This window comes from Tetrao urogallus, assembly GCF_951394365.1.
Source record: "Tetrao urogallus genome assembly, chromosome: 3".
Classification (NCBI taxonomy): domain Eukaryota; kingdom Metazoa; phylum Chordata; class Aves; order Galliformes; family Phasianidae; genus Tetrao; species Tetrao urogallus.
Genome location: NC_136815.1, coordinates 42,057,650 through 42,173,415, shown reverse-complemented (window position 1 = coordinate 42,173,415; position 115,766 = coordinate 42,057,650). Strand labels below are relative to the sequence as shown.

Below are 115,766 nucleotides of genomic sequence, written 5' to 3'. Positions count from 1 at the left end.
AGAGTTTTCCTAGAAATCAGCAAAAATATTTCGGAAGGAGTTATTACTTCAGTACCCAAAGTTAAAGCAGACAGAAATGAAGAATTGCAGAGTTGCATGATGAAACTATATGCGTTTTTGTGACTCATGACAAAGTGATAAAAAAAAATGGTTTAATAACATGGCTGTGTTCCAAAAATTTAGAAAGTTATCATTTTTTTAAACATCAAAAACAAAACCTAAAGGTATTTTCAAGGTTATTGTGGCTCTATATTCTTGCCAGTGTTTTGAATGAATCATTGGAGGAAAGGAATCAAATGAAAAATAGGTGAAAGAAAGCATTTGTGGGGAAAATAAATAGATAGATAGATAGATAGATAGATAGATAGATAGATAGATAGATAGATAGATAGATAAATGTATGTTCACCAATGTGCTGAAGGTATCTGTCAAGTAATATGCATTCTTCCTTCCCAAAGGACTCAGTGCTGTATTGTGATACTCACAAATCATTCTTGTTAAAAAGAACTTATATTGCCTTCTCCTCAGGGACCAGAGGAGACCTCCCAGCTTGGCTATAATGCCAACAAAGATACTGTGACAAGAGCAAGTGAAAACAAGAGACAATAAATTGTAGTGCAGAATCATCTGTTCCATGATTTGCTCCAGGGACAACAAGTGATAACAAGTGGACTTCTCCAATCCTAGGCAGGTAAAATGGAAAAGGACAAAACCTATGCCGCTTTCTCTCCATTCAGCTGGAGTGGAGGCAAAGCGGATTGCGTGAAGCCTGTTTCTCCCCTCTACAGCATCAAAAACCAAACATTAACCTTAATTTCTTTACTGTTTCAATAATATACTTCCATGTTTGAGTTCCCTGCACGTGTTTGCTGTTAAACATATACTTCAGTGCCAGGAAGATTCCTGAATATTATTGTCCTCCTTCACTCATCACTGTGGCTTTCTTCATGCTACACATTCTTTCTGGCACTTACTTGTGCAAGCCAGAGAAACACCTGTAGTGAAGAAAGAAAAGCTCTTAGCATGAAAATCACTCAGTCTGCTCTCCTCACCAACACCACTCATCTCCTACACGCCTTCCTAGCACCTTGCACCTTCCTAGCACTTTGGCATCTCTGGAGTGGAAGACGTACTCCATCCACTGCTGGGCTGCAGCTGAGACCTTGTGTCTCTGAACACACTCCCAGATCAGTAATAGTGATTGAGACAGCAGAGTGGAGAGGAAAAAAAATATTTTCACAGCTGTCCTTTCAAATAAATGTTGAGTGTTCTCAGATCTCACCTTTTATGTCTGATCACAGGCAGATCATCTGCCCTGCAGCCCTAATGCCAGGGCAGCCAGGCAATCTCTATGGGAAAGCACTTGTACAAAATTTATTAAATGTATATAAAAAAAAAATGGTTCCACCAAACATTCTATTTTTGAGATTTTCCAGGGGAAAAAAATAAATAGTTTTGCATAAAAATTCTTCTGAATTAAGCACACTAGCAGGTAAGTGAGAAAAATAGCGTTGAGTCCCTGTTTTCTTTGCTTCACTGGTACATTTACCTCACTTTGCAGAATGTTCAACTCATATTTGTTTTGTTAGGGGATATCTACAACGTATAAAATTAGGCTCATAAAAATGACTCTAGCCCATTAGTTGCAGATAAGCATTAGTCACCCTGTTGTGGGAACAAGAAACAGAATGCCTATACTTGGAAAAAGTACTGCTGTAACTGGATGGTAAAAAAAAATTCTTTCCAGTGACACCAGAGTTAATTTGGCAAATTATCAAAATTGTCATATTTCTATAAACCACCTATAATTTCACTGCCTCTTAACATGTATATACACGTTTTTTTTTCCATATAAAGTCAGCTTATGCTCAACAAAATAATGGCAGAAATGTTTATGCATACTGTGGCATACATGTATTCCCATCTTTTCTCTTTATTTTTAATGAAGAAATTTGAAATAATCTTTCATCTTTGGAAACAAAATGAATTCTCTTAGATCTCCCACCATGTGGGCATGCACAACCATGTGGAAGAAAGAAAAGTTTCAGTGCACAGTAGATGTTCTGAAATACTTCACTGAATTTGTGCAAATGGGTGCATTTTTACCAATTGCTCCACAAACACCAGGCATGTTTCTCTTTCTGATCAGAACTACCAACAAAATAAAGTCAAAACATCAGCTATCCTGGGTCTTTTGGATGCCACACACTTAGAAAATGCCAGGAATAGACACAGCTTTTGGAGATGGAAGGGATCAGGAGCTGCTATATGCACAGATGGAAAATTCTAGCTTTAAAGTTAGTCACCTTCAATCAACTGTTCTTTTTTTCCTTTAGAATGTTCACACTAACTCTACTTAATCCCTTTATCCAGTATAAAATCTTTGTTACATTGGCACTGCTTCTTTATCAGGCACAAATTCAGAAATTGTGTGTGCATGTGGTTTTTTTTTTAGTCTATTTATAAAAGCTGGAATCTCTGCAATCACTAGTGGCTTTGAAAATAGGCAGTTTTATAGATTTTCCACTCTTTCAGCAAGAGCTTTTTCCCTCCATACATGTTTAAAAGAGATCATTAAAAGAAACAGTGGGTTGTAAACACAAGTACCTCCTGCACTGATCAGATCCCCATCTCTCTGCTGTTAACAGTGCTGATAGATAAACATTGTGTGGAGCTCTGAGAGCAGGCAGCGCCCTTGCCACAGTGGCATCAAAGCTTATTTTTTTCTGAACAGCAGGGCATTTTAAAGCTGTTTATTTAAAACAAACAAACAAACAAACAAAAAACCAACAAACTGTCTAACTCACAGGATATGTTAGTTATGAGCTGTTCTTTCAATTCTGTTTTCACTATGTCTCAAAAGTTTGCCTCTGCCAACACTACTGGTGAGGTGAGACTGAACTCTGCTGTTGGCAGTGTCTTCGGCTCTTAATCTAAATGAAATAAATTGGGCCAGCATCCACATCACCTCATTTATTAACCTTGTACAGTAAGAATGAGCTTCTTCTGCACACCTCTGCTCTGCCAGAAAGGTCCTTAAATGTAGGAGATGGGAAGCACCATGAGAAAACCTCACAACTCTCAGCAGGGATCTCATACGTCTGTAAAATCACAGAAGGCATCATTTGAAGATGCTTGTAAGTAAGCAGAAATTAATTAGGAAGCGTGTCCAGCACAGAGGTCCACCCACAGCCTACAATCAGGGAATCTGTCCATAAATAATGGTTTTCTCTAGAAGCTTCATAATTTTGGAATCTTGTCCACTGAAAGTAGTGAACGGAGAATACTGAGAAATGGGAGAGGGATGGGAATAGTGCTACAAGCAAGTTCCTTCTTCTTGTAAGTAATTCTTTCTACAACTTTGATCTTCACTACACCTTTTCCAGTTCTATAATGTACTTTTGGGACATGGAAACCAGAATCACAGTCAGAATCACCAAGATATGGTGGGATTTGCAATGAAATAATCAAGTTGGTTTTCATACTATGGTAGCTATTCACACTGCTTCAGAGTCAGTTTTATTCTCATCATTCATCATTTCCAAATGAAACAAGAAAGGTTGTTCTGTCTGTCTGCCTGCCTCCCATTCTCCTCCCAGGATTAATCTACCTTTGAAAGGTGTGTCCTCTTTCCCTACCAGAAAAACTACACTCTTGTGAAACCATTTTGTGCTTCATTGGTTGGCTCAGTACCAGCATGCTATCATAATTATCCATCACAGTCTAGGGTCACATCTGCTTCCTCTGTATCAGTCCCACAATCCCTTTTTGCATCCTCTCCTTCAGAGGGAGAGATGTGGTTTACTCCCAAGAAGTGAGGTGCCATCCACACATGGCTGTCACCAGGCTGCCAGCAATACCCAACCTAGCCTTTGTTGTTCTCTACATTAAAATGCATTAGCTCTTTTCAGACAGCTAAAATGCACTAAGGCCACTGTCCATCATATTCTCTCTCTAAATCAAAATTGCAAAGCTCAACCCCAGCAAAGCCCTTCCTTTAAAATCAGCCTTTCCTGTTCTGCTAAGCTTTCTCCAGAGAACATCTGATTTATCCTTGTGATTTTTCCTCATTTCTGTGGAGCTCATGGCTGCTTTTCAAGAAAGGACTTTCTTCAGGCACAACTTTCCATCTGTCCTTAGTGACAAAGAAATATCCTTCCCTGTCTGTAGGTGGGTCAAAGCTGCTCTCACACTATGGCTCCTACAGCCCTTTAAAAACTTCGTTTAACAACAAATACTCAGTTTTTCACTTCAAGGTCTTTACGCATATAAGCAAGGATTTCTGTTATCTCTCATTTACCTCGTCCAGATTCTTGCCAGAAATTATTCTTTCTAACTGCATCCTTTCTATGTCTGCACGGTCTTCAACTGTTTCTTTCAGCTGTCCCTTAATTTACTTTCTTTCCTCCTGACATATTTTGTATTTTTTTTTTCCAATTCACCATTTCATGTGTTAAAGCCAGATATGACGATCACATACATATCTATCCCTTCTCTTCTCTCACATTGTGCTATGGAAACCTTTTGTTGGCTGTAGTATCTTCATATCATAGGACTCATACCAGGTGTTTGGAGAAAAGTGTAAAAAACTCCAGCTCCATGAGCTTCCCAGGGGCAGCTGTAACAAATCTCCCACATCTTCACAGCATCAGGCTCAGGGGCTTTTGCTGCCTGAAGACCCTTTCCTATGTGGACTAAACAGTGTGACTCAAGTGATTCCTGACTCAGTGACATAGGAAAATGCTACAGAGTGCTAAAAGGAACACACCTCAGACCTACATTAAATCCCATAATAAATTTTCAGCAAAATGAATCCCTTCAGGATTATATTTCCTCCCAAGTGTTTCTGTAGCTATTTCTTGAAGAATTGCTTCCTCAGTTTTGGAGAAGAGGAGAATGGGTAGGGCCATTATGGTCCCTTTCAACCCAGGCCATTCTATGATTCTATGATAAAAGAGCAAATTGATCAAAGAACATCCCTGTTGCAGCCTGCACCTGGCTGAGGCCAAGTGCACTTGACACGTGACAGGCAAAGTAATGCATACAGAACTGTTTCCCTCCTTATGGTCTGTTTCAGAGCCCTGAGAAAGTTTGCACGGAGCAGCTGTGCACAACTCCCTCATTTCTCACCATCACACAACAGAGATCTTGCTTCTCTATGCAAAACAAAGTTAGAACATATTAATGTAAAAACTGGTATTATTGTTTTCCTATAAGACAAGTTGCAGAAAAGTGAAGGGAGACACGAATACTAGCACTTGCATTTTGCTGATCTTTTATCAGATAGTTTAAAAATTCATGCACTGCTTTGCCCTACAGATCCTGATTTGTTCCAATGCTAAACACTCTGCGATGACACCAGCCTTGCAAGAAAGGCTGGACCTGTCCCCAGGATCCCCATATTTCTGAAATACATGGTAGTTGAACCAGCATAGAATCACTTAGCAATATCACTGGTTTAGTCTTGGCATAAAACGTGTATCCAAATCCTTGTGGTTGTTAACTGGGCAATGAACAATTGATCCGATACAAAGACAGTGGTTACCTCCACAAGCCACCACTACCCACACAGGCTGCACCACGCAGTGCTGCACAGCACCCTAATTCAGAAATCACATACTTTCTGACTACCAGAGAAAGGTAGACACTGGCCTGCAGACCAGTACCAAAACCAGTGATTTATCTGTGTAAAGAATAAAACAACAGGTCAAAGCATCGCCAAGTTTATGAGGCTGAAGAATCAGAATCATTTGATTTGTCAGGGACCCTTAAAGGCCACCTAACCCAGCTCCCCTGCAATGAACAGGGACATCTACATAAGGAACAAATCCATATTCCATACCTACACTAATCAAATGTCAGCTTCCCTAACAAATGCTCAAAGACTCAGAGAAACAATTTTCAAAGCTGTCACAGGCAGCAACGTATTCAAAATCAAAAGACTCAACATCACTGCAAATAGAATAAATTACAGTGACCCTTCCTCCGAATCTCAGGAGCATTCCATTCATGCACTCCAGCCTTCTGCTACCACTTCATTTTGTATAGACCATGGGATTTTCAGAGAGTACATCGCAGATTTTCATTGTTTTGAACCATAAGAAACAACACCCACAGCCCAGCATTTGGCATAAGCTGGACAGATAGCAGCCTACACAAAGTCAATCTAGGGTTTTCCTGCAATTCCCTGAATCCTGGAACTGGCGTTCCAAATGCAGGAATGCAAACAAATAAATAAATAAACCGAAGGATGAAGCAGATGTGCAACACAAAATATCTGTTTTAAAAGTTCCGTCGCTCCCATACCTGTATCATCGATGCCACGTGTGCCAGCCCTGACTGGCGACAAACGCCCTCCGACCCCTGTGCAGCAGCAGCACCTGTGGAGCCGGCAAGGGTAAGCGTGGAGGAGGTACCGCGGGCTCCGGGCTGGAAGCCGGGCCGCCACCCAGGCACCGCCGCCCCCCGAGGCGCTGACCTCGGGCAGGTAGAGCCGGTCCGCGGCGCTACTGCCGGGAGGAGCGCTGAGGGAGAGTGGGGAGGCAGCGCTCCGCTGCGCTGAGCGGTTTTGGCCGTGTGGCTTGTGCCCGGCTGTGGGGATGTTCCGCTCCTAAAGACACATGACGCGACTCTTGCAAGGCAGATCTGTAGCCGTCCCTATCTCGCTGGGAGAAAAAAAAAAAAAAAAAAGAAAAGAAAAAAAAAAAAAGAAAAGAAAAAGAAAAGAAAAAGTAATAAAAGAAAGAAGAAGAAGAAAAAGAAAAAAGGAGAAGAGGAAAAAAAATGAAAAGAGGGAAAAAACAGAAAGGAAAAAAAAGAAAAAGAAGAAAAAAGAGAAAAAAGCAGAAGAAAAAAAAGAAGGAAAAGAAGGAAAAGAAGAAAAAACAAATCTCGACCCTAAATTTCAGAACACTGGGGTAAAAAAAAAGAAAAAAAGCAAAACCAAACCAACCCCCTTATGTTCACTGTAAGAAGTGGGATGTTCTCCGTGCTTCTTTAAAGGCTATCCCTCAAGATCATCCTCTGCATATGGAGAGGGGAAGAAGCAGCCTATCTGATTGTTATAATCCAAACCCAAGCATGCATGATTCAGACTTTGGCTCTACTCATTGTTAAACAAGGACCCAAACACTCCATTTTGGCTGCAAAGAAATGAGGCTGCACACAGCCTCTTGCAGGGAGCCGTATTCCACCACGCAACCAAGCAGCAGTACCTGTAGTCTGCTGAAGACAACCTCTTTGGGATTCCCCATGTTCCACAACAGGCCAACGGGTCAAATACAGCAAAACCGTGAAATTGACACTCACACATCTAGCAGCAGTAAAAACAGCTAGCAGGGGATAATGGAGGGGGTCGTGCCTACCTCATCAACCCCATAGAATCATTTAATAGCATCACAGAACAACTAAGGTTGGAAAAGGCCACTATTATTATCCAGTCCACCCATCAGCCCAACCCCACCATGACCACTACCCATGTTTCTCATGGTGCATCCACACAGTTCTGGAACACCTCCAGGGACGGTGACTGCACCACTTTCCTGGGCAGACTGTTCCAATAACTGACCACCCTTTCTGAGAAGAAATTATTCTTAACATCCAACCTGAACCTAATCTGGAGCAATTTAAGTCCATCACCTCCCATCCTATCATTGTTATCTGGGAGGAGAGGTAGAACCCTCACAACACCAAAACCTCTTGTAAGGTCACCCCCGAGCCTCCTCTTCTCCAGACTGAGCAATGCCAATTCTCTTAACTGCTGTTCATAAGGCTTTGCTACAGAGCCTTCACAGCTTGATTGCCCTTCTTTGGAGAATCTTTCTGAGTCTCCTCCAAGCAGAATACACAGATACAAATCTTAAATACCTGCTCCTTTTTAGCCATATAGTCCCAAGTAATTTCAAACGACTCCAATTAACTCTACTGCTCTCACACAGATTTCATGGGAAAAAAAATTGCTTATAATATGCATTTATTCCTGTAAAACTCAGATGATGAAACAGATGAGGATGCTAGCTGAAGCCTTTCTCCACTTCTTTATTTTCTCTCCATTTGGATATGAATTTATCTTAATTAATTCTCACTTCTACAAAGGAAGAAGTCAAGTAGGCTGTTGATGCTACAAAAATAACTAAGGGTTAGCATGCAAGTCCCAAATCCAAGCACATCTCCTAGAAGACATCAATCTTTTTTCAAACCAAGTACACACCTGGGAACTGCTCTGATTCTTCCAACTCTGTCAGCTGCCTCCAAAATACAACCACCCTCTGAACCTCACCTTGCAAATACCCAAACATTCTCTTGCAGCTTTTCACAGGACACCAGCACACTCACCAGTTTTCCTCCATGCTTCCACACATGGTTTTTCCAGAGCCTTTCCAGATTCCCCAGTCTGTAAAACCAGTTCTCCTTAGATTAGCAGCATTTGTTCCTTCCAAAGTGAGCTTCTTCCTCAATCTCTGCAACTGCAGTGGCTGATGCTTTGCTTCTCCATATCAGATTTTAGCAGGCAGACAGTAACATCTAGATGCTGAGTCTGGATGTGAACAGCAGTTCTCCATCCCATCATGAAATGATTGAGGCAGGCCAAAGGCAGGAGCGTGTAGGTGGTTTAAGTCATCTGTGCAAGCAGTTGTGAGATACCAGCCAGAAGGGCAGGTGGGCCTCTGATGTGGAGCAGCTGCCTTCACCCTTCACACTCCTTCACAACTTCACAGAGTTCACTTAAAAATCAGTCCTCAGCAGCACGTCCAAATATGTGGGTAGTCCTGCATAGTTCAGTTCTACACTTTCAGTCATGCAGATTTCGTGCTGTTTCACAGAGGATGATTGCACCCATTGAAATAACACCTACCATTGGCTTTGTGAAATGCAGAATTAGGGGGCTGCTGTTTGTATCAGCAGCAATTCAAAGTCAGCGGTAATTCAACTGAATAAAACAGATGTAAGACTCAAATTAAGTGCATAGCATTCAATCCCAGTTTGTTATTTCTTAACCAGCTTTTCACAGTTTTACCTCTTAAAATGTAATTTGAAAGGCCATGTATGTCTTAGATAATTTACTTGAAAGTAAAATATCTGAGGTCACATATTTAAGGTGAGAACAAGTAACAAGTCTTTTTTTTTTTTTTTTTTTTTTTTTTCTGCAATGTTGCTGAACTTCCGGGCTGAAAATCTGAAGAAAAAAAAGTTAAATGCTGCTTTTTAAAGTCCTTTGGGAGAAAAAGAGATCATAATCGTTTACTAAGTTTTAAACAGTTAACAAATCGCTGCTATGGAAACGTGTATAACCCAGTGCATTGCTTTGAGAAGTATAGTGACATATATACTACTTACAGACTTTGTAATAGAATTGTCACTGTATTTCTACTTTTCAGACCATGAATTATTACAGAGCCAGCATGGTTAGCCATGCAGGAGCTGTGTTTCTGGTAGTTTCATTAAACTGAGTGTAAATTTGGCCTCACTCTTACCAATCCAGATATATATATCAATTTGTATTTCCCTTTTTTAATATAGATTGGTTTTAATGGGAGGTTATATATTTAGTGGCTTTTCTCAATCAAGTACGCTGATGCAGACTATTTAAGATAATTTAGTCAAATTACATTCATTTTCAGTCTATTTGAGGTTACGAAATTGGGATGCATTCCACTATTTAAAAAACTGGGAGGTGAAGAAAGGGTAGGTTTCATAGCCTCAAGCACTAATTTGAAGGTGGTGGTCAACTAAAGCAGTGCAGGGATATCTGCTCTGTACCTAGCAAGAACTGTCCCGAGGCCAGAAACTCCTGTGTGCTTCAGACAGCTGAGATTAAGTTCTCCTGTACTTTCCTTCTGGCCTGGGGACCTGTTCTTTCTGTCATAGTAATTGAATTATTTAACTGCTGCTTTCTTTCCTCCTTCTATAACACAGAGGCACTGACACTCACAATGTGTTAAAGATTTCAGAGGGATGCACGTCATTACCCAGCATGAGAGAACTGATTTGCCAGTGGCCTGTGAGTCCTTATAGTCAGGCATAGAAATACATTTCTATTCGGGGCATGCATCAGTAGCACCTGGAACAAATTGTCTAGCATGTTTTTATTACCTTCTAAATCTATCTAATCTTCACTGGAGAGTAACCAGCCTCAGGTGGTGCTCGCTGTTGTCGCAGATCCTCACATTTCTTCTGGATCTTAAATAATTTCAGAAATAATTAGCTGGAAGTTCTGTACCCTTATTCTCAGAAAACGTGTACAGATAGAGAGCTATTTTCTGCACAGGAGAAAACAGAAGACACATTAGATCCCCCAGAGTGGCTCATGTCACAGGACAGTTACTCCACATTCCAGTGGACTGTAGCTGGGTTTATCTGAACAAGATTATGTTTGTTGCCAGTCTTCCAGTCAGCTATGGATAACCTTACTTCCTTGTAAATTAAATGGTATTTTTCCTATGTTTGTAGATAATTACTTATGTAACTGACTTTCCCATTGTCATAACTTGAGGCTCCACTTTCTTGCTGACTTCCACTTCATTCATGCAGTGCTAATAAGATCAAAATCTCCCATCCATGTGTTCTGTAACCTCCAAGAATAAGATGGCATACATCACAAAATGTTTTGTGTTTTAGACTCTGATGTGATTTCTCTCATTTAGTACATTTACATTTTTCAAATGCTAAAAAGAGGTTTGAAAGGTTTTAAACCAAAGAACTATCCACGTTGCTTCTGCTGTTAAGATGATGTACTGCTGATGATGCCATTTTATTCTCATCATTTACCTCTGTTGGATGCATCAGTGTTCAACAGAAACATTAATGGAACAGTCTTTCATTTACTTGAATGATTTTACCAGTTTTTGCCAGCTGAAGATCCGTCTCCTGCCAAATGCAGCAAATGATGAGACATCTGGCATCTGAAGTGGCAATTTTCAGATTTGAATAACTAGACTGTAACAAACAACAACCCGTTTCTCAAGAAAGAGCAAAAATAATACTGCGACTCTATCTTTGGAAGCATTTCAATGATCTTAAAGTCAGAGATCTGAACTATTACTTCTGGACTTTCCTTCTGTGCCCACGACACACGGACAAAATGAAAGAGAGCACCATCAGACAAGGATTGGAAGGTTTCCCTGGGGAATATGTGCTATATATATTGCTAAACATTTTTTATATATTGCTGAAGTTAAATATTTTGAATTATTTGGGTGGCCAGTTAATGCTAGATGACATACAAGTAAACAGAACCTACAGTGTCATAGAGAAATACACTGCCTGTGAAGAATAGGTATAGCGAAACTACTTTTCCAGACTAACTGCCAGAGGCTGTAAAGTTCTGTAATTAAAAACAACATTTTCTGGACAATTGCATTAGTAAATACAAGAAATTTTGTGGATTTTTTGCTTTATCATGTGGAGAAAAATAGAGATTTATTTTGTTCTCTAAATTTAAGTTCAATAGCTTTCTCATTCTCTCTCTGAACATACAGATCCCAGGCCTGAAAATGACAGTTTTCTCTCATATCCTTCTTCAGTTTGAAAGCTTTATGTCACCCAATTTAAGGTACCACCTCTTTTCAGGAGACAGTTCTGTGGTTACAGAAGTCACTACAATTATGTGGTGTGACGAGCTAGGGCACATATTGATTATTTACATATTCATGGGTTTATATTTAAGTTACTAGGCCCTTAATTTCATTCTTTGGCTAAAGACTTTATTGGACTCACACATATGAACACAATGTGAAATGGGCCTGACTGGTTCTTTGCATATCAGAGGTTGTATACATCCACATGCACACGTTCTTCTCAAGAACACAGAACCAAAATGAGTATCATCATTACAGGCAGTCATTCAATGTGTTAATACTTTTGTTCCACTGTGAAGATCAGAGTGATCTATAGATCCTTTCATTTCACTTTGAGCAATGTTGCATCATACTCTATAAAAAATAACATCTCTACATACAAATATTGAGCTCAGTATAGAACTACTCACAGTACTGTTCTTTCTCAAAAAATATCAACAATTAAAAATAAAAAATATGAAATATGGAAAAAGAATTGATTAAAAATAGTTCTGTCTCAGAAATGGCATGTCATTAGCTCTACCTCTATGTTCTTAGCAAAATACAATGCAAGTCATGTCTCTTAAGAAAAGAAAAAGGCAACTAGGGATAAAATCACAGTATAATCTAACAATGTATTTATGTACTTTATAATTTATGCTCAGAACAAGTTCTGTTTTGTGTTTTATTACCATTTGTACTCTGCAACAATTTCCTCAACAATCATATGAGTACTGTAGCTGATCTCTGAGGGAGCCTCTTCTGTCTATGAAGTTGCATCTCTACACAGTGTAAAGAAAAGGAGCATAAGCTAATGAAAGTTTAAAATGCCTGGCTCATTAAGGTGTTCTTAATCTCAGCCTGTTTCTTACACCTTGACTAAAATAACTGTTGTTAGCATCGCTTTAGCATTTAATGCATGGATTGGAATCCATGAAAGAAAAAGAAAAAAAGAAATTCTATAAAAAAATGAAGAATTACATGCAGAAAAAAAAATCAAGATGTTAGGAAAACAGAAAAAAATTGCTGAAGGGAGAGAATTACTGTGGCTGCACATTGCTCCAAGTCTTGAATATTTTAGTCAACTTCATTGAGAGAAATCTCCCTTTGAAAAAAACTGAACCAAAGAAAGGACTTGGAATTTCTTCCCCTTGTTGCTTGAAGAAATACAACAAATTTCAAATTCATTTTATAGAAACAGGGACTCTGTCAGTGGCATCCAGTGTCACACCACAGTAGTGTGTATAAGAGTTGTTTTTCCTTGACAGTTGGACCAGATGATCTTAGAGGTCTTTTCCACCCTTTATGATTCCATGATTCATGCATAAAAACAGGACCTTGAAATGGCAATACTGACATTTATACTCCTCAGCTGAAAGTCAGTGCCCACTGCAGAGCTTTCAGGGTTGGATCTATTTCTCGTTTATGTGTCTTTGGAAATGCTACACTGATGGACGCATCTATCATGCAGCTGCTGTGTAAGTAACAGCATGCTGAAATTGTATCATCATTCCTAAGAAGCCAGACCTGACTAAATCCTCCTAACAAGAATAATTACCTATGTAATTAACTTAACAGTCTACTGCACCCCACAACTTGGATTTTTGCTAAGATAGTTGGTGTAGGACAATCTTAACAAGCAGAGCCATATATATTTTCAGGAGACAGTTTTATTCAGTAAACTGTTCAAACTAATTGAGATTATGGAGAGTACGTTCCCCTTGTATTTACCACCAGACAGAGTAGCAACTAAGGGACAAAGGTTGGTGGGCATGATGATGATTGCATGATGGGTGGACTAGATGATCTCTTCCAACCTTAATGATTCTATAAGCTCTTCAAGCAAGCATAGGTATCTGGACTGCTGTCCCATATGCTCCCAAGCATCCTTAAAGATGGTGTGTTGTTGGATACAGCTGGCTCATTACAATATAGGCTGAATATAAGAGCAAGATCTTGAGCTCTTGTTTTCATGCTCTTGTTAAATGCTGCTTGGCACTGCAGTGCTTCTGTCACTTCTGTCACTCAGTGTTCTTAATCACACTGAGATTCAGTGCACTGACAGCTCAAGCAAAGCATTACCTCAGATAGATTTAAAACTAACAGACTTTCCATGCACTTAAATTTACAGATTTGCGTTGTATATATTATGTTCAAGACAAAAGAAAATAGGCCAAAAAGGCCTCTTTTTCCTCAAATACCCCTCATTTCTATGAATACCTAGCAGTCAAAGTGAGGAGAAAGACAGTGACTTGTGTAGCAGAGGCATATCAGCTTGCAAAGACCTTCAATGAAACATCAGATTCTCTGAATTCTAGCTTGCAGAGAAAAAAGTCCTTATCTGGTAGAAAAAAAACACAATGAAAACCAATTAAGTAAATATTCCCTGTTTCCTTGTGATCTTTTAAGGCCTCATTACTGAAAAATTATACATACTATTTCAAAATATATATATCTAACTAAATGGCATTTCAATACGATCTGCTTTAATTTGCATCTATACAAAAATAAAGCAATTTAATAATGTATATAGCGTAGCTGAGAATAGAGTTCATTCTGAATGCTTAGGGCTCTCTTGACCTATAGATAATCAAAGTGGATTTGAAAAGCAGCCAGAAACAGAACATGAACCTCTGAGGCATCTCCCCCTGTGCTCTGGAGAACAAATCTGATCTTTAAGGACAGATGTAAAGAAGAAAACTTGTATTAGTTGTGATTCCTGAGCCACGTCCCCTGAACTCGACTGATGCATTCAATCCATTCTGTCAAAACAGGAAAACATTCTGAGGTCCTCTCTGTTCCTACTCTTTCTCCCAGGCAGAACCAGAAGTGCTTTGGGCCATCACTGCCCTTTGCCTTCTAAAGCAGCTCCCTTTGGTTGCCTATGGCAGTGCAACAGGGGGAGATGCTGCGGGTTTGTTTGTTTGCTTGTTTGTTTTTAATTTTTCTTGTGGCCACAGAACTTTTAGTACGCTCAAATTGTTTTTTCAAGTGTAAGCATTTATTTTCTTGGTCATAAGTGGCTGTGACTTTCTCTGCAACCTCCTCAACACACACAAATTATGTTCAGAATCCTAGGGCTTCAAAATGCCTAGCGCTTGGGAGACATTTGTTTAAGGACTATCACTACATTATTTCCTTCTGAAAGTAAAATCTGGACACAGAGTAGTGAAAGATGTGGGGCACACTACACCTATTCTAACTTAAAAAGATGACAACCCAAGGGACCTACATTGAAAAGCATCAGCTGAATTGATTTACACACTGCTGCATTCTACAAGCAACATTCTAAAAACATCCATTTTTCACTTTTTCAGCCTCTAACAAAGCAATTAGCAGAACTCATTATCCAAGTGACATTTTACAAATTAGTGATTCATTCATGTAAAGTTTTAGAAATGCATAGTGAATAAATCTTGATTTAAATGGGATCAGGAAATCACTCCATCCTGGAATATGTTTAATCAGCACTTGTGGTTTGAAGAAACAAAGTGCTCAGAGAATGACTATCACAGTAAATGCTGAATTTAAAGATCTTCAGGTTGAACCTCTTGAGTTAAATTGGAAGCCCGGCTTAATATATTTCCTAAATGTATTTGGCAACAATTTTGAAGAGAAATTCTGTCCCAGTTAATCTGAGCATACCTATGGTTTTGCCGCATAGAATTCCATCTCCTCCAAGCAGTTTCTCTGACAGGAGAACTGCTTTCCATCAAGGAGCCATGCTTGCATTTTCCATGAGAAGAATATTGGAAATCTTGATTGTGTGTTTTCACTAGCAGAATAAAAACGTAGATCAGTAAGTAAGCTTTGGCTTATTACTCAGCTTCCTCACAATGCAGAGTTATGATGACCTTAGGTTTAAATAACGAAAGCCAGTCAAAACCAGTATTCCTTCATTTTCATCCTGCTATTTTATGCATTCATTTCTAAATCTATCTGGGAATCTTCTTTCAGGTAAGCTGGACTGCAGGTGAAGTCTTCAAAGCTGCCAAGCTGCTGTCATCTGAACATCAGCAAATGCAAGGGATGCACCCCTTGTCACCTCATGAGACACGAGCCTCGGACTCACAGCAATACAGTTGGAGGCTGTCCTACAAGATGACAGCAATGCTGTGCTCCAACTTCAGCTTGAATCACATCCTTCTTTATGCTAATTTAATTGTACATAAAGAAAATCAACACCCAGAAGCGAAGCTGTACAATGGAGCTATACTCAGACAATGACAGAGAACTAAAGGAGGAAACCATGCTACTGAAGAAAACCTCTTTAAAGGCAACTCCTCTTCTTTTAAGAGCTTTCCTCAGCACATCTTCACCCAAAACCAGCCAGCCATTCCCACTCCAACTGGCAGGCCTAACTGTCACCACTGTCACTTGTGGCAACCCTCAGCCCTACAGCTTCCAGGGACATGGCGTGATGGCCCTGGTGGGCAGTGGGGGCTGGGCTGTGGCTCTGCCTGTGGGACAGATAGGATGCCTTGAATTCCAGCCACTGGCATTAGATGTACTCGGTGCATCTTGGCCTCTAGGGGAAGTTGGCAAGAGGCACCCTCATGAGCAACCACAGTGACAGCCCCATCATCCTGCAGCACCCCTGTGAATTGCTTGGTTCTGGTGGGGAGCCAAAGGTATCTGTACCAGGGGAAGGATGTTTTCATCAGCATAAATGCTTTTGAGAGCAGCCTCTTCCCACTCTCCACCCCAGAAGAATTTGAGGCCAAGGAAGACACTATCAGTGCAGTCGCCTTGTGCACACAGTGGAAGTTGCAATGGTGGTCAATGGTTGGGTCTACCTGTACTTCAAGAACCTCAACAGGTGGTCTGAAAAGCAGGAGTCAATACTGTGTCTGAACAGTCAAATTCCCATTGCTGCTACTTCAGGAAAGACTCACAGTGCCAGGAGTTCAGCTAAGCCTTCTGCTTACAACACCAGACAGGCTCCAACAATCACATCTTCCTTTGAAAGGACAAGGGTTGCACTTTTATGCATGCCAAGAGCAATACGAGAGAAAGGAGTGTTACTCAGGGTCTATAACTTTACTGCCCTTTCTGTGACTGGCCTGCTTATCAGTGGAACTGGAGATGAACAAGGCAGTGAAGGTAGCAACAAGGACCTATTTTAAATACAATGGCACCACGAACAGCCACATGTCCAGCCATTAGCTCTACCTCCTTCCACCTGCTGCCCAAAGGCTCCACTAAATTTTGGAGCATCTCAAATCTTATTTTGACTATTATTCTCTGGACTAAAGATACTTTGTTTGTATCCTCTAAGGGTGGCTTGGTAATGGAAGAATTGACTGTCCTCAAACTCATCTAAAAGCACTGCTTTCCCCGGACAATGATTGCTACTTTGTAACCATTAGCAGCTCCCAGATTGCTAATCCAGGATGGACAGTTGGACAGTTTTTCTGCGGCAGCACTGGTTTGGTCAGTAGTGTAGTACAATTTGCCCTGGAAAACAGCATAGATTTCAAAAACACTGGGATCTTGTTTGAAGAAAAAGAGCGGTTGGCCTTACTCAGGACTGCATTCAGAAGTTTTTCTCAGCTACATGACTTCAATTAACGCAAACTCAGTGTGCAGGTAGCAGTTTGGAAATCTCAGCAATCCTGTGCTGTGGAACTCCTCATAACAGACTTACATAACAAAATCTATTACCTTGACGTGCTATAAAATATATGACTTTGAGCAGTTTATCTCTGCTCAACCTAAATAATAATAATAATGCCTTTAGTGACAGTCACCAATCCCCATGCAATAGTGTTCAATATACATACACAACAGAAACGGGACTTACACATGATGAAAACATCAGATACGTCTTGCATATAATTCTGGAGCAGCAGCATTTCTCTGCATTTATTGAGGCTGGTTTCCATGATGGCATGGGCAGGGGAGAGCAGTCTTCTGTTGCTGTGGACATCCCTGAAAATACTGTTGGCTGTTATGATGTGAAGTTGCCATGACTCCAGTTATTGCAGTTTCCTGCCCACCTACAAAGCAAATTCGAATTTTTATAAATCTAACCACACATGAAAGAAAGAGTTTCAGGAAGAAACACTCAGAAATAATTTCAGTTATACAGTCAGCCATAGCATGTATGGCCCACAGTTTCCTGTTAGAGAAAACATACAACAGGATGAACAGATAAAATATAACTTCACAAATCTGGGACAAATCTCTTCTGGCGTATTATAAAAATCCTTGGGTGCTTATTCTTGAGCTATAGGAAAATGGTAAATATCAGGATTGTGTCACTGCTGACATCATTTGAAATACATGGAATGCATGACTATGATTATCTTCTGACTGCATATGATGCCAAATGCTTGTCTCAACCTCAAAATTGGATTTCTTTGCTAGCAGAACTGGAATTGGCAGACCCACATATTGCATGCACCAGAAGAAACTATCTGAGCTGTAAGAATAGGAGCAGGCCTGAGAAGTAGCCCTCAGTCAAATATCAGATTCTTTGTGATAAGAGAATTTTCCCTCTGTGCAATGCTATGCATATTTTTAAAGCCACTGTAGTTGATGCATCTTACTGTGATTTATCCTTAGCCTTCTCAGTATACACAGTGCTTTTCCCATGAGCTATTAAAGATTTTGGGCAGCACTGGCAGGCAATCTGACTTCATTTGTGATTTTGACAAGACACAACTTACATCATTTATTAGTCTAAAAAAAATGAGAACCAAAAGTCAAAAATAAAAGGGCCAAAAGTCAAAGCATTTTCAGTGTTTGTTTTTTGTTTGCTTGTTTGTTCGTTTTAAGTGCCTGGGACATCTAATTACAAAGTTCCTTTTTGTTTAAGAAAGCTTTGTTGTCATTATACGTACCTGATGGAGAAACTAGCCCAATGTTCCTTTACTAATTAGGAAGATAAAGTTCCATTATTTTGAAGATGTAGGAAGAATTCACTTACTATTTTTAATTTGTTAATCAGTTTTCTCCTTTTTTCCCCCCTCTTGTTCATCATTCTAAACTTGTCCCTGACTCTGTGTAGTCTTACCATTTCACCAGAGACAGTATACAAGACTTTCCAATACAACCACATGACTTCAGAAATATGACATATCAGTAAGAATGAAGGCTTTGTGGCAGATCAATTGTCTCCAAATTTCCAAACTCAAAGTTGTAAACAACTAATATGGAGACTACAGCCTTTTCACTTGTGCTCAGTAGCAGAACCTGCCTAATAAATGTATCGTGAAAGCACTTGGTACAATTTCTAAGTCCATCATACAGATGGACTTAATGTACTTAAGGGAAATTGGTAGAAAACACAAAATGGTATAAAAAAGTCATTTTACCTCTAAATCAGTTAATTATTGCTATGAATTTGTAAAATATGACTTTTTCACATTTATTGCTAGTTAAAGCCTTACTCTATTAAATTGTATGTTTAAAGAAGATTTAAATAACGTACTTGAAAATACAGATATTAAAGATGTGCTTCCATTACAAGTAATTTAGATCGCAATTTAAAGCAGGCTATTTTTCTTATTTTAATGCATAAGAGTTTAATTAAAAAGTTAAAACAAGGCAATAAGTTCTGAAATTCCATAGCTATATAAACATAGTCATCGCTCTTTGGTTATTCTTTCTGGTGGGATTTTTGCATTGCTATTTGTTTTTAAACAAACACAATATACAATTCAAGGAGAATACTCAGTGTTACCTCTACCATTTGACAAGGGATTGATGCTCAACAACAGAAAGGACTCTATACCTTGCTCTAATTTCATAGAATCAAACAATCATCAAGGTTGGAAAAGACCTCTAAGATCATCCAATCCAGTCACCCATATACCACCACTATTTTCCACACTGATCCACATACCTCAGCACAACATCTAAATGCTTCTTGAACACCTCTGGGGACAGCAATCCAACCACTTTCCTAGTCAGCTCATTCTAATGCATCACCACTCTTTCTGAGAAGAAATTGTTGCTAACATCCAATCTGAATCTCCCCTGGTGCAACTTAAGGCCATTCCCTCTCATCCTACTGCTAGTTAACACAGAAGAGGCCAATCCCCCACCTCACCACAACCTCCTTTCAGGTCGTTGTAGAGAGCAATAAGGTTTCCTGAGCCTCCTCTTCTCCAGGCTCAATCACATCTCCCTCAGCTGCTCCCCATAAGATCCTCATAAGACTTGTGCTCCGAACTCCTCACCAGCTTTGTTACCCTTCTCTGGACACTCTCCAGAACCTCATCGACTTTTTTGTAGTGAAGGGGACAAAACTGAACACAGGACTCAAGGTGCAGCCTCACCAGAGAAACGATCACTACAGAGAAACAGTCACTTCCCTGCTCCTTCACAGTCGTGTGCCTTACCAGTAATATCTAGGAAATCCTCCTCCAGGTGAACACTGTAACTGAAGCACAGAAGGGAGCCTTTTTGTGAAGCTTACACAGGACATTCTTGCCATTATTCTACCAGCCAGTTTAGTTGCATTTGAACAGCCTTCACTTGCTCACAGAATAAAGGTTTTATTTTTCAGTAAGCACCAACTATGATGACTTGTGACTGACAGCCTGAACAACAAATTAGATAGGTCTTCAATATTAATACAAACTTTGAATTTATTTTTTTTTAATTGAGAAAAGGTACTGCATATTGCCTCCCTCACCTTGCCCTTGTGCTGCTCAGTTTGTTTCTTTTTATTTGGTTTCACTAAACTTGCCCCCTTCTTTTTCTCTGGCACACTGCACACTTGTTCACTTTCACTTACCTTGCCTGACTGACAGCAATCACCTTCTACCTTCTCTTTTGCAATTACTGCTACAAGATTTTAACTGCTTTACAGGAGAATTAGGAATACAGAACCAGCTGCCTGAATTACTAAGGAAAGTGAGGAAAAGTCTGTAAATGAATTGTTTAGCTGCAATACTGTGAATGCCATTTATTCATATACACAATGGACCCAAATACTAGCGTTCCCTCCAGAGGGAAGTGATGGAAGAAGGAGGAAGTGATGCAAAGCATAAAAACCATTAAATGCATGGACTGATGTTCTCTCCAGTCTCAAACTATGCCTTGAAAAGTTGCATGCTTTCTAAGTCTCATTCAGGGCCTATTGAAGATATTACAAAACCTATGAGGTTGAAACAGCTTGTACTACTGCGCTTTGCCAAACTGAGCAGTCAAGACTACTTAGTACACATAGAAAAAGTTCATGTCTAGATACACAGAGCATCTCCTAAATGCATGTTGAAAACACTGCTAGTTTTATCCGGGCTGCCTGACTTAATACTCTAGCTCATATAACCCACTGCCACATCAGTACAGTAGTTTACCCTAATCCTATAAACACTGAAAAACATGAAGGGTCTGCCTAAGCACTATTTCTTCAAACTAAGCTACATAATCATAGAATGGCCTGGGTTGAAAAGGACCACAATGATCACCTAGTTTCAAACCCTCTGCTATGTGCAGGGTCTCCAACCACCAGACCAGGCTGCCCAGAGCCACATCCAGCCTGCCCTTGAATGCCTCCAGGGATGGGGCATCCCCAACCTCCTTGGGCAATCTGTTCCAGTGCATGGAATAATATAAGATAATATCTTATAACAGGGTTTCTTGCTTGCTTGTTTCTCCAGAACCTAGATATACACCAATAGAAACAGTGAGCAGTATTTCACTCAAAGTTAGGATCACTGACGAGTGATAGACCAGGCAAGCTCAGACTGATAGCTTCTGTAGTGAAGCCTCCAGTAAGCCTTCTGTTTAACAACAGTAGAACTTCCAAATCACAAAGAGATAACATTTTGTTGTGTTTTCTTCAGAGAGTCTGAAAATCAGTTAAATTCTGACTGACATCACAGAACTCTTGTGGAAGCATCCTCTGAATAATGCTACTTCTTCAAAATACTTCAGTGGCGGAAGCGCTGAAAACACATCACCTGTGATCTAAAACACTGCGACCTGTAGCTGCTGAGCACTAATGGGCATGATGATTTCTTTTCTAAAAGGAGTGCCCCAACTCATGACATAGTGCAAGACTGCAATGCCCAGAAACATTTTGAAAGGGTATCCTTCAAATCTGCCCAATAGCAGAACAGCGCTGTCTCAGAAGCAACACCTTTGTTGTTATATAATATCCACCTATTCCGTTGAAGAGTCAGCATAAGCCAGAGTCATTAAGTAAGACTACAGAAGGTCACATACTGTGACCAGATTCAAAGACTTCTCAGGAAGTTTTAAATCCAGGAAACAGTCAAATAGTAGTACTGGATAAGAGTTGAAAAAAGCATCTAAAAAACTTTCATGAAACAGTCAATCTACTTCCAGAAGTCATTGTCGTCCTATGATGGAATCTTCTTCAGCAGCAAGGTATAATAGATAGCCTGAAGTTTAGGTGCCATTAGGTACTTCAGATTTCCTTGTACTCAGGTAATCCATCATAAGCCACACCTCCTAACTCTTCACTGGTTTTGCTGCACTTGACTGCTTCGCACAGCAACTCCCCATCACACAACAACTGACATTCCCCACGCAGAACTGAGGTTTGCTTCCAGAAAGGGCAAATACAGCAACCTCTGTGATTCGCCATGTACACCAATGCTACAATGACAACAGGAAAAGAACTTCACCTGAGCAAACAAGATGAGGATAAAGTAGTACACAATGGAATTCTTATACAAAAAAAAAATAAAATCAGCACCTGTAAATTGCTACAGCTGTATAAAAGGGAAGTAAAAAAATCCAAGGCAACACTCCATACAGTGAATATGATGTATGTTTTATTCTATTTACAGTACATTTGTTATAAATATAATACATTTCTTGAAAATCTTGAGTAGATTTAATTTTTAAAACAGATCAATTGTTATAGTTACATAATAAAGCAGTGACAATTTAAATGACAATCTCATGGTTGTGAAATAGTGCATTCTGTGTTGAGATGAGTGAGAAAAATACTGAAACTAGTTGAAAAAATTAATTTTGAAACACCCTTGATGGGACTTGTGAACCTCCAATGGTCACCAGTTTTCATAGACTTGAAAACTCAAAACAAATTTTTAAACCAAACAATTGAGAAACAGTTTGGAGACACCCTATTAACTCACAGTAAGGTTGGGATTTATGACTAATGGCTTTTGACAGGAAAAAGCCAGTGAGGGTTTCTTCCTGAACCATATCCTAATACAGCCACAAATATTAAACACGCCATGCTGGAAGTTGTAACAGCAGCCAAGCTGCATTTTTGACAGGGCATAGGACATAGAACTATGTTCAGATCTGGAGCTGAAGATTACTTTGTGTTATGAATATCTTAATTACCAGAGAAGAAATACATTATACAAAAGGATAAACGTATTTTCAGTCCAACGTGCGTTGCATTGAGAAACAAATTGACAAGTCTGAGTATTTTGCTATTTTCTTTTCTACACGATCTCTAGTAACAAGTTAGATGTTCGAGGTGCTATTTCAAAAAACTGCAGCAAAATGTCAACCAGCAATATAAGAAAAGAACCCGATTTATTTTGTCTTTTAGTATGATTTTTCAGGAAGTGGTCAAACATTATTGATAATAATTAGTGCAGGCATAGAGTTCTGCTGACTTGTTTCAAACAAGGTAACTTGGTCCACTAGCTTGGCAAATACTCTGGGGGTTCCAAGATTATAGACACCAGTATGAACGAAGCAAGCTTTCAGCTGCAAGCTATAGACCTCCTGGCTTTTCAGTTGAAGCTTATACTGTGTTTGCCCAAGCCACGTAAAGGATCCATGGATTTCTAGCGCCTCTGGGCTGAAAAAGAAGATGAGCATTACTTGTCTGCATTTGAAACATATTAACAGATTATACAAGCCCTTTATTTAACATTTATCCAAAATTTCAGAAGGTACTTTGTGTCCATCATCAGTTCTTTACAGAAATTTGTTTACATTCTCTCAAAATTTCTTCTCAAAAGTCAGGAATTACAAAACTAAGTTACTACTCCCGCCACCTTCAGATGCAAGAGTGCCTTTGGAATCCTGGAAATTACTGAGTCTTTTTGATTGCCTGCCTACAATAATTTACCTTAAAACTTGAAAGACTTCAAAGAACTAAGAAGAAAAAATGTTTTTAATCAACATAAATACATTACCTTGTTGTTTTATGCCGCAAATCAATCATCACATCTACAACAGCCTGGGAACAATTGGAAAGTAGGAGAGTAACAGGGACCAGACAGAGGCTGCAAAGAGAAGTAAGTAGTTGCACATCAAACAGTGCATATGTTTAGTGTTAATTAAAGCCCTTATCCTGAATAGAGCTCATAGGTATGTTTGTCCACAATTAGTATGATTGTTTTTATAAATAATCCTGCAGAAAGAGCAATCCAAGATATTTACAGACAGCGGTACAAACTACTGCAGCTGAAATAGTTATTTATGCAACAAGTGATTTGTTTCACTGGAAGCCCTTGCCATTGCTGAACAGTTAAATATTCTAAACTTGATCAAAAAGAGAAGAGCTACTAGAAAAAAAATGAGATTTGTTTCTGGTCTTGTTTCTGGAATGATACACGCTTCCTAAGTGTCATTAAAATAAGCCACCTTATGAAGTGTTGAAAATGTTAAGATTTTGTAAATAAAAAAAATACCTCTGGTGGCAACTTACACAGCCAGAAACTAAAGTAAATGCTAGTATAAACACAGCAGAGCTCTCAGAAAAACACAACTCAAATCTAAATAGCTATAACTGTAAATACTTTTTGTGTCTAGAAACGAACTTGAGGAGTTCGTGCACATCATTTTATTTTTGGAAGAGCCCAAGATTTTACAGGCTGCAGCTGATTCACACTAGCATTTTAAACAGATTAATTTTGAGATTATTCCAAGAGACAAGACACAAGTGACCTAAACTGTTACCATTTCCATTTCTAAATGAAGTTCCAGCCATAGTTCAAGTTATCAAGTCTGGTACTGTAGACATAACAGTTCTTAACATAAAACTTGAACACTAGCAGGTAATTCTAAGTAGTTATGCTGCTTCTTCCTTTGACACTCCTCAAAAATACACACAAACTCAGAACATTTATTTTGCTGTTTGAGAACAGTTGTAGTTAAAACTAGAACTGCAAACTGTAATACCACAACCTGTTTTTCTACATTGAACTTGCAATTTACCTATACCTTCCTGAAGCAGAACATTTAGGAACTCAGCAAGCTTTCCCTCCTGCATATCAGAGTTGTAGGGGTTAGAAGGTACCCTCTGGGGATCATCCAATATAACTTTACTGTTAACTCAGGCTCCCTATAATAGAATCCCTAGGAAAGCATCCAGGCAAGTACTGAATACCTGAAGGAGATTCCACGAACTCTCTAGGAAACTTCGTCCAGTGCCCTGTCACATTCTAAGTAAAGTAGTTCTTCCTCACACACCTTCAGAAACTTCCTGTGCTCCACTTTTGTGCCCACTGTTCTGTTGCTGCGCACCACAGAAAAGAGTCTGTCCCCATCTACTTGATACCTGTCCTTCAGATATTTACAAGCACTGGTAGGAGTCCCCCCCTCAGTCATCTCCAGCTGAACAGTCCCAGGTCTCTCAGCCTCTCCTCATAAGGGAGGTGGTCCATGCCTCTCATCATCTTTGCAGCCCTCCACTGAACTCTCCCCTGCCTTCCTTGAACTGAGGCACTCATACTGTTTTATCTTACACATTATAATCTATGTTCATCTCCCAGTAGGATTTATATCAAATTAATAATATTCTAAAAGATTACAAAAAACCCATCCTGCTAACCTTTTTTGGTGGAAAGAGTGATTGAAGGACTCTGGGTAATGAAGACTTGTCTTGATAAGATTGGAAAGCTGCTCTGGTGTTGGTCTTGCAGGTACTGGTGCGCTTTCAGGTCGAAAAAACTTCAGGAGTGCTGTTTCTGGTAATTCCTGGAATAAATTCAGAATGACACTTAAAGCATTGAAACAAGGCATTATGAAACAACACAAAAAATCCAGTCTCAGAATTTACAAGTTTTTAATTATGAACTGTAACTCCAGGAATATAAGCCCATGACATCATAGTAACTTTTTTCCAACACATTCTGTATTTAAGCATGCTAAATGAGAAGCGATACAACTTCTGCTACCTTCTCTTTTGAGAGGTTTCACAGGTGCACGTGAACATCTGTGCAAGTTTCACACAAGTATTCTGCTAGAGTTGTGGTGATTTGCTGGGATTTGGTTGTTTTCTTTTTAAGAAACAGGGATAGCATTCAGACAGTTCCCTAGTTCAAAAGCTGTAACTTAAAGAGCCTATCACCTACACTGGGAAGTTAAAAGGAAAGCTAGTAGCCAAGTTTTCCAGAAAGATCCACAAGAAAAAAAAAAAAAACAAACGAAGTTTATGACAACATGCTGACAATGACAGCAGAAGGATTTTAAAAGGCAGACTACCTTACAAATTAGATTTGCAAGAATGTGCTATACAAGTTGCCTTTCCTCATCCCCAGCTGAAAGCCCAAGTAAAGCACGGACACTACTTTGATTCTGCTTGTAAGATTGGGATCCAACCTCTGAAGCAGAAGAAATCAGATGACAGAAAGATGCAACACCAAATGAGTTCATCAGGCTGCATTTGGTCCAGCATTACATCACTATTCTGTTGAACAGCATTCAACATAATCTATTTTTCAAGCAGGAAAAAGGCCTTACGAACCTATTCTGCAAAAAAGAGTCCACCTTTAGAAAAAAAATTGCAGCAAACAATGCCATTATTAAAAGAGAGTGAAGGAAGACTTAGACACACCAGTAAGTCAGTACACTGCACAAAGTAATATTTTTCAATTAACACTGCTGAGTTGTACCTTGTAAGTTGACAGACAACAAAACATGACTCAAACATACACACTGGGCTCAATGAAATCAGCAAACAATCTGTAAACCTTTGCTGAAATACTCGGGAAACTAAACCAATCAGGTTTCCAATCACCCCTGCAATCCTTTAACTACTGAAAAGAAGATTGAAAAGAAGTTTGAAAATGAATGAAATGAGTTTGAAATGTATGAAATACACTTCTCCCCCATCATATAACTTTAATGCTTTAATGAATTGGGTATTTCCTCCCTATCTAATGGGTACCTAATTTGATGGAAATTAACAGAAGAATAAACACTAGCTTCTAGAGTTCACATTACTTTTTTGTTTTGTCTTTTAATCTCAAACTCCCACTTCAACCACATGCCAACATCCTACACACTGTAATGTGCCCTAGAGTGAATTACCTGTTCCAAGTCCTCCCAATCAGAACTCCCGAGTATTTTTTTTAAACCCTACAAGAGACAAATACGAAGGTTTATCTCTACAAATATACAAAGACATCATGAAACACAACAGGAACATTCACTGGTGAAAGTGCAAAATGCTGTTAATATTTCAAAGCCTTTAGTTCCAATACTCCTACTCTGCTGAAAGGCTGGAAGGCAGCAAGATTAACAATTTACCATAACAGGGCTGAATTTTAATTCCAGTCACCCTCTAGATATCAGATTCAACTAACAATGTCTGTTCCTGCAATTTGAGCTGCTCAATGTCTAGTTTTTGTAATTTGTTTATTTATTTTTAATCTGGAACAAAGACTACAACAAGACATTTAGCACGTTTCTCTCACCTAATGCTGTTGGAGAGAATTAAGCACTTCCAAATGTTAACCAAGATCTGCATACAGATCAGATAGCTACTTAGAGACATCTAATAAAATGCCAAGTTTAAAGATGCATTAAATTCCTTCCCTACTTTGGTGCTTCACAAATTGAATCAAGGCTACAAAAAAGATGCCCATATCCACCTGGGACCTATACCTTCCCCTCAAAAATGCATGAAGTAAAAACCTCAAGACATTCAGCTATTTACACTTAGAAGTAAAGTAAAACTAAACTAAAAATTAAACAGGTGGCTTTTTGTTGCTCAGCTCCTGGAACACCAATTCAAATGAAGTTCTGCCTTTAAAAATACAAAAAAAAACCAAAAGTTGAGACCTAAAGCCAGCCTCTTAACCTACTCCAGTTTCTTAGGTTCATGGAGGCTTTGCAAGGAGACAGCAAGCACCACATATTCCATACAAGAAGGCCATAACAGTGTTCAAGGTGTTCCCCTTTAAAAATGGTTTAGATGTAATTGGAAAATCTCATCCATACATAATGGTAGTGGCACAGACAAGATTGACCAGAATGTCAAGGTATACAGCAGCATTCAAGTTTCTGGGTTTCTTAATTGGAAGCATGAAATGGACAGTACCAGCAGAACCACCATGTTCCCAAAGTAGTCTCCCAATGGCTACAAATGGTACAATTTGTGCTAGTAAAGCTGTTTTTAGAAAGCTTTTTGTTGCCCAAAGCCACAATCTACAAAGGCCGTAATTCAAAGATATGCATCTAAAATAAAACAAGATTACTGTTTCAAGTAGAAGGATTTCCCCACCTTCATATATTCAGTAGTTGCAAAAAAAAAAAAAAAAAAAAAAAAAAGACCATAAGGGTTAGAGGTTTTTCGCTACTCTGAAATAAAATTGTGTATTATCATTATTTATACTTCTGAAATCGTGTATTTTTCACATCAGTTTTAGATTTTTCCTGCAACTAGAATACTGAGGTTGGAAGAGTCAAAACCTACACATTAATCAATGCATCTTTTGAATTATATGACAGATTTAATAGGTAACAAAATATATACAGATACACCCATAATATATAGCTCAACCTCAGAGAACACTTCCAACATGAGAATTTCATCCTTTCCAATAAATGCATCAAAATGGTATATTCACATATAATCATTTTGAAGAGTTTAAGGAATATCAGACAGCCTAAAATTTTCGATTTCAAAAACAATCCTCACAATAATTAGGTTAATGTGCTTTTAAACATGATCAGAACAAAAAATTAAATAATGTTTTCAAATATAGAAATTTAAAAAAAAAATAAATCAAACTCATCCACTTAAACAGATAAAAACCCTGCAGTTTTAAAACATATCTGTATCCAATGACAGAAAAATCAGTAAGCTCCAAAGGTATAGTTGTCATTACTATTATCAGAAGGAAAGAGGTTTAACATTTATAATTATATACTGAACATCCAGTTCAATATAATTACATACTGAATTCCTAGCTGACAAGCTAGAGTGAAGGGAAGCTAACCAGAAGGACCTCGACAGGCTTGAGAGGCAAGCCCATGCCAATCTCATCAAGTTCAACAAAGCCAAGTGCAAGGTCAGGGAAATCCCAAGCACAGACACAAGTTGGCTTGAGAGCAGTCCTAAGGTGAAGGATTTAGAGGCGTCAGTTGATGAAAGATTCAACGTGAGCCAGCAGTATGCACTTGCAGTCCAGAAGGCCAACTGTATCCTGGGTTGCATCAAGACAAGTGTGACCAGCAGGAAGGTGGCTGAGGGAAGTGATTCTGCCCTTATACTCTTCTCTCATGAGACCCCATCTGGAGTACTGCATCTAGTTCTAGAGCCCCCAACAAAAGAAGGACATGGAGCTGTTGAAGCAGGTCCAGAAGAGGGCCACAAAGTGATCAAAACGCTGGAACACCTCTCCTATGAGGTCAGGGTGAGCTGGGGCTCATCAGTCTGGAGAAAAGAAAGCCCTGAGGGGACTTTATAGTGACCTTCCAGTAACTGAAGGGGCCTACAGGAAAGCTAGGGAGGGACTTTTTTTTTTTTTTTTTTTTTTTTAAGGGCAGGTAGCAACAGGACAAGGGAAAATGGTTTTAAACTGGAAAAGGGAAGATTTAGACTAGGTAGCAGGAAGACATTCTTCACTGTGGGGGTGTGAGACATTGGAACAGGTTGCCCAGAGAGGCTGTGGATGCCCTCTCCCTGGAAGCACTCAAGGCCAGGCTGGATGGGGCTCTGAGCAACCTGGTCTAGAGGGAGGCATCCCTGCCTATAGCAGGGGTGCTTGAACTAGATGATCTTAAAGGCTCCTTCCAACCTCAATCATTCTATGATTCCTATGGGAACAAAACACATGCATTTGAGCTTCCAGATAAAGCGCTCACAGAATTTCACTTTACTTTTACCGTTTTTAATGCAGGTACATTCAGAAATTTTAGCCAGAAGCATTTTAAACCTTTCCTCAACTCTGCTATTTGTGTTTTATGGAAGACAGACAGGTTTTGGTTTTTTTTTTGTTTTTTAAAATCAAGTACTCTGGCAAGTTGTGCTGTTACGGAAAACAAATAACATCCTGCTTCCTGTTCCACGTCTGTGGTTGTATGCATTAATGTGTTCCACAAAAACCAAACAGAATTTACCTGTCCTTGCATCTCAGTCAGACTTAACATCATAGCTTAGAAACCTTAAGATGATCATGCATTGGCACACCCAATTACCAGTCTGCCAGCAACAGTCTGAAGAACTTGAGAAACTGTCAAAAAAACCCAAACAAATCTAGTGCTTCTCTACTACAGATGCTTAGTAAAGCTTTGTTTTTCTGACAAGTCCTAAAAGTTTGGACAGATCCAAACCAAACCCTTAAGGGCAGGCAAAGAATTAGTCTCAGAGAGACAACAAATGACAAAGCAGAAGTCATTAAGTACATAGAAACTAACCCTCCCCAAAATTAAGAGCAAGTTATTTGAAGAATCCAGTTAAGACTGGAGTAATTGTTTAGAGGGTTAAAATAAGTAAGATCAAGGGAAATGAATAAAGTCTTATGTTTTCTCCAGATCTATTGTGAGACCGTTCTCGGTTGGGAATTGCTGCATTGCCAGAAGCAACAGTTCTGCTGCTGGTTACTAAAGCAGGAAGAAAAAGCTTCCTCAGGTAAAGAATAAAAAAAAAAAAATATCAAAGAGCAACAATAACAAAGGAAAGCAACAAGAAATGCACAGAGCGACAACGCCTGCATCCTAGTTGACTCCACTGTTCAGAGCTTGCAGATAGATTTGTTCCGCAGAACTGAGCAGCCCTTTATCAATCTGTATAAAGTAGTAGTAAAAAGCATGCGCCTCCATCTCCCTCTGGTGTCTAATCCTCAGAAAACAGACTACTTCTGTGTCAGCCCAAGACACCCAGGAACTGTCTAGTTTCCAACCTTGCTGGATGACTAGTACAGAACACAGATTTACAAAGATGCTGTTTGACTGTTGGAAGTCTGAAAACATTAAGTTACAAATACAGTTTGAATTTGGGATTTCCCTCATCCCCTTTCACTGCTTGGATAACCTTAATTCAAGAGCTAAGTATTTCAAAGAGAATATGCAAACGTTAACAGATGAAGTATGTTATTTCCTCCGCATAGCCTAATTTAATCCCATTTCAGGGGTTCTTTAAACTCCTTACTTCATTCCACATATTTAACTGCTGCGAAGTTTCAATCATTTATTATACAAGATAATCAAGTGATCAGAAGCAGCCACCACAGGTCTACAAAAGGCAAGTCCTACCTGACTAACCTAATCTTCTGTGAAATGCTGACCTGCTTACTGGATAAGGAAAAGACTGTGGATGTTATCTGGATATTAGCAACGCTTTCGTAACCACTGTCCCCAGTTTCTCCTCCACGAGAAACTGTCTGCTCACAACTTGGACAAATATGTAATTTCCTAGGCAAAGTGGCTGGTTGGCCAGGCTCAAAGAGTCATAGTGCATAGAGCTCAGTTCAACCACTTGCCAGACACCACTGGCACTCCCCAAAGCTCAGACCTGGGGCTAGTTTAACATGTTTTATCAACAATCTGGATGATGTGATCAAGAGCACCCTCAGTAAGTTTCCAGGTAGTTAGGACTGATGATCTGCTTTAGGGTAGGAGGGCTTTGCAGAGAGGCATCTAAACTGATGAGTTGTCATGTGACTGGACATTTAACATTCCTAAAATGTTGGTATGACTTAAGTGTGGGACCCAGCAATTATATTTTATATCTTTCCAACTATACACTTAGAAAGAGAGGCTAGAAAGTTGGCCAACAGAAAAGAATCTGTAGGTTCTGGTCAACAGTCAATTGAGTATGAGCCAGCAGTGTGCCCAGGTGAATAAGAAGGCCAATGGCATTTTGACCTTCACCAGAAATAGCCTGGCCAGCAGGCCTAGTAAAGCAATTACCCCCTCGTACACAGCACAAGAGAGATCAAAGTCTGCATACTGCATAGAGTTTTGGGCTCCTCACTACAAGGGCGAGGAATTACTCAAATGTGCAGAGAGAAGAGCGAAACTGATGAAAAGACTAGAAAAAAAAAAAAAAAAAAGACTTATGAGGAGTGGCTGTAGGAATTGAGATTGTTTAATCTGGAGAAGCAACATCTGAGGTGACACCTCATCACTATCTACAACTACCTGAAAGGAGGATTTAGCAAGGAGAGTGTCAGCCTTTTTTCTCAAGTGAAAAATGACAGTAAGCGATCTCAAGTTGTACAAGGGAAGCTTTAGATTAGATGTTAGAAATAATTTCTTAATGGAGAGGGTGGCTAAGCACTGAAACAGGCTGACTAGGGAACAGGTGCACTCTCTTTCCCTGGGGGATATTTAAGTAATGCATGAATAGGGCAACAAGGGACATGGTTTAGTGATGGAACTTGGTAGGACAGGTTTATGATTGAGCTGGTAATCCTGGATATCTTTTTCAACCTAGATGACTGTAAGGTTCTACTTCATCTTCCATCTCAGGAGTTTCTTTTCTCTCCTGTGACAAAACATGCCAATCAAAACAAAGTGAGTGTAAAAGACTTCAGTTCTCAACAGTCCTGACATAATGAGCTATTGAAGTCTAAGTTCAGACTGAGCTTTGGTTACCATGAGGATGTACCAATTAAGCATATACTATAAGAATAAAACAAAACAACACTATCCTCTTTATAAACTAGATTTCAACTGCATGACAGTGCAGAAAGATTTCTGCTTCCAAGGCACAGAGTGATTCCAAATAAGTTCTGAAAATTGGCTCCTTACACTTAAAGCAAATACATTAATCAATGCAGCTTCTATTTGCAGTTGTAACAAGAACATTGTTGAGAATGTGGTCTCTATAATCTGTAGAACAGTAGCATTCAACCATCAAAATGAATTGTGGATACGTCCCGATCCTTTTTGTTGCTGGTGGCAGGATTCATTTCACTTACTTTGAAGTAACTAAATTCAATTAAGCTATCTAGATACAGTCAACATAAAAAAAAGCAAGTTCCCATCCCTACATGTCTAATGTTCATGCCATGTTTGTTTTAGGATACAAGTGTGATTCGTTCCTATTGCTTCTCTCCCCAATGACTTGCAAGAACCAGACCTCAATGAGATCAGGAGCAGAAGTTCACAGCATTCTACTTCCTAACTTCAGATATTTAGTGCTATTGATTGTTCTACATACATCTTAAAAGAAGGAAGAAAACACCAGTAAGAGTAGATGTAATGACCAATACAGTAAAATAATGTTCAGCATAGCTTGAGTTCATACATGCAAAGGTTTTGGTTTTTGCTTTTGCGAGAGGAAAAAAAATCCTTTTCAGAAATTCAACCTTGATTTTCCTTTTATCCCCAGTGGGAATTAAGAGCAGGCAATTTAGCTCAAACTACATGTCCCATCCCATCTATTCCATAATACAAAAGGACTAAAAGGAAAATCCTGTAATGCTGGAAGACATAAGGAAACTGGCACCAAAACAACAAAACTCAGCATTATACTGGTTAGCAGAACTAGACATATTGCTCTGCATATTAATCATAATGCAAAAATTGTGTCTAACATACATATTTTTACACCAATTTAACTTCCATAGTTATTACTGTTTCACATAACAAGAAATACCCACAAGTTTCTTACAGATGTTAATTTCTCTACATAAGCAAATAGGCTATGAAATATGGAAACATATGGAACATGAAATAGTAAACTATTAGTTGATATATTCCATTGAAACTTCCAATGCCTTGCTACTTTCCCCCAGTGTTTCTGCTCTTCTGTTTAAGACATTACAATAAAGATCTTCAATTAGAAGCTGTGCATAATAATTTTAATTTTGTAACTCTTAAAATAAATGCATCATTTCACTATCAACTTGACATAATACCACTAATAACCTCCTAGACCCAGCCTGAAATAACAGAGAACAGTTAATGAAACAACCAGTGGCACCTTACTCAAGTCTTATATTTTACAAGAAGTGGTTCCATTTTTTTCCATTTACAAGAAGGCACATCAAGTCCATTTGGGGGGAAAAAAAAGCATCTGCTACGAAAAAAATTCATAGTAGATTACCTGCTTCTGAGGAAATGAAAACGCCTCCTTCCCAACTGTGTTAAGGGCAATATGATGTTGGCCTTCCAAAATAAGCTGTTTGTTATCTTCTACAACATATGCCTACAAAATACAAAGACATTAGCAGACATTTTTTAAATGATAAGCTTCTTAATACAGAATTACTGACTTTCTCCAGAAGTGGAAGATGAGTTGTTCCAATGCTAGTATGACTCACGTATTTATGTTTATGCTTTTAACTTTGTAAGCACACATAACTCAGGTTCAGACTGTTAATTGCCATACATATTATTTGTATTCTGAATAATTGTGTCCTCTTTTAAGCAAACTGAGTCACACTCTTACAATTCTCTGATAGAAGCAAGCATAACAAAATTCACAATTTTCAGTTTAATTTTTTAAAAACAGAACATTAAGAACTGGATACATTTAGGACATTGGAAAAATCATTTAAGTACAGTTGGTAAACTAACAATATTAAGACTACCTCTGCTTACTTTAGTTCATTAGTTTTATTTTATACAAAACTTAAAGATCCAATTTTTCTAGGCACGCTTGAGTGCCAAGGTGCCATATTTATTATTTTCTACATCTACCTACTTTCATAACCTACTTCCGCAAAACTTAAAAAAAAAAAAAAAAAAATACCTTCCATAATACAACAATGTTCAAGTCCACTTCACTGCATCTTTGTATCAATCTGACTGCCTCATCAAATGATTGCTTCACAGCCTTTTGAGATGCATGAGTTTGAGATTGTACATGAGTTCTTCTCAATTCAGAAGATAAGCTTTGAAAAAAGAAGTCTGCACAGGGACTGGCTGAACTTATTATCTGCAAGAAATAAAGAAAAAGGACTCAGAACAGGATGTAAGCTGACATAAGTATATCCTTTAACAGGAATCATAGTATTTGAGCTCCAAGCAGCTCTTTGCAAACCTAGAGGATGCCACACATTTTGGTTTCTACGTCTGAGAATAGCACTATGCAGAAACACCTCCAAGGAAACACAGTGGAATACAGCTAAAGATACTGGCCTAAAACCACAAAGACTGAACTTAAAAATAAGATCTTTAATTATTTCCACCAGACATGCCACTACGTGATCAAGTATGGTGAAGAGAGTTGGCGTGTCCCCTATAGGCTAACTCACATGCAAATCATTATTGCTATAATACTTTCTTCAGGTTAATTAACAAGAAGCATTTGCTAGAGTTAGGGATGCACATTTAGCTCACAATAACAGAGACTGCAGAGTATATTTCCTACTGTAAGAAGCACAGCCAGAAGTACTGGGTCATCACTTGCGCTAAGCATTTCCAAACACCAAAAGCTTACTAAAGAACTGGTGGTTTTAAGATTGACAGCAATATTACTTGGACAAAACATGGTAAGTAAACTTCAGGTTCCTAATCCCTCCATTTAGAGGGATTAGATTAGAATATACTGTTGCAAAGCTGCTAATTTCAGCAGAATATTCAAACTCAATGAGAAAATTATGCCAAAAGTAGTTAACTTGCTAGAAAGGAGGGACCCCTCTACAACACCCCAGTAAAGAGAACCTTTTCTTAGAAGAAAGTTGAAGTCCATTACGGAAGCTTAACCGGATTTTTTAGTCCTAAACTCAATCTGTATGCTTATAAATTAAATTGTAGTAAGCAGTTTGACTTTTAAAAGGCAGATGTACATGTAGAAAACAAGCAGTCTAGTACTGACATCCACCTAATCACATCCACTGTCTCAGTGTAGATTTCTGAACTGATACCAAATGTTCTATTTTCTCAAGTCTTGGAAAAACATTGAGTACCAAGAGTAATCTGAAGTTTTAACTTACCTTAGTAAAAAGATAATTGAGAAAAATGAAATTCAGATTTCTACTAGATAACTACTAGAAAACTGCTCTTAAGAGTTGGAAAAGAAGGAAAAAAGCTAGCATCTCAATGCACTCCTAAAAGACTTCAACTGTTAAGTCCGCAACCAAAAATACCAGACTATCCTATAATCTTCTTTGTACAAGGAGAGCTGTTCATATTTTTACATTTAAAAAGAGGCTTTCAGTAGGATAGCTGCACAAGTATGTAGTTCCACCAGTTCACTTGCCTGTTCATTTCCAAAGACGATGTCTGCAAACGTGTAGCTTTCTAAGGGATAAGAAAAGAAAGCATCCTCTCAGCATCATGACAAATCCCAATTTCAACACAAGATTGACTATTTTTTCATAAATGTTAGCATATTCAGAAAAACTTACCTTCAGAGTTTTTGCATTTCACTGCTTTAAAGCACAACTTTGCTTTCTCTCTGCTAGCAAGTTTAGTGTCTGAAAGAAAAAGTAGCAAGTTTTTTTTTTTTTTTTGCCTCCAACATAATTACATAGAATTCCTTATTAACAAGCCAGCCTTTGAACTTCAGATAAAAAAAACACACTGATCACACTCAAGTAGCATATCTACTCAGGCAAATAATCTTCTGCTAACCTATCCTACCTATATGACTAAAGGAGACTGACAGAAACTGAAAGAACTGAAAGATGACAAAAAGTATGCCTAGTTCACCTTCATTATTAATGCAGTAAGACAACACGTCTAGATTCATTTTTAAGCAGAAAAAGCATCAGCATACATATAAAGATACCATTTGTTAGATGCAATTAACAGTTGACTTTCTGTTGCCTTCATTTTGTCTTTTCAAAAAGAAACAATTATATTAGCTAAGGCAGGATACACAATGCTAGCAACTGTAGCGTATTTCTAATAACTGAATAGAACATTTGTCAAATATTCTACTGATCAGTTAAACACAATGATAATTATAAATAAATTAAAATAAAGGAATGCTGTGAAATATTACTCCTGTGCGGCAACTTATCAGCCAATCTAGACACATACTTCTCTATAACAGCTAAATAATTTACCTGTAAATTAAACTCATTTTTTAAAATTAAGGTTTAGCTTAAGGTCTCTTCAATACGTTCAAAAGGGACATACAATTTTTACAACTGAGTTATTCTCGAAGTTCAGCTCCTTGGAAAACTAGTTTCCTCATCAGGCAGAAGCTGGACTTACTGTCCTTTTGATAATAGGGATACACACCTTTGTCTTCAGAAACGTTAACAGATTTTTGAAGCTTCCAGTGCTTACTATTACTTGAAACCTGTACTACGTGAAATTCTTTAACACCAGTCTCACTCTAAAAAGGAAACAAAAAAGATGTCAGATAAGATCAGTCATAGTTGATCAATCAAGTTCTTCATTGCAAAGTAAGCATTTGTCACAAAATGGCACGGCTAGAAACCCTGTTTAACTCCTCATTTCAAACCACGTGCAATACAATATGCAGGAAAGATAAGGAGGGATTGAGGACCCACTACAATGTGAAACAATCCAAGACATTTAATTCTAGTAAATGAAACTACAGAAAGAAAAAAAAATCTCAAAGAAAAACCTCCTCCAAGGTGGCATTTTAGCAACTATAAAAAACCTCCAACAGAGACCATTATCCACAACAGCATTTAGTTTCTAAAGTTTACTCCAGCATTCTTGCAAGATCCTAAATCCCAGGAATTTAGGATTTTTATTACATATGAGAAAAAACAACATTCAGGGTTGGTTTTCTTTCAGGGAAAGGAGATGACAATGGAAAATTAAGTTTCACATAGCACCATCTGCAAATTTGACAAATGCTTTATAGCACATTCCTTCCTCCTCACCTTAGTAGCTGAAGAAAAACCAAAGCATACACACAACACAAAATGACAGATCAGCTCCGTGATTCTACCACCATTTATGTGTCCAGGAGTTCTAATAAGCAATGCACTCAACTGCTTTGCTTTACGGTTGAAAAAATGGGAACAAATTTTAACCAAAAAAGTTGAGTAAGTTTGAATTAGCATGGTGAGACTGAAGTAATGTCACCTGCTCTAAGAGCTCAAAGAAAAAGGCTCAAGATCACATTTAGGGGTAGAAACATTTACAGCAGATTCCCACAGTTCTGACACACAGCTTTACTGTTGGAAAGAAAGCACTAACATTAACTGGAATGATTAAGTATGAAAGGCTTACTTAATATTTCCAGTCAAAGTTATAGTACAAAAAAGCTGTAAGTATTGGCTCTACTGGGGACATTAACACATGTGCTGAACTGAAGAACAGTATCACTATTAAAAATAAGAACTTACAGTGTTGATATTTTCTACATCCACAAACACCAACATGTTATCCCCTCTGCCTTCTTCATCTTCAAGTGCATTACTTCTGCAGACAGTAGCTCGAATATGCAGAGACCGGCTAGTACAAATAACTGCAGTGTGCCTTAGTACTCTATGACTAGGAAATGGGAAAGAGAGGAGAAAGACATTCTGAAGAACCGGGACTGCTGTCCAGAGCACTTCACCAAGTCCAGCTTTTACATTTCTCATCAACATTAAGGTCATTAGACTATTTATTTCCCTCAATCATCAAGACAATATTTTTCTATTACACACTTTTGACAGAAAACTAAACAATCATACTGCACTGGACAGGAACCTATCAAATACACAGATTCTTACCCAGTTCAAAATTACTAGAGAAATGGTGGTTTCATGATACCATGTTGAAAAACACATTGTTAATATTCCAGGTAAGACACAGGGAAGTGATTAGGCCATTTAACATTACCATAAAATACAGTTTTTCCAGCAAATAAACCATAGAAGGCCCTCTAGTAATTAGTCACATCTCCTGCAGAAACATTCACTAAAGCTCCCAGAATACTATCGCATTCAACAAATACTGACAAAATTAAGAGTTTTCAAAGTTTACTTTGAGAGCCAGCACTATTCTGCTTCCTTCCAGACGCAGTCAACCCTGAGGCCAGCAAGACCTTCATAAAAGTTATCTTCCTGTATTACTGAAGATATGTAAACTTCTTGGATCCCATAAAAACACATAAGCTTTTTCACTACAGTAACATTCATATGGAAACAGAGGTGTGTATACATTTGACATGTACTGTCTGCTGAATACATGAGTGTAATACTTCTGTCTCAAGAGAATAAAATAAAAAATATATATATATATTGCTGGTTTCCTAAACTGCATTTCAATATAGTATCACAATCCACAGGATAAGCTTAAGATTTGCAAACAATCATCAGTGATATACAGGTGTCAGCATAACTTACAAGTGGCACAAATTAAACCACCCTCCAGAAATTTAAGAATCATGGTCAGTCTACAGAACAACTATTAGACAATTTCACATATTTAAGTCTCCCTGGAAACTTCAACACAGTAGAGAATAAATACAGTCTCTAAGTAACCATATCCCATTCTCTCTAACACCTCACTTCCTGAATTCTATGAAATCAAAGGAGAAATAAGCTCCATTCTTTGGAAAAAAAGCCACAACAAACAAGAAAAATCTGTAAGCTGATCTGTAGGAATAAGGAATAAAGCCAAATGAAAATTTGTCTGTATTTTCTGAAATGCCAGTTTTAAGTCTGAAGGAACAACTTGTAATTTAATTCCAGGAAGATGTTGATCTACTCTTGACCATCTTCAGCTTACTTTGCTTTGCTTTACATGATAAAGCAGTGTCACAATGTGAGTTCAGCTTCCTTGTCAGAAATAACCAGGAAAACAAGCTCCAGCCACAAGCTGACATTAAGTACACTGGACTACACCTCACCTAAGGCACCATTATCCTGAAACTGTATAATACAACAGACAGATTCCCAGTCCTGACTCAACAGATGCATTCCTTCTAGTCTGTGTTCCTACTTAATGCAGGATGAGGCACATTTCTCCCAACAAACAAATCTAACAATCTATGCAGCTCCGTAGTAGAATCATCCTCAGAAAATTAAATAATTACATTTATTAAGTCTGCAACCAGTTTTCCTACAAGGCTGAAAACTAAATAAAGCTTGTTAAAACTTAATTTTCAGCTCTAGACTTGAACTGTAACAACTGTAAGGTAGTCTTGTAGAAACAGTACAGAAGGGTTGAAGAAAGGAGTAAGAGAGTCTTCATTTCTTAATGTAACTGTTCGATAAAACTATGCTATGGCTTTCTAAATGCTGATGTCTTCACTTTCCAGAACAAATAACTATTTACTCCTTAATCTTTGAAGAACTAGTTTCTCGGAAAAGTTCTCCTGAGCCTTTATAGCCTGGGACAAGGGCAGAACTTGAGACTAAGTAATAAGTAAACTTTAATTCAATGAAAATACTGTTAGCTTGTGGTATCAAACTCAACTGCCCAATGCCTCAAGAACATTAAAAAAATGAAAAAAGAATATTCCATAAAACAGTGTGTAAATCATACTTCATGTACAACTTCACACAAATCAAGTAACACTATAGAAATATTATTTTACAATTACAGACAAGCCACTTGAACATCTTCATTGCAACTCATTAAGTTTAAAGCTCATGCTTATGTGCTTATTAACATCCCAGTGAGTAGGTCAGCAAAAGAAGTAGATAACTTACCACATTTTTGAGTGTCTTTTAATACTTTCATAGTAAAATAAAAAGTTTATTTCATGAACTCCTTCTTCATCTGGTCCCCGTAACCACATTGGCAACTGCACTGATGCCCCAGGAAGAAGAATTGAGTCAGGAAGTGGGACATGTATTACCTCAGGCTGACCTCCCATGCCAACCCCAAAGTCTACAGAAGAAGCTGAAGATAGCAGTGCTGTACGCACAGAGGTAGGATCTGTCACAACAGTCTTGTAAGCACTACAGTTTTCAGAAGCTGAAGGACTTAGTGGTGTTAGAACAGCAGTATTTGCACCAAAAGTAAAAAATCCTGGATGCTTGGACACAACTTTCAGCGCTGTAAGAGGACACTTGCTCACATTCACAAACTCTACATATGCTTTTCTGATTTCTCCACAGAGAAGTCCTGTAGGAAAGTTTATAAAGAACACCTGTATTGGAAAGAACAGGAGGAAAAGATTCTGAACATCGAATCAAATTACAAATAGACATAAAAAAATAACAACCAAAACACTTAAACTGTAAGTGCTGTCATTAACCAGGTAGACCACTTTAATAACTCCAGGAAGAACAATCACTTTTTTAATTAACTCACTTGAAGTACTCTGGACATATGGCAAACAAACAAAAAAAACCTTTTCTGCCTCTTGCCTACACCCCATAATAATTTGGCTACAAATACTGCAAACTAAACATTCTAAGAGGACTGTGACAATTTCAAAACTTAATTTGAAGGCCATAAGTTTCTCTTGGAAAACAAGATACAGACTTGGCACTAACAGGTCATGAATTAGCAGGAAAAATTTAAACATTAACAAATTTGTGGCTCTACATTCAGCAATTTGCTCCATACTATGAATAGAAAAATAACTGCATACCTCCAACAAAGGCATTTCTTCCGTAATAATGGGATCTAAACGCCGATCAGGTCCATACTTAATAGACGTTTTTTCTTCTTTTGTGTTATTAAGTCGAGGCCCTTGGATTTCTAAGTCTTGTCGTCCTCGTACAGATAACCCATTGGAGACAAATTTCCCTGAAAGAATTTTTAAAAGCTTTTTTTTTTTTTTTTTTAATACCTCAAGTAACTTTTTCTAAAAAGTGATCAGAACTTCCCTTTTTTTTTTTGTTACTGTGGACTGACTAAGCAGCATCACTGACAAAGAACTACTGTGACACAGAACACATTGCTATTGCAAATAAGAGAGTCAGATACACGTTGTAAACTAACTCTGCCCTCTATAAATGCTCACAGACCTGGCAGCAAAGAGAATAGGAACACCAGATTGAATGGGATAATTAATAAGTGAACATGATTAATTAAATTTTCTAATTTCCAAGCTAGAAGAAACATAGCATCAACCATTTCCTTCCAAAAAGGGGTCAGCACTCTTCAAATGATTTTTATTCCAGAGATTCAGCCATAAGGTTTTCACTTCAGAGATAATCAAGCTTCATTATTTCTTTTAGACACTTTTAAGTATGTTAATTCAAGTATTTTAATCCTTACTTTATCCAAGAACTAAGTTTTCTTTAGTGTGTCAGATGAATGTCTTAAAATTAATCAGCATGCAATTAAAGCGTTTATACATTAATATAAAGGAAAGAAAATAAAAACAAAAGAACTATCAGATAAATTTAAGTGTGGTTATTTATACCAAGAACTTTAGTACAACACTGAGACAAAAGTTGAAAAAGGGAAAAAAATAAACAGCAAAGGAGTCAAAACTTGTTACAGATACCCTAAATGGAACGTTTGCATTTTGATTTAAATGTTTCAGAATTTCCATAGATTTAAAAGTAGCACAAGAATGCATCTGGAAGAATTTATTTTCTTTCTCACAGGATTCCTACAGGTGTCAATTCATTAGTTTCCTGTTCCAGTTATTACCCATTTCTGTCTCTTTATCTGAAGACAGACCTCACAACATAATAGTCAAATATTAAACAGGATTTAGTTCTACTCCATGGAATCCACATCTCCCCTTTCCAGAGACACACTTGAGGGAACAATGTACTTACCTGACTGTAATCCAATAGAAGGATCTATCCCATCTAATGTCACAGTACCCTGAATAGTGCCAAGATTATAAACGACTCCCAGAATATGTAGCTCCCCTGTTTGATGGGGAAAGAGCTTTAGTCTCGCCTGTGGAGATACGTTAAATTTTTGTTGTTGTTGCTACTAAAAAAGTATTATTACATTTAAATGTCCAATTATTTAAGCGAATCATGGCTACTTTTGATACTTCATTGTTGCATTAGATGCAACCACAGACAATAACTAAGTCATTTACTGGGAAGTGTCTGTTACATTAAGAAAGAATCCTAAGTTGTCACAAAAATTAACTTGAACAGAGGCAGAAATCAGAATTGCTTTGGTTGGAAGGGACCTCTGGAGGTCACCTAGTCCAACAACTCTGCTTAAGCAGGATCCCCTAGAGCTGCTTGCCCAGTTAGTTTGTGAACACCTCTAAGGGAGGCTCCACAACCTCTCTGGGTAGCTTGTGCCAATGCTCTGTCACCAGCACAGTAAAGGGTATTTTCAAATGTTCAGACAGAACACTCTACATTTCAGCTCATGCCCAACACCTCTCCTCCTATTACATTTTCCTTTTGGATATTTATACACATGGATAAGATTTAAAAGATCCAGTTCTTCACACATCAGTAACATTTCCTAAATTTTACCAGGAGTTCAGGTCGCAAGTCTGAACTCTATCTCAAAGTCTTAAAAACAGTCTTTTCAGTATTGAATAGAGTACACTACTCACCATTTTTGTCTCCTCACTATTAATTAGAAATTCTGCTATTGCTTCTGTTCCTATCATATCATCATCACATGTTCCCTGAAAAGAAAAAGCTTTTCAGATATTACTCCTGAGTAGGAAAAGATCAAATATTATTTCTCGCAGTATTCCTAAAACATTTGAGGAAAAAGAAAGCATATATTTCAGATAGCAGACTAGCTCCCTGAATTGAAGCAGCAGCTGAGAACTCAAACTTTTAAGTAAAAGAGAAATTTAAGACCTCCTGGTGAAAATGGCTCAAATTTATATTTTCACTGATACAGAAGTATCTGTAGTATCATTGCAGTAGTAGTAGTACAGACCAGATAGAAGGGCAGATGTATGGTAATCATTGAGACTTACTCATACGAAACCCGAAGTGTCTAACCTGCAGCATGTACACATCACTACTTTACAAAAAAATTTCGTTTAAGAACCCATATTAACAATTTTACTGTAACACTCCATATATTAGAATGCATTAAGATCTTCAAAATATGGTATTTAGAAGAGTCCTTAAAAGAGTTTTGGCAACATTCGTTTAAGTGCCTATTTAAACAGTAATTAGCAGAGCATCCACAATACTAAAAATATTGATTTTAAATTCTAGTAGAGGTATCTAGATATTCCTGTGTTGCACCAGCACCATCTCTCAGAATACAGAGTCTTCACTATATTCAACATAGAGAGCGTAAGAAAGAGGCTTAGATAAAACATTTCTTAACTCTACCAGTCATTTCTGTTGGTCAGGGTGCCTACTTTGACTTCATAGGTATGCCGCACATAGAACAAGATGTTGAAGTATTTTGCTTTACATTAGGCTTTATAATACTCATTACAGAAAAACTTAAATTGGTTGCTTTGTGCCCTGGGATATGGGAAAATTTAAGTGATTCATAAAAATCCACAGTAATTAACTTCCCTCCTCCCCCTTTTAAATCTACACTTAAATCAAGTGCTCTTACACCATGAGAATTTGAAAACTTAAATTCCATAAGCGTAGTTGTCAGGTTTAGGTTGAAAAAGACAAAACTCTTTTCCTTACCGGATCTTTTGCTGCTTCCTCATGTTTAGTACTGAAGTCTTTCGGCTGAAATTTCCACAGCAGTGAAAGGTCAGTCAACAACAGTGGAACCTTTAGCGGGTTTCGGAAGGAGACTTCTACAGTTATAGGTTCTATTAAAGGAATGCAAGAAAATAATGAGAACAATCTACCTCCATCACAATCTGAAAGTTCAACAAACTCAAAAGGCCAACTGCATAAAAGCTTTCAATCTACAGCAGTATAGGAAACACTGTACAAATATAATCCAGGGATAAATGAATAAATTCCAGCTTTACCTTCTACCACAGCAAGTGGAAATCTGGAGTTATCTGAATAACGGTTTAAACAAAACTGCGTCGGCTGAAAGTTTGAAGGTATTACTCCTTTGTTGATCACAGACACAACCTGCTCCTCAAGCTCCTTCCACTGTTGTGATGATTCTGAGTCATATTCCTGATCCAGACTTACATGTGTTGCTGCTTGCTTTTCACCTAGGAAGAATAAGGCAAGCTGAGGCACTCAATAGTTGCCAAAAGGACTGCACTAAAAATTTGGTAAGTATTGTTAGAAAATATTTATTTTCTCAGTCGCCACCACTTTACACATTATTCAACTAGTCACAGGATTGACAGATATCTTGAAATGCACATATGGAAGACAATACTGCTGACGATTAGAGCATATTTTCATTTTCAAAGTGTGGAATCCCATGGTTTTAGCATGCTATGTGGCATACTCAGCTTATGGTTTATTTTCACCTTCTGCCAGCATTCAGTCCCACAGTCTACATAAGAATTTCCACTCAAGACGCTTTACATTCAGGAATCATAGTGTTCCAAAGATTAAAACTTAAAAGTTAACTTGAAAGCTCATTTCTAGTACTGGCACTAGCACTTAGCATTTGCTCAACATTATAAATCAATTTCATGAAGTTCATTGTAAGCTTGCATTGAAGTCTAAAGGCTTTGAAAAAGAATGGCATTCAGCACATTTGCGTATGTGGATTTCATATCCATACAGGAAGTCTGAAGACATTTAGAGAGCAGTTACTAAGCTGAAGCTTTTCTTTTTGGAATCCTACTTAAGTTACCTTGCTACAATAGTTTTTATGTAACAGATTATTATTATTATTATTATTTTTTAAAGAACTTGCATATGTTTTACTTCTACAGATAAGGGATTTAAAGCTGTTAACAAAATTTTCTAACCTTCTGCTGGTCTTCGATCATGCCCGAAGAAAACACGTGTTGCTGAGCTGTTAATATATGGCAAAGGAAGTTGTGGTAAAGGACCATCAGGTGACAGCTGGGTTACATTCTGGAGTAAAGGAGGAAAACAGTGTCATGTCATCATACGTACCTGATGTATATGCTGCACGTTGGCAGCATTTGAATGATAAGGAGATTGAGTTTTATGCAATTGATGTTTAAGCAAAAAATACTTTTATTTGAATCATTTCATATTAACTGCTTTGAGAGTTCATTTTGTCTTGACACTCTTTAAATAACATTTTCTCTCAATAGTATTTTAAAGCTCAAGAAGTCCATACCAAAAAAAAAACCAACAAAAAAAGATTTGAATCCAGCACTCTAATCAATGTTGTGGATCCATGGCTGTTGCAAGCTTAATGATGTGAAGCTTGTCTAACACGAGACCAGAAAAGCTATGTTCACTATACCACCACGATTATATAGACTCTGAGCACAGCTGACTTGTGGGCTTTAAATGCTAATCTCAAGAAGGGTCTACCACAAATTAGCAAACATGACAAATTCTATTTGTAAGGTTTAAGAAAGTAGCTGCAAGGCTACAAGTTGCATAGAGTTATCATTACTAAATACCCTGTAAGGCAAATGGCATACACTGCAATGGAGAATCACCCATGAACTTCCACATTAACTCAATTACTTACTTAAGTTTAAGATAGATTAATTTTACTACAACAGGGATAGGGAGCACTTTGTAGTACCAGAGGAGGTTGGCTGGATTCAACTCAGGTTTTTTTTTTTGTTTTGTTTTTTAAAAACAGCAATATTCATGCTAATCTCTTGCTGCTGAATTGGTAAGGGGCTGCCATAAGGCATGTTCATGGACAAACAACTGTGTCTGTAACCAAAACCTGTACTTTGGATAGGTGGTTGTTATTATTAGCAGTTGCAACAATTTTGTAGCCTGCCAGGTAAAAATTCAAGGTATCAAAAACAAACAAACAAACAAACAAACAAAAAAAACAAAAAAAACCCAAGTTCACATCAATGCACTAAAAAGGTGGCATCCTCCTGCTGGGACTACACTTCAAGAGGGAAAAGAAAGCAAGACTGCTGCCCATGAATTTGTTTACCTGTAAAAAAAAAAAAAAAAAAAAAAATCTAAGACTTGCTTTTCCTATCTACTGAGAAAGTAGATCAGAAATTATTTGCCTTAAGCAAATAATCAAAATACAGCAGCTTTAAGAACAACCACTTTTCCCAATTTTCAGCACTAATCAGAATTACGCTAAGTAATAAATAATTGAAAGATAGTTCATAATTCAGAAAACCTGCTACTGTTGTGAAGCTTAAAACTACATGTGGGAGGAACAAGGGATAAACAGGCACCACAAGATCTGTCTTGTCAAAACCAAGTATTTTAACAGTGGCATCAGCAAGTAACACATCTATCTAGTCTTTAACAAAGATATACTATCAAAAAACCCTAAATCTTCTATAAAGAGATCAAAATAAAACAGACCCCTTTCCTCTAGGGAAGATCTGTCACAAGTTGCAATTCAGCCATGAACCTCAAAATGAAACATTAACTGAATAAGAACATTATAGGAGTCACACTAGTACTCCAGTGGAAATGAACTTAGTGCACACATCAGTTTGTTTTTTAAAATCTAAAAAAAAAAAAAAAAAAAAAAAAAAAAAAGAACGTATCAACTGGAGAAAAAATATGACCCTGGCACAAAGCAGGTATGACAGAAAATCATTTGATAACATAACATAGAACTGCTGTAAACCATTCCAGGAATTGAAAGAAAAGATATTACCTTATAAACATAGAGATACTCTCTTAAAAAAGCTCCTTGCTGAGCTGGAGGTTGTTTACTATCATTGATCAAAATATGCCTGAAGGCAGACACTGCGTTATCAAGCTGATGAAGTGTAAACGACTGACGACCAATAGTGAAGTTAATATGATCTTCTGCAAGAGACCAGCCTTTTCCTTTGTAAACCTGCATGGCTTGGCAGTAGCAACGTAAGGCATGCTTTTTCTGCAAAAGGAAAAAAAAAAAAAAAGTAAAATTATTAATCAAACATTGTAATTGTAGTGTCAGGAGGACTGAACAGCAAGTCAGAAGTATTTACCTACCACACTATGCTAAGCACAGTGTTTGCAGAACTGTACCTCAGTGTCTGGTCAATGTTAACTTAAGCACAGAAGTACTGTTGCCTCCTACAGTACAGTGCCTACCTTGCACAAAGTTCATGTTTTTAAACAGCAGTAACAGGCAGGAAGTTAAAACAAATAAGAGAAGACTGCTTATTAAAAGCGTTCTGTGTTGCTTTAGAATACACTGCTAGAGTTTGCAGAGCTCTATTGCCAAGCTTCAAGACCTAGCTATATTTAATACATTTCATTCACTAAATGAACTTACATTTCCATTCAACTGCTGTCTTACAAAAAAAAAAAAAACTAAACACATAAGACAAAACACACAGCAAGTTAAGCAACAGCCCTGCAGTACATGCAAAACAAGATTACAGCTTCAGAACTGAACTCTAGTGACTAACCTCAAAAGAAATCAAACACAAGTTGTCTGTAGAGGCCATTACACAACTGAGACAAATATAAAGCATATAAGACATGCTCAAATTCAGTTTATCACAGAGTTAATGCTGCCTACACAGTAATATGAGTGAAAGTAAAACCCATTTGCATTGGTTTAATTGTTAATTGAGTCTAAGCAGTTGTAACTAGATGCCAGTTTGTTGTATACTAACTATTCATACACACTGGAATATGTGTGTATTCCACTGCATATAGGTAAGACACCTGGAAAACAGGCTAAATTTTGTTATTAGAATAAGTGTTCTTATTATAATTAGGGTTAGCAAAACCCTAACTTCTGCAACTCAATCATTTCATGAGTAGAGATTCTACTTCATATAGTATGAGATTTTTATATTTGGGTATAAAGTTGAAACCCAGAAATCAAAAACACATCACTAAGTTTCAAGTCAGTGATTTTCAGCATCATTTTAAATACAGATGTAAAAGATTAATGCAGAAATCATTTTTAGATGATTACTGAGCTCAATACTTCTAACAAAAATACCAGAAGCTAAGCATCTTTTCTCATAATAACATTCTATTCAGATGAAGTACAAAAAAACTGGTATTATCCATCTGGAAAGATAATACTCACCTGTCCTGCTTTACTAAACCTATGGCCAGCCAGTATCATATGAAATGCAAACTTTCTGACCATGGGACTTTTCATGTTTATAAAGCAATGTGCTGCCTGCTCTAACAGAAGTGCACTACGAAGATCTGAATCCTATTTAAGAGAAAAAAAAGAGAATTAACCTCAAAGTCAAATATAAACATAAATATATCTGTAGTCTTGTTCTAATGTTAACAGGAAAAGAAAAGCTGTAACTGCTATAAAATTGAGAAGCATTTTACACTTGAACATTGTATGTATGCTTATAAAAGAAATTAAGACTAAAAGTATTTTTCACTTTGTTACAGGTACAATCATTGTCATAACCAGATGTGCTACTATTTCCCCAAAGGAGATTTATCAACCTGCTTCTTTATGAGTGGCAAGACAAAACTTTCTTCCTCTTCAGTTACTCACGCCACAGTTTCTAACCCAAATCTGAAGCATTCTACCTTTTCCCCTCCCTCTGCAGATACTAGAAACAAACAGTAAGTTTAATAGGATTAAGGAAAAAACGTTAAGTGTAACTTAGTGAATTTAGATGACAAGAACAAGAATTCCTTCCTATAGGGAAACACACTTCTTACCATTATCACCTTCTCCTCTCATGCCAAGACAAAGCTATATTACTCTAACCAATCCAAACAGGATCTACTTATCACTACTGATCTACTTAAGACTACTGTTAACAACTTCCAAATACATGTGCAGACTACAAATACACTAAGAGACAGCTTTACAGAATCCTATAAAGATCTCCCTTGCTTCTGCCAAACAGCAACGCAAGCACACCACATAAAATTTAAAGTAGTAAAATGGCTGCATACAACTTGCAGCATTTAAATTCCTTATGCTCACCTAGAAATTTTGGTACCAAATTTAAGGTGGAAGGGCCAAAATACAGCTACAAAGACACTCAAAAGAATAACCTACAGAATTAAGCAAATTTATTCCAAACTTAACAAATTCTGGGGAAAGTCTCACAAGTACCACGCTTGGTGCAGCTGGCTACAAAGCCAGAATCAACTACCAGTTAAGACTTTCCTCCAAGCTATACAGAAGATGCTTGAAAAAAATGCAAACATAATACCAGTAGTAACATAAGACGACCCTCTGTGGACAATTCAGAGCTATTTCCACACTTACTTTAAACCAATCACTACTACAGAAGCATTCGGGCTAACATTCACCTACACAGTAAAATTCTAAAGATTCACAGTAATTAAGCTGCAGTTTTAGCTTTGTTACTTAAACAATTTATACCTGGTCATTTGCTATCTTGGATAGCAAGTATCCTGGAACAAGAATTAAAATGTCACCAAGAAGCACTTGTGTAGAAGGAAGACAAGAGTGGGAAAAAAAAGTGGAAAAAGCTAGTGTTTTACCTCACTGGTTAAACGAATCAGAAGAGCAGCTGCTTCTGAATACTTGCTCTGACTTTTTAAGATTTCAGCACTAAGTAGTACACAGCGTTCAGCCAGAACCATGTTCCTGAAGCAGAAAACAACAACGTTAATAAATACTTCTCAAAAAGAAACTATGAAAAACTTTGCCCTTGCAAAACACATATTGACACTTGTACCATTAAGTTCGTCATCCTACTAAAAGAAGGGCATTTATTTCTTTTTACAGTTCAAAGCCAGGAAGAGTTTTTGGATGCATTACGTTTACAGAGTAAAGCCAAGTAAAATAACCCAGCCAACTAAACGATCTGACAAAAGAGAAATCAGACAACGAGAAATAAGTTTAATAAGTACTCTGTTAAGAACACCACACATCTCCTTCCAAGATAAGCTAGCATATCTTACTCAAAGAGGTTATCGACCTCTGATTTATTTATTTATTTTTAGGGCTGGAGTACCACCTCTATGAAGACAGGTTTAGGGAGCTGGGCTTGTTCAGCCTGGAGAAGGCTGTGGGATGACCTCATTGCAGCCTTTCAGTACCTAAAAGGAGTCTATAAACAGGAAGTGAGTCAGCTCACTTCTATCCTTCAAGGTTAGATAATAGCAGGACAAGGTGAAACGGTTTTAAGTTGAGAGAGGGAAGATTTATGCTGGATATGAGGGAGAAGTTCTTTACCAAGAGAGTGGTGAGGTGCTGGAACAGGCTGCCCAAAGAGTTTGTGGATGCCCCATCCTTGGAAGTGTTTAAAGCCAGGTTGGATGGGGCTCTGGGCAGCCTGATCTAGTATTAGGATATGGAGGTTGGCAGCCTTACTTGATGACCCTCAAGTTCCCTTCCAACCCAAGCTATTCTATGATTTTATGATATGATTTATTTGGCACTACCAGTGTGCAGGGAAAGAAAGCTAAACCACCAGGAATTTCATCTTTTGTTAGGTTGGTATAAAAATAAACAACGTACTTGCAGATATCTCGGTAAGTCTGAATTGCTGTTTCCATATAATGAGCAGGATAAGGCCTAGGAGCTCCTGGCTGAAGAAACGCTGATACTGCTGCCATTTCCTACAAAGACAAGTCAGCACAGTCACCACAGTTGTTTTCAACAAATTGCAGATATCAAAATACTGAGAAACATTTCAACAGCTACTAGCTCAACATATCTAATCAATTGCTGACATACACTGTGTAGAGCACAGTGTAGAGCACATACACTTTTATAGCTGATATAAGGTTTAAGCAATAGTCTATTTATGACTCTGCTTGGAATTAATCAGACAGCAGCACAACTTATGCACTTACAGAAGATTTTCAGTCGACAGCACACAACAGTATGAAGAAACAATGATTAAGCACTATTTTGTAAGTTCAAGAGTCAATTTCCTATTGCAGGAATTATTTTTCTGATAACATTACATCTCTTTTAAAATGAGGATCATCCAAGTTTTCTTAAAAGACATTACATTCTTTTGCTTCCAAGGAAATTTTAGTTTTATTCTACTCTAATAGCTCCTTTCTTACGGGGACATAATAGCAAAGTTCTTCTACAGTTAAAGATTTTAAGTTTCATAATCTAATTATCAAGAGCTCTATCAGCCATTTACTAAGTAATTAAGATAACTTCTGAGATTAGCAAAATGCAACGCAACTCTTTGCACTGCAAAAAATATACTCTATGTTACCGTTTTAATTCAAAATAGGACTGTGAAAAGAATGCTTTCATAGATCTACAAAGTAAAATTTTAAATCTGAGTTAATCAGGCTGAAGTTCCAGAAAACAGCTTCTCAGAACTCAAAGAACATCCCACAAAACTCAGTATAAAAAAAAAATAATGGCACACTACCACAGTTAGAGAGGTGTATTTGTCAAGAAGTCAATGTTTTGCTAAAAAGAAGCGCTATAAAATTATTTCCCACTTAAACTTGCCTCTTGTCTAATAACTCAAGAATAAGATCTATTTTTCCTGGAGCTTGCATTACAGAGTCTCCTTTCTGTATTTCACATTTTAAAGAATCAAATCTCCAATTTTTCCCATCGTAAAATAGCAGCTATCAGTTTTGCGAGTACCTTCAGGCTTGCTGAAGATACAGCAAGTTTAGCAAAACCTTTACAGACGGTAGACAGAAGGGATTGCACTTTGTTACTTTCAGACAAATAATAGGGATTCCTAGGAAAATACATTTAGGTTATATGAAATACCAACCAACGCTCCAGCTGCATAAAGCATTGCCTGATCATTTAAGAAGTCCTTCTTTGCTGTATGGTAACAGCTATATGCAAGTTCATAGTGTTGCACCAAAAAGCATAAGTCTGCCATTTTCCGGATTTGAAGCTCTGGTGCTTCTGGGGGATACCTATGAATACAAATATTTAAATTTGAAGTTGTAATCGCATCAAAGAAAGCAAGATATACCCTGTTCTCATCTTAATTTCTATTCAAAGACAAGGAATAAGATCAGCATTGTAACATTAACGTTACCCAAAAGTAACTTATCAAGAGAAGTAAAGCTACTTCCTTTCTGCCATGTTAACTGATTACTTGGTTAATCAGCAAGAAAGCAGTGAAACAAGATTTGCTATCCTACTAACTTTTAAAGAAATCATACCTTTTTATGAAACTCTAAAACAAGTATGCAGTTATCATTGAAAATGCTCACTATTATTAACTACTAGAGCTAAAGAAATTTGTAAAAGAAGGAAGAATAAAACTGTACAGTCTTTGAAACTGACAATAGTTTGCTCGTGAGCCTTAAGACAAAGCACATAAATGTAAAATTGTATTCAAGTTTCGGGAATGTTGAGTTTGGCTCAACAAATACTTTAGCAAAATTTAAGACATGTATTTAGCGTAAAACCAGCTGTATGAAGTGTGATATGCCCCTTAATTTACCTCTAGAATGCACCTGCAGAAGTAAAGTATTCAATACTCCACTGGGTTAAGTCACATAACCACACAAACAGCCCATTACATGGTGTTTGGCTTAAACAACAGAAAATACTTACATGGATTTTTAAATATCTTACAGGAGGCCATATTATCCCATTTATTAGTATTAATCTGAAAAATACATACTTTGTACCTTACAAAAGTTCATTATAAATATAGAAGATGGCTCAGTAAACATTTTCTCTTATCCCTCTTAAGTCCTTGCTACACCTTTATCATTCAAAGGCAGGCATAACACTTATGACTTCTCGACCATTCCAAGTCTTTTACAGTACTGCTGCTTCAGTTTGCTTTGCAGAATACCATTAATACAGGCTTTCCTTCAGAAGAAAGAGAAGCATTCCCATTTTTGGATTTAAAGGTAATGACTGAAACAACTTACAGCAAACCAGAAGTATTCTTCAGTTCATTTATGCTCTTCTCTGGAACCTTACTTCCACTAAACCATTTTTTAGTAGCAGAAAACAATGATCGGCTTAAGCCTTTCCTGGATATCAGCTGCAAAGAGACAATGAATTTAATTTAATGTAGAAGTACTACATGGCAAAAAGAAATATTAACATAAGTTAAGCTCAACTACAAACCCAAGCCTTACTAAGACTTCCCAAGTTGTGTTTTTTTTTTTTCCCCTTAGAAAGCGAAGAAAAAACCACACTACATTGAGTGAATGAATCAGACACAGATTGAAGCTGCAATTCACGTACATAATGAACCTCAGCTGTCTGAAACTCAGACAGCTGCTGTAAACTTCAGACATGACTTCAAATCTAGACGATCTTAAAGGCTCTTACCAACCCAAACCATTCTTTGATTCTACAACATTTCAATCAAGAAAAAAAAGCAATGATTTGATGTATTTGCTAGAATCTAACAGTATCAAATTTCGGTATTGGTTAATCTGAAATCAACACTAAATATCTATCAATAGAGAACATTATTCCCATCATCATGTGAAGTACCTACCACCACACTGCAAACAGGGAATTACCACTCCCTTGTCTAATAAAGCTACATCTCTTTTAAAAAGTATGGAAAAAAATGAAAAAAAAAATTTAAACATTAACATCATGTTTTTCCTACAGTTATTAGGAATATATTACTACAATTCTACCCGTAAGGCCATTTGCTACGTTTTATTTCATCCTAAAACTTCCACAGTGTAAGACAGCAGCCAGCATAAACAAAATCCCAGAACTCAAATCAGAGCAGCTGTGTAGTATCAACAAGCTTCACAGTGTAAACTATAGAAGAACCAGACAACTCATTTAAAACTGAGATTTCAGTTAGCAGGCTGATATTTTCCTACAAGTCAATGCTAAATCCAGTAACTTGATGGTACTAATTTAAGTCAATCAATTGGTCCAGTCCTCTAAGACCAAATAGAAGTGAAATGCCTACAAAAGAAAGGATCTTACTGTGACGAGAACAATTTTAATGCACGTCCTTGCCTTAACATAGGCATGGCATTAGTTAAGATACTACAATTCCAAAGAAAGACTCGAAGGTACCACAGTTCTGAAAAACACAGTTTGAGAAATTAATTCTCAGCTAGTGATACCTGAATAGAATTGCATGATTTAGGACGTCCATGCATTTCTCTTGGAAGTTAAAGCATGCAGCTTTTCTAGAGACAATTACTGATGGAGAAACACGTCCCTGCTTTGTCGGTGTGTTCAAATGTTGAAGTACATTTTGGTCCTCATACTGGAGTAGTCCAGTAGAAGCAAAGATTTTAGAAGCACAGAAACAACCCTGCAACAGCTCAGGCAAGCTTCCACAATGAGCCACCTTGCAATGAAGTTCTGTTTGTACAGGTGTTTTTTTTTCAGCAGTGCGTTGTTTTTAAAGTAAACCAAACAAAAAACTTGAATCTATTTCTCTTCAATTTCCTTACAGCTTTCACTAAAATAATTGAATCATTAGGTGCACAAGGAAGTAATATTTCAAGAGATTGTTGGGTAGCTACAGTTATACTACTGTTGCTTTTGATTACAAGACTAAATGCTGACCTGATCATTAAGTTGCCGAATTGTCTTCTCTATATGTGGCAAAAGTCCCCTAAATGTGAATTCCTGTATGAACTGCCTGATTCGGTCATGATCCGTGAGTGTTAAACAAGCACCATGAGGCGTTCCAGAGTTTGATTTCTTTGATTCCTGCAACGACGTCGTAGCCTTCACATAATCAGTGCTATCCAAACTGCTGCTGGGATGATCCAGTTGAAGGGGATGAGTCTTGAAGTTGTTTGACAGGCCATCTATGAAAAGATTAAACATCAAAACCCTCGTAAATATTGTTACTTACACATTCGCAGTTTTAAACGTCATTTTTATTACATTCACTTCATTCAGTGCTTTCACTATTCAGAATTCAGCAAAGAAAACAATGAAAGCATTCAATTCAAAGTCAAGCATTCATGAAAAGATGGAAATGCAGCAATTGCTACAGGAGACACACTGGAACCAATCACTTCTATATCCCTATTAAAAACCTTCATTTTACATGCCTTTCTTTTCCTTCAAAAAGAAAAAAGGAAATGCAACTTACATCACAGTTACAAGTCTAGACAAGCCTAACTATCTCATCTTATGGAAATATCTCATAAGGTCCATCTCCAAATTAAATCAATGTAGTAGATAAATGACTGTTTTGCTTTGTGGACAAGGTTACATACCTTTGTGCATTTAGAAAATTACTATTTGTAATTATTAACAGAAAATAAGCAATGTTTGTAGTCTATAAGCTAAAATAAAAAAAAAAAAAATATAGTAACTACCTTACATTTATTCTATACCTTGATTAAGCTTCTAAACTTCAAACACTTAATGTATTAAATTACTTTCAAAAGTTACTCATGAAGTTCCAAACAGTTTAACTCTTGTAACGTACCACTACATTTAAGTGCACATCCGAACTCAACCACCACTCAGAATGATTGCTATTGCATGCAAGGCAGCTTTACAAAAGCTATCACAGTAAAGTTTTGAAGGAAGTTATAAAAATACCTTTAATTTCATTATCTAAGCCATCTGATATTAAGTGATCAGTATTCTTGTTTGAAATGACAGTATAAGGACAGTCTTCGTAGCAATCCTACCAGAAGGGAAAAAGAAGTTAGGACTAAGAACATGAGAACATCCTTTAAAAAAAAAAAATAAAAAAATCAGTAAGTAGCAGCTGTTAACTTAAAGTTCACTAGAAAAGAAAGCACACTCAGCTAGACATTCATATATATTCACTGAAGCAGTTTGTTGAGTCCTTAAGGTCCCATACTATTGTACAGATATAATCAACAGAAAGCAAGTATCTTCTGGTTTGCTCAAAATAGTAACACTGTCAACTAAAGCAAGCAGCTTCAGTAACTGACTGGAGCCCTTACATAGTAATGCCTACAACAGTAAATATATGTTCCTTAAAACAACTCCTGAACAAGCTTGAAGAAAAAAAAAAAAAAAAAAAAAAAAAAAAAAAACACACAGAAAATCAACACAATGTGGTACAGTTGACATGGAAAACAGACCAAAACTAATTCATGGTGGAACACTGCTTACTGGCCCTCTTAATATCTTACAGAATGCAAACGGCTTTGACACTACCAACTAGATTTGGTAAGGAACTATGATTCACACATTTTTTAGTTGTGTACAGTTAGAAAGCCAAGACAGAAAGGGAAAATTCAGAAGGATTATTTTTGGTCTTGAAGTTAAAAATACAGACTTTTATGGCAAACAGAAACAAATAATCTGAACTAGCATACACTATCATTTGCCACTCTTGAAAATGAGAGACTAGATTTGACTGCAAGAAACAACCATAAAAGGAACCATGTAGCAAACTACAGGACAGCAGGAAAAACAAGAATTTTGAAACTGAAGAAATTAATCAAAATGAAAGTATGAACGGACACTTCTGCTATCCATCACAGGCAAGCTCGGGAATTATTTCAGTTTTCCTTTCATTCTGTTATTTCAGGTAGTCTCTCCTTGAAGTCAGGTAGTGACTTTAAGGTGCACTGAGGACAGCTCTTTAGAAGAGGACTTGCCTTACACGCTCACACCAAGGTCAAGTTTAAAAAAAAAAAAAAAATCTGAACTTTACATAGCTTGACAACCTATTCTGTGGAAACACATACATAAAGCTAAAGAAAAATTCAACTGAACTAAAAATCATAAAACGATGAAGGTTGGAAAAGACCTCTAAGATCACCCAGCCCAACCATCCACCTCCACCAATATTTCTGCATTATATCATGTCTCTCAGTGTAACACCTAAATGTTTCCTGAACACCTCCAGGGGAGGCATTCTGTTCCAGCACCTGACTGCTTTCAGAGATTTTTTTTCTCACATTCAACCTGAATCTCCCCTGGCACAACTTGAGGTTATTCCCTCTCATCCTGTCTCTAGTTATGTGGAAGAAGAGGTCAACCTCCACCTCACCACAACCTCCTTTCAGATCATTGCAGAGAGCTATAATGTCTCCCCTGCCTTCCAGAAGAAACAATCCTATGGGCATTTGTATTCACATTATAAGTTGTTTTTGAAACACTGCAGTACCTGGTTCTGAATGGAGTTTTTCTGAAGATACTGGCTCCAAGGGTCTGGTATCTGCTCATCTGTTCCTCTGTTAGATACTCGAGAATTTATTTTCAGCAAATAGCAACCCTGAGTTCCATACCTCTGCTTCATCTCTTCATAAATGGAGTCAGCTCTGAAAAAAGAAACAGTAACATATAGCCTGTCTTGATATTCAACCAATTCCATTTGAAGTGTTTACCACAAGCTATGCCAGACTATTTACCCACGGAATTTAGAATAAAAATTTATGTATTTAAACTGCTTCCTCGCACAAGAATAAAACCAACAATCTCTGAGAACTAAATCAACAAGCCAGCAAACAAAGCTTCTACTTCAAGAAGCCAAAACGAATTATTTTTCTTATATAAAACAAAAATTAGATAAAAAATACTACTTGAAGGCTGCCATGATAATTGCACACAGGTTAACAGATAATGCTGTGTGTCTAATCCCAGCAGCAATTTATAAACATACACATTTTAGTTCAATAGTTAATCTGAAGGCAGACCACCTACCTTTGCTCTTCTCCTGAGCTTACATCATGCAATAACACATAGTACTTAAGTGTGTTTGGTATAAACCATTTTGGATAAGAGTATTCACTACTATGTTGAATACGATGTTGTTCTTGCGACAGCTTCAGAAATTGCTCCACAGGCTCTGGTTCACTCGAAGAAACTACAAGCATACCTAAACTCATGTTAAGGTCATTAACCCAAAAAACTCAAGAACAGCCAATGATGATAAAATAGGCAATGTATAAAATAAACATTGCACACATCCTGTTTAGCTTATGCCCATAAAACACATTACCATAAGAGCACGTTTAACTTGAATTCCTTCTAAATTTCAATAGAAACAGTATTTAGATGGTTGTTTAGCTAACATTTGTAACTGAAACAAGAACTTTGTTCCAGTTTTGAAACTGAATCCGTGTTTAAGCTGATACACAACAGCTAATACTTTTATGTAATATTTCAGATCCAGATCAAACATGAAACCTGTTTTTTTGTACAAAAAACAGATGTTCACTTCCAGTGCACTTCATTTTCAAATGCTCAAAGAGAATGCAGCTTCCTTAAGGTATCACCTCAGCAATAATAACAGCCAGCATTCATAAAGATAGCAACACCTGCTGTATAAAAAGCAGATGCGTTCCAATTTTTACCTTAATGCAACTCCATTATCACTAATGAGGAACAACCTGCTCTGCCACATCTGTTCACCAAACTAAAGACATTAAATCAAAGATGACAGAAAGCAACTTGTAGTCTAATTGTTACTGCAATGTAGTAGTCAAGGGTCAGAATCTTTTTTTTTTGCCAGATTAATTCTGTATAAGATTCTCTCAAATGTGACCAACATATCTATTCCACTACAGTGGAATAGCCTAGTAGATTCATAGTAATGAGTTACTTATTAATTAGAAATAGAGTAAGTGTTATGAAAACCACAGCATTATCCTTAAAGTAAAGCTTAACAGCAGCTACAACATAAAACACTGTATATTTTCACTATTTTCACTTTCCCTGCAGACAAGCAAGTCAGGTTTAAGTCATGGTAACGAAAATGCTGTGAACACATTTAGGCATCTTTTCAGACTTCTTTTTGCCTCAAACAGCTGAAAGTCTGTTTAGTTTTTGTTTTTTTTTGGTATACCCTTTCTAATCTCCCTCCCTCCATCTGCTAGCACTGCTATGAAAGGCCACAGGTACATCCCAAGCACATAGATCTTTGCTGTGATTGAGGTATAGCCAGCAGATATCTAAATAGCTATAGCAGAAAATATTCTACGATGAGTAAGCTTAAGTAACATGTATAAGCTTAGAGTTCAGTTTGACATACAAAGAAGTGTGCATTTTATTACAAAGAAAACCCCAAACTCTTAACAAAACTATCCTGTATACTCAGACATATCAAAAAGGGTATATTTCAAAGCACTGTGGCAAAAAAGCAATTCTAAAATTTCAAAGTCTCCTGCATTACTGCAGCCAGATTTGTGTAACACTTAAAGGATACATGCAACATAGTGGTTTAGGAACTCATGATCTGATGCAGGCATAGACTGAAGAAAGCATTCTCTGTAAGACTCAAACCAAGGAGTAGTAGCTGAAATACACAATAAGGTAATATTAAATGTAATTACTTAGCCAAATTTCAGTCTAGTCATTTATAAAAAAGGAAACATGAAATACTACACCTGAAAGTAAAACTTGCAAACAGTCAGAATTTGCATGGCAAATAAAGAAAGAGAACAATCTAAAAAAGAAATTTCAAAATATACACTGGGAGGAAAAATTAACTCTTTGAATCAAATCCTGTGAAACTGAACAGCATCTTAAGTACCAACTTCTTCAGTATTTAGGCTTACCTATTCAGTTTGTGTAAGAACTCCTTACCACCCTCCAAAAACAGAGACTTGGGAAAGTAAAAAAACAAAAAACAAACAAACAAAAAACACAACGAAGTTCTTCTATCATTGTATTTGCCTACTGTAGGAATGTTAACAACTGAGAAGCAAAGTTAAAAATTAACTGTGTAAAAGAACCAAGAATTACCAAAGCCCTATCCTGACAGCTTTTCTGAAGCTTTTTGAAAGTGTTGTGACTTGGCTTGACAGCAGTCCTCTTCCATTCTCCTGGCTAAAATAAATAGCAACAGTTTAGTTGTCAGCTGACCAAGCAGAAATCCAAAAAGCTAACAGTTCAGATCTACGCTGTCCATTGGTGCCTTATTATATTAACCGGTCATGTATAAACACCCTTTTACAATAGAGACTTTAATGTTTAAGAATATCAGCTTAAGGGAAGCAAAGCGTATCTGGGATATTCAAAGAACATAAACTTAAGAAACTTGTCTGATTCTTCCTACAACAATATAGCCATGAAATACTTGCTCCTTTCAGAATTGCTTTACTGTCATCTTAACTCTGCATCTCCTTCGCCTACACAGAAAAAAAAAAAAAAAGACCCTAGAGATAAACTAGTAAATTTTTAATGACCTGACTTTACTCTGGATTCTAAACTTTCAGTGTAAACTTACCTGCAAATTAGAAAACAATAGCTGGTACAGAAAAACACATTAATTTCTGAAGGTATTTGTTTTCCTTATAGGGCACCAAGAATACCTATTGCTCAATTCAACTCATGTAAAGACTCTCTAAAACTGACCTCCTCCTGCCACCTCCGAAACCTTTAATTTTCTGGCAGACTTCAACAAAACTGAATTCAATTTGTATGTTGCAATTATGTTCTCGTGCACTAAATTAATGCTTTTTGCTTCATCTTATATTATCCAGCCATCTTATATCAGTGTCATGCACAGAAGAATCAGATATACTCACATCTTACAACTGAACCCAGTCTACTATTCAGTACATCTCACATTACAAGTGGATCAATAGAAGGCAAATTTCTAGTGTTCACATATCATCTTTCTAACTAATTGCTCTTTGATTTACGGTATAAAAAAAGCTTTCGGTTTTACTAAGCCTCTCAGGTGTGCATAAATATATATATATATACACACACACACACTTTTTTTTTTCCAGGTATTTGAATAAAGAAAAATAGTTTGTTACTAAAACAAGCCATGAGAAAGTGACTCACACATTTTTTCAGAAGTATAATAAAGCCTTGTAGTAATGAGAGTTCAAATAAAACAAAGTTAAGCTAGGCCCCACCTTGAGTACTGTGTTCAGTTTTGGGCACCTCAGTACGGAGAGGACATGGAGGTGCTGGAGCAGGTCCAAAGAAGGGCAACAAGGCTTGTGAAGGGCTTGAAAATGTGCCCTATGAGGAGTGACTGAGGAATGGGGCTGTTTTTAGTCTGGGGAAGAGGAGGCTGAGGGGAAACCTTATTGCTCTCTTCAAACACCTGAGAGGTGATTGCAGCAAGAGCAGGATTGGTCTCATTGGAGACAGGATGAGGGGAAATGGCCTCAAGTTGTGCCAGGGTAAGTTTAGGTTGGATATCGGGAAAAACTTTACAGAAAGAGTGGTTAAACACTGGAATAGGCTGCCCAGGTGATTGAATTACCAACCCTGGATGTTTAAAAACCATTTGGATGTGACGCTCAGGGACATGGTTTAGTGGTGGGTTGTTAAGAGTTAGAGTGGTATGGTCAGGTTGCAGTTCAACTTGATGATCTTTAAGGTCTTTTCCAACCTCAGCAATTCTATGATTCTGTGATTAGGTAAAAATTACAGAATGTAAGTATCACAGGACTCCTTGAGTTGGAAGAGACCTTAAAAGCCCAGCCAGTTTCACCCCCACGCCATAGGCAGGGCTGCCACCCACCACTTCAGCTGCCCAGGGCCCCATCCAACCTGGCCTTGAGTACCTTCAGAGATGGGGCACCCGCAGCTTTTCCAACTCATATTTTAAGTTAATCCAAATGTTAACTGCATTTTCATTTCAAGCTCTAATTTCAGTCTTCTCTTTTAGTTGAATTCAAGCACAGAAGTTTAAGAAATCTGACAGATCCACAAACAGGAATGCACTACATCTATTTCTCACCCTTTCAAATTCAGCCTAATAAATGTAACTGAATTCCCTCAACATACCTACAATAAAACAGTATTCACTCAGGGCTGTAACTATTTATGTAAGACATTTAAATAAACATGCACCCTACTGAAAATAAAAACAGTATTAGAGAAAAACTTCATACATAATATTATTTAACATTACAGCAACGCACAGCAACACTGTCATTCAGGAACACAGGTCTGTATGCTTTTCAGTTTTCCAGTATATGTTTACAGGAGGTTAAACAACAGGAGCTGAAATTTAAGTACCCTGCTAATATGTTCAGACCTGTTAAGAACAAAAAAAAAGGTACTTTCTGTTCATAAATACCAGCTTAAGACTAAGAAGTCTACTTCATTAGAAGAAGCATTTTTAGTTTTGCTATTTAAGGGTGTTTTGGCTTTTCTTTTTTTTTTTTTGTTACTTCACAAAACAACATGAATTTGATGGATATCAGTATCCTAGCACATTTAGAAAGTATTCGGCAGCACATCAATAAGACACTTTTGAAACGATAGCTATTACTAACCAAAGGCATAAGACTTACGTCTATTTAAAACTGAAAAACACCAAAATCTGGCCATTTTATAGATCACAACGTCAAGCTTTGCTTAGGTTCAGAGGTCAATAGCCAATGCATTTGAATGCACTGCATTGAATAGCCAATGCAAGAAACAAGTCTTACAGATGTGCCACGAAGCTTTTTGTTTTTTAAAGGAAGTCTTACACTAGAAAGAATGTCAATATAGAGAGATGTGCTCTGGTACAGTTCATAGTTCAGTTTCAGTTTGCAAAGCACCTCTACCCAGTAAGAGGGGAAAAAAAAAAAAATCTATGGAGAAGCAGGAAAACACGTCTGAAATACAGAACAGTGACTGTATACATTTCCATAGGACCAAACAAGGCAGTGCTTTTACAGCTTCAAATCACTTCCCTCGCCACACCACTACACACTCATAGGACTCTATGGAAAGGCCAAATGATTTAGGTTAACAGCAGCAGAAATTCAGTTTAGAGAAAAGTTAATCAACCACCACCAGCACTTCAAATTCATTTATTTTAGGGAAAAAATGGAGGAACACACATCTACAGCAAGGTAAGTGCTAAACAGTTGTAGAAGATGGTAAGAAGAAGTGGATGGAGCACATAGAAAAAGGAATATAAAGGGCAATTTGGCACCAACCACAAAAGATACCTGAATAAACCGTGGATGTGTTCAGTTCCATGAAAGTCTCTTTCCAATTACTGTACCAAGGAACACTAGCTTTAACTGAGCGATCTGATAGAAAAAACATGGTATTATTACACTAAAATAGGTCAGGTTCAAACACTCTATTGGCTTCTACGCTCTGATAGCATGAAGGAGAAAAATCTATATATAAAAAATCTATATAATCTATTCAGGACCATCAGGGACAGACATTTAATTCCAGATAATTTAAGTCATGAACATTTCAGGCTCCTCCACATTTCACAATGTGAAATAGTTATATGTAAATACAATTGTATCTTTCTAGTAGGACTAAGGCACCAATTTCTGAAATCTCTCAGCTTGTGATAATACAGTTAAAAGGTTTGCTGCTGGATGGCTGCCCACTTCAAGCTGTGCCAGGGGAGATCTAGGCTGGACATCAGGAAAAACTTTTCTGAGAGTGGTCAGGCACTGGAATGGGCTTCCCAGAGAGCTGGTGCAGTCACCAACCCTGAAGGTGTTCAAGGAACATCTGGATTTTGTGTTGAGGGACATGGTTTAGTGAGAACTATTGGTGGTAGGTGGATGGTTGGACTGGATGATCTTGAAGATCTTTTCCAACCTTGGTGATTCTGTGAATGGAAATAAGAACCTAACGATTGAGAGACAATATGTGAGAATTATTTACTGCTGGAGCCTCAGATGTGATATGGAAAACAAACAGAAAGATATTTTCTTCCAACACTACAAAGAATGGCATGATAAAGTCACAATCATTCTCTCCCCCTGCTTTAAAACAGAGGCTAACAGAAATATTAAGACACATTCTCTGCACTAAAACAATTTTGCTTTCCTGGGAGTCTTCCAGTCTCCAGAACTCAGACAGACAAAGATTTTCAAATTAAAAGAGCAAGCAAATAACCCAACTTCTCAGATAAGGAGGCACGGAAACTAGAAAACAGCTCTCAAAAATAAGAGAGTTTTCAGAGCCAAGTCTTACTATTGATACATCAAATCAAGTTGAAGATGTAGCTTCCCACATTAGGAATTGAAATTGTAGAATTACGCATTTTTCATTATCAACATTAAAAAATACAGTATCAGCTACTAATCTTCATGAATTTGCTGTTAAAAAGAAAGTATGAAAACTCTGTCTTTCCCTATAACAGACTCAACTTCCTCACTGCATGCCTAACTATGCACAAGTAAGCCAAACTATGTACAACAAATGACTTATATTTAAATAGGGCAATGCATACATGCTTTGAATTAAGTATGTACTCAAAGGCTTTAATGGATTAGGATTTAAACTGGGAGGAGTTTAATCTTCTCAGCTCTCAAGATCAGTGAATAACAGCAATTGAGATCTATGTCTTACCCTTGGAGATTGGGGAAAAAAAAAAACAACATTGCTAAACCATTCTTCTGATCATTCTGACAGTGAGATACAAAGCACTGAGTTCAACAGGAAAAATAAAAACAGTGAGGCAAAAATTTGCTCATTTTTCCTCAAAACTTCTTTATCCATCAATTGTTCGTGACAACTTTATGAACTGTAAGCATTAAGCAGGAAGGGACCAACAAAATAAGCCAGGAAGTCTCACTTCAAAGTAAGCCCATGCATTAGTAATAACCTTGTTGGTATTCATCCAACCAAAGGTAACAGGTAAGTACTGCAGATTTGTCAAAAAAAAAAAAAAAAATCCTCTAATCTGATAAGCTAATTAGAAAACCAAATTGAGATCGTTTTCTATAGCATAACTTTTTTTTTTTTTTTTTTTTAAACAGAAGTTCACAAGAACTACAACACCAGGAAACACATTTAACCTAGGAATTACTAATTGCATTCAACTATTCTTTTGAAGTGTATAAAAACAAAGCTACCCGAGTCAATTTTTATACTGAAAACTGCAATTACCAAAACTGATCAATTCTGAAAGCAACTTTAATGTATGCTACAACATCATTACTTACCGCTAATGTTGAGATCATAATCTCCAGCTGTGATTACGTTAGCTACTAGTCCTTCAGCAGGCTGACTGATAGACACAACATCATTCAGAAGCTTCCGAATGGCACCATGCTGAGGTGGCTGAGTAATAATGTTGTTGACAGCAATCTTCAGATTTTTAATCACGTGAAGCTGATTATTAGGATCTCTCATGTGAACTGAAAGAAAGAAAAAAAAAAAAACAGCACAGTTGTTGCAATAGTTAACATAAATTAGCATTTCTCTGGCAAACTTTCTTCAAGGTTTCTCCATTGAACTTCACTATCAATTTAATATCTCAGTCCATAATAACTAAGCGCCAAAGAATGAAGTAGGGATTAGGGAGAAGGAAAAAGTTACTTAATGCTCAACATCAAGTTCATTTAGATGAACTGAAAAAGGTAAGCAGAGCTTAGTTCAGAAGCCTTCCAGAAGGAAATGATATGAACTTTAAATATTGGTTTCCAAATTACGCAGAAGCCTGCACGAAACAGTGGATTGCTGCATGCAGCCACAAAAACAACACAGTGTGACACAGTGTCACAGTGTCACAGTGGACACAGTGTCCACGGATACAACATTTGTGCAAGAACCACAAACAAATGACAAGTGTTTAAGTTAGTTCAGAGAGACTGCTTGTCTAGAGAAAATTAAGTAGATGCTTGCCAATAAAAGTACTCCAAAAGATAAGTGGATTCACTATTAAAATGAGCCTTATGTTAACATCACACCATGGTTTATGCTGCCTGGGCTTTGTGTTACTTATCCCCAAAATGATGTCCTCTTTTTAAGAGGTACTTCTCGAAGAAATCCACCAGACAGAGAACATTGTGAAAGAAATCGTCCCAAATCCACAGGAAACAAGCATCTGAATTCTAGTACCAAGCCTAGAGGACAAGTCAAAGTTCAACAAAGTTGATTATCAAACAAGAATATTTCATAGAAGGTTAATGTTGAAATGGCACACAAATGCATGTATGTAGTTTCCTTTGTTTTCCATACAATAAAAGTTAAACTCTCACAGGTAGAGATCACACTTTCTTCCTCTAATAATATGGAATTACTTTTAATCCCCATGTCCCTGCTTTTGTTTTGTGGTTTCCTGGGTTTTTTTGGTGTTTTTTTTGTTTGTTTGTTTGCTTTTTTTAGTTATTGTTTGTTTGGTTTAGTAAGGGGAGGGCACTGGAGTGGGCATCAGAAGACCTGTCAGTGTCCTGAAAAGCAAGAAAACCCTTCACAAGAAGGTTAGACTTTACACTTATCTGTATTGGTCCACCTTCCAGTTTAAGGTCTAGCTTACTCATTCCTTGTAGAAAAATGACCAGGCTACAATCTCTCCTCTATCTTATAGATAGCACTACATTTTACCAGAAGCAATAATTGAGCTTCATATAATTTGTAAATGCAGAGCTCCATTTGTAGAATTGTACTTTCCTCTTCCCCCTCCCCCACCATATCAGATAGATGAATTATTAATCCTCAAATTACTAACACTACAGCCACATGATTGCTGAAAAGATTAAAAGGAAGAGGAACCAGCAGGGACACAGAACTAAGAGACCAATTTGTCTTTACCAGTGTAGCTATAAGAAAGCTCATCCCTGCTGTCCTTCCTACAGCCATAAACATGGGAAACATAGAAATGCACATACAAGATATAGACGAGTCTTTTGGCATACGTGCAACCCTAAGCACTACCAGGAAGAACATAACTGGACATTCAGAATTCTTGCCTTAATCCCTAATAAAAATCTATTACAATATTGTGTCTATAATATTACAATCTATTACAATAGACTGTGGACTACTGAAGGAAATGTATAATGAGATCTCAGACAATCTTTCGTCCAAGGTAATAATGTGCACTAGAATATCTTTCCTATCAGAAGTCGAGAAAACTTAAGCAATGGCTAAAATGCTCACTAAAAGAATTTTAACGTCAAACTAAGCTCACCAAATAAACAGCCTTCCCCCTACACTTCCTTATTTAAAGCTTAGAATCAGACAGCTATGAGAAGTTCCCCCCTTACACTTCAAGGGCAAAAAAATGATTTGGCTAAAAAGTAACCACAGCTATCTTGAAAGGACACCTGTTCCTTCAGCTATATACTACTACTTCCACCAAGACAGCATTAATTCACATAACATTTTTAGAGCACCATAAAAAAAAAAAAAAAAAGAGGTGCTATGTTAAACAAAACTTGCCTACACAAAATGTGTTTGTTAATTCAATAGCAACCATCACAACAAACATGGCAGTTAAAAAAAAATACTGCTGCTTTGAGAATAAGTATGAAGGTATAAAATCTACAATACACCTTGTAATAGCTCTTATTACTTTCAAGAAAGAAAGCTTGGGATTTTGTTTTTGTCTAAAGTCAAAATTTAACTGGAAAAATGAAGTTGCTCTCTCAATATATATTTTTTTAATTATTTATCATTCAATAACAAGAGTAGTTTAATTATGAACATCTATACTACTACACTTAGAAGCACTCTTAACTTGCACTCAGGATTCCCTAACATCACTACTTGCTTATGTTGATGTAGCCAAAAATATCCTTGCAACCCATCAAGTCATTCAGGGGCAGAAGTTCATCAGTCAATTAGTACTGACCAGTACTTAGCACAGAGGGCCACTGCATCTATCTTGTATGTTTGTGGGCTTCTGTTTGAAATTAGCAGAGCTCCTTGGGCTCAGCAACAGCAAGAAGCAAATGGTTCAATACCACCTGAAGAGCCAAGTAGCAGTCTGTACCTTCACCTCTCTTAATGTTTGAAGAATGAGCAACAAGTGCACAGCAGAAAGACCAGCTTTGTTTTGACGAACAACTATTCTGAACATAGAGCAGGACTTTCTCTAAGGGAGAGCACTGATGAACATGCAGTCTTTGGTAAACTACAGAAACCCCAGACTACAGAGAAGAATCTATACTGTAACTGAACTAAGAACACAGAAGCAAACCAGAGAAGGACCTTCTCAATTAACAGAAGAGTTCAAGAACCAACATAAGTGCACTAATGACATGCATGAATACAAAAGCTTATATTACAAATTCAGTGAAGTCATCACCAGGTAAAGAAATAAGTACTAATAAGAAAACTACACCCTATTTCCTTCCCTGTTAAGAAAATTAGTGCTTAAAACTGAAGTCAGCTCTCTCTCTCGGCAATGAAAAACACCATGGAAAAATGCTAATGGCTGGCCAAACCTACCATCACATAGCAATTCAAAAAACTTTACTGTTTCCAGAATCTCATATATGGGATACAGTTAGCAGAATTCATACAACAGTGATTGTGCAGACTGCAACAGGCACACTTTCCTGTCACTGACATCCTTGTATTTGGAAGTGAAACTATTAACTATTGTGCAAACTCTACAACAATTTTACTGCACTTAACTAGTTCTCTGTCTGGAGAAAAAGTACTTATTACCAATCTGCCTACCCTCACATGCATACCAGCTTCCACCATGAGAAGTTGCTTACTGCACACAGCAATGCATTTTCCATGAAGCTGGCAGAAAAAGCCAGACTTGGAGTGAGTAACTGCAATCCAGCCAGCAGTGTGCTGAACACTGTGACAGCACATATAGTAGGGTGGTCACAAACCTCACTGCACCCACTTCAGTGTATCAGTCCTCCCAGCCTGGGTCAGGCCTTCAGAAGGGTACTTTTCACTATCAGTTTGGCAGCTTAGAGAGAACAGTAAGGATGTCTTTTCCCAAACGTTCCTCCTGACAATCTCACACCTGTGCTTAAGAAATGAAAACTGGATCACAGTGATTTAGATAAAAACAAGCATGTTTGTTTGTTTATACAACTACTCTATAGAACCTACAGAACACCTATCACAGAAATATCAAGTTATGAGTTAATAAAATTTAAATAGTAGAGCTTTCCTATGCAAGCTTTCAGAGGAATACAGAAAAGCATTACCAGTATACCAACTAACAAGATCAAAGTCTTACAGCACATGGAGGGAATTTAAACTTTAGCCATAACCAACTCCTTAGAGAGTAAAAATAAGAGGAACAACGGTTCAGTTTATAGGCACTGATATGGCATAGGGATCTACACTTACACCGAAATACCGTGGATGAATGAGATTTGAAGGTTCCTTAACTGCTACAGTAGTCAGAACAAAAATAGTTACAACTGAGCAACAAGAAAACTGAAAGTCGTTCAGAATGATTGCTTCACTTTGAGCAGTATGCCTCGTTTTATTTTCTACTTTTTATCAAGGAACCAAAACAGATGTTTAATAATATTAGGAACTTCAAGGCTCTGATCTTCTGCCTTTGTGGTTTTGTTTTTATTTAATCTGTGCTGCATTCCACATAGCTCAGGAGTGCTAAGATCATAGAACCATAGAATGGCCTGGGTTAAAAAGGACCACAATGATCACCTAGTTTCAACCCCCTGCTATGTGCAGGGTCACCAATCACCAGACCAGGCTGCCCAGAGCCACATCCCTTGAATGCCTCCAGGGATGGGGCATCCACAGCCTCCTTGGACAACCTGTTCCAGTGCATCACCGCCCTCTGTGTGAAAAACTTACTCCTAATATCTAATCTAAACCTCCCCTGTCTCAGATTAAAACCACTCCCCCTTGTCTATCATTATCCACCCTCGTAAACAGCTGTTCCCACTCCTGCTTATATGCTCCCTACTTAAAAAAAAAATAATTATAAAAAGACAAAAAAAATTATAGTGAAGTAATGCTCAAATATGACTATTATGATTTCTAGGCTTGCCAGAAAATAAAGGTAAACTTTCACATATACTGGCTTTCAAGTTGTTGCTATTCACTTAAACAACACAAAACACCTAGCTTCAGAGACAGCACAAGCCTCATCTTCTTGCTCTGTTTTCTCAACACAAGACACAAAGCTGAAGTCTCTCTGAGCTAAGTGTCTGCCAAAAACCTAATATGACAAAAGCCACCGCACTGCTACACTGATGAGCAGTTCTGCAGTTCTTTTCTGATAAAGAATGGACTGAAAAGCATAGATTAGATTAAGTTAATACCTATTTTACATATTAAAGAACATGATTTTTTTTCTTTGAAACGGTCAATTCCTAGTTTTACTGGAATTCTATACAGCTGTTTTTATCTATGACATATAACCAGTTCAGTTCTCCCCTTCTGCCTGCACAGCCCCCACTCACAGGAGCATCAACAAAGAAGTACATATGACAAAACAAGAGGTGAAAGAATCATAGAATGGCTTGAGTTAGAAAGGACTCCAAGGGTCATCAAGTTCCAGCTCCCTTGCCTCTTGGCAGGGCTGTCAGCTGCTAGATCAAATACTAGACCAACTACCCAGGGCCCACCCAACCTGGCCTTAAACACTTCTAGAGATGGGGCATCCACAGTCTCCCTGAGTAACCCATCCCAGCAGCATCTCACCATTCTCTCACTAAAGAGCTTCCCCACCAGCATCTACTCTAAATCTCCCTCCCTTTAGTTTTAAACCGTTTCCCCCTGTCCTACCGCTATCTACCCATGTAAACTCCTTCCAGAATGCTGGTTGTGACTTCAGCTGCAAGACCAGCCACGCTTTCCGAAGCTGGGTAGCAAGAAGGCACACAGCCAGAGCACCCACTCCAAACATAAGGCAGACAGCAACTCGGACGAACACGCTTTAAAGATACCTTCTCCCTCGACCCTGCCGCCTTTTGCCATGCCTCCAAGAATAGCCTGACTTCCAAGGTTACACAGAGCAAAAAGAAAAAAAAAAAAAAAAAAGCCCAACAAATGGAAGCAGCCCAGCCAAAGGGCAACCCGGCCAGCCCGGGACGTCCGGGCCCCGCACCGGTAGCCCGGAGTAAGGCTGCTCCTCCCCGCCCTGCCCCTCGCCCCCGCGGGAAGAAGGGAGCGGCGGCGACTTCCCCACCCCCACGGCCGGCACCGACCTTCCGAGGTGAGGCGGCAGAAGGGCTTCACCAGCTCGGCGAAGCTCAGGTTGTTCCTGCGGGTCAGCCGCTCCGCCTCCTCGCTGCACAACGCGGCCACCAAGGGCACGAACGAGTCCTGGATGAACTCCTGCACCGACTGCACGCACTGTGCCATCGCCGCCGCCGTCGGGGAGCCCAAGCAGGACCCGTCACCTCGTTCCGCCGAGCTCCGCTTCTCCTGCCGAGGCCGCAGCCGGCCGAACGCTCAGCAGGCGGCCCGCGCCGCCATGTCGCGCCTCCACCGAGCGCCTCGGGTAGCGCCCGTCCCGGCGGCCCCCGCGTTCGCTCATGTGATTGGCCGCGAGGGGCGGGGCTGAGGGGGAGGCGACGGTGGCCGCGGGGTGGCCGAGGCTCAGCCCCACACGACGGGGCTGTCGGCGCGCTCCGATGGCGCGGAAGCCGCCGGCGACCGCCGCTTTCTGGCAGGTAGCGACGGGATCTCGAGAGGCGGGTGGTAGTCGAGGCCGTGGTCGCGGTTACAAGCTGGAGGAGGTCAGGGAGCGTTTGAACACCGTTCTCCTTATTCTGCGGATTAAGTGTGTGATCTTTTAAAAACAAAAAGGAGATGAGGTTATTTCTGTTGATAGTACAGAATGAATCCATCCTGGTTGAAAACCCATTCCCAGCTCAGCTGCCCAGGGCCCCATTCAACCTGGCCTTGAGTGCCTCCAGGGATGGGGCACCACAGCTTCTCTGCGCAGTTGTGCCAGTGCCTCACCACCCTGTGAGTAAAGGATTTCCTCCTTATATCTAACCTAAATCTCCTCCCTTTTAGTTTAAAGCCATTCCCTCTTGTCTTGTCACTATCAGACTATGTAAAAAGTCAGTCCCCCTCCAGCTTATGAGTTCCCCTCAAGTACGGAAGGCTGCAATGAGGTCTCTTCAGAGCTTTCTGTTCTCCAGACTAATCAACCCCATCTCCCTCACCCCGTGTTCATAGGAGAGATGCTCCAGCCCTCCAGTCATCTTCATGGCTCTCCTCTGGGCACTCTTCAACGGCTGATCCTGGAAATGCTATCCAAAAGCTACTCAAGATGGCATTAAAAATATTTTGGCTTTGATGGATACTAGAAAAAGTCAAAGGCCAACTTTCTGCAAATATTTATGTTTCGTCCATGTTTGGAATCTCTCCAAAGAGATAGTCCAAAATAATGTTTCCAGAGATAAAGTAGGACCTCCACCTGGCATGTGGAAACAACAGTGCATTTCCCCCATCCCCCTTAATCCTGTGCTTCAGAACAGCACACAGACTACATCTGGTAGATTGATATGGAGCAAAGAAGTCCCAGTCCTAACCACAACTGATTTGACATTAAAAGCTATTTTTAAATATTGAACATCCTGGTGCCTTTTTAGCAGAGATTCAGTTTAACTTCCCATGTTTTCCCATGGCTTAGAACCTTTGATTCAGCCTCTGACTCGTTTGCTCTACCAAAGAGACAGTAACACCCCCGACTTCAAGGAACACAGTAGCTCAGGGTGTTTGTATCTCAGATCTGTTTGCTAAAAATACCACTGTCAGAGGATTAAAATAACATCATTTACAAGGCAGAAGGTACATCTGAAGAAATGTAATATATCATCTTTAATTACTTCTATAATTCCCAAGCCTGTCAATTTGGGCGCAAAATTTTGCTTTTAAAGTCAGCCTACTAATATGTAGGATTAACAGTTGATAGAATTACAGAGGGAGTGATAAGAAGTCATAATCGTAATCCCAAATTCTAGCCATCTGGATTATTTAGCTGAAAATGCTGCTTCTTTTGCGGAGGAGAAACAGAAGTGGAGTTACGTGGGAAAGAAGTGAGACTGTGTAATGTGATAGGGTGGGACAGGGATGTCTAGATAAGAGAATGAAAAAGTAAGAAAGGGTGTCTTGAATAAAGCAGAAGAAAATCATGGAGACAAAAATATGTCCACTCTCTCAATTGTAAAAATAAAGAAGGCATTACTGAAAAAAACTGATCTTGAAAGTGCATAGGCTCTACTGCTGTTGCTTTGCTGCTGCAGGTTTGATTTTTCACTCCCTTCCACCCTACCATGCCAGGTGTGGAAAATGGTACACTTTAGCATACTTGACAGAAGTCATTAGAAGGTGATTTTGCAAGCAAGTCCACATCAGGCAGCTAGACCAGTTGCTTAGGCTGTGGATTTGCTCCCTGCCAAAGCTGGGGCCACAGCCACTGCCCCAGCACCTATGGGTCTTTCACACACACATGGGCACATGGCTAGTGATGCAAAATCACATCCTCACATCGTAGGTTTAGAGATAGGACAAGAAAGGACGATATATGTCCTATGTGTATTTGGGTAAGAAACTGATACAGCTCATGCAAACATAAAGGTGAGACAGAGGAAGAGGCAAAGCTTGTTGTTAGTTTATTGGGGGGGGGAGGGGGGGGCTGACTGGTTGGAGTTTGTTTTGTTTTTGCTTTATTTTGTCTTTTACTTCAAGACAAAGTAGAACTACAAACTTCAGCCAGTCTGGAGCAACCACTGTCAATAAACCTGCTGCCCACTGGGAGAAATAATACTTCTATCGATGCATCTCAGTGGGGATAAATTTCAGAAACAGCACTGCAGCTTCACTTTCTCTTTAGGAAGGTAGCAACACGCATATACAAGATCCTGGATTTGTGCCAGTCACACAAGGACAAAAATTAAGTTTGACACACTGTGTCTAGTACTGACATACAGCAGAAGATATAATTTCCTTGAGCTACATGCTGTAGCTTTTAATATAGTCAGTTTTGATTGTGGTTTAAGACTAGATACTATATTTCTAGCATATGCATTGTTGCTACCCTAGTCCACAGGGAAGCTGAAAATTTTCATGTTATTTGTGAGCGCTTTCTGGAAGATTTGAGGTGCTGAACTTAAACATTTTTGCTATTCAGTTAAACTTCAATATTCTGAGTAAGACAGCAACGTTCTTAGGACAGAGGAACTTGCAAAGGTTTCTTAACAGTAATCTTCCTCTGAAAAGAGAATAGTGTCTCACTATTGTTTTATTGAAACAGATTTTCTAGTTCTCCATTTCTACGTATTTAAGTAAGTACTGTTGGAGGCATAAGGAGAAAACTAAAATGACTCGAACAGTAGATTCTCAGTTAACAATCAACTATTTCACATAGGGCATTTTTCCTAGGTATTTAGTTACATAAATAAAGCTCTGTGTACTGTAAAGTCCTACAATAATAATAAATGCATCAGAACAATACTGGCAGTTTTCTATTGTTCACCAGATATTACTCCTGGGGATAAAATCAATTTGAGATTTCCTGTGTTTTGTATGATAAGAATCTCCTGTCTGTCCACGAACAGATTACTTTTCACAGCATTACAAATCCATCAATCAATAAAATAGACCAAACCAAGCAAACATGTTAAACATACTTTTCCTCAAAAATAATATTAATAAAAAAATCTATACTTAAAGCAGTGGTGGAATTTTTAACTGCAAAATGTATCTTAATACACAGCAAGCAGTTAAACAGTCACAGAAAGGTCATCTCAATATTACTAGTATTTAATAGTCCTAACAATCAGGCAGATGCAATTCATCTATCAGACCTCAGGCCAACTGAGGAGAAAGAAATACAAATTTAAACAAAACAAAGAAAAAAAACAGCCTCTATTGTATGCAAAAAGATGGGACAAGTAATATTTTCAAGTAACCATTTTGTTATTTGAGTTTGCACCATTCCTTGACAGCACTCTGTTTAGATTCCTTGTGAGTGAAAATCATTACCTTTTTTGGGAAAAAAAAAATATAGAAAAGAGAAAGAGAAACATGGAAATTTTTCAGATTAAGGTCATGATCCTATTTCTCTTGGGAAAAGTTCTTCTAAGTTCCGTGTTCTCTGCATTTTTTTGTGTCTGGAGAATTTAGGGAGAGCTTGAAACAGTCCAAATAGCATGTAAAACCTTTGAGCTATGCCCTGTTTAATAATTCTTTCAACCCTAGTTGTAGCTGAATCAAATCAACAATAAAAGTAACTACAGGGCGTTCCTATTTATCTTCAGAGCCACCATGTGCATATCTACTTAAGGAGCGGATTCACAAAGGAATTCAAGCCAACTTTAGCCTCATTTACTGATGTAAGAAAACAAAACAAAACAAAACTTTTTACCTCCATAAATCTGGCTCTGCTTCTCAAATGGATGTACAGTGCACCATTGGCTGAGGAAAAGAACTAAGACATCTGAAAATTAACCCTGTTTTTAAAGTGTTCCAGCTTACCACTTGACCAGAGTTGCACCAAACTGTGGCTGAGCAGTGGCTCAGAGCAGGAGCTGGGACCAGGTCTTGCAAAGGAAACCTGGGCTGTGAGCAACCTCAGCCATCTGCAGAAACAGCAGGGAGCTGATGAAACCTTACATGGCATGAAATGGGCATGCAGGGACAACATAGAGGACATAACTTTGTCACTGTTTCGGTTTGAATGAGAAGCAAGCATGCTTTGGGTTCATGTGAAGGAATGATTTTAGATGTAACTATAGATGAACTATAAAGTGCTTTCTATGGGCGCAGTCATTACGTTCACTCAGCTCAGAAGCCAAAAAGTATCAGCTGATCCAGTCTACAAAATTCACTTCCAGGCTGCACTAATTGTAAATATAGACATAACTATACCTTCCATTCTGGGGTGACTTCAGTCATTTACTGCTGCCTGCACTGAAAGCACTGCTGCTGTTTGCTCAACCAAAAAGCTGACAACAGAGAGGCAGTGTGTGTGTAATTCTGTTTATTAATATTTATCTTTCCCCATAAGTCTTCCTGCTGAATGAGGGAAATGTTACTTATATTGTTTTATACTATTCAAGTTCTGGAGATGCACTTTCATCTGAAGCATAAAGGAATTAACTCTGGTCTGAATTGTTTTGTCTCTGGTATTTGTAGGAATGTAGTTCTCAGCTTGGGAAGAGATGGAAGGCAGGGAGAAAGAGTAAATATCCTCTTTCAGCAGCTTTCAGATAGCATATTGCCTACAAGAGAGTCATCTACACTGTTAGGAACTAGAACTGAACAGGTAATTATTATTTTTCTATTTGGGAAAGAAAGGAAACAGAGGAAGGAAAAGTGTGTTGGAGTCTGATAATGCTGGCTCCTAAACTGGAAAAGCACGACCACAGGATATAATCTCTTTCTTCCACTTCTTGTTTTTGTAAGAGACATGACAAGGTGAAGTCTGAAAGAAAACCAAGTGATTTGTTACATTTGTTACATTTATTCTTCAAATTGATCAAAAAAGCACTGATCAGGCAATACTATATAAATAAAACAAAAGGAGGCATAGGAAGAAAAAGAAACAAAGAAACACCAAGAAAAACAAGAACAACAAAACGACGTACAAAGCTGTATCTGGGCAGTACTGCCAGGAAAAAGCATTGGATCCAAATCTCCGATTAGATGAACAGGGCATAGTAATGGTTTCAGATTAGAAAGATTAAACCTGATGGGAAGTCCTTGTGGCTGAGGTGGGAGGTTTGGTGGTTCTATATGGAAGCCCCAGATACAGTCTGCATCAGACAAAAGGAACTGAGAAAAGTACTAAAGAAGGTTTTTAAAGTTAGTTGGCTTTCAATAGATTATTTTTCTATATGCTGACAACCAACAATAAATTTCAGGTACTGCTTTTTTTCATTACTACTTCATGAAAGAAGCATGGAAATTAAGTAATTTCATGAATTAACCAAAAGATTTTATCCTTTCTCTTAAAATGCTAACAATTAAAGTGTACGTAGCAGGATTTTCCCTAGTTCTTCAAGGCACAATGGCATGTTAGAGATTACACAGTTATTTTATAAAACCAATGTAATGGCTACACATGCTGTCACCTGGCAGTATGCACCTAATTGATCTTACTCAATTACTTAATTTTATGACTCACTTTAGCAAAGGTTAAGACATTAATGTTTTAGAAAGCTATGCTGAATAATATAATTGTTGGAGATTACTTTCTCATATAATAGCTTCATTAAAAGCAGGTAAATAGAGGAAGGGTCATCCCATCAGGACGCTCACTGAAACTAAATAAATATCCTATTTCAAAGCAACAGCATTACTGTCTTATGTACGTATGTTTTCTAGTGTCTCCTGTTTTGAAGTGGGAAATACTTGCTTCATTTTGACTTGCATAAATGACAGTAAACTCAAGTGAGAAACTTCTCTACTATTTTAGCATTTTTAAGCATGACAGGGAACAAGAAGGAAAGGCAGCTCAGTGGGCTCTTTGTAAGCCTGTCAACAAATATTTGTACTTCGACAGTATTTTCAACTGCAAAGCCATGGCTTATGTGTGGGTGGGAAAAGGTGCTGTGGTCCAGAAGCAATATTCACTATATGCATGTGCAAGATATACAAAGGAAAATTTATTCCAGAGCCTTTGCTACGGAGCAATCTCTCTGTATCCAGTCCCATTCTGTTATCCCAGTTTCCTTAATGCACTTTTAGTCAGACAATCTGTGGTCATAGGCTGAGTAAAGTATTCTAGTCCTTGACTGAAGGGACTTCTGAAGCCACATTTAGGGATCAGGAGAGAAAAATGTGCCGTGTTTTTTCATACAGCCCTGTGTTGTTATGATGTTTCCAGTTCTTCTCTGTCAAGGTGATGCTCATGTACCTTCACAGGAGACTACACTCTGTAAACATCATGGCTTTGATAACCATTGTTGATGTCATCCTAGCAGGCAAATATCAGTATCTTCAAGATATTGCCTGCTAGAACCTTCTCATCCTTTCATTGTATTTGGCTACTTTTTACTCTTTTAGAACTAAAGTATATGAGCATACATTTGGCTACTTCAGAAGGCATGATAGTTGAATGAGCCCAGTTTATCCTGGAAACCAGATTGATTCTGTAATGTCAGTTGTCATCACCATTTATTACTTCTTCTGCACTTTTGGCTCTGCAAAAACAGACCAAAAAAAACCCTAAACATTATTTTAATTTTTAAATTTGTTTCCAGATTATTCATGAAATTATTACTGGCTACTGGGTTTTTAAGGTTTTGATGCTATTTTGTAAGATCTGTAATATAACATTTTTTTCCAATGTGCCTTATTAATATTATACAATACTAATTCATTTTAGTTTGAAGACCACAAAGTATCAAGTTAAATACTGTTCCTAAGTGTATTACCTCAGCACAGTTGCAAACATCAATATATTTTTAAGTTCAGCAAAGAATAACCCGAGTTCAGCTGATGAGGCCTTTTTCCAAAACTCTTAGAGAGTGTTAATATGCTTTTATTGACTGAACTTCATCTTTTACATTTTATAAATTATGAGGTCAACCATGTTGTATGAGTTCAACTTTGCAGGATTTCCATTGTACGCTCAGCAAGGCAGAAAACTCCTCAGCTATATCTTCTACAATTATTGACTGAAAGATATCTGTGCACTCTTGGTTTAGTATTTAGCTTATAGACTGGCAAATTGTACAATATTCTGATCAGATATAAATACTTCATTTTCTCCTTACCAAATACCACTAAGCAGCTAACCACTGAACATATTTTGCATCATTAGCTTTCTTATGTTAACAGAGTACCAAGGATTTACTGATGTTTTCACTTATTTTCACAAAACCACAGGAGTCGCCGTCACCTCTCTGCGCAGCTTTTTCCAGTGCTTCTTCACTCTAACAATAAAGAAGTTTATTGTGTTTACACTTTAGGTTTCCTTCTATTGTCTCTAGTTTTACTAGACTTGAATTTTCTTTGGCTTTGTTTGGGTGTTTTTTATTGTCATGTTTATGATTGCTATCTACTTTTAATTATTGGCATTCCTTCCTTTTCCAGAAAGAGCTTTTAATAAAACAGTGTTTTTTAATATCTAAAATACTGTGTAACATTTACCATGTAATTAAATCTTCTGATATACATCCTAATTTTTGTTAAGACCATAATCTTTCTTGACCTTTTTTTTTTTTTCTCTTTTTTTTTAATAGAAAACAAACCAGGCAGATGTAGAGAATTTATCTACATATGTGCATCTCACTGTAAGGTAACTGTTGAATCACAGCCTGAAGCACTGATTGAGCACCTGAGGAAATGACCAGGTTAGCCCCAGGAGCACAGGTGAAGGCAATTCACCTGTGCAACCAGAAGGGGTGGAGCCTGGCTGCATTTCTCTTAGACCTCATTTAAGGGCTGACTGCCACTGGGGAAGGATCTCTTCCTGGAGATCTCCTTGGTGGAGTCTTTCTGTGTGAACCTGTAATCTTCTGATGTGTGTGAACAATCACCTTCCCTCCCTTTATAGCACCTTTCTATTGTGCCCTTCCATCATTAGACCTCTGGTATAGTACCTTTCCCAAGATACTGATCTGTCCAATTGCTACACCCAGTAAATACAAACACATAAGTAATGCTTACTCATATATAATCACATATGCGTATGAAAGACTGTGGCTGAGCCTGTGCTCTGTCTGCCTTTGTTTGACGTAATCAGTTGTGACCACTTTTCTTCAGGCAATCACAAGCTTCCAGCCTAGCAAATGTTCTACCTCTACCCACCACGCTCAGGTCTGTGTGTGTGGTACCTATTTTGTGCTGAAAAATTGTTGCTAGTAACTCCTGAAAACTCCAATGCTCCAATTACCACTGTCTTCATGGCACTTCTTCATATATCAGTGATTATAATGCCGGTTTTACTTTCATATAGCATTGACAGACACTTAAGGGCTTATTTGCTTTTTAAAAAAAAAGTATATTTTGCTTTTAGCACTGATGACTAAATGCTTTCCATACATTATTCGTATTTATATTACATCAAACTGTAAATTTGTGACGTACTGGAAAAACTACAGTTTTGGCCCCTGATTGATTTTTCTTTCATAGCTTTTGTGTTTCATTATCTTTCAGTGGTTAATGATACTTTATGGCATTATATTATTAATGTAGTGATACAAATTAAATTTGTGTGTAACTGAAATCTAAATCTTAACCAAGTGGCACCAAAAGTAACGCAACAATAGACAAGATAAGAATTCAACCTTGGTATTACAATTTTCCTCATGTTGCATTTGGTGCTAAAGATAAGCAGTAACTTACAAAAAAAAAATGATTGACTTGATTCCATCTGACAAGATTTCACATATGCTGGAACATATTTTGTTGCAGTTTCTGTAAAAATGGATACTGTTGTTTAGCTTTATTTAAAATTATTTTTTGTTTTAGCTAAGATATTCTAAGATGTTCTTACATTTGCTTTTATTATTCATCAGCAGGTAACTTATGAGTAAAAAGTGCACAGGAAATATTGCTATCGTTCTGTTGTTATTAGAAATTTGATTTGGCGTGTTAATAACATGAGTGTCAAAACTGTTTATATTTAAAAGTTCAGCAGAGATAATCATCACTATGGAGTTTGGGCTCAAAAAAGGGTGACATCTTCCTCCAGAAGCAAATCTGTGATGGAAATTTCCATGCAGATCACTTGACAGAAGATTACAAGTTTTACTGCAGGCCAGATACAAACTGAGAGATACAGAACATGCAGACGCTTTCATCTTGGGGTTGCCAAATCTACTGTATTTCCTTCTTGCTTTCTTACTCAAAACCCACTCAAAAGTGGGTCATACCCAATTTTGCTTCAGTAAAAGCATTTAAGTAACAAAATATGCATTGGATTCTGGAAAGTATATACTGAGACACACACAGTTATTGGTCATTCTTAGTAATACTACATTCAAATTTTCCCAGTATTAAAGAAAAATATCTTTTCATAATAAATAATACACTGCCCCAAAGATATTGAAACACACCCTAACTGTACCTAACAGAGTAGGTGTAACCTTCAGTCAAATGAGAAAAACCTAGATAGATTCCAGCTCAACTACGTGCATCACCAAATGTATCATGACATTGCCAGTCCTTGTAGAAATAGTTGGCAATGCTACTTCTGTTCTTCAGGTGCTCACGTAATTGAGGACACTTAAAAGGAATGTGTTCTTATTTCTACTCATCACAGGCAAATATAACCCAACAGTTTCTTTGGCAGGTTGCTTTGACAGCTGCATTAAGGCCTCTATGTGATGTTTGTTGGTTTGTTTTTTTCTACCTCTAGGTTTTCACTGGAACAAATAAAGCATAGAAATAAACTGGGTGGTTTATCTTCTATTGTTGAAATTGAAGTTCATCCTAATTGTTTTTAGTCAGTAGAACAAATCACTGACTAATAACAACGGTCAGTGACAGCACTCAGGTGTAAATGTTCTTTATCTTCCCTTATATCTTTTACATTACCTTTATTTTCTTGCTACTCACAGTTTAGGGGGAGGGCTAACAAACTGCCAAGGATGGTCTGTATGTTTTGAGACATTAAAAGGGGAAAGCTCTCACACAGCAAGTGTAGTCTTTCTATAGAGTATTTAGAGAACACAAAGAAACTTTTTCAACCCTATCTAAAGTACAGAACTAATCCAAGTTAAAACCTGCCTGCAGGCAAATCATGTGTAACAATTCAGAGTTTATCCTTGGACAGAGAGCATGTTGGGTCTTGGCTGTACTCTCCTTGCACTTTGTGCAATAATTTGTGCTCCTGCAAAAAAACACCACCTGTCTGACTGGGGATTTAGTTGTCTTTTACAGAGCTCAATGAGGCTATCCAAAGAAGGCTTCCAAAGAAGATATCACACCTAGAACCCTATTGTAATGGATCACAGGCTGTTTGGCATGTTGGAAATTGGCAGACAAGCTTTGGCAAGCTGTTTCATAGTGGAAAGAAGGTTTTGCTTCCAACTCCAGTCCTCTGCTGGAGTTACAGTCTGCACAGTAATGGGGGAATGCAGACCTTTGCCTTAGCAGCTCTGGTGCAAAGGTTAAAACATTCACCTTTGCTAAAGGTTAAAGCTGAAATATTTTTCTGGCACTGCAGGTGGATTTGCACTAAAACATCAAAGAAAGAGAAGTACTTGATTCCTTTGCTGCTCTGCAGGTTGGGAAGAGGAGACAGAAAAGGTGGGTGGCTTTCCATGAGGTGTAGCAAAGAAGGGTGAGAATTGCAGCATCCAAAATTGACTCAACGTAACAACTGGTGTTGGTGGAGCGACTGGCAAATGACCACAGTGATTTATGTGGATTGTCTCTCTTCTGTAAGATACTGCATTTAAATTGCTAAGCAGAAGTGCCTAAACAGATGTTCCCACTTCTTACCTATTTCAGTGCAATTCCAACAGCTTACTTATATGAAGTTTTGTGTGGCTGGACTTGCAAACAAGTTTTGCTCCTGCCATGTTTCCTTCAGGATAGTAATATATAGCAGAGGGGCACACATGCAGGTTTATCAGAGGTGTAAGGACTCTTGCCACCACCCAGTTTGTCTGTGCCTGTCATCCCCACACTCATCCTGGCTGAGTAACATGCTCACTGCTGGCTCTATGCAGTCTGGCATAGCAGCTTCTTCAGCCCTGCCAAAGCTGGGCAACTGGCAGTCAGTATGCGTCCTTGCCTTGTTAACCTTAAGCTGCATCTGTAGCTGAGACCCTTCTGATTCCTGTCCTGACTGGACAACTAATGTGGTTTTGTTTCTTTCTACGTAGAGATTCTGTCTCTCCTGTATTTCTGCAAGTTGAAAAAACAATACGTGGTCTTCATCTTACTGCCAAGCTTGTTGCCTTTCTGAAGGAATCCCAGCTGTTGATGTTGCCAAGAAAATGACAAAGATACATGAAAATTGCACAGAACGTGGAGCACAGGTTTGCAACCTTCATCATTAGTTATCAACTAATTCCAGAGGTTTACCCATGAACTGACACTATTAAGATCTTCTTTAAGGCACATCTAAATGGACAAATTCCACCAATGTGATGGTAGAAGATTTACATTTCTGATTCTTGCTAGACTTATCAAGTTCCAAATCTAAAAGTGCTCCAAAATATCCTGCTGGCGCCACTGTAAAAATTAAGCTTGAGTCTAAGCCAATGCAAAGGAATCTTCATGGCCATAGCAAATGGCTATACATTGGCTTGGCTGGAGAAATGGCAAAGCTTCATGGCTACACCCAGACTTATCAAACTTCATAAATATATAAAATTGAGGATTTTTTTTATTCCCACTATTTAGTAAGGTCTAAATAAAGCCTTTGAAACTTCACTTACTCATGCAAATGTTTAAAATGCAGCTGTTCAAACTGGAACGCGTACATTCATCAAAACAAGGTACAGAGCAAATGGTAAAGACGACATTGTGGTGGAGGACAGGGCATACATCATTAGGAAAACAGTTAATTAAGATTTAATTCATATATATTTACTTGAACATGTATTTAAAGCCAAGTATTTCCTCCCATATCTTTGAATACATATTTGTGTCTTTCTGTTTAATGAACTTTTCAGTCCTCTCACTTCCCCATACTTTTATACGTATTATTTTTTTTGTGCTGCTTATGAGCTTATGTGCTGACTCCTTATTTTTCCTCTGTATTCACATCTGTATTTTATCATTCTGTTTGTCTGGCTAGCTGCAAAGCAATACTCTCCAATCTTGCTAGTCTGTCAGCAGCGTGAAAATACCATGAAATGTAAACCACCAGCAAATGTGTGAACTACTGGAACTACCGAAAGCTGCTGTTTGCTGAGTTGTGAACTACAGAGAGCATAAAAGCAGCAAAATTTTTTTTGTTGTTAACACTGTTGATTCTTTCCTTTTTTTTTTTTTTTTATTTGTTTGTTTTTTGTTCTTGCCGTGGATTTTGTAGTGGGTAAGATTTGCTTAAAAATAACAGTGAATTGCGTAAACACCTTGATATTAACAGTAGTTAAATATTGACTTCAATTTCAATATTTTAAAAATCATGTTTCACAGAATGCACCTTTGTATATTGTTCCTGATATTTGGCAGATCACTCTTGGCAAATGCTCCTGTTGTGCCTCAATCACATCAATGCACAGATTGCTGTGTTGCCATAAAACTAATTTCATTTGCGATTTCCACATGGGGTGAGGAAATTGCAATTAAGTGACTGGGACACGAGTGTGTTTCATTCTGCTGCATCTGCAGTCAGGATGATTGTCTGTGTTGGAGTGACAGTACAGACACATGGGTCAGTATTATTTGAAATTTCTTCACCAAGATTCAACAAGTCTGTTAATCAATGTTTAAAATATGACTATAGAATAACATTAATATATTATACTTAATGTTTATTATCTCTCTTCTGCTGCTCAGAGGACTAACTGGCGTTCATCAGGGATTGGTGAGCAATTTCTTGTGCATTACTTGTTATATACATTCATAGATATATATATATATATATACATTCATAGATATATATATATATATATATATATATATATATATATATGGATAGATAGATATTTGTCAGCAATTATCCTTTTCCCTTTCTCTATCTTAGTAAATAGCTCTATTTTCAATTCTCTCCCCATTTCCCTGGGAACACAGTGGAGCGAACAAACAACTGTGTGGTGCTGAACTGCTGCTGGGTTAAACCACAGCACTCATGACTGTGCTTCACAAGATCTGTCATGCACAGGTTAAAGGAAATGGGATAGCTTGCAGCAGCAGCAACACAAAACCCAAATCTTATCTTCAATGAATTTGTGAAATGTTTTGCTGCTGACTTCACTGAGGTCAGAAGTGGACTGCCTAATTAGGAAACTTGTTTTTAACAGTCATCTAGATTTTCACCATTAAAAACAGGGGAAGATGTGAGCTCGGAGGATCTACTCCTCAAACGAGAAATGTATCCTTACAACCTCCAAAATTTCATTCTGCAATATTAAGGGCCAATGTAAGGAACAAACAAATTCACTACAAAATAATAATTATTTCATTCCCTTTGATTTCATAAGCTCAATGCTCCTGTTGGGTAGTATATTTGAGTAGTGATTGAGGAATTGTGCCAGTAGTAGAAGGAAGCACATATTCTTCCCTAGTTACAGCTGTAATGTTGATATAAGGCTTTTAACCAATGGTCCGGACAATGTGTGAATGAGTCATAGGTATAAAACATAACAAGCTACTGCTTCTCATTTCTTAGCTATGTCTGAGTGAAATGAGAGTTCATGTGAGAACTTGTAAACAATAATAGGAAAATATGGACCTGTATAGAAGCTTAGAAATTCTGTACCAAGATTATGACATTGCAAAGTGCTTTTGTGTTTGTTAACACAACATAGTAAAGCTAAACTGGTCAAATAATTATCTGATTTTTATTTTTTAATTAAAACTTGTTAGTGTTTTGTAGATTTCAATATCAATCTAGTACTAATAATTTTAAATCATAATGCTCAAGTAGTACTTAAAATGGAGCTATTTTTGGCAGTAATTACATTTTTCGATAGAACTTAGCTCCATGTGACCTCTTTGTAGAAAAAAAATAGTATTTTGTTAAGTTAGCAGCTTTTTGCTATTTTTCTTGGGGGAAAAGTATGATTGTTTTAAAAAAAAATCCTCAAAAGTATTATTTTCAGAATGAATAGGACAATAATCTAAATATAGTTGGCTCACTTCTAATAATGCTTTCCTCAGAAACAGTTTCCAAGTACAACCACTGGAAATAGGCAAATACTAAGAGACAGATGACATTCCCTAAAGAAGACTGACAGCTTTTCTTATTTATATATTTATAGTATATATTTTTACAAAACACATACATATGTATTTTTATGTGTATATACATGCACATGTTTATATATTTTATATATAGTCATATATATACATATACTGAAAATTCACATTTTTGTCCTTTGCATTCTCTTTTAGGAACCCACTAGATCCATGGATCAGGCATGTAACAACCCTACAGTGACTGAAGTCTTCAAGATCAAATGGCTTTAGTTTTGCCTGTTTTCTAATATTTTATATAAATATTAGGATTGCATGCAACATGATTATTAAAACGCTTCTAATTTACTGAATTTAAAGTCTCTACACTTCTTGTTTTTTCAGTTTTTAATAATGCATTATTCACTTTGCTTGTTAAGAGGACAAACCTGCTGCTCAGTTATTGCTCTTCTGATGCACAGAAACTTTTATGTACACACATTTTACAACTTTTGTAAACTGAAAACAAGGTTTCCATCATGCAATAAGACCATACTCTGTATTGAAAACTAGGTAGGAATTTTCAGCAAGATTGTGTTAATGCTTAATGAGGGCTCCTTGGAATTGGTAGTTTGGTCATACATGCTCTGAGAGTACCATAGCAATGAATTAATGCCTTTAATCAAATGTCTGTATTTCAGAAGTTTCTTCCACTCTTCCTCAAGGTCATGGTTAGGTTGATAATGCTTTTCTGGATCAATATGCTGACTTGCTGGCATACATAAGCAAGGCTGACCTTTTGCTAGCACAGCATATGTCACATCTATATACATGTTAAACACTTATGCTATGTTTTGGCTATATAAAAGAAGTTTATCGTATCTGGCCAAAGAAGCCAGAATACTTTTTCAAATTACTTGTACTATTGAAGACCTATCAGTTACATCTGCAGCTACTAACAATCTTGTATCTCTTATTACCAGATATTCCTGTCATTTTTGCCAGTGCAGATGAGGAAGACCTGTTGGATCATTGTCTCACTTACTACAGATTAGAAAGGATATGGTAAGGTGCATAAATACATTGAGTATTCACAGACAAAACAAGTTCTAACAAGTATCATTGATAGGAGACAATAAACAAATATAAAACTTATTACTTACTTGTTTTTTTACACTGCAAGAAAAACATATTTTCCTTCTTTCCCACTGCCACTGAGAAGTGTGGATGGATGTAATGTTTAAAATATTTAATTACGGCTAAGACAATGAGCATTATTAGGTTCAGTGACTTGTATAACTGTGTGTCCACCTGTAGGGAATCTGCTTTAGCAGGAAAGTTGGAATCAGTGATATCTAGAGGTCCCTTCTAAGCCCTACAATTGTCTGCTTTTAAGTCATGTGTGTTCTATTTCTTTACACTGAAATAACTCAGATTCACGTGCAGCCTTTGCTGTGTATTCTAATTAGGGTTTTTGTGTTATGCACAGTCAACAAGTGTACAGTTGGAAAAGTAGAATGGCTAGGATAGTACTTCATAGGTGAAAATATTATTATGGTGGAAAAGAGACAATCAAAAATGAAATGCTCACCCATATCCGAGGATCTAGGCTCACAGTGGAAAACTCCAAAAAGGAGGGATCTCTAGAAAGACATCCTTCCCTGGTGGCAGTCAGCCCTTAAATGGGGTCTAGCCTTGCTCCACCCCCTGTAAGTCACACAGGTGAATCACCTGGTCTAGTAAAATAGCACTAATACTAGACACAGGTCTAGTAAAAATCACCTGTGCTCCCACAGCTGACCCAGTCCTTGCCTCAGGTGATCAATTAGTGCTTCAGGCCATGACTCAAAACAGTTCCCATACATGTTATTATTTGAGAATTGCTTATACATGCAGCCTCATATAGGAGTCTTTCGTAGATTTGTTTGGGGTTTTTTTGTTGTTTTTTTTTTTGAGTGTATGTTTTATTTGTAGTTGTTCTATTTGTTTTGTTTTTTAGGCTAAGATAACTTCACATAGGTGGCTTAATTCTGAATGTCTACAAAAGCTGAAAGGTCTTACTGTGATCCTCTTTGTACAGTTGAAGCCCACTGAGTGTGCAGAATCAGATCTCAACAGGTATATGGGTTATTTGTTATTAATTTATTATTGGGATGATAAACAAATGGGTGATAAAGGAATAAGCAAATAGTTTGAATGACAAACAGATTTTATTTCCGATAAAACAAAAGCAGAATTTGCAAGTCCAATCTCTTTGCTAGTCAAAGTGAATATATTAACCATAAAATATACATAGACTAACAATACTTGGGATGTGGGCAGATACAAATTCATAGCTGGGATTAGCATAATCCCTACATTTATGTTCAACATTCATAAATATTGTGTATACACATAATATATGTGTATGTAATATACACATAAATAATATGTGTATATATTTAAATATATTTTCATGTGGAAAAGCACCAAGAAAATGGTGTTTGAGTGGAGGGCAGAGGTTATGAACCATCTTCATAATTTGAATTTATAACTCATGCACAGAATGGAAACAGAACCATATATGATAGCACTTTATTGATTCATTAATATTTATTTATATACGCAGTAATATACCATGCATCAACAAATTGGACTCTGTAATAAATAGTATTAACATTGCTTGTTTTTGCATAATCAGTTAATTAATGTTTCTGCATTTGACATTCTCATTTATTTCATTTATTTCATGTTGCATAATGACTTATCTTGTTCTGTGCTGCAGTGTTTACTCCTAAGGAGTAGAAAGTTAAACAGTAAACTTTGTTAAACAGTATTTTGTTGCCCAGTAGCTCAAGTAATCAAAGTGAAATCTATTAACAATTAATTAGTATCTTAATATTCAATTAAATACCCTTTTTTTTTCTTTTGGGGGCATAAACATTACTGCAGAAGTTATTACTGTAGAAGTTCCAGACAGGTAATTCTTAAAGTATGTGCATGTGAATCCTGTAAATAGCACATAAGGAGCACTGAATAACAGCAGAAGCATGTGATTTGTAGGTAAGTATGGACAATAAAATTTAGCCTTTTGCAATTAATGGGATGTTGACAATCTGATCAGACTTTTTTTTCTTAAGCATTGTTCTAGTTTTATATAAAACTTTTAAATTAAATTGAAATTTAATTCAAATCTCCCATATCCTGTAACAATAAAAGCAAATACTATCAGTTTCTCTACAAAAAAAACAAAGGTCGTGAACTCTGATAGTCCAGTATATAAATAAACTGGCTTTTATAGCATCCTCTCCCATTTGATTGCAGCTCCATTCCAGGAGCATGCTGCTCTAATGAATATCCATAATGACAAAGTAGCGCTGAAGGCAGGTGACAAAGCACTAAACAAATTGGAACAAAAAAATCATAGGCTCACAGAATGGCCCAGGTTGGAAGGGACCTCAAGGATCATGAATCTCCAACCCCCCTGCCACAGGCAGGGCCATCAAGCTCCACACTGAATACTAGACCAGGCTGCCCAGGTCTAATAAAATAAAAAAAAGCAGTATCAGGCATGGTGGCTGCTGTCAAAAGTAGTATTAATGACCTCATAAGAAAGCACCTGAGTTTCCATTTACAGTGTATGCAAGACAGGGCTCAGAGTTAACGAGGTTTGTAAGTGAAATCCATCTTTAAAAAAAAAACAACAAAAAATGAAGTAATATTCACTTGGTATTTTTTCTATTTATTTGTGGGAACATCTGAGTAATTAAACAAATTTCTGTCCTAGAAGCAAAGTGAAGAAATAGATTGATCCAAATGATTGCACTTCTGGTTTCCTGCACACCTAAAAAACAAAAACAAAACATTGAGAACTTTTTGTATATAGGAATAAAGTTACCACTGGTGAAGAGTTCCTCTTAGTTCTGTCAATGGCTGCAAGCATTCATTGTAGGTAGCACACCTGGCAAAAGCAACACAGTTTTCTCTTTCCTCTTCTGCTTATGTGTCTCCGATGGCTCCAGCAGAACTTTATGTAGCTGCCCACTGTACACTGAGTAGGAGGTGCACTCTTCTTGCATCAGCAGCAGTGAGGAAAGCTACCAAAATAATAGTTGTACAAAGCAGCTACTGTACAAAAAGTAGTTATACAAAGTTGTCCAACAGCTGTGCAAAAATGATCTAAAATGTAGTTTTTCAGTGACAGTTGCCCCCAGAAAACTGCAAAATTTGATGAGCAACTCTACAAGTTGTCACCTTTGAGATTTCATTTCACAAGCACTTTTCATTATGAGGAATAAAAAACTGGCAAGACCATTGATTTCATCTAAAATTTGATTTAAAATGCTTTGCTTCAAATAAATGTGTTTCATGATGTTCAACTGCCTGATTTCTTTTTACATGTTGTCGATGTCAATGGCAAAAACTGCCTAAGATTTACCATGCTGGTTCCGTCGCTATATATTGCTCCATGGCATACTAGTTGTCAACTCCAAGGTCACAGCTTTATTAAAGGATCAAGATTTACAATAATGTTAGCTCCAGCATGAATGCCTTCACACACATCTTCCCCTACTTTACTTCTCTGAGGTCACCAGCCCAATTTCTATCCCTGCCAAAGCTACTAATCCATAAATACTGCAGTCTTCTGAACAAAGTTCAAATGGACCTATCATCATCTTTGAGTAATAAATCTTTGCTTTTGTTTAACACCTGCCATCAGAGAATGCAAGCCTCTTTACTTGCAGTAATTAATTTACCTTCACCACAGCCTTATTTGGTGATTAAAAACTGCTCCCTTTTAGAGACTGAGGAACTGAGGCACGATGACATGCTTGACTGCAGTCCAATAGGAAGACTGAGAAGACTTGGGAGCCTGTGTCTACACATAAGTCTTGAATGCTGAAGCTGAAAGCTGTGCTATATCCCTCCCAGTCCTGTAGTGTCTAAACTGAGGCCTCTGTAACTCTCTTCTTAGTATAGTTTCATGGCACTGATGTGGCAAACCTGAAGTTGGCCATATGGGAGTGTATAGTCCTAAGTGATGCACGTAAACATAAAAAAGTGTTCTGCAGACACTTTACCACTCAAGGTGTGGTTGGGTATATTCTGGCTGTGCTTGTAGATTTGAAGGAGTTACTGCTTCCAACCACGGTTCATCACCTTTTATGCCTTCTCAGATCCACAGGCCCGGCTTCCTACTTCGTTTCAGACAAGACCAGTTAATTACTTCAAGCAGCAGTTCTTTGCCAGCTGAGGAAAAGCTCAGCTAACTCATAGCAGCCTCCAACAGATGAGTACACGACAGCAGTTACCTCAGGTGCCAGAAGAGTCCCAGGTACAAAAATATACCTCACCTCAGTGACTAAGCTTCCCAGCTCTGTCCTCTCCTGTGAGTCCTATGCACAAGGAGTCCTGCTGTTGGCACTGGACTTTCTCCTGAGCTGAAACACGTGCAGTAAATATCCCAGCCCAGATGACTTTGCTCTTAAATTGCTTATAAGAGTGGATGAACTTCACAACTCCTAGTATATAAAGGCCTTCAAATCTTGCTGTGGTATGATTGGTATGATCTAAAAAGGAAGTATTTGGGACAGTTTTTAGCTTTATCTGGGTCTTAGCTTTTGTTTGGAAGGACAGCAGCATTTTTAGTTAGTCATAACTGAGATCCTGAATAAGAAAACAGAGCCAGCATCTTTCACAGGATCACAGAATAGTTCATCCTCTACCCTCATCTAAAGTGAGACCTGAGCTTTAGCTTCACTTCCTTTTCTCTCTTTCCTCTCCAAAGTATGGGACCAAATAATGGGGGCATTGCCTTGCTGCTGATCCTTAGCAGATACTGATACAGATACAGCAGCCCTGAGGAATGGCTGAAGCCTAGTTTTGAAATCCTGGTGGCTGAAGGAGTAAGTGAACCACAAGGCTTAATGTTTTGTATTTTCTCTTCCCTGAAAACATAATTTCAGGCTACAGAGAGTTTCCTACCTAGCAATCTCCTCTAGACATCTGCTTGTGGTATAGACAGTTGCATTCCCAAAGAGGAAAGAAATCTGAAAGTGAAGGAACCATTTATCTTCAGCCTATGGCACACATTTTTGATATAAGATGAAAGACCAGGCCCGAGCTGAATCTTAGTGTTATTATGAACCAATATAATTTCCACAAATTAATATACTTTGAAACAAACACAGTCTCTATGAGTTGGTTTCCTTTAAAAGTATTGCCAGCATTTTCTTTGTTGTTCATCTGCCAAGAGTTACATTTGAGGAAGTCAGTGCTAGATGGGCTAAGCAAGTCCAAATTCTTCTCTACCTAGAGAGATTTGTTGGCATAACTACATTAATGTAGTGGTCTTCTTACAATTCCTTATTCTGGAAGAAAAGTGCGCAGTCATGCTGCTGGATTACTTTAAAATTTTTTGTCAGTCTCATTCAGTAAGCGGAAATTTTTAACAAAATATTATTAATAGCACTAAAACTACACACATAAATGCTGCTGTCATTAGTCAGTCTGCATAAATCAATCAGTCTATAAAACAGGGAAATTTTTGTTGATGCATTTTTTTTTTTCTTACTGTAAGAAATTAATTCTTTGAAACAACACAGTAAAAAAACTTATCTGACATAAGTGAGTATGTGGGTATGCATGTATGGAAAGTGCTCCATACACAGAACAATGTAACAGAAAATAAATCATCCTGATCGTCTTTTTCGCTCAGTACTAAAATGCTGTTTCCTTTCTCATCCCATAACATCCAAATGACCACATTGAGACATCAGATACATTCCTGAGTTGCCTGTGCAAAGCTTCCCATAAGCCATCCTCTGAACATTGCTCTGTAGCTGATGTTGTTGGCACAGCCACATCTGTACTATGCAGTGTGTTCACCAGTAATGTCTTACAGCAGAATGACATGCACACATGTTTTGTGTAGGCTTATACTTTCATTTGGCTGAGGCGCCGCAGAGTCAGCTTTCTCAGTGTGCTATGCTGCAGCAGCTGCCTAATGTACACCATAGAATAATCTGAGTTGGAAAGGACCCTAAAGATCACCAAGTCCAACTCCCCTGCAATGGACAGGTACACCTACAGCTAGAACAGGTTGCTAAGCGCTCTGTCCAGCCTGACTTTGAACGTCTCCAGGGATGGGGCATCCACCTCTCTGGGTAACTTGTACCAGTTTTTCACTATTCTTATTGTAAAACACCTTTCCCTTATAACCAGTCTAAATCTCCTGTTTTAGTTTGAAACCTTATCACAACAGACTTTGCTAACAAGTCTGTTCCCTTCCTTTTTATAGTCCCCTTTTAGAAGGCTATGAGGTCTCCCTAGAGCCTTCTCTTCTCCAGGTTGAACAGCCCCAGCTCTCTCAGCCTGTCCTCACAGGAGAGGTGTTCCACCCCCTGGATCGTGTGTGCGGCCCTCCTCCTCCAGCAGGTTTATGTTCCTTCTGTACTGTATACCCAATTTAAGTTTCCCAACATGAAGTCCTAAATTTATTAGTGCTAGAAAGGGTAGCAGAAAACATTCACCTAGTTAATAATCAAAGCTTCTGAATGTTATAACGTATCTTAAGTGTGTTTAATGCTTTGTGAATACCCCCATGTTTGAACCACTACTTTATCATCAAGAAAAGTGCAGAAACGTTGTCACCATTCATGCAGAAGGCGCTTGCAAACACTTTCCTCTGATTTCATACTGTCAGCCAAAGTCAGACTGTCTGCCTGCTACTGCTACTTGAATGAAAGGTGCCAATGGCTCAGCTGGGTTGGCCATGGACTTGTAATCTCCGAGAGCCTGCACTACATCCACTTGCTAACCTGTAGCACTTCCCCTAGCCACTTTGGGGACCAGCATTTCGGGGCGTTTCTCCACATCTGCATTTGCAGCATACTCGACATGGGCACGATGACGGGGGACAGGGACATACAGTAGGGCAGGATCGCCAACAGCACCCGCAGGGCCCCAAGCAGACATCTGGACGTCAAGACCTTTCCCAGATACGGATTCTCTTAACTCCAGAAACTTTGGGAGCCGAGAAGCTTTAACAGCAGAGCAGGATTAGGCGTGGGCGCAGCGCGCTGCCACAGGACCAGGCTCACAGCCGAACTCTCCCACACGCCGCCACAGAGGTCGCGGCCTCCGACCAGCGGCTCCCGCTCGCGGCCGGGCTCGGCGGGACGACGCTCCCCTTGGTCGGCCGGCGCCAATCGGGGCGGAGCCGCATCTCGGGGCCGCTACGGCCCGAAACCCAACGCCGTACCGCCACCGGAAGAAGGGAAAAGGGAAGAGACACTCGGCCCGCCGCGTCCCTCCGCCGCGGGTACGCCCACGGGACAAGGGAGAGAGAAAGGGGGCGGTGGCGCCGGGCAGGGCGGGGCGAGGCCGCCCCGCGGTATCGTAATAGTCCCGCCGGGCCGGGAGGTGATCGCCATGGAAACACCGGCCCGCCCCGGGCCCGCCCCTGGCCCCCGGGTGACGGCGGCGGCGGGGCCTGGGCGCTGTTCGGCGGCGGTCCGTAGCGGCGGTCCGTAGCGGCGGTTGAATCCGCCGATCTCCGTCCGCGGGCTGGGGCAGCTAACAGCAGGGCCGGACGGCGGGAGGGAACGGACGGCGGCGGCGGCGGCGGCGCTCCCCGGGCCGGCGCCGGAGGGGCGGGGCGGGCGGCGCGCAGGCCCGGGTCCCTTCCCCTCCCCTCCCGTCCTCTCCCCTCCCCCCGCCGTCGCCGCACCCGGCGCCCACCTGGCGCCAGGTGCCCCCGCCATCTTCCTGCAGTCCTCCGGCCCGGCCCCGCGGGAGCGGAGCGGAGCTGGCCGGGTAGGACTGGCGTCTCATCCCCGCTCCGCACAGACCGACCCCGACGTGTTGCCATGGCTGAGGAAGCCGCCGCCGCGCGCTTCAGCGAGGACGACTTTTACTGTCCCATCTGCCAGGAGGTGTTCAAAACGCCCGTGAGGACTATGAACTGCCAGCACGTGTGGGTATCCCCTCCTTCCTACCGAAGCGCTCGCCTCACCTCCTCCGCCTTCTTGCCCTTATTTATTTCTCTGCCTTCCCCCTCGGTCGGTTTGCAGGTGCGGGGCCGGGGATGGGACGCAGCGCAGCCTCCGCCGGCCGGCCCGGCTCTTTCCTCGCCTGTTTCTTTTGTAGCGAGCGGGGCCGTCCGTAAGCAGAGGCACGCCCCGGAACGAGCCCCCCGCGTCTCTCCAGCGTCGGGCTGTGCTGCAGTTGGAAGCAACTTCCAAACATGACTGAAATTGCATTTTTAGCTTTATTTATAGCTTCCTACTCGTTTTCAAAGCGATCGTAGCGGAGTTGTCTCCTGCAGTTCCTGCGTTCGTAGTGGAAAGCTGGGCATGCTTTTAGGAACGTGTAATCGCCAAGTGCTGGCTGGTAGAAATGCAAAATAGCTTGGGTGATTGATACATTGCTTCGAGGAAAAGAGGCCAGAGCAGATCCGGGAAAGCTAATGAAGTGAAGTCTTCGGGAAAACGGCAGGAATGCAGCTTTGCAGTATTTTTGGCTCCACTGAAGGACAATAAACAGAAGTTACTCTGATAAGATTTCCAGCACCACGTGTCTACTGCACCATTTAATATCTCATTAATGATCAATCTAGTGTCCGGCTCAGGAATAGTAGACAGAAAATAGTCAGTTTTTACCAAAAATTCCCCTAATTTCCATATACTTCTTTTTAAGCTGTTATTTCATTTTCATGATGTTTATCTTGTAAAGATTTCCTGTTTAGTTGGGAGTTAAACCTCCTTTTAAGGTGTTAATCACTCATCCCTTTTCAGGGACAAAGTATCGAATTTTCTTCACTTTACTAATCTGCTTGGTAACTTTTTAATTTAGATTTTGCAGGAAGTGCTTCTTGACAGCTATGCGGGAAAGTGGAACTCATTGTCCTCTCTGCCGGGGGAGTGTGACTAAAAAAGAAAGATCATATCCCAAAAGGGCTCTAGATGTCGAAAACAGTATGAAGAAAGCTTCCGGGGGCTGTAGATGCTGTGAGAAGCAGGTAGAGTAAAACTTTACAGAAATGGAATAATAATTTTCTTAGTTTTAACCAGATGCTTCTGCTGTGTGCCATTCATGTATTGGAGCTAACATAGACTATAGTGTTTTTTCTTTGTATGGCTTATGCATGTAGCAGGTGCACAGTGCCTGCCATCAGTTATCAGTTGGGTGTGCTTGATGTAGAAGAGGACCTTGAATTCTCTACATGACTGAGTGGAGTGCCAGTTTTCCCCACAACAATGAGAAAACTGCATACAGCTATAAAACTGTTACGAGTGAGTTAGCTTACTGAAAATGAAAGCTGGAGATATAGGGAAAACCTCAGAAACTTTCACTGTGGAAATAAAAGCAATCACAGCCACTCTTATTATTTTATTTATATAAATTTATTAAAATTTAATTTTAGGATGACAAACATGAGTTGATTGCTGTATGTATATCTATGTTCACATGAAGTTTCTCCCTGCCCTGTATTAAATCAGACTGTTTACTATGCCTTTGTAAAGCAGATATTATTTTCAGAGCATTGAGTGAAATTCAGACTCCACTGAGCTCTAGAGTAATCTATCTTCTAATATGAATGGATCCCAGATTTTAGCCACATATTTTATTTACCAGTCCAGGTAGCCTTTCTGTCAGCTTGGTATCACTTAGAGCGTGGGTCTGACAGTTTGGAAAGAGGAGCTTCTTGCCTTGTTCCTAAGGATACATTGTTATGTAAAAGCTGGGAGAAAGAAACACTAACAAGTTGATAAATCAAAAGAGAGAACCAAGCAGATTCCTGGATGAACTCTAGGCCCAGGCTCATGCTGTTGTTTTATTTAGCTTCTAAATCTGTAAGCACTTCTGACAGTGCTACTGAACCTGAAGTTCTGATATGGGCCTTGTCCAGAACATTCAAATTCTGACAAAATGCAGGCAACTCATCACCGTCTTACCTTGCATGTATGTTAGATAGGCATCCTTAAGCTGGTGTTCATTCCTCTCTTTTTTTTCTCCTTTTTTCCTCAAATAGAAAAATTATATATTATCAGAACACAATATAAAACAATTTTGCTCTGCACAAAATAGGAGTGGACTAGACAAGGATGAAGGAGCAGTTGTGCATTATCCCATCCTCATGGCCCCTCTCCGTGGTAGCTCCTCAGTGATTGATCTTCAGCGTGAGAGTTTGAAGGTCCTGCAACTTTGTTTCAATCAAATGGAGTTTACTGGCAGGTTTCACAGCTAAGAGCTCTCAAAGTTGTCTGGCTGTTAAGGGTGTGGGGGGTGGGAATGCTCCCCAGTCTGGTAGGGTGACAGAGAAGATCTTATCTTTGGGAAGAAGGCATTCATCCTGAGAGGAGAGACAAAAGTTAGTTTTTCTGTTGCGTGTGACGCCTAAATAATCCCTGCACACGTTACTTTCTGTTTGCAGAATTATTTTCCTTCTATCCTTGGATTATTTAGTATAATTTCAGTAATTTGGCATTTCATTTACAGGTTAGGTTTTCGTGGATGAGACAGCATTATAAAACGTGTAAGAAGTATCAGGATGAATACGGTGTTCCTTCTGTTATTCCAAAATTACAGATTACCCAGGATTCAACAGGGAACAGGTAATCATGGTGATTTCTGTGTAACAATGCATTTCTTTCTCCTAGCAGAAATTGTTTTATTTGTTTGTTTTTGGTGGTGGTGGTTTGTTTGTTTCTTTGTTTTTCCAGGACATGTTTTCTTCTATAATAATTATTGTCTGTGTTCTTAGGCTTAAAAAAATGACAGTTTTTCCAGATATTTTTCTTTATTCAGCACACAGAAGAAAACCTTTCTACATGATGGTTTGGAATGTCTTCTAAGGGTCTCTTCTAGAAATGGTATAATATTTCCAGCTTACTTGCTTTGCTTTGACAGCACTTGAGCAGCTTGCTTTGTAGCAGATCTCATAATATCTTGCCCCGAGGAAGTTCCCTTCTCCTTTTGTTCCTCTCTCTCCTTTCCCAGCTCTGTTTTAGTGGTTATCCTGTTTCAAAACATTATTGTGTAAGCTTCTGTTTTCAGATTGACTTTGCTTAAAGCTGATCCTTTATGAAAAGTATAAGGAACCTTCAGCATATTACACACCATAATTCAGATACCATTTACCAATTTGCTTTCAGACAGTAAAGCTGAAGAACTTTCTTCCTCATACCTTCTTACTGATGTGTTTTGGCTTGGGTGTGGGGTTATTATTTTTGTTTGTTTGCTTTTGGTTTATTTTTCAAGACCTTTTTTATATACTGTTTTCATTGACCTTTTATTATATATAGATTGTGCTTTATGCACTGTGTTGACAGTCTGTTTTCAGCAGGCTGAACTTCTATGCAGTTTTCAGCCCATCAGTATATTGCAGAAGTTCATTCAAACTGCTACCAGAACTAGTTGCAGCAGTGTTTAACTGAAACACCTGAATATTGTTATGTGATTAATTAGTGACTACACCATAGCAGAATATTAGTGTTATATGTTTTGTCTTGAAATTCATATTTTCTGGTATTAATGAATTTTAAGAACTTTTGTTAGCGAAGTACAATAACACCAGTTTTCCTTTTTTTTTCTCTTTTTTTTTTCTCCTTCAAATAAAGTAGCAGGAATGATGCAGTATCAGCTAATGGAGAGATGGCTACTAATCAAATGCGCCAAGGAAATACAAGGTAAGCTGCTTATTTTCCTATAGTTATTATTAAACTAACTATAGTGTAAGCTTATGCTATCTAAAACAAGCAAAACTGCAACAAATTATGTTTTAAAAAAGTGTTTAGTTTCTTCTTTGTTTGCATCCATAGATTAAGATTTTTCACTACTTTCTTGAAAGATTTGAACGCAGAAGTATTACCAGCAAGTAAGAACAAGATGCAGTTGCAATTGGATAAAAAATATTTTGTGAAGTCCACGTCTCAGTAGGATGCATTTAGACATACAGATAATAAATTTGCTTTAACATTGCTGTTTAGAAGTAGTGCTCTGCTATTAAATCAATAGAAGTGGTCTTTTTTGTTGTTATCAAAATATGGGAAAGTAATGACAAGCTGACAGATGAATTAGGCTTTCTGTAATACTACTTCCAAAACTTTTGTCTTTTTTTTTTTTTTTTTTCCTTTGTTTAACACTGTGTATTTCTGCTTACAGTGGACATCCAACTTTCAAATGCCCCTTGTGTCAGGAAGCCAATTTTACCAGACAACGCTTGCTGGATCACTGTAATAATAGGCATCTTTATCAGATAGTTCCTGTAGTAAGTAGTTATTATTTTTTTTTAATAAGTTTTTACTTGTATATAATTCTTTCTATTTTCATTCTGATTATATGAGGGATTTTAAGTGTGCAGCATCTATTCTATATCTTAATAGACCACTGTGATTCGAGAAAGTCATAATACTTAAAGCACTGCATGTAAGTAAGTAGAGGAATGGCTTTCATTTGAAAATGCTTCTTGTCCGGCACCTGATGGGTTTTAGGGCATTTCTCACACAGCTGCCTCGTTTAGCTCAGTTTGAAACAAACTCAGCTTTTATGCTTGACATGCACTCCTCTTCTTCATTTAGTAACTGAGTTATGTTTTTATAGGATTCCATTTGTAACATAACTGTTGTTTTATTTGAAACCTACAGGTAGAAAGTAACCTTAAGGTAATCAATAGAAGAAGACGAGAAAAATCTGTTTGGTTTTCTATTCTTTTCATCTGTAGAGGATGAGTTTTCTTTACGCTAGCTTGATCATCTCAGGTGCATGAAAATCCTTGTAAACAGTGTCAGATGTAGCAATTACTTTCTTTTCCAAATTTTATACAACAGGAATTAATAGAGTGGCAGACAGAAGTGTGATAGTCCTCCACTCCTTAGACAAGCACTAACAAACTTGGAAAGCTGTAATGTAATCTTGAACATTACTCCCCTGAGATAAAGAATATCTAAAACTGTATTTCTGTGTAACTGTAGTAAGACGTAGTTCTACTTTAGACTGGTTATTCCTGTAGAACGTGTTTTTAATGCATTCTGTATTATTACCAGTAGCTTTTTAAAAATTTCTTTGTTGTGTTTTTTTTTTTTTCCCCCAAATTCAGATCTGTCCTATTTGTGTATCTCTCCCTTGGGCAGATTCTAGCCAGGTTACCAGAAATCTTGTTAGCCATCTAAATCTAAGACACCAGTTTGACTATGGAGAATTTGTGGTAAGCTTTTCCTTCTTTGTTAAGCAGGGGAGTAAATGGTAATTTTTTTATTAGAAATACAAGTGCTAAAAAAAGAAAATTGGTTATGCACTTTGTTTCTGCTCTGGACAGAAGCTGGAAGTAGTGTTCTTAACTTCCTGCTATCAACATGAAACGTTGCCAGGAGTAGATGTTGCCAGCAGTTAAATAAGCACAACTCCAAGCTGTTAACTTAAGCATTCTCAAGCTGAACTTTTTTTTTTTTTTTTTTCCTGTAACAGTTCATTTTCCTCAGGAGAAGGAATAATATAATGGGTGATACTCTGTTTTATTTGACATTTTTTTACCTAATGTGGCACCAGAGTTTAAACCATAGTTCTCAGGACTCAAAGTTCAGCTTGAAGAGCTGGTAGGCTGCTACAGCCTCTCTTCCAATGTGTTGTGAAAGGGGCTGCAACGTAAAAAAGAGGTGTAGAGCTGGTATCCTTTTGGGCTTATTTTGATTAAATGGACATTGAGTGGATTAAAAGCTGCATACCCATATGTAGTCACTGGGTGGATCATAACTGAAGCCAACCAGTTGAGTCATACACATGAGCTTAGAGATTTTGGAGAGTTCATTCTGTAGTTTCAAGAGTGTTAACAAAGTTCAGGATATGCTGTGTTAGCCTTGTATAGAAGGAACATAGTATTTGAGACATAGGCAGCCTCACAGGTTAAGGAAGGCAAAGATTCAGTATGTACTTTGTGGTGAGTCATCTGTGATGAAGGCATGGAAGAGATTGACACAGGGAATTGAGATGTTGAGCTTGAGTGCATCTTGAGTGCTTGAGGATGCAGACCTACTGATTGGAATAATGATTTGGGAAACCTGCCAGAGTTGTACCAAAGAGATGTATTACTCTGTAATTCACTTACAGTGATATAGTAACATCTTAGAATACATCTCTTCAAAAGAAGCAGGATTACCCACACATCTTTTGCGATACATATGATACAATCTATGATAACTGTAGTCTGGGGATAAGGTTTTATGTCTATTAATGGAAAAGGTTATGGCTAGTTGGGAGCCCAGGTAGAAGAGTTGTGTGATGCAGTCAGCTTTCCTGAGCTGACTGTTCTGCAATGTAACTCAGCCAGGAAGAGCAGGTGGGCCCTTCTGCTCAATGAGCTTATCCGGCTCATCTGAGTTCTCTGTCTCCTGGTTCTTGGTTAAAAAAAAGGATACCGTGCAACATAAACAAAGCAAATACTTAGAGAAATACAGAGCCTCAAGTGGGGAAAATGAGTTATTGAACTAGAGATTGTGGTACTTGATTATTTGACTATTTTAATGACATTTTCATTTTGTTTAGAATTATCAGCTTGATGAAGAAGCCCAGTACCGAAATGCAGTTCAAGAATCCTGTCATGTGAACTTTTAAAGAATGGATTTCTGTCTTACTGGTTATCCTTGAGGGAAAATTACATGATTTCTGTTGATAATCTGAAACCTGTATTAATAACAAATGGCATAATTTTTTCCATGTTGATAAGAACTTTTTATATATGGTTTTACTGAAACTCAAACTTGATATTTTTAATAAGATCAGGCTCTTGGAATCAGAGACCTTCCTGGAACAACTTTGTCTTCATTGTTTCTAACTTCTACTACTCTGTTAATCACAGTTTCTTTTACTAATGCTGGATATTCTGATTGACCAATAACAACTTTGAAAACTGCATTTTTAGAGATGCAAAGATGCTCTGTTGCACTGTTGAATTTAAGTTCATCTTTTGTCTCTAAGATAGCTGCAGCTTAACAATTTGTGTTGTCCTCCTGCCTGAGGACAAAGTTTTATTTGATGTTGTGATTTGTTCCTTGCCATTACTATGTAAATGAAAACAGTGCCAGTGTAAGAAATCAAAATACTTGTTTTGTATAGATTAGCAATGCAGAGGTTTCTTTCACTAAGAAAGAATGGTGCCATTGCCTGGGAATGATTGCATCTATTTTCTTCCCCTTTTTGAGCATAACTGAAGTAGGACACTTGATTAGAAAACTGAATGGAGAGTTTTCTCCATCCTCCTAACTATCAGTGAAGGTAGCCCCCCTGCTATACTTTCTGAGCAATTCATGATGGCATGCAAGAGGTGTACTTTCTTGGTATGTGAGTGTGTGACTAGCTAGTTTTTTGTTTCGTTGGAGGTTTTTAAAAACTTCAGTAGTTTTAGGAATTTAAGTCACCGTCTGTGCTGTCTCTCACAGCAGACTGTGTAAGTAGAGCATTTATTGGCTTTGGACAAATTGGTGCTCAGAAATGAACTTGTTTATTTTGGTAAAGCTGTTTAATATGTGGACATCTGCTGTATTCAAAGGCTTGAAAAAACACTTGAGGAGAATCTTGCTGTAAATTAATTACCAACATTCTGTTATTCTTGATATCCACATTCTCAGCAAGACTGCCATTAAAATTGGTGGGGGAAAAAAAAAAAAAAAGGAGAAAACCACCAATTTTGAATTTAAATAGGAAATGCATTTTTAAAAGAAATTCCAGATCTTTAATATTAACAGGAGGAAGGGGAAATAAAAAAAAATAAGTCATTGCACAGATGACATTTTTGGGGATTTAGACAGAGACATTTCTGAATGTATACCTTTGAGGACTGAACCTTCATGCTACGTGACTATGACCCAACGTCAAACTGTTCTTAATGCGTACTGTATGCGTGGTGAAGTACACACCTGGTCTTTTTTTATTTAATTAAGCCTAGTTGGTGATTTATATGTAACAATAACCATTATGCAGAAGTACAACCTCCAAACTCCTGTCTGAGTATTCTCACTCAGTCTGTTTTTGTGCTCTTTTGAGCACATACCGCTTTGGAGCACTTCACTGAAAGCAATGAGAAAAGTTTATTTTGATTCTCTTTTTTTTTCTTCCCCTTTGTTCCTCTGCAAAGCCAACTATAAAACAGGGCGAAGGAATTTCAATGTAGCCTGATACTGAAGATTTAATTTTTTACAAGAAAATGATCATGGTGTGTATTTTTTATTGCTGTGTAGATTTGCAAATTAATTTAATTAGTTATGTGAAAGTTTGGTTAGCTTCTTTAGATTCAGTAAGTTATTTATATAATCTGGCAATAACTGCCTATAGCCAATACAGATTCAGAACACCTCGTGGACACTGGAACTGGTTATTTCTGTTTCTTGAGCGTACTTGGAAAATTGCAAACGGAATTACATCTACTTTAAAAGTCTGGGAAGCGAGTTCTTCTATAGCAATAATTAGTTGCCACTTGATACATGGTTGCTGAAGTAGCATTTTGTTTGCATTTAAACAGAGAGGCTTGAATGCATATGTTAAAGCAGCAAATGTGTGTCAATGCAATATTAAAAAAAAAAAAAGAAACTTGCACGGTGTTTATTCTCTTTATTTGCATATGGTGATATCTGTATTGGTAGGCACTGCCTTGCTTTTGATATTTTAAACTTATAATATGAAGAGAGTGCATCCAGCACATTCACTAGGTAAGCATTTCTTGAAAATGAAACAGTCTGTTTAAATACACTGCTTCTGGTCATGATCTTTCTTACTGAAACTCAAACATGCATAAAACGTTGTGTATTTGTAATGAGCCATGCTTGTACTCGAAACATAAAACCTCTACTAAGACATTGCTGTTAAATAATATGTTCATGTTGCATTGTGCATAACTGAAATATGCTACGTTATGTTTAAATTTTTCCTTTATTATTTTTTCTTCTATTAAAGTATCTTATTTTCTATTTGTTTCTTTGTTGCATAATAAAGATGATCAGTCCATTTGCTGCTATTTCTTTTTCTGATGCTTTTAAAACTCCAGTTCACAGTCATTTATGTGCTTTCATAGTTTTAAGTTGTGAAATAGTGTGTATGTTACTGAAACTAATGGTTTGTGGCCTTAGCTCACAATCCTCTCCTGTCCTGACAGGCTGCTTTACATCACATCTTAAGATCTTTTCATGAAGCAAAACTAAAAAAAAAATGATAGGTTGGACAAAACTATTCCTAATACATCTTTTTTTCCCTCTCCTGTTAGTATATTGCTATCCCATGCAAAGTTAATAGAGATGAACCTCCTAAAAGGAAGAAAGATTTACTTAACACTTGTGCCAATAGCAAACCTTGTTATTTAGGTAGATTTAGTGAGAAGAACTAAGGTGGGGTTTTGTTTGCTTTTTTTTTTCTTTGTTTTTTTTTCCTATGAAAAGAATTTCTGGTTGCATTATTGGACCAGCATGGTGGTATGCAGGTGCTTGTCCTTCTGCCCCTGTGTTTCTGAGCTGAAAAGCCCTTCCACTGTTTTTTGTTTTTTATATTTCTAAGGTCATACACAGAATAATATGGTTATGAAATCTAAGATCTTATTTTGAGTGATAGAAGTTGGCAAGATGTATAAATTTACTTTTTGTTATTAGTGTTCTTTCTCCTTGTGAGCTCTAAATAGATTATTGTACCACTTAAACATGGTTACAAGCCCTTTGTTAGAGATTACATTTAATTTTCTTTTACTGTAACAAAGTGTATCCCATTATTTAGAGAGAATGCACTTAGTGTGTTTATTTCTCCTTGGCTGCATATTCATAATACAATAAGTGAGCTCTGTAGAATTCCTCTGTGTCCTGCTCCAGTCCTTACTCAGGATTTCCCAGGAAGAGAGACATCTCTCTGTCTGGGTCATCTTCTGACAAGTAGTCAGGCCTAGAAGGTATCCATATTGCGAAGCATTTTTGGATTCTTGACATGTTATTTTTCAGACCAATGAGACTTGAACACATGAGTTTGTTAGAACTACTATAAATATATGTAACATATTTTTAGGGTATATTTTTAATATTTTTTGTTTTACTGGGCACAAACTGGAACAGTGGAGGCTCCCTCTGGGCACCAGGCAGCACCTCTGTGTTGTAGGGGTGATGGAGCACTGGCACAGATTGCCCAGAGGTTGTTCATGGGATTTTTTCCTGACCCCATGCTCTGGGTGTCCCTGCTGGAGCAGCGGTTGGGCCTGGTGGACCCAGAGGTGCCCAGAGTGCCTAGAGAAACCTTCCAGGTTCTTTTAGAATTATTGGAACTAGCAATTTAATGACACAAACTCCACATGGTTTCTTCTCAGTACAGAATGCGTTGAAGCTAGATCTAGATATCAGGTCTCTTCTGTGTCCTGTTACGTACGTGTTTGAATATTTGTAGAAGACAAAGTTCAGGACCACTACTATAAAAAGGCTTTTGCAGCGTGCTGTAATTGCCACTTTCCAGTGAATTGCCAGCCTGACTTTGCTTTTTTTTTTTTTCTCCTTCGTGCATAAAGTTGGTTTGGATTGTTATGGTGCTTAAACTCTATGTCTGCTTTGGGAAGGGCCAGCATTCTCCCTTTCATTTTCCAGCCTTAACCTCCATTGTTTTGTCTGTGAGACTTATTTTTTCCTCATTATCATATATCTCTGTCTTCATGGTCAGATCAGAGCTAAAATAGAATATAATCACTGCCAAATGCATTCAATAGAAAGCATCTAATTCCACTTTACATCTTGAAATCTTCTCTGTATGTTTAAGATGAATTTTTCAGTTCTGTGGAGCTGCAGGCCATTTTCCAGGGCTTAGTAATACAGTGCTGTTCTTATGCACTTGCTTTAGCCTATGGGAATGCTTAGTCTGAGAAAACTGTTTTCACTATTACTTTATATTCTCTTTCTTTATTTTTGAATTTCTCTCTGTCTCTTTTTTCCCTCTACATATCTTTCCTTGCAGCAACTCTCATAAGATTTCCCTATCTAAGTATTCTTCCCATTGTCCTGTTTTTTATTCAGCAATTACACAGATAGGATTTTATTTCTTAACTTGTAAGTATTGTCTCCTATTCCGTATACTTCAGAAGCTCCTCTGGCTGTGCCCTCAGTATCTTGGAGCTGATGTGAACCTCAGGAGTAAATAGAATAACTAAGAAATTTAGCATCAATAACTTTCAGGGTTAGCCTGCTAAGGTCTGTTTCCATGACTTTTTTTTTTTTCATTTCATTTCTTCATTTTATTTCTTAAGATGTCTTACCAGTCAGATTTCATATTCAGAGTTGTTTTTTTATCTCCTTTCACCTCTTCAAACTAAAAGTATTTGTGTGTGTGTGTGTGTGTGTGTTTTTCTTGGGAGGATATCCTTTTGGGTTGTGTATATTAAGATTTTGCTTAAAAACAAACACATTTCATAAAGACCAGCCCATTAGCAGTGACAGGCATGTGTTTTGCAAAAAACCTTGTGCTGAGTGTTCTGTTTCTGCAAGTGTGCATCAAAGGCAAAAAGAAATCTGTGGCTTTTTCCTCAGAATGGCTGAGGCTGGCAGGGTCCTCTGGGCTCAGCCCCTGCTCCATCAGGGACACCGGAGCAGGAGCCCAGGCCCACATCCAGGCAGCTGCTGAAGGTCTCTGAGGAGCAGAGCCCGCACACAGCCTGTGGGCAGCCTGTGCCAGCGCTCCGTCACCTGCACAGCACAGAAGGTCTTTAAACTAGGTAAGAAGAGGGAAGGGGACAAAATGAGGGCTGCTGAGGTTGTGCAGGTAGTTCAAGGTTCAAAAGAGAACTTGATTGTTGATGAGGGTGGAGTTCGAACGGATGGAGTGTGGCAGGGGAATGCTGCTTCCCTGAAGTGTCTATACACTAATGGAAGTGTGGGATAGATGAGTGGACAGTGAGGTGGATTGAAGACTGGCTGACTGTCAGAGCACAGAGGGTCATTGTTGGTGGTGCAGAGTCCGGTTGGAGGCCTGTAACCAGCGGTGTTCTTCAGGGGTCGGTGCAGGGTCTGGTCTTGTTCAACATCTTCATCAATGACCTTGATGAGGGGATAGTGGCCACCCTCAGCAAGTTTGCTGATGATACGAAGTTGGGAGGATTGGCTGACATGCCTGAAGGCTGTGCTGCCATTCAGCGAGACCTGGACAGGCTGGAGAGCTGGGCAGAAAAAAAACGGATGAGGTTTAACAAAAGCAAGTGTAGAGTCTTGCATCTGGGGAGGAATAATTGCATGCACCAGTACAGGTTGGGGGATGAGCTGCTGGAGGGGAGCTCTGCGGAGAGGGACCTGGGTGTCCTGGTGGACGACAGGTTGGCCATGAGCCAGCAGTGTGCCCTTGTGGCCAAGAGGGCCAATGGTGTTCTGGGACGCATTAAAAAGAGAGTGGCCAGCAGGTCGAGGGAGGTGATCCTCCCCCTCTACTCTGCCCTGGTGAGGCCTCATCTGGAGTACTGCGTCCAGTTCTGGGCTCCCCAGTACAAAAAAGACAGGGATCTCTTGGAAAGAGTCCAGCGGAGGGCCACGAAGATGGTGAAGGGCCTGGAGCATCTCTCTTATGAAGAAAGGCTGAGTGAACTGGGTCTGTTCAGCCTTGAGAAAAGAAGACTGAAATAGGACCTGATCCAGGTCTATAAGTATCTAAGGTGTGGGGGGCAGAATGGCGAGGCCGGACTCTTTTCAGTGGTGAGTGGAGACAGGACAAGGGGAAACGGCCGGAAACTGCAGCATAGGAAGTTCTGCACAAACGTGCGCAAGAACTTCTTTACAGTGAGGTGACGGAGCACTGGAACAGGCTGCCCAGGGAGGTGGTGGAGTCTCCTTCTCTGGAGATGTTCAAGACCTGCCTGGATGCCTACCTGTGCGACCTGCTGTAGGGAACCTGCTTTGGCAGGGGGGTTGGACTTGATGATCTCTGGAGGTCCCTTCCAACCCCTACAATTCTGTGATTCTGTGAAGTGCTCCTGATGCTCTGAGGGAACACCCTGTGTTCCAGGTTGTGCCCATTGCTTCTTAGTCTGGCAGTAGGCACCACTACAAAGAGCCTGGCTCTATCCCAGCAGATAGACTTAGCTGGGACCCCTCAGCCTCCTCTTCCACTGGCTGAACAGTCCCAGCTCTCAGCCTCTCCTCACATGCTCTGGGTCTTTCTCCAGGGTCATGTTTCTGGCACCAGTGTTGCGGAAGATGTGATGGATGTGCCACCTCAGCTGTGAGACTGTTCAAACTTCAGTAGTTTCTTTTATGATTTTTTCTTCTTTCTTAACATAAGCCACAAGAGGGCACTGAATATTTTCAGGTTGTCTCTGAGCATAGTACTTAAGAATGCTGATTTAGTCGGTACTTGTACTCCTTGATACTTTTAGTTGTAGGATATTTCTACTCAGATATTTCATAAAGCGTAATACATCTTAAATGGTTTAGGGGTTAAGAGACTTTATTGTGGATTGGAATGATCCCAGCAAGAATGTTTCTGATATGCTTTGAAGCCTCAAACGTAAAGCTGTACCTGTGTGTTTTATCTTCGGGGCTGTGTCTACCGAGGGAGAAGCGAGTGCTCCCCACTTCCCAGTGGGACACAAAGTGCAACATAGCCGTGCAAACTCTTTCTTTGCAATTCTTCTCCTTCCCTAAAAATTATTCTTCATAAGTGAAGATGAAAGAGTTGCAGTGCAGCTGGAAATCACCAGGGGGCATCTGAGGACTGTTGCTGTCTATGCTAGGAGCAATGAGGCTGGTGCTGATTTTGACTTCGCGCTTCACGGAGCTGCGCTTTTGCCATCCACCCAGCTAACGGCTTAGCTGCTGCAGTGATGAGGTGTCAAGTCCAGGTACGCCTCGTCCAAGTGGTCTTATAAGCTTTGAAGTTGCCTCAGGCCTCTGGGGGAGAAAGAGAGTTTGGGTTGAAGAGAGAGGTTCCCCTTGTGAAGGCTCCCACATCTCACATCCCTAGAGTGTGCTCCTGGAGCTGTAGTATGATATGGCCAGCTACAGTTGCTTTGGGGTGCGCACTGGTCACAGTTAGTTTCTCAGTGTAGGCCCACTCATAAAACATGATTGCGAGAAAACACATCAGGTGTAGTTCAGGTTCTAGTGCAGGGGAAGAGGTGTAATCTTGTGAAAGGAATTATCTTGCTTACAAAAGACAGTTTTCTCACATAAATGACAAGATAGCAGTTAAAGTACACCTGAAGTGGCAATGGGCAGTAGAGTGTGAAATGCTGTACACCTGAGTTTCCTCTGGTTGTTTTTTTAAATTGCTTTTTAAATTTACATTTAACTAAGCAGTGGGAGGAAATGGAAGGTTTATTTCCTTTTCTTGATAACTCCTCATCAAAGCAAACATGTCACATTTGCTCCTCTGTGAGAAGGTGGAATCTATTATAATTTTCACTTTGTTATGTTATTTCCTCATGGCTCCTGCAAGATTTGTAAACGTTGTGTAATGGCATACTTAGGTGTCTGGCATACTTAGGTGTCTGACTTGAAATACCTTAGATTTGATTGAGAGTCTCTTATCTCCTAGGTTTATCTGACTGCTCTTATCTTTACTGGTGCTTGTGCCTCATCAACTACCATGGTAGTTTTGCAGCGTTATCCCCTCTCGTGAAATTAACTGAAAAAAGTGAAACAGATTTGTGCAAGATAACACATGAAGTCTGAGACAGAACAAGGAACATCCAGCTATCTGAGAATGATGGACCATGTGAACATCATCCCGCTTTTTAGAAGAAGATCTGTAAGCATTGCTAAGTGAAGTACACAATGCTCTACAAGAGCCAGCAATTTTCAAGATTATTTAATTAATTGATCTCATCTAAGTTCGCATTGAAACTCAGTCAGTCAGGTTTCACCTAAATGTCAACAAGCAGCCCTGGCTCTCAGTTGCTCACTGCACTATACAGATAGCAAAATTATTAAAGTGTCTGTGCTGAAGTACAGAGCAACAGAACTAGCCAAGTATAAAAGTACCCACCAAAAATGCTAGAAAATCTTTGTCCATATAGAGCTATTATTTATTTATTAACTTTTAAGTGGTTCTTTATAGTTTACCTTGAATTTAAGTTGCTCTGACTTCATAAAGAGCATGTGCAAACATAGAAAGATATTTTAGTGCTCTCCCATACTTCACTCATTTTTCCCAGTATCTCTGCCCAGCATTATTATCCCCAGATATAGCTTTAGTAAGCAGGTGTGGCCTTCTGGTCTGCACTGGAAAATGCCTGATGAATGTTCGTTATTCTGCAATAAAGCCACAAGATACAAACTGCAGAATTATTATTACTATACATGCTACAGTAATGCCCACCTTTGATGGTGCAGACATAAAAGCACAGTGCCTCTTCAAGGGAATGTGTAGCCTACTCTGCATTGCTGCCCATCTGTCTGGTGCTGGAGATCTTCCTGGTCACTGCAGTAGATCTGTAGCAACCTCCACATTGATTTCTAATGTCTTTCCTTGTAATTGCTTGTACTAGCAGCATGGGAATGTGTGGGTCTGCAGAGAAAGAAATTTAAATGACTAGCAAAAGCAAAAGCCTAGGCATCTCTTATATTTACTAGGGCTTATTAGATAGCTTAGCACCCATAAAAGTTGTAAAACATGCTTAAAGGCAAAGAACTGTTAAAAAAAAAAAAAAAAAAAAAAAAGGAGCAACCTGCTAAAGACCTGTTCCTTCTTCTTTGTGTTCAATGTTTTTTCCTCAAATATAGAGCTTCTAGTCAGGACACTGGACTCTACTTGCAGATTAAACTGAAAATGTAAACAACATCCTTGTAATCCACAGGTCCCTGACTGTATCAAGAGAGAACATGAGTTACTTTTGGCTGTTATAGGTCTTGGTAATTGTAGAATAAATGCACAATTTAAAACTGCCACTCTTTTTATTCATCTGAAAATGCATACTGTATAATCAATGGATATTAAGATATTACAATACAAAATAAACAAGAGAGTTAGGCGAAGTAGACTGCGATAACGAAAGAAAATAAATGGAAGGCTTACCCTTATGCTGGGCTCACCCACAAAAAACACCAGAAGAGGCAATCTCCAGATGAGATCCTTCCCCACTGGTAGCCAGCTCTTAAATAGGTCTAGCAGGAGTGGAGCCAGGCTCCACCCCTTCCAGCAGCACAGGTGAATTGCCTTCACCTGTGCTCCTCTGGCTGACTCATGGCTCGCCTCAGGTGATCAGAGGTTCAGGCCGTGACTCAGCAGTTCCCATACACTCAGCCCTTTCACGGCATGAACCAACGATCAGGTTAACTAAAGGGTAAGCTTTCCCTAATACAGAGATCTGGTATATCGTGACGCTTATACAATTTTATCACAACACGTGTTGGTACAATTCAAGACGAGTGATGATCAGTGGATGTCCATATTCTTCTATGGGCCAGTGCTCGATGATGTGACTGGAGGCATGAGGTCCTGAGGTGCAGGTCTGTTCTATGTTCCATCAGTCCCATGTAGACCATCACCGGGTGTTGTACGTGATCTGACAGCAACACTGGAACGCTTGATGGCATTTTGTTCCTTCTGGTGGTCCTGAAGGCTCACAGACTCACGGGGAGTAATACAGATGTTTCAGAGGTACCAGGAGGGGGAAGGTCTGCACTCCAGGGCAAGATACAGGCCGTATTTCTATCCTGGGTCAACACTTCCGCCTGTACTGGGGCACGTCCTGGCCGCCTGTACCACACCTTCTGGCCGGATGTCTGCGGCTGCATAACGATATCAGGCACCAAAGGAGGTGTCCTGATCTGCCACAGGGACACGATGGGGGTCCCTTTAGCGATAAAGATCGGAGTGTTGACCACAATATCAGTAGGCCATGTACCTATTACTGGAGGGACTACTGAGCCTCCCACCTCCAATAGTCTCCCCCAAGGTGCAAGTAGGCCACACCACTTGGGTCTTACCTGCACCTTCCAGGGCCATTTTATTTTATGGGTACCCAGATCTAAATTCTCAGGGGCAGGGAGCAGAAGATTATTTTCGTTACCAATGTGGGGTCTTACCTGATGATCAGTGCCCGTAATTTGGATCCTAAGCGGGGTGGCCCATGTCGTCTGCAACATTCTCAGGGCACTGGGTCTGCCGCCTTGAGGTCTTTCATTCAGGTCCCTCAAGGTTTCATACAGTCTTTTCGTCCATCCCTGCAGGGACTGGGAGTCTGTCTTCACGGCAGCCTTAAGAATACCATTATAACGTTCAGTGAGGCCTGCCCCTGTTGGATTATACAGCAGGTGGAATCGCCATTCAATGTTATTTTTTTCTGCCCAGCGCTGTATCATTGCACCAGTAAAATGAATCCCTTGGTCGCTCTCGATGACTTGAGGTGTCCTGTAGGCAGACATCAGTTTAGTGAGTGCCTTGATGGTATATGCCTGGTTTGCTTTCAGTACTGGATAGGCCTGCAGCAGCCCACTTGCAGTGTCGACACAGGTCAGGGCATATCTTGCCCCTTCAGAACGAGGAAGGGCCCTGATGTAATCGATCTGCCATCACTGGAGAGGATTGTGTCCCCTAGCAAGATGGGCTGTTGTTTCGGGCAACGATCTCGGTCTCATCTTGGAGCAAGCATCACAATCCTGGCATGCCTGGACGATATCAGATAGTTGTATGGGCAGTCCCCATGCTTTAGCAGCTGCCCACATTGTCTTTTGTCCAGCATGCTGTAGCTTCTGATGTAACCAGCGGGCGATGTTCTCAGATGGTGAATTCTCAATCCATTGAACTCGGGCCAGTGTGTCAGCTTCATCATTTCCGGGTGACTGTAGGGGCTGATGACCAGAAACATGGTAGACACGTACAGTCCTGTGTTTGACTGTATTCCATATATCTAACCACATGTCTTTGCCCCAGATCGGTCAGGCGTGGATAGTCCATTCCTGGGTGGCCCACTGTGCAATCCAAAGAGTGAGCCTCCATACACAGCCCAACAATCTGTGCAGATGTTCAGGATACCATCACCAGGTTCCTTGGTTATAACCATCCACACAGCTCACAGTTCTGTTCTGCCCATTGGCTGCTCTGACCATCCCCCTTGTCAAACCAGATTGTCTCGGTAGAAGGATGGTATGCTATTGCTCTCCACTTGCTCGGGTTGCCCTTGCTGGACCCATCTGTGTACCAGGCATCTTCAGGGATAGAATATTTTCCCTCCTGAACGGGACTCTCCTCTGGTGGAGCGACCAGTATTTCTTTTGGTGCATCACTGTGATACGCAACTGGGCCTAGGATCTTCTGGAGTTCTTCTTTCAAGGGTGATGAAGACAGACTGCTCCTTTGGCTGAGGTAGGCGACCCATAGTGCCACTATTTGTGCTTGGGCCACCCCTGTCTTAGGAAGGTGGGTCAGATCTTTCACCCACCCCTGAATTGGCAGAGTGGTCTTGACTATAACTTCAGCTGTTTGAGTTATTGGCTCTACTGCCTGTAATGCCGAATAGGCAGCCAATAACTGTTTTTCAATCATACTGTATCTTTCTTCTGCTCCGTGCCAAACCTGAGACCAGAAACCAATGGGGGTCCAAACAGAGCTCTGGCGTTGCCACAGGCCCCAACCGAAGCCGTCTTGAGTAACATGAACATCCAACTCAGCTGGGAGGGTAGGACCGAATATACCCAATGCCTGGGCTTGTTTAACTGCCAGTTACGCTTGTTGGAAAGCATCCTGTTCGGTTTTCCCCCAGTCCCATAGCTGCCCCTTTTTTGTGAGTCTGTATAGTGGCCTTAGCAGCTGCGTTAGGTGAGGTATAAAGGAACACCAGTAACTCAATATACCTAGAAACTCTTGCAGCTGCTTTGATGTTGTAGGGACTGGGAACGCCTGAACCTTATCTATAACAGCACTGGGTAGCACTTGGGTTTTTCCTGACCAAACCACCCCCAGGAATTTTACAGACAGGCCTGGACCTTGCACCTTTTGAGGATTTATAGCCCATCCTGTCTGTTGTAAATAGGCGGTTAATGAATCTGCTGCATGTCCTACTGCATCCAGTGAGTCGGATGTCAGCAGGAGATCATCAATATAATGATACAGGTTAACATCATCAGGTTTTGTCCAATCAGCCAGGTCACGTGCCACTAGATTATGACAATACATTGGTGAATGCACGTACCCCTGTGGCAGGACCTGAAAGGTCCAGTGCCCACCTCCCCAAGTAAACGCAAACTGATCTTGCGATTCTTCAGCAATTGGGATACTGAAGAATGCATTTGCTAGATCTAGGACACAATGATAGGTTTTTATCTCCCTACTCAATGTGTCCATTAGGGTTATGGAGGCAATATTGGGTATGGCTGCATGAATAGGCAGCGTGACCTTATTTAATTCTCTGTAATCTACTGTCATTCTCCATGTGCCATCCTGACTTTCGCACTGACCATATGGGGGAGTTATATGGGCTGTGTGCAGGTCTTATAATACCCACTTTTTCTAATTCCTGCACTGTTCTCGATATTTCATCTTGCCCACCCAGGAGTCTATACTGTCTGACATTAGTAATCCGGCGCAGTTTTGGCAGGCAAACAGGCCCATGTTTTGCATGGCCTCTTAATATTGCCTGCACTGCCTGGATACTGATACATCTTTGTCAAAGTCTGAACTCTCCCACAGTTGTTTGGAGAGCCAGACCCCATAGAATATCTATGCCCAGGATGTATTCTTGGACTGGGGCAATAGACACCTTGTACTCCCAGGGTGGGAGACACCCAACCCCCAATTTTAACCATGTTTGGGTGACAGGAATAGTCTGTCCCCCAAAGCCACCAATCATCACTCTGTCCCCATCAAATTTCCTTGGATCTCCATAGATAACTGATGTTTCTGCTCCCGTGTCTACCAATGCCATAACTCTCTGAATATTTTTCCGGAACCAATAAATCGTTAATTCTACATAGGGCCTCCGGTCCCATCTGGAGGCCCTACGGGGACTAACATCCCTTGTCACACCATGAATTGTGCTATGGCCAATTCTTTTGCTTCTGGTGGCTCAGGCATTGTGGTCCAAGACACCTGAGGTGGCTTTTTTTTTTCCTATTTGGAACAATAAAATCTTCTAGATTCCATGTTGTTGTTGGTACCCTCTCTATAACCCTCACCCTTGATTTCTTAGGGTAATTCTGGAATTTTTGATTGTCCTTTAGTTGTTTCCAGAGCTGGAGAAGGACATGGTTGGGCTGGCAGTCAGTCTTAGCTATTTGGACCCCAGCCCGAATTAAATCATTAAACATTTTTTTTGTTTGTTTTTTTTCGGGATACCCTTATGGGTCCTGATTGAGGAGCTCGAGTAGCTGGCATTTTGGTTTTATTTACCGGCAGGACCTCTACTTCTTCCAATAGCTGAATATTGCGCCTACTCCGCAGGCATTCTGTTCCTCTCAAGTCGGCAACTAACTGGGCAGCCTGCTGGACTACGGCTTCTGAGGCTACAAGGAGATTTAATATAGAGACTAGGGTGCCGTAGAGATGGGAGGGAGCTTGCTGTAAAATTAAGTCTCTCATCCCTGCTGAAAATTTAACCATATCAGGGCCATCAAATGTGTCTTCATAGATAGCCTCTCTTACACCCAGTTCACGGATATAATTTTGAAGGTCCTCCATGGAGGACCACATGCCTGTATGTAAAGGTATGTCTGATTCATTCGGCCATACCATACGGCAGGCTGCCATTAACCATTCTAGTATAGAATGGTTTTCATCACAATATTGATTACCCACATATAGCCTCTGTCTGAGAGCAGGATGGACAGTCATGGTGGCCAATTTCTGGGCCATTCACCAAGACACTATCTGCCCCAGAATCCCACAGTCTTAATAACCAAGCCGGCATACTTTCTCTAGGCTTCTGCCGAAATCACTGTACTAAATCCATTAATTCTGTTGCTCTGTATGGCCGGGCCGTTACATGTAAATGAGTCTGGGCAGGGGGCCACTGATCAGGCGGCACCCTTGCCAGTCTGTCCTGCACTTTTTTTGTTTTCTGGATTACAACAGGACGGACTTCTAGTTGATCAGTCAGAATTGGACATTCAAGATCTAATTTAGACGTTTTATTTTCCTGATCAATGAAGTCTGTTGATTCAGGAGTCTGGTCATCGTTTATTGAAATGTTACAAACATGGCCTACGGGAAGATGTAGAATTGGCTTCTTCCCTGTTAAAACGT

The 115,766-nt window shown here is 38.8% G+C and overlaps 2 protein-coding genes across 2 annotated transcripts; one reads left to right on the top strand and one right to left on the bottom strand.

The window, feature by feature from the left end:
• Positions 1-23,087: 23,087 nt before the first annotated feature.
• On the bottom strand, positions 23,088-71,216 carry TRAPPC8 (trafficking protein particle complex subunit 8; the record flags this gene model as incomplete). The annotated part of the gene is made up of 29 exons (XM_079533094.1): positions 23,088-23,322; positions 23,663-23,752; positions 25,303-25,448; positions 33,754-33,855; positions 34,402-34,587; positions 35,854-35,894; positions 36,002-36,070; positions 36,843-36,939; positions 37,928-38,075; positions 40,226-40,668; positions 41,116-41,273; positions 42,260-42,386; positions 43,012-43,086; positions 44,072-44,202; positions 44,368-44,562; positions 45,280-45,388; positions 47,103-47,327; positions 48,483-48,614; positions 49,886-49,991; positions 50,868-50,968; positions 52,108-52,258; positions 53,234-53,349; positions 54,861-55,108; positions 55,857-55,944; positions 57,406-57,559; positions 57,942-58,116; positions 59,446-59,535; positions 65,123-65,317; positions 71,060-71,216. The coding sequence occupies 29 exons, from the start codon at positions 71,214-71,216 to the stop codon at positions 23,088-23,090; spliced, it is 4,290 nt and encodes a 1,429-aa protein (XP_079389220.1).
• Positions 71,217-94,465: 23,249 nt separating this feature from the next.
• On the top strand, positions 94,466-101,207 carry RNF138 (ring finger protein 138; the record flags this gene model as incomplete). The annotated part of the gene is made up of 7 exons (XM_079533178.1): positions 94,466-94,572; positions 95,451-95,616; positions 97,098-97,213; positions 98,219-98,287; positions 98,763-98,868; positions 99,697-99,804; positions 101,139-101,207. 7 exons carry the CDS (start codon positions 94,466-94,468, stop codon positions 101,205-101,207), a joined length of 741 nt encoding a protein of 246 aa, XP_079389304.1.
• Positions 101,208-115,766: the final 14,559 nt, after the last annotated feature.